This window comes from Ascaphus truei, chromosome 11, assembly GCF_040206685.1.
Source record: "Ascaphus truei isolate aAscTru1 chromosome 11, aAscTru1.hap1, whole genome shotgun sequence".
Lineage (NCBI taxonomy): Eukaryota > Metazoa > Chordata > Amphibia > Anura > Ascaphidae > Ascaphus > Ascaphus truei.
Window position 1 is genome coordinate 58,331,241 of NC_134493.1, and position 102,629 is coordinate 58,433,869.

The window sequence follows — 102,629 nt, forward strand, 5'->3', positions numbered from 1 at the left end:
GTCTGTCTGAGAGAGTGAGAGTGTCTGTCTGAGAGAGTGAGTGTCTGTCTGAGAGTGATAGTGTCTGTCTGAAAGAGTGAGAGTGCCTGTCTGAGAGAGGTAGAGTGTCTGTCTGAGAGAGTGAGAGTGTCTGTCTGAGAGAGAGTGAGAGTATCTGTCTGAGAGTGAGAGTATCTGTCTGAGAGAGGTAGAGTGTCTGTCTGAGAGAGTGAGAGTGTCTGTCTGAGAGAGAGTGAGAGTATCTGTCTGAGAGTGAGAGTATCTGTCTGAGAGAGGTAGAGTGTCTGTCTGAGAGAGAGTGAGAGTGTCTGTCTGAGAGAGTGAGAGTGTCTGTCTGAGAGAGGGAGAGTGTCTGTCTGAGAGAGGTAGAGTGATACGGAGGTTCATAGCTCCATATGCTAAGGCTTGAGCATTGCTGCTAACACAGCAAGCTTCAGCCACCTGCTTTTACCGGGAGGTTCAGCAGCACAGCTGTGGGTGTTCTGCTCCCCATTTGCTTAGCAAAGCCATGTAACTTTAATCCGGAGGTTAATACAATTACCCATCACCACAGCATTTACTGCTGTTCTAGGCTATACTATATAGCACTAGACGAGATACACGATCTCCGGCCATTATACCACCTTACCCCCCTCCCTGACCAGGGGGGAGTACAATTATTCATACATATCAAATTGAGCAACTAGACACTGCCACTTCTACAGACCGACAATTTACTAGTAGCGACCCGCTAACACTGGCATAGTTCCAGTTATTTCACATACTTAGTCATGTTTTATTTTCATCCCATCCACCATTTATTTTAAATAGTTAATTTGAATAAAGATTATTTTAATATTGACATTCACAACTAGCGATAATTGAGTGCTATATAGAACTGAGTTCTTTTCTCTTTTGGTTTATTGGTTTGCTATGTAACCTATATGTCTGTAGGACATGTCCATCACACGGAGAGTGGTTTGCTATGTAACCTATATGTCTGTAGGACACGTCCATCACACGGAGAGTGGTTTGCTATGTAACCTATATGTCTGTAGGACATGTCCATCACATGGAGAGTGGTTTGCTATGTAACCTATATGTCTGTAGGACATGTCCATCACACGGAGAGTGGTTTGCTATGTAACCTATATGTCTGTAGGACACGTCCATCCCACGGAGAGTGGTTTGCTATGTAACCTATATGTCTGTAGGACACGTCCATCACACGGAGAGTGGTTTGCTATGTAACCTATATGTCTGTAGGACACGTCCATCCCACGGAGAGTGGTTTGCTATGTAACCTATATGTCTGTAGGACACGTCCATCCCATGGAGAGTGGTTTGCTATGTAACCTATAAGTCTGTAGGACAGGTCCATCACACGGAGAGTGGTTTGCTATGTAACCTATATGTCTGTAGGACACGTCCATCCCACGGAGAGTGGTTTGCTATGTAACCTATATGTCTGTAGGACATGTCCATCCCATGGAGAGTGGTTTGCTATGTAACCTATAAGTCTGTAGGACATGTCCATCCCACGGAGAGTGGTTTGCTATGTAACCTATAAGTCTGTAGGACATGTCCATCCCATGGAGAGTGGTTTGCTATGTAACCTATAAGTCTGTAGGACATGTCCATCCCATGGAGAGTGGTTTGCTATGTAACCTATATGTCTGTAGGACACGTCCATCACACGGAGAGTGGTTTGCTATGTAACCTATATGTCTGTAGGACATGTCCATCCCATGGAGAGTGGTTTGCTATGTAACCTATAAGTCTGTAGGACATGTCCATCCCATGGAGAGTGGTTTGCTATGTAACCTATAAGTCTGTAGGACACGTCCAACCCATGGAGAGTGGTTTGCTATGTAACCTATAAGTCTGTAGGACATGTCCATCACATGGAGAGTGGTTTGCTATGTAACCTATATGTCTGTAGGACACGTCCATCCCACGGAGAGTGGTTTGCTATGTAACCTATAAGTCTGTAGGACATGTCCATCCCACGGAGAGTGGTTTGCTATGTAACCTATATGTCTGTAGGACATGTCCATCACACGGAGAGTGGTTTGCTATGTAACCTATATGTCTGTAGGACATGTCCATCCCATGGAGAGTGGTTTGCTATGTAACCTATATGTCTGTAGGACATGTCCATCCCATGGAGAGTGGTTTGCTATGTAACCTATAAGTCTGTAGGACATGTCCATCCCACGGAGAGTGGTTTGCTATGTAACCTATATGTCTGTAGGACATGTCCATCCCATGGAGAGTGGTTTGCTATGTAACCTATAAGTCTGTAGGACATGTCCATCACACGGAGAGTGGTTTGCTATGTAACCTATATGTCTGTAGGACATGTCCATCACATGGAGAGTGGTTTGCTATGTAACCTATATGTCTGTAGGACATGTCCATCCCATGGAGAGTGGTTTGCTATGTAACCTATAAGTCTGTAGGACACGTCCATCACACGGAGAGTGGTTTGCTATGTAACCTATATGTCTGTAGGACATGTCCATCCCATGGAGAGTGGTTTGCTATGTAACCTATATGTCTGTAGGACATGTCCATCCCATGGAGAGTGGTTTGCTATGTAACCTATATGCAGGACACTTAAAACCTATATCTTTGTCCTCAGGTGTTATGAAGGATGTTATCAAAATGGACGAGTCTTCTCCTCATGAAATGAGCACATGGAATATGCTGGAGACTAAGCTTCCTGTGAAAGTGTTAGCAATCCTGATGAGCGGGTGGCTTATTGCTCTATTACTTGTCGGTATCCTAGTATCCCAAAGGTTCTTTTTAAGAGAGAGTAGGCGGAAATACATGATCTCCATCTAGCTCACAGACTGCCAGAAAGTTGACTTGTTTCCTGGATGAAGAAGATACATGGACATGGACATGAGATAAGGTTTGAGGGAACCAGTCCCAGAATCAGGGCTCAATTACACCATAACATCAGTGTAATAATGTTCACTTGTGAATCACCCATTGGGAATCAGCTATAATCAGAGCTATGTGAGACTTTCTTGAAACCTGTTTGTCTAAACTCCAGTCAGAAAAAAACAATGCATAGGTGTCTATGGGGTGGTGACAGACCTATATATATACCATAATGGACATGCCTACCCTCCCCATAAAACAGCCTGCAAAACTAACATGACCATATGGAGTGAACAGGTAAGTACTCACAATACAGCAGCTTGTCCCTGGGTGATGCGTGCCTCACGTCAGCAAGGTAGGTTAAATGGATATCCCAAAAGGTCCAAAACGGAGCACAGCAGTTTGTCAAAGGGACTTGTTCCCGAAACGCATCAGTTACCCTGTACCCCTCACTTGTTGTGGAATAAACTATTTTTTAACCCCTTTTTCTGATTTGTGGCCCCACTCCTTGCTACTGCTGTGCTCCGTTTTGGACCTTTTGGGACATCCATTGGACATGAGATAATGCCAAAAGATACAGCATGTTATAGGAAATTTGATGCCAGAAGAGTGCAGTTTGAGAGACCAAGACCAGGTGACTCCAATGTTAGAGACGTGACCTCTTACAAAGTCCTAATCCCTACAAAGGTCTAGGCTGGTGATATGGGAGGTTGTACCAGATCATTTCCAGATCTTCCTGCAGACTTATTGAGTAATGCCACCCTGAAGAAGAATGCAGGTCTCCAACATTGACTTTACATTTTTCTTTTTTTTCCACATTAAGGAACATTTGCTGTAATATCAAAATGATGAAAAAGGCAGCGATCTGCCCTCTGCAAAATACCGTCCCGTAAGAAAGATTTTGGCCGGTGGAGATTGTGTGGCTAATTTTACCAGCTTCTTTTACCCCCGCTTTGGTATTTGTACAGTGACGTCTTGGTTAATCTGATCTAATCTCGGCTCTGCAAAAAAGGACACAGATGTTACTCTGGGGAATAGGGATGTGTGACACTGTCCTTAATGTATGCTCACAATTTTAAGCATTTTCCCCCTAAATTAGATTCCCTACACAACGTTTTGCCAAGCCTCAAAGGAGTAATAATCTCAGCAAATTAGTAACATTTCGGCAAAATATCACCTGACAGTGAGCGATAAATAGGGTGTGAGCCGTGTGTACTGTATGTGTGTATATTCTCGGTGACGTGATCTGAGTGACATGACTTCAATAACCAGGAAACTGCCTTTGACATTTTGGGGATTCATTTCTCAGTCACCCCACTGCTATATTTAGGCAAAACCAACCCCGGTAATGGTTGTTTTTTCCCAGTGGAAACTTTTCCCTAGAGATAGAATACTTGTTGATGCTTTTTTCACATGTTTTGCAGCATGGAGACATTATTAACTAGTCCTGCTTGCTTTCGTGATTATTAGGAGTGGGGTGTATAATTTAATAATACATCATTCTGTAGCCATCAACAAGTTATTCAAATTTAAACAGTGAGGAAATACTAAAAGACCGATTGTGAAATAAATCCGACTGCTTTCTTCACATAAGGTCCGTTCACCTCAATATTCTGTGAAAGCGACATTAGGCGGAGTCCTCAGATTCAGAGAAGCTCATTAAAAGAGGTGTACGAAGCCAGGCTAGATGCCAACACACACACACACACACACACAGACACACACTATATGATTACTGTATGTATCTGTTTTCCAGACAAATGCCAGAGTTAAACATACAATGGTAAGTTTAATGTAACATATTTAATTAAACCATAATACTTCACATACAGATACTCGGGTACACAGGCACACACATACAGTAGGTACTGTATATATATATATATATATATATATATATATATATATATATAATATATACTAGCTGATATACCCGGCGTTGCCCGGGCTTGCAGGTGCGGGGGGCGTGGAAGGGTGGTGGGGGGAGGGGAGGGCGTGGAAGGGCGAGGGGGGGGCGTGGAAGGGCGATGGGGGCGTGGAAGTGCAGGGGGGGGGGGGGGCGTGGAAGGGAGAGGGGGGCAAAGGGCAGGGAGGGAGGTGGGGCAAAGGGCAGGGAGGGAGGTGGGGCAAAGGGCAGGGAGGGAGGTGGGGCAAAGGGCAGGGAGGGGGGGCAAAGGGCAGGGAGGGAGGGGGGGCAAAGGGCAGGGAGGGAGGGGGGGGCAAAGGGCAGGGTGGGAGGGGGGGGGCAAAGGGCAGGGTGGGAGGGGGGGCAAAGGGCAGGGAGGGAGGGGGGGGCAAAGGGCAGGGAGGGAGGGGGGGGCAAAGGGCAGGGAGGGGGGGGGGCAAAGAGTAGGGAGGGAGGGGGGGCAAAGGGCAGGGAGGGAGCAAAGGGCAGGGAGGGAGCAAAGGGCAGGGAGGGAGGAGCAAAGGGCAGGGAGGGAGGGGCAAAAGGCAGGGAGGGAGGGGGAGGGGCAAAGGGCAGGGAGGGGGGGCAAAGGGCAGGGAGGGAGGGGGGCAAAGGGCAGGGAGGGAGCAAAGGGCAGGGAGGGAGGGGGGGCTAAGGGCAGGGAGGGAGGGGGGGGCAAAGGGCAGGGAGGGAGGGGGGGCAAGGGGCAGGGAGGGAGGGGGGCAAAGGGCAGGGAGGGAGGGGGGGCAAAGGGCAGGGAGGGAGGGGGGGCACAGGGCAGGGAGGGAGGGGGGGCAAAGGGCAGGGAGGGAGGGGGGGCAAAGGGCAGGGAGGGAGGGGGGGCAAAGGGCAGGGAGGGAGGGGGGGCAAAGGGCAGGGAGGGAGGGGGGGCAAAGGGCAGGGAGGGAGGGGGCAAAGGGCAGGGAGGGAGGGGGCAAAGGGGAGGGAGGGGGGGCAAAGGGGAGGGAGGGGGGGCAAAGGGGAAGGAGGGGGGGCAAAGGGCAGGGAGGGAGGGGGGGCAAAGGCCAGGGAGGGGGGGGCAAAGGGTAGGGAGGGATAGGGGGCAAAGGGCAGGGAGGGAGCAAAGGGCAGGGAGGGAGCAAAGGGCAGGGAGGGAGGAGCAAAGGGCAGGGAGGGAGGGGCAAAAGGCAGGGAGGGAGGGGGAGGGGCAAAGGGCAGGGAGGGAGGGGGGGCAAAGGGCAGGGAGGGAGGAGCAAAGGGCAGGGAGGGAGGGGCAAAAGGCAGGGAGGGAGGGGGAGGGGCAAAGGGTAGGGAGGGGGGGCAAAGGGCAGGGAGGGAGGGGGGGCAAAGGGCAGGGAGGGAGCAAAGGGCAGGGAGGGAGGGGGGGCTAAGGGCAGGGAGGGAGGGAGGGGGGGGGCAAAGGGCAGGGAGGGAGGGGGGGCAAGGGGCATGGAGGGAGGGGGGCAAAGGGCAGGGAGGGAGGGGGGGCAAAGGGGAGGGAGGGGGGGGCACAGGGCAGGGAGGGAGGGGGGCAAAGGGCAGGGAGGGAGGGGGGGCAAAGGGCAGGGAGGGAGGGGGGCAAAGGGCAGGGAGGGAGGGGGCAAAGGGCAGGGAGGGAGGGGGCAAAGGGGAGGGAGGGGGGGCAAAGGGGAGGGAGGGGGGGCAAAGGGGAAGGAGGGGGGGCAAAGGGCAGGGAGGGAAGGGGGCAGAGGGTAGGGAGGGAGGGGGGGCAAAGGACAGGGAGGGAGGGGGGCAAATGGCAGGGAGGGAGGGAGGGCAAAGGGCTTCAAAGGGCAGGGAGGGGGGGCAAAGGGCAGAGAGGGAGGGGGGGAAAGGGCAGAGAGGGAGGGGGAGAAAAGGGCAGAGAGGGAGGGGGGGCAAAGGGCAGGGGGGCAAAGGGCAGGGAGGGAGGGGGGGCAAAGGGCAGGGAGGGGGGAGGGCAAAGGGCAGGGAGGGGGGAGGGCAAAGGGCAGGGAGGGAGGGGGGCAAAGGGCAGGGAGGGAGGGGGGCAAAGGGCAGGGAGGGAGGGGGGGCAAAGGGCAGGGAGGGAGGGGGGCAAAAGGCAGGGAGGGAGGGGGGCAAAAGGCAGGGAGGGAGGGGGGCAAAGGGCAGGGAGGGAGGGGGGGGCAAAAGGCAGGGAGGGAGGGGGGCAAAGGGCAGGGAGGGAGGGGGGGGGGAAAGGGCAGGGAGGGAGGGGGGGAAGGGCAGGGAGGGAGGGGGGGGAAGGGCAGGGAGGGAGGGGGGGGGAAGGGCAGGGAGGGAGGGGGGGCAAAGGGCAGGGAGGGAGGGGGGGCAAAGGGCAGGGAGGGAGGGGGGGGGGCAAAGGGCAGGGAGGTAGGGGGGGCAAAGGGCAGGGAGGGGGGCAAAGGGCAGGGAGGTAGGGGGGCAAAGGGCAGGGAGGTAGGGGGGGGCAAAGGGCAGGGAGGGAGGGGGGGAAAAGGGCAGGGAGGGAGGGGGGGCAAAGGGTAGGGAGGGAGGGGGGGCAAAGGGCAGGGAGGGAGGGAGGGGGGGGCAAAGGGCAGGGAGGGAGGGGGGGCAAAGGGCAGGGAGGGAGGGGGGGCAAAGGGCAGGGAGGGAGGGGGGGGAAAAGGGCAGGGAGGGAGGGGGGGCAAAGGGCAGGGAGGGAGGGGGGGAAAAGGGCAGGGAGGGAGGGGAACAAAGGGCAGGGAGGGATGGGGGGGACAAAGGGCAGGGAGGGATGGGGGGGCAAAGGGCAGGGAGAGAGGGAGGGGGGGCAAAGGGCAGGGGGGGAGGGGGGGGGCAAAGGGCAGGGAGGGAGGGGGGACACACGAATGGACGGACCCTCTGCTCAAACCACGCCCCTTACCGCTCCCGCTCCCTACAGACCGCAAGTAGCGGTCAAATGCCTGTCAGCGCGCTGTCTGTCTGCAGTGCGGGCGCGCTGACTGAGGGAGCGGGGCCTTAGCCTTAGGCTGCTTTCAAACAGGGAGAACCCCCTCCAATGGTAATCTAAAAGAACAGAAAGCGCACGGCCCAGAGCGTGATACTGCTACACATTTAATATAGAGAACGAGGGAAGGAAAAAGGCTCGCTCACAAACATAGCATATTAAAAAGCATATGGTGAACTTTCACAGTCCCCGCCGGCTGGAAGGGTCCTCCATACGGTTCCTCAGAGTAAGTACTTGTGGTGCAGGAAGAGAATCAGCCGTCCGTCCGGGAGGATTTTGGCTGAGCTGCCGATGGTAACCAGGAGGATTCTCCGGTCTCGGAGCCCTAGGAGACAGGCTGAACGCAATGTGCACCACGTACTGTCAGCCTATCGCAGCAGCAGGGGCACGGTCCGGCCTGTTCCGGTCCCAGGAGGATGACGCAATGACGCTGCTTCCGTGTGACGTCCCGACGCATTTCGTCCCACCAGGAGACTTTCTCAAAGGCTCATAGCTAAGGCCTGGGACATAGCAGGTTCAGCTGCGCTGAGCCGCGATCCTGCTCTGCCTCGCCTGCTCAAAATGGAGATTTTTCCTGTCCTTGCAGGCGAGGCAGTGAGCACGCTTTGGGGGTGGGGCGGAGGCGTGTCAGGGGGCGGAGCGGGAGGCGGGGCTAGTCCCTCGCTCCGATTGGATGTGAGCGGTCACGTGACCGCTCACATTTCTTCCCCAAGCGGCAAATTTGAAACTTGCCTGTCTCGGCAAAGTTGCTGAGCCTCCGCACGCATCAGCACGCATGCGGAGGGGGAAACTATAGCCGCGCTGATGATAGATGCAGGGGGTTAGTGCATCTGCTCAGCGCAGCTCAGCCCATCTCAGCGAGGCTGAAGCTACTATGTCCCAGGCCTAAGGGGTTGCTGGTGTTTAAATCGGAACGTGTTGCCTGGCAACCCAAATTACCCTGCAGATATATCCAATTGGACTAATTTCTCTCCATATTAACTGAAATCATCATGATAAAATAACCGTAAGAACTTATGTTCAGTAATACAGACTTTTAAAGACCTAGTGATACTACTAGGTTACAAATAAAAAAAAGTATACAATAAAAAATATATTTTGTAATTACATTCTAATAAATAATTATACTGGATGATGGAAAATAATACAATGAAGTGGTTCAAACAATGAATATTCATACTAAACCCAGTAGACATAAACTTTAACCCCTAGATGAACAATGGGTTAATATAGTGGTGCCTCCAAATTTAGAAAATTGGTATATACCCATACACAGTATACATGGACTATTAACAATATTTACAAATTCCATATATTCTGCTAGTACATTGATGATAATCTGTCCTATATTAGGTCCATAAAAACATAATCACATATACTATGATTATATGGGTACATATATTGAATTTGGACAACTATATCCCCTAAATATAGTGAGGACAGGGGGGAGGGGAAATGGAGGGGGGGGAGGAGGGAGAAACAGAACTTTGGAAGCAGAGATATTCTGAAGCCAGGGTCACGATTGATGTGTGAATAGCCCCAGATAGCATTAACTCAGTTCCCTTTTAAAATCACTCCAAGTCCTATAATATTTCCTCCACTTTATTGGGAAAAGCAGCAGAATACAGGTTCTTGTGAATTGTGTGTAGTGGTGATTTATAGTTGGAAACAGGTAAAAATAAATGGCCTCACCGAGGGAGATTACATAGAAGGGTGCTGTACTCACTGTCTCCAGGGTGGAAAAGGAAGTGAGGGGCAGTGTGGGTAAAAGGAATAGCCTTGGGACAGACTATCTAGACCAAACAGAAGGTGGGGCAGACTAGCCCATTCTGGCGAGGATCTCAGAAACTGCAGTAGCAGTTCACTGATTCCGTGCCCAGAGGCAAGAAATGCAACATTGTTGCAAGTTACACAGGCACAGTATGTGTGTGCAAACTCCATGCAGCTGGGAATAAGATTTGACAGGCAGAAGCTGCAAAGGAGAGAGGGGGGGGGGGGGGTGAGTCAGAAATGTAATTCTTGTTCCATGACAAGAGAGGTCAGATAGCAGAAAGGGCCATAGTGACTAAATATAGTCACTAACAAGGATTTGAGAACCAAGAGAGGATAGAACTAGTCATACAATAGCGCTCATATCTAGGGAGTCATTGAACCCATCGGGGCGAACCAGTAGATCCAATAAGTCTCCTGTCTACAAAGCACTTTGAAATGGTCACCTCCCATAGTTAATGGGGAAATGTACTCGATCCCCATGATTCTAAGAGTCATGGGATCTTTTTTGTGAAACAGGACACTCTCTCTCTGTGTGTCTGTCTCTCTGTAACAGGACGCTCTCTCCGTGTCTGTCTCTCTGTAACAGGACGCTCTCTCAGTGTGCCTGTCTCTGTAACAGGACACTCTCTCTGTGTGTGCCTGTCTCTTTATAACACGACGCTCTCTCTGTGTCTCTCGCTCTGTAACAGGACACTCTCTCTGTGTCTCTCTCTCTGTAACAGGACGCTCTCTCTGTGTCTCTCTCTCTGTAACAGGACGCTCTCTCTGTGTCTCTCTCTGTAACAGGATGCTCTCTCTGTGTCTCTCTCTCTGTAACAGGACGCTCTCTCCGTGTCTGTCTCTCTTACGGTGACCAGATTTTGAAAATGAAAAACCGGGACACACAATGTTTATTTTTTTACATAACAGTTTATTTATTGTATTACACTTATACTTTACTACCATTAGTCCTTGTTACATAGTTACGCGTGTGTGTGTGTGTGTGTGTGTGTGTGTGTGTGTGTGTGTGTGTGTCGGATGGCCTCACTAATCGAACAAAAAAAAGCCAGATGTGAATGATTCTGAACCCATTAACCAGTGTCTGGATGCCCCCTCTTCACAATTTCTAAAGCAGCAATCCCGCCTGGGATCTTACCTGATCCGCAGTCCCTCAAGGTACTATACTGGAGGGGAGGTGTTCCCTACCTGTCTTCCAATGTCTCCCGCGTGAAACTTGAGAGTCAGATCTGGAAGAAAGCAGGGTAGGTTATTTTGGTGTAGGTATATGGCAGTTAAGATAAGACCGAGAGAGTGGGTGACAGACTGAGTGAGACACAGAGAGAGTGAGACACAGAGAGAGTGAGACACACACACAGAGAGAGAGACAGAGAGACAGAGAGACAGAGACAGACAGAGACAGAGACAGACAGAGAGACAGTGACAGAAAGAGACAGTGACAGAGAGAGACAGTGACAGAGAGAGAGACAGTGACAGAGAGAGAGACAGTGACAGAGAGAGAGACTGACAGTGACAGAGAGAGAGACTGACAGTGACAGAGAGAGAGACTGACAGTGACAGAGAGAGAGAGAGATTGACAGTGACAGAGAGAGAGATTGACAGTGACAGAGAGAGAGAGACAGAGAGAGAGATTGACAGTGACAGAGAGAGAGAGACAGAGAGAGAGAGAGAGACAGTGACAGAGAGAGACAGAGAAACTGACAGAGAGACAGTGAGAGAGAGAGACAGTGACAGAGACAGTGAGAGAGCGACAGTGAGAGAGAGAGACAGTGCCAGAGAGAGAGAGAGAGTGCCAGAGAGAGAGAGAGTGCCAGAGAGAGAGAGAGTGCCAGAGTGAGAGAGACAGTGCCAGAGAGAGAGAGACAGTGCCAGAGAGAGACAGAGAGACAGTGACAGAGAGAGAGACAGAGAGACAGTGACAGAGAGAGACAGAGAGACAGTGACAGGAGGACAGAGAGACAGTGACAGGGGGACAGAGAGACAGGATGACAGAACAGAGAGACAGAGAGAGAGACAGATGACAGATGAGAGACAGATGACAGACAGATGAGAGACAGAACAGAGAGGACAGAGACAAATGACAGAGACCGAGAGAGAGACAGGGAGAGAGAGAGGGAGACACAGAGAGAGAAAGAGGGAGACAGAGACCGAGAGAGATGGAGACAGAGAGAGAGGGAGACAGAGAGAGAGAGGGAGACAGAGAGAGAGACAGAGAGAGAGACAGACAGACAGAGATAGAGAGAGAGAGAGGATTGACTGCCTGACACTTGGGTGGGTGGGTGACTGCCTGACACTTGGGTGGGTGGGTGACTGCCTGACACTTGGGTGCGTGGGTGGGTGGATGACTGCCTGACACTTGATGGGTGGGTGGGTGGATGACTGCCTGACACTTGGGTGGGTGACTGACTGCATGACACTTGGGTGGGTGGGTGACTGCCTGACACTTTTGGGTGACTGCCTGACACTTGGGTGGGTGGGTGACTGCCTGACACTTGGGTGGGTGGGTGACTGCCTGACACTTGGGTGGGTGACTGCCTGACACTTGGGTGGGTGGGTGGGTGACTGCCTGACACTTGGGTGCGTGGGTGACTGCCTGACACGGGTGCGTGGGTGACTGCCTGACACTTGGGTGGGTGACTGCCTGACACTTGGGTGGGTGACTGCCTGACACTTGGGTGGGTGGGTGACTGCCTGACACTTGGATGGGTAGGTGACTGCCTGACACTTGGGTGGGTGACTGCATGACACTTTTGACTGCCTGACACTTGGCTGGGTTAGTGCCTGACACCTGGGTGGGTGGGTGACTGCCTGACACTTGGGTGGGTGACTGCCTGACACTTTGACTGCCTAACACTTGGGTGGGTGGGTGACTGCCTGACACTTGGGTGCGTGGGTGACTGCCTGACACTTGGGTGGGTGACTGCCTGACACTTGGGTGGGTGACTGCCTGACACTTGGGTGGGTGGGTGACTGCCTGACACTTGGATGGGTGGGTGACTGCCTGACACTTGGGTGGGTGACTGCATGACACTTTTGACTGCCTGACACTTGGCTGGGTTAGTGCCTGACACCTGGGTGGGTGGGTGACTGCCTGACACTTGGGTGGGTGGGTGACTGCCTGACACTTGGGTAGGTGGGTGACTGCCTGACACTTGGGTGGGTGGGTGACTGCCTGACACTTGGGTGGGTGGGTGGGTGACTGCCTGACACTTGGGTGGGTGACTGCCTGACACTTGGGTGGGTGGGTGGGTGGGTGACTGCCTGACACTTGGGTGCGTGGGTGACTGCCTGACACTTGGGTGCGTGGGTGACTGCCTGACACTTGGGTGGGTGACTGCCTGACACTTGGGTGGGTGACTGCCTGACACTTGGGTGGGTGGGTGACTGCCTGACACTTGGATGGGTGGGTGACTGCCTGACACTTGGGTGGGTGACTGCATGACACTTTTGACTGCCTGACACTTGGCTGGGTTAGTGCCTGACACCTGGGTGGGTGACTGCCTGACACTTGGGTGGGTGACTGCCTGACACTTTGACTGCCTAACACTTGGGTGGGTGACTGCCTGACACTTGGGTGGGTGGGTGACTGCCTGACACTTGGGTGGGTGACTGACACATTTGACTGATACGTGGGTGACTGGGTTGGTGTCTGTATACACACTGTCACTGATACACACAGACACTGGGAGGGAGCAGTCACACACACAGGGGGGGGGCAGTCACACACAGACTGGGAGGGGGGGCAGACACACACACACACACACACACACACACACACACACACACACACACACACACACACACACACACACACACACACACACACACACACACACACACAATGGGAGGGGGGCAGACACACACACACAGACTGGGAGGGAGCAGTCACACACAGACTGGGAGGGGGACAGTCACACACACACACACACACACACACACACACACACACACACACACACACACACACACACACACACACACACACACACACACACACACACACACACACACACACACACACACACACACACTGGGAGGGGGGCAGTCACACACACACAGATTGGGAGGGGGGCATTGACACATACACACACACACTGGGAGGGGGGCAGACACACACACTGGGAGGGACACACACAGGCGTCATGGGGCTTACCGGTGAGTGTAGTGCCACTGTACGGAGCCAGAAGTTGTGAGGCTTTTTTCCAGTCTGCCGGCAGTTTCAGTTGCCAGCTGAGAGCCTTCCTTCTGGTGAAACAAAACACACACACACACACACACACACACACACCACTCTTCAACTCACTACATACGCCCCCGATACTAAGCCCCGCACCTGGCATACCCCGATCTCCATCCAATCCCCTGCTTCTACTCTAAAGCCCCGCCCCCGGCATTCTGCTATTGGAAAAAAAAAATACTCACGGCCGCTGCATCCTCCTCATGCTGCCGCCCCCGCGCACCGCCGCTGCCTCGCGCACGGGACCAGTCACCAGGGGCAAAACCCGGGACATTTCCGGGATGGACCGTCACCCGGTACAGCCCAGAAAAAAACGGGACTGTCCCGGCAAAACCAGGACGAATGGTCACCCTACCCTGTCAGCCTTACACATTCACCTACCATTCAATGGAGCGTGATGTCCAGACTGACACTGGGGTGTAATATACCTGCACTAATTGGAAAATTGGTAGGGGCTCAGTAACTGCTATGTAAAGCAGATGAGCCAATTGTCTTTATTCATAGTCAGGTTCCCAGCAGTGACAGTCCTAGAGCCACACTCCCTTTTCAGAATGCCCTGTAGGCCCCATCCAACTCCTTTACCCCTAATGTTACCTATGGTAATACATTCTCCCCGTCCGCAGGGGTAGGGGAGACAGGCTCCCTGACTTCTGGGAGAGTGTCAGTTTCTATTCCCAGGGCGTGGCTTGTAACCTTGCCCCATAACAGGGCAGGTCTGATACTGACAGACATCACATCTGTTGCATGTGACCCAGCCAGTATCCTACCAGGGATGACACTCTCAGGTTGTTGCTAGGCCCGCCCCTGGATACAGTAACAATGCATCCAGGCTGCAGCAACAGGCTAGGCCTTATGCAAGAGCTTGTCCCTCACAGAGCCTGTAACCTAACAGGACTTATGCTGTGAGGGCCCAAAAGAAGGATAGCGGCCGGGGGGCTAGGCTACACCAGATATGGGTGAGGCGTCATCACATACTGTAAGAGAAGTAACCCTTTTAATACAGTTTACAGTAACTAACTTAAAGGTACAATCCCATAAAAATACATACAGTGCATGTGTGATCTCCGGAACAGAACACGCAGGTAAGTACAAGACGGCAGGTGGAAACTAGCCACGGCCATTTCACCCCCGAGATACGGTTTAGGGGTAAGGTTAGTGTTCTTAGGGTTAGGGGTTAAGGTTAGGATTTTTAGGGTTAAGGTGAGAGTTTTTAGGGTTAGGGGTTAAGGTTAGGATTTTTAGGGTTAAGGTGAGAGTTTTTAGGGTTAGGGGTTAAGGTTAGGATTTTTAGGGTTAAGGTGAGAGTTATTAGGGTTAGGGGTTAAGGTTAGGGTTTTAAGGGTTAGGGTTAAGGTGAGAGTTTTTAGGGTTAGGGGTAAAGGTGAGGGTTGTTAGGGGTTAAGGTGAGGGTTGTTAGGGTTAGGGGTAAAAGTGAGGGTTGTTAGGGGTTAAGGTGAGGGTTGTTAGGGGTTAAGGTGAGGGTTTTTAGGATTAGGGTTGTTGGGGTTAGGGTTAAGGGGTGGTAAGGTTAGGGTTAGGGGTAAAGGGGAGGGTTGCTAGGGTTAGGGGTTAAGGTGAGGTTTTTAGGGTTAGGGGTTAAGGTTAAGGTTTTTAGGGTTAGGGGTTAAGGTTAGGGTTTTTAGGGTTAGGGGTTAAGGTGAGGTTTTTAGGGTTAGGGGTTAAGGTTAGGGTTTTTAGGGTTAGGGGTTAAGGTGAGGGTTGTTAGGGTTAGGGGTTAAGGTGAGGGTTTAATGTTAAGATTACCTTCAACAGTCAAATGTCCAAGTGGTGAAAGCGCTTCGGCTAACTGTGCAAGACGCACGACATGTGTGATTACCGTGTTCAGTTTAATGAATAAACCTTGTGAGTAGGTGAGGTTCCTGTGTGCGTGTGTCTCTGGGGTTATGGGGTTAAACTGCTCGGGAACTATGACATGGAAACACCCAATGACGATAACATGTTTCCGTGTTTAACTCTTGAAGAGGACAAACCCTTCCCCTGCGAGCTTTGCATCTAGTTTCATGCAGGACATGCAGAAGCAGAAGATACGGCTGCCATGCGGCTGCTACTACTTATATTCGCTCCGACCTCGCTTCTTTTCAAAAGACACATTTCTTTCTACCAGCCCCATGTCTCCAACTCTATTCATATATCTCCATCTTCTTTACCCCTCAATAAAAAGCACCCCCACATCCTCTATTCACACCCTCTATCTACTCCTTCCTGCTGCTGGGGATCTCCCCTAAGCCTGAAGCCAGACATACACACCTGATCTCACCCACACCTCCCTGCCTCCCACTCTCACCCACGCCTCCCTGCTCTCACCCACCCCCCCCTGCCTCCCACTCTCACCCACGCCTCCCTGCTCTCACCCACCCCTCCCTGCCTCCCACTCTCACCCACGCCTTCCTGCACTCACCCACACCTCCCTGCTCTCACCCACGCCTCCCTGCTCTCACCCACCCCTCCCTGCTCTCACCCACGCCTCCCTGCTCTCACCCACCCCTCCCTGCACTCACCCACACCTCCCTGCTCTCACCCACGCCTCCCTGCTCTCACCCACCCCTCCCTGCCTCCCACTCTCACCCACGCCTTCCTGCACTCACCCCCCCTCCCTGCCTCCCACTCTCACCCACGCCTTCCTGCACTCACCCACACCTCCCTGCTCTCACCCACACCTCCCTGCTCTCACCCACGCCTCCCTGCTCTCACCCACGCCTTCCTGCACTCACCCCCCCTCCCTGCCTCCCACTCTCACCCACACCTTCCTGCACTCACCCACACCTCCCTGCACTCACCCCCCCTCCCTGCCACCTCTTCCCCTGTAACTGGTGTTAACCTTTTCATCTAACACTGACTAACCTTAAAACTCGCACCACAAATCCAGCATCCCAATAGCTGCCCTCATGGCTATTGTACCACCCACAGTCACTTATACCACCCATTGTGGCCAAGCACACCCATCTACAGCACTTATTCCCTCACCTGCTGTCTCTGTAAGTTTCCTCTCAAACCTCTTAGATTGTAAGCTCTTCGGGGCAGGGATTTCCTATCCCATTGTCTGATTTTTGCTGCACTTATTGTATTATTATAATTGCCCGTACTGTATTCTTTGTGAAGCGCTGAGTACACTTTTGGGTCTATATAAATAAAGACATACAATAGACATACGTGTGTTACTGTGCATGTGGTGTGTGTGCCTCAGGGGGCAGTGCTGTGCATGGGACAGTGAGGGTCTGCACTAGTTACGTGGTTTAACGATCAGATGTTCCTTTCACTTTCAGTTTGAGTGTGACACAGGATTAGAGTGTGCGCTTGGCATCGTGTCGGACAAAGAGCAGAGTCTGATCTTCTCGGGAGTCAGAAGGACCCTCATCTGAACAGGTACCGTCTACAACACCAGTTAGGGTTACCTTCTCAGTATTACGGTGTCTTAGGGAGACCCGAAGCAGCAAGAAAAGAAAGGGACAGGGGAGATAAGGGAGAGGAGAGGGGAGATAAGGGAGAGGAGAGGGGAGATAAGGGAGAGGAGAGGGCGTTGTGACGCTGTGTATGTTATCAGGAAATCCGGATCCTATGCAAGTTAAAGGACAAGCGCTTTATTCTCCGGCTGTTTGTGCGGTTCTTCAGCCTTTCAGTGAGTGAGGGGCCAGCAGCATATTGGGAAAGAAGACGTGTATGTATATACTGGTATTACCTCTCTGGGCGTGTATGTGTATACTGGTATTACCCCTCTCGGCGTGTATGTGTATACCGGTATTACCTCTCTGGGCATGTATGTGTATACCGGTATTACCTCTCTGGGCGTGTATGTGTATACCGGTATTACCTCTCTGGGTGTGTATGTGTATACCGGTATTACCCCTCTCGGCGTGTATGTGTATACCGATATTACCTCTCTGGGCGTGTATGTGTATACCGGTATTACCTCTCTGGGCGTGTATGTGTATACCGGTATTACCTCTCTGGGCGTGTATGTATATACCGGTATTACCTCTCTGGGCGTGTATGTGTATACCGGTATTACCTCTCTGGGCGTGTATGTGTATGCCGGTATTACCTCTCTGGGCGTGTATGTGTATGCCGGTATTACCTCTCTGGGCGTGTATGTGTATACCGGTATTACCTCTCTGGGCGTGTATGTGTATACCGGTATTACCTCTCTGGGCGTGTATGTGTATACCGGTATTACCTCTCTGGGCGTGTATGTGTATACCGGTATTACCTCTCTGGGCGTGTATGTGTATACCGGTATTACCTCTCTGGGCGTGTATGTGTATACCGGTATTACCTCTCTGGGCGTGTATGTGTATATCGGTATTACCTCTCTGGGCGTGTATGTGTATACCGGTATTACCTCTCTGGGCTTGTATGTGTATACCGGTATTACCTCTCTGGGTGTGTATGTGTATACCGGTATTACCTCTCTGGGCGTGTATGTGTATACCGGTATTACCTCTCTGGGCGTGTATGTGTATACCGGTATTACCTCTCTGGGCGTGTATGTGTATACCGTTATTACCTCTCTGGGCGTGTATGTGTATACCGGTATTACCTCTCTGGGCGTGTGTGTGTATACCGGTATTACCTCTCTGGGCGTGTATGTGTATACCGGTATTACCTCTCTGGGTGTGTATGTGTATACCGGTATTACCTCTCTGGGCGTGTATGTGTATACCGGTATTACCTCTCTGGGCGTGTATGTGTATACCGGTATTACCTCTCTGGGCGTGTATGTGTATACCGGTATTACCTCTCTGGGCGTGTATGTGTATACCGGTGTTACCTCTCTGGGCGTGTATGTGTATACCGGTATTACCTCTCTGGGCGTGTATGTGTATACCGGTATTACCTCTCTGGGTGTGTATGTGTATACAGGTATTACCTCTCTGGGCGTGTATGTGTATACCGGTATTACCTCTCTGGGCGTGTATGTGTATACCGGTATTACCTCTCTGTGCGTGTATGTGTATACCGGTATTACCTCTCTGCGCGTGTATGTGTATACCGGTATTACCTCTCTGGGCGTGTATGTGTATACCGGTATTACCTCTCTGGGCGTGTGTGTGTATACCGGTATTACCTCTCTGGGCGTGTGTGTATACCGGTATTACCTCTCTGGGCGTGTGTGTGTATACCGGTATTACCTCTCTGGGCGTGTGTGTATACCGGTATTACCTCTCTGGGCGTGTGTGTGTATACCGGTATTACCTCTCTGGGCGTGTGTGTGTATACCTGTATTACCTCTCTGGGTGTGTATGTGTATACCGGTATTACCTCTCTGGGTGTGTATGTGTATACCGGTATTACCTCTCTGGGCGTGTATGTGTATACCGGTATTACCTCTCTGGGCGTGTATGTGTATACCGGTATTACCTCTCTGGGCGTGTATGTGTATACCGGTGTTACCTCTCTGGGCGTGTATGTGTATACCGGTATTACCTCTCTGGGCGTGTATGTGTATACCGGTATTACCTCTCTGGGTGTGTATGTGTATACAGGTATTACCTCTCTGGGCGTGTATGTGTATACCGGTATTACCTCTCTGGGCGTGTATGTGTATACCGGTATTACCTCTCTGTGCGTGTATGTGTATACCGGTATTACCTCTCTGCGCGTGTATGTGTATACCGGTATTACCTCTCTGCGCGTGTATGTGTATACCGGTATTACCTCTCTTGGCGTGTATGTGTATACCGGTATTACCTCTCTGGGCGTGTATGTGTATACCGGTATTACCTCTCTGGGCGTGTATGTGTATACCGGTATTACCTCTCTGTGCGTGTATGTGTATACCGGTATTACCTCTCTGGGCGTGTATGTGTATACCGGTATTACCTCTCTGGGCTTGTATGTGTATACCGGTATTACCTCTCTGGGCGTGTATGTGTATACCGGTATTACCTCTCTGGGCGTGTATGTGTATACCGGTATTACCTCTCTGGGCGTGTATGTGTATACCGGTATTACCTCTCTGGGCATGTATGTGTATACCGGTATTACCTCTCTGGGCGTGTGTGTGTATACCGGTATTACCTCTCTGGGTGTGTATGTGTATACCGGTATTACCTCTCTGTGCGTGTATGTGTATACCGGTATTACCTCTCTGGGCGTGTATGTGTATACCGGTATTACCTCTCTGGGCGTGTACGTGTATACCGGTATTACCTCTCTGGGTGTGTATGTGTATACCGGTATTACCTCTCTGGGCGTGTATGTGTATACCGGTATTACCTCTCTGGGCGTGTATGTGTATACCGGTGTTACCTCTCTGGGCGTGTACGTGTATACCGGTATTACCTCTCTGGGTGTGTATGTGTATACCGGTATTACCTCTCTGGGCGTGTATGTGTATACCGGTATTACCTCTCTGGGCGTGTATGTGTATACCGGTGTTACCTCTCTGGGCGTGTACTGTATGTGTATACCGGTATTACCTCTCTGGGTGTGTATGTGTATACCGGTTTTACCTCTCTGGGCGTGTATGTGTATACCGGTATTACCTCTCTGGGCGTGTATGTGTATACCGGTGTTACCTCTCTGGACGTGTATGTGTATACCGGTGTTACCTCTCTGGCCGTGTACGTGTATACCGGTATTACCTCTCTGGGTGTGTATTTGTATACCGGTATTACCTCTCTGGGTGTGTATGTGTATACCGGTATTACCTCTCTGGGCGTGTATGTGTATACCGGTATTACCTCTCTGGGTGTGTATGTGTATACCGGTATTACCTCTCTGGGCGTGTATGTGTATACCGGTATTACCTCTCTGGGCGTATATGAGTATACCGGTATTACCTCTCTGGGCGTGTATGTGTATACCGGTATTACCTCTCTGGGCGTGTATGTATATACCGGTATTACCTCTCTGGGTGTGTATGTGTATACCGGTATTACCTCTCTGGGCGTGTATGTGTATACCGGTATTACCTCTCTGGGCGTATATGAGTATACCGGTATTACCTCTCTGGACGTGTATGTGTATACCGGTATTACCTCTCTGGGCGTGTATGTGTATACCGGTATTACCTCTCTGGGCATGTACGTGCATACCGGTATTACCTCTCTGGGCGTGTATGTGTATACCGGTATTACCTCTCTGGGTGTGTATGTGTATACCGGTATTACCTCTCTGCGCATGCATGTGTATACTGGTATTACCTCTCTGGGCGTGTATGTATATACCGGTATTACCTCTCTGGGCGTGTATGAGTATACCAGTGTAACGGTTTTTCTGGCCCGGCCTGACCCACCCAATCTCACATTGGCCCCTGTGGTCTAACCGGACCCCATTACAGTGTAGATATGCCTGATGGTGCACCTGTTGGCTACAGGACTCCTGAGTCTCCCGCATGATGGTGTGTGGGGAGGACCCGTCCAGACAGGCAGCTGAGGTAGTGTGCTGAGTCTCACCTAGTTCCAGTGCAGCGCCTCCACCTCACCAGGGTCCCTGCGTCCGCAAGGGGATGATCCTGGCGAGGAACTCCTCCGTGGTGCTCCTCTCTGTACACTCATTCCAGATAGATACACGAGAGGGTTTCTGGCTGAACTCATCTTTATTGACTCGGCAGGGCAGCTGCCCTCCACATGTAGTATCTTCAGCCGCTCATCTCGCCAGTGCTCCCTTTAGATAGGTATATCACCTAGATCAGGGATTCACTATTCCCGCAGGAATCACTGTCCTGTGCCAGGTCCCTGGACACAGCCTCCCATGGAGTTACTATATCATAACTGACAGAACTCTTCCTCAACTGGACTTGAACTAGACAGCAACTCAGGTAGAACTTTCCAGCAACTAACTTTGCAACACAGTGCTGTGCCTTATGTAAGCTTCTGAGGCTGACACACCTCTGACATCACTAACCATGGAATCAGAGCATGTGACCAGTCCCAGCCATACACAGAGCACCCCACCAGGGTGTGAGGGAAAACCTCCATGATTACTGCTGGCATGCCCACACTTACCAGGCCTTACTGCCAGCAGGAGAGATGACTGTAGGCATTTTACATGACCGCTACATTCTCCCCCTGGTGAATCCCATCGACCTCGCTGGGACCTAAATTTAGATACCTCTTGCCAGGAAGCACTGCAACAGAAACATAATTAGGTTAACATCCATACAAATTTTCAGCATATTGTAAACATGACTTCAGTACATTCCGCCAAGCCCGCCCCGACCAGCAGCCACGAACCCGCGTAATGTCTCAGTACCCCCTTAATAATAGTGATCTGGGTCAGGTTTCCTCACTTCCCGGTTACCCATATCCAGGACCGTGACATAGTAATGCCTAGGCGATCCTCTCTCTGGCATATAGGTCACCCTATGTTTGTGAACATTTCTCCCTATGCTCCACACTCGCATCAGGGTGTCTATCCTTTCTTCCGCCTTCTTACCTACAATGGCGCTCCCCCTATTGACTAAATACAGCTCTATAGTCTCTTGGAGCCACTTTTCCCTATTGTCCTCAATTTCATCCATCAGGGGCTCCGGAACATAGGGATACTCCAACCCATGGGATTTTTTATACTTGACTATTATAGCCCTCTCCGCCCTACTGACCCTGATCAGATCAGCACTACCTGCCCTTCCAGGTAACACCCATGATAGGGGCTCATCAGAATCTACTGGGTCTGACAGAGTGTCAGGACCCATGGGCGCTATGTCTCTACGCTCCAGTTGGAACCACCTCTCCTGTAATTCCCTATCCCTCTGCTCGGGTGTAAACTCTCCCTCCCTCCACCAGAAATCCACCACGTCCTCCCGCCGGATGAGGAACCGAGTACGGTCCATCCATGCGGAGTACCCCTCAAATAGTGGAGCCCACCACCGGGTCTCCTTAAAGGGATTAGGCCCTGGTTCCCGGTCGTCGTCAAATGAAAATACCCCTGACGACCTTGTGGATCGCGAGTTGAACCACCTCGAGGACCCCGGAGCCTTTACTGCCGGTTGGGGTGCTGTATCCGCCACCCTCAATTCTCCCCCTCCCCGTGAATCAACTTCCGTAGCTCCACTGAGCTGCCTCTCCCCAGTCCGTTTTTCCTCCCCCCCCAAAGGTATGTCCACAAGTTCCAAGCTGGGCGGTGAACCCGGTGACCGTGTGATAGGGGTAGGGGCATTAGCTAGGGCATGGGGTTGGGTATAGGGGCACGGATCGGGACCCCACGGGGTTACGACCCGCTCTTGACTGTCCGTGGACCGGTCCAAGGATGATGTCTCACCCTCCTCAGTCCTGAGATCGTCTCTCCAATTTCTGGGCAATACGAGCGGTCGGGGACCTTCCCCCAATCGCCGAAGCGTCGCTGCTTCCCCTTCCTGGGTTCCGCCGCCGCCACCGGAAGTGACGTCCTCCCCGGAACCGGAAGCGTCGCCATCTTGCGTGGGACCCCCATGCGGGATCTCTTCTTCCACGACGACATCCGGTTGCTCCGCCGTCGCCACCGGAAGTGATGCCGTCCCTCCACGTGCGCCTGAGGCCTGGCGCGGCCCTTCCAGCTCTATGCCGTCTGCTGCAACCAGGTAAGTAATAGCACTGCTTGGCTTACCCGTCCGCAGGGGTGTAGGCGTCTCTCTCCCATCTCCGCCAGGTCCTGGGATGGCGGGACTCCGTCGGTCGGATCGCCGATCTGCGGGGGACGTCCTGCCACTCACCCCACGGGGTGTCGTTCTTCCCGTCTGTCTTTTCCGCTCCGTTTTCGCTACCGCCAGCTCACGGAGGTCCTCATCAGAGTAGTCCCCTCGCCCCGACCTAGGGGTCTCGGGGCGGGGTGAAAGTCTCTTTGCCCCTGTCGCGGGGTTTAATCCAGCCGCCTCAATGGCCAGTGACCCAGCCGACTTGACCGGCTCCAGTCCCCTGTCTCCGGGACTCGCGCGGTTGATCCACAGCGCGCCCGGGGACTCAGAAGAGCGCCGTGTCACATCCACCGGGGGGTCAGCAGGCTGTATTGGGATGAACGTGGGCATAGGCTACAGATACAAAGTCCCGCAATGAGGGCAACGTGCCGCCGTGTTGACCGTGCCTCCGGGCAGCCCGCATTGTAGGCAGAGCCCGACCACCGTCTCAGTATTGGCCACCCTCACCACCAGCACCCCGCCGGGCACTGAGTAGGGCTGGGTGGAGACCATAGTGCCCACAGTGGAGGAGCAGGCCATTCTTTGTACAGGAGTCACTTCCTGTATAGGTCTCTCCTTCTCTGTGGTTCCTCGCAACTGACTGGTGGAAGTTGCTGGATCCGCCACTCCCTGCTTCGGCTCCTCCCTTCTCTGACAGAGTTGGAACCCGCCCCCAGGGGTTGCAATAATGGGCGGGTCCCACAGGGGAATATCATGCCCCTTAATTAAGGCCGCACCTCTCTCAGTCCTGGTGGGCGCGGTCTGCGTTTTCGCGCCAATTTCCGCACAAGGGTGGGGGTCTTTTCCCGCGGCTAGTTCCCGCCTTCTCCTGGCAGCCGCCCTCTGTGCAAGATAACCATCCTTTTTGCACGGCTCTTCCACGGCCGGAACTACTTTTTGTAGTGGCGCCGTCTGGATATCAGTCCCTGGGCCCAGTGGGTGCATTCCCACAGGCCATAGTTGAAAGTCACTCCCCCTGGTAGAAATCAGGGGAGGGTCCCATAGACTAAGCGGTTGACTCAGCACAGGGGCTGAGTTAGTCACTGTCCATCCCGGCGCAGCCATAGCTTTCGCGCCATGCCCCCCATCAGGGCGGGGTTCTGCTGTTCGCGCCATTCCCGGCCAGCTTTTTGCAAGTCCTGCACCAGCCACATTTTCTATGACTGTCCCATGCGGTGTCCCTAGCAAGCGGGAACCGCCATTTTGGTTGACTTTTACACCCAAAAAGTCCATTTGTTTGCTTTCCTCACGGGGTTCTCCCCCAATTATTACAATTTCCTCACACTCTTCAAGGGTGGCCCCTCGCTGTCCCAGACAGGATAAAAACGGGGCAGCCACGGCCTTCGCTCCGCTCCAGAGCAGATTCGTTAATGATAATTCAGCGACAGTCTGCTCTTCAGTGGGTTGCACGCCACGGGTGCCCTCCCCATCAGCCTCTGTCCGCCATTTTACGTTCTCCGCGCCACACGGATCCTCCACTCTCTCATAACAGTTGTCGTACATGAGGCTCCACTCTGCGGGGCAGCCACCACACCGGTACAATAAAGATTAGCTCAGATGCACCACCACATGTGTACCTTATCTAGGTGTGACCCAGTGTTGCACTACCTCAGGCTAGGCTCACTCTCTCAGTGTCTGCTGTGACTCCTTCCTCCCAGTCTGTGCTCCCTACGGTGAGTGTCTGGAATGGGCTAGGTACTCTGGCTGGCTCTGCCATGCAGTACTTGGGGCGTCTACCTGTCTTGGTCAGCCTAGCGCAGACCCTCTCCAGGACTCCTGACCAAGTTAACAGGCTATCCCTTCTGGCATCCTACCAACTAGCACTGCCTCAAGGTGACTCGGTCAGCTATAACCCGGCTCCAGACCCCTCACTCCTTTCAGGCCCCTAGGTTGTCCCTGCGAACTGACAATATCCCGTCAGCCCCCTGACCACCCCTAGGTCCGTCCCTACGCAGCACAAAGTGGCAGCAGACACTTCTCCCTGTTTCCAAGTGACCTAGCTAAAAGCCTGTCCTGATGACAGATCTGATCTCAGCAGCTCGCCTCCAAATGTAACGGTTTTTCTGGCCCGGCCTGACCCACCCAATCTCACATTGGCCCCTGTGGTCTAACCGGACCCCATTACAGTGTAGATATGCCTGATGGTGCACCTGTTGGCTACAGGACTCCTGAGTCTCCCGCATGATGGTGTGTGGGGAGGACCCGTCCAGACAGGCAGCTGAGGTAGTGTGCTGAGTCTCACCTAGTTCCAGTGCAGCGCCTCCACCTCACCAGGGTCCCTGCGTCCGCAAGGGGATGATCCTGGCGAGGAACTCCTCCGTGGTGCTCCTCTCTGTACACTCATTCCAGATAGATACACGAGAGGGTTTCTGGCTGAACTCATCTTTATTGACACGGCAGGGCAGCTGCCCTCCACAAGGAGTATCTTCAGCCGCTCATCTCGCCAGTGCTCCCTTTAGATAGGTATATCACCTAGATCAGGGATTCACTATTCCCGCAGGAATCACTGTCCTGTGCCAGGTCCCTGGACACAGCCTCCCATGGAGTTACTATATCATAACTGACAGAACTCTTCCTCAACTGGACTTGAACTAGACAGCAACTCAGGTAGAACTTTCCAGCAATTCTCTTTAGAACACAGTGCTGTGCCTTATGTAAGCTTCTGAGGCTGACACACCTCTGACATCACTAACCATGGAGTCAGAGCATGTGACCAGTCCCAGCCATACACAGAGCACCCCACCAGGGTGTGAGGGAAAACCTCCATGATTACTGCTGGCATGCCCACACTTACCAGGCCTTACTGCCAGCAGGAGAGATGACTGTAGGCATTTTACATGACCGCTACACCAGTATTACCTCTCTAGGCGTGTATGCGTATACCGGTATTACCTCTCTGGGCGTGTATGTGTATACCGGTATTACCTCTCTGGGTGTGTATGTGTATATACCGGTATTACCTCTCTGGGCGTGTATGTGTATACCGGTATTACCTCTCTGGGTGTGTATGTGTATATACCGGTATTACCTCTCTGTGCGTGTATGTGTATACCGGTATTACCTCTCTGGGCGTGTATGTGTATACCGGTATTACCTCTCTGGGTGTGTATGTGTATATACCGGTATTACCTCTCTGTGCGTGTATGTGTATACCGGTATTACCTCTCTGGGCGTGTATGTGTATACCGGTATTACTTCTCTGGGCGTGTATGTGTATATCGGTATTACCTCTCTGGGCGTGTATGTGTATACCGGTATTACCTCTCTGGGCGTGTATGTGTATACCGGTATTACCTCTCTGGGCGTGTATGTGTATACCGGTATTACCTCTCTGGGCGTGTATGTGTATACCGGTATTACCTCTCTGTGCGTGTATGTGTATACCGGTATTACCTCTCTGGGCGTGTATGTGTATACCGGTATTACCTCTCTGGGTGTGTATGTGTATATACCGGTATTACCTCTCTGTGCGTGTATGTGTATACCGGTATTACCTCTCTGGGCGTGTATGTGTATACCGGTATTACTTCTCTGGGCGTGTATGTGTATATCGGTATTACCTCTCTGGGCGTGTATGTGTATACCGGTATTACCTCTCTGGGCGTGTATGTGTATACCGGTATTACCTCTCTGGGCGTGTATGTGTATACCGGTATTACCTCTCTGGGCGTGTATGTGTATACCGGTATTACCTCTCTGGGCGTGTATGTGTATACCGGTATTACCTCTCTGGGCGTGTATGTATATACCGGTATTACCTCTCTGGGCGTGTATGTGTATACCGGTATTACCTCTCTGGGCGTGTATGTATATACCGGTATTACCTCTCTGGGCGTGTATGTGTATACCAGTATTACCTCTCTGGGCGTGTAGGTGTATACCGGTATTACCTCTCTGGGCGTGTATGTGTATACCAGTATTACCTCTCTAGGCGTGTATGTGTATACCAGTATTACCTCTCTGAACATAGTGACCTGATCGGCTTGGGGGGGGCCCGGCATTTCGCCGAGCAGGGCGGCTGCTTGCAGGCTCGGCAGCTTCCTCCATTCTGATTGGCTGCTGCTGGGTAATGCAGCCAATCAAGAAGCTGTGTCAGGAGCCTGTGGGTGGGGCCAAGGAGAGGAGGAAACAGCATGGAGCGATGTGAAGTGTGTTTGTGTGTGTTGAGCTCATCGCCCCAGTAGCCCCCATTCCCTAAGCCTAAGGGAACTACGCAGGCAACTGCGCGTGCTGCTGTACCTGATGCTCACAGAAGGCCTAAGCCTCCGCTTCTTGGAGCCTGGGGTGAGCTTTGTCTCCTTGCGTGCAGCGCCTCCACGTATGAGGGTTCCCAGCGATGGCAGGATAGCCCCTCACAGGAACCAATACACCAGCAGTAAGCAATACTACACACAATGTATATAACTGAGCTTTACACAGATTAACCACAGATAACACACAATATCTGGTACCAACAGTATAATGCCGTGACCCCAAACACTGAGTGGTTCCCCCAAAGTACTGAGGGTGCTGTGGCACCAGTAACCCCTGGTGTCCGTCCCAGCAATCCCACCCAAATATGAGGTAGCGCTACCCCCTGTGGATGTAGGTGCACGTTGGGTACCTGCCTGGGTACTCCAGTACCCACGTGTTGCTTGGCGCAGTGTGTTGGAGCGGGTCCCACGCAGCGGGGCCTCCGACACAATTCCCCATCTCCTAAGGGTCCGATCCTCCTCGTAGTGTGAGCTTCAGCTGGAGGGTCTCACACAGTGTCCCAAAGTACTGTGGCCTGGTCTCGGGCTGCAGAGCGACGCGTGGACGTCCATCCACAGGCACAGTAGTACAGTCACCAGTATAATGGGAAGCGTCCCAATCTGGGGCCTTCCCTACAACACTGACTTTGATTTGGCTCAGGGCCTAACTCGGGCCTAGGGGGCGAGGTCTAGGCTTAGTCCAGGAAGCTGCTGCTCCCTGGACACTACCTGTCTCCTCGTTGCATTTATCAGACTGGCGCGCGTGCCCCCTGCACACGGAGGATATCCTGTATCCCCCCAACTATTCGCATCCTATTGGCTTATTCCATAGGGCAGTCCCTTCCTTTAGGGATTCTGAGACTCGTAGTTCCGCGGCTGCATATGCGGAGTCATCCTAAGATGGCCGTCGCACTCCTCACACTGCACATGCGCACCTCGCCGCATTGCGCATGCGCGATTACCAAAATGGCCGCCCCCACACTCCTGATCGCGCGGAGCTCCAGCCAACCATTTGACAGCTCCCCCGCACCGGATGCAGGGTAAGGGACTCGGCTACACACCTTTCACCATTGTGTCCAGTATTTTTGGAGATGTCACCCGGCAACCCTAAGTATAGGGCCCACGTACCGGCCATGGGGAAAAAAGGGGGCAGAGCTGGAGAAACCTTTAAAGCCGGGTGATTCCTCTGCAGCCCCCTCTTTCCCTCCAACCCTGCTGCAACCCACTGCCTCCTCTCACCTCCCCCCCCCCGACACCACCCTGCGGCCAGCAACCGCCTCTCTCCCCCCCGCATTCCCCTGCAGCCCATAGCCTCCTCTTCCCCACCCCACCTGCAGCTTACAGCCTCCTCTCCCCCCTGCAGCCCACAGCCTCCTCCCTCCCGCTGCAGTCTCCTATGCCCCCGACCCCTGCAGCACACAGGTCTCCTCTACCCCCACCGCGTCCTGCCGTCTCCTGTTGCCCCTTCCCCTGCAGCCCCCTCTCCCAGGTTGTTCTCTTCCTGATCATTGATCCTGTGCTGCTGAAACCACACGATCCCAGTCCTAAGGAATCAATTCAGAAAATCACCTTACAACACAATACACACACACATACACACTCTCACTTACACACACACATTTACACAAACACAAATCTAATTGGTATGTCTGTGAGCTTAATTCTATCATCAATTTCTACAGAATTTAAAATCTAATTGGTATGTCTGTGTGAGCTAATTAGGCAAACCCCTCTCTTAATTGTTAGTCAAATGCATGTGATCACAGTATTTAAAACAGTCTATCTTGGCTGTGAGCCATATGGCTGTGTCACATCTAAAGTGACTGTCAGAGTTAATTTTGGAGTTGAAATTGGAGGAGAAGATTAGAGGAAGATCGGGACTCTGCACAACAACAACTCTGCAGCGGTGAAACCTTAACTTTCTAAAAGCTGTGATTATTTGTACTCTTCCTATCCTCCAATACCTGGGAATCTCTCCCTCCTGTATCTCACTATGCCCTCCCTCCTGCATCTCACTATGCCCTCTCCTCCTGCATCTCACTGTGCCCTCCCTCCTGCATCTCACTATGCCCTCCCTCCTGCATCTCACTATTGCCTCCCTACTGCTTTTTCCGTTTACTGTTTCCTCACTCCTTTGTGAATGTCTCTGTTCTCCCCAACTTCCCCACTCCCCACTGCACCATTATTTATACACCTCTCTCCCAACAACTTCTTTACCCCTCAATAAAAAGCACCAACACAAATCGTCTATTCACACCCTCTATCTACTCCTTCCTGCTGCTGGGGATCTCCCCTAAGCCTGAAGCCAGACATACACACCTGATCTCACCCACACCTCCCTGCCATCTCTTCCCCTGTAAATGGTGTTAACCTTCTGATTTAATACTGACTAACCTTAAAACTCGCCCCACAAATCCAGCATCCCACTTATGGCTATTGTCCCACACCCACAGTCACTCCTACCAACCATTGTGGCCAAGCCCTGCCATCTACAGCACTTATTCCCTCACCTGCTGTCTCTGTAACTCTCCCATGAAACCTCTTAGATTGTAAGCTCTTCGGGGCAGGGATTTCCTTTCCCATTGTCTGATTTTGCTGCACTTATTGTATTATTATAATTCCCAGTACTGTATTCTTTGTGAAGCACTGAGTACACTTTTGGCGCAATATAAATAAAGACATACAATATACACACGCACAAACTCTCTCCCACTTACACACATACAGTGCCTCTAAATCCATCAGGGAGCTGTTTAATTGCGGACAGGTAATTAACTAGACTCACTCCACCTGGCCACATTAGAACTCTAAGAAAAGCCTTCTGTTGGAAACGGGAGAGAGATTCCTGAGTTCACATTTGGGCTGACAGAAGGAGAGCAGAGAAGCCTGCACACAGACACGGTCTTGAGCACAAAGGCTGTGCTGAGATCAAGACACCCAGACACCCAGACACCTATATTTCCTGGACACAGAGGACCCAGGAACCTGCCAGAGACTGACATGGAGGACATCCTGAGACTTTGGGGTGATAGGCTGGTAATGGGACTATCCCTCCAGTCCTGCAGATAGGGTCTGGGGAAGTAAGTTAGCCCTTACACAAGGATAAGGGTTTGTTCTTTTGTTGTTTGTGTATGTTTTGCCAGAATAAAGGAACAGGCTCAATAAAGCCAAGATATAATGTCACACAAATCGGTCTCCATAACATGTACCTCTGCACACATGTCTTACAGACCTCAAAAACAATAGATCGACCAATGTCCTATTTGTATTGATGGTAAAGCATGTGCCTCACACAGCTGTCCATGCAGGAATCAAGTCTTTTGATATAATGGGCAAAAAAGCGAAATACGGTCCATGTTCGTATACGTTTTTAATTTTAATATGGTGAATGTTTTTACTGCAATAAACTTCGGAGGATCATGAATCTTTCCTTTAAAACTGGGGCGATGGTGGATAATGAAAAGATTGCACCAGTTTTGCCAGGAAAAACCACTAATGTATGGTGGGGCAACTAAATTGCCCCTGTGTTGCTACATGAAGACACACTTTTATGTGTTGGGTATACTTATCAACATGCATTGTGACCCCCGATTTAGTTTTGTTGCTGTTGTGTACTGAACGTGTTGAGAAACGCTGCATTGTGCACGTTGCAGAACTCGGAGAAACCTCTAGAAAGCTCATATTTGGGCTTTTTCTCTCATCCTGACCCGAGAGCTGCTGCTGCTTCTGTCTTGTGACAAGCTCTCTACTCTGAGCAAAGAGTTAGGTTAGGTTAGGGTTAGGGGTAAAGGTGAGAGTTTTTAGGGTTAGGGGAAAAGGTGAAGGTTTTTAGGGTTAGGGGTTAAGGTGAGGGTTTTTAGGTTAGGGTTGTTGGGGTTAGGGTTAAGGAGGGGTAAGGTTAGTGTTCTTAGGGTTAGGGGATAAGGTGAGGGTTTTTAGGGTTAGGGGTTAAGATTAGGGTTGTTAGGGTGAGGGGTTAAGGTGAGGGTTTTTAGGGTTAGGGGTTAAGGTGAGGGTTTTTAGGGTTAGGTGTTAAGGTCAGGGTTGTTAGGGTTAGGGGTTAAGGTGAGGGTTTTTAGGGTTAGGGGTTAAGGGAGGGTTTTTAGGGTTAGGGGTTAAGGTGAGGGTTTTTAGGGTTAAGGTGAGGGTTGTTAGGGTTAGGGGTTAAGGTGAGGGTTTTTAGGGTTAGGGGTTAAGGGAGGGTTTTTAGGGTTAGGGGTTAAGGTTAGGGTTTTTAGGGTTAGGGGTAAAGGTGAGAGTTTTTAGGGTTAGGGGTAAAGGTGAGGGTTTTTAGGGTTAGGGGTTAAGGTGAGGGTTGTTAGGGTTAGGGGTTAAGGTGAGGGTTGTTAGGGTTAGGGGTTAAGGTGAGAGTTGTTAGGATTAGGGGTTAAGGTGAGAGTTGTTAGGATTAGGGGTTAAGGTTAGGGTTTTTAGGGTTAGGGGTTGAGGTGAGGGTTGTTAGGGTTAGGGGTTGAGGTGAGGGTTGTTAGGGTTAGGGGTTAAGGTGAGGGTTTTTAGGGTTAGGTGTTAAGGTGAGGGTTTTTAGGGTTAGGGGTTAAGGTGAGGGTTTTTAGGGTTAGGGTTAAGGTGAGGGTTTTTAGGGTTAGGGGTAAAGGTGAGGGTTTTTAGGGTTAGGGTTAAGGTGAGGGTTTTTAGGGTTAGGGGTTAAGGTGAGGGTTTTTAGGGTTAGGGGTTAAGGTGAGGGTTTTTAGGGTTAGGGGTTAAGGTGAGGGTTGTTAGGGGTTAAGGTGAGGGTTTTTAGGGTTAGGGGTTAAGGGAGGGTTGTTAGGGTGAGGGGTTAAGGTTCGGGTATAATGTTAAGATTACCTTCAACAGTCAAATGTCCAAGTGGTGAAAGCGCTTCGGCTAACTGTGCGAGACGCACGACATGTGTGATTCCCGTGTTCAGTTTAATGAATACACCTTGTGAGTAGGTGAGGTTCCTGTGTGCGTGTGTCTCTGGGGTTATGGGGTTAAACTGCTCGGGAACTATGACATGGAAACACCCAATGACGATAACATGTTTCCGTGTTTAACTCTTGAAGAGGACAAACCCTTCCCCTGCGAGCTTTGCATCTGGTTTCATGCAGGACATGCAGAAGCAGAAGATATGGCTGCCATGCTGCTGCTACTATTTATATTCGCTCCGACATCGCTTCTTTTCAAAATACACATTTCTTTCTACCAGCCCCATGTCTCCAACTCTATTCATATATCTCCATCTTCTTTACCCCTCAATAAAAAGCACCCCCACATCCTCTATTCACACCCTCTATCTACTCCTTCCTGCTGCTGGGGATCTCCCCTAATCCTAAAGCCAGACATACACACCTGATCTCACCCACACCTCCCTGCCTCCCACTCTCACCCACGCCTCCCTGCTCTCACCCACCCCTCCCTGCCTCCCACTCTCACCCACGCCTTCCTGCACTCACCCACGCCTCCCTGCTCTCACCCACGCCTCCCTGCTCTCACCCACCCCTCCCTGCACTCACCCACACCTCCCTGCTCTCACCCACGCCTCCCTGCTCTCACCCACCCCTCCCTGCCTCCCACTCTCACCCACGCCTTCCTGCACTCACCCCCCCTCCCTGCCACCTCTTCCCCTGTAACTGGTGTTAACCTTTTCATCTAACACTGACTAACCTTAAAACTCGCACCACAAATCCAGCATCCCAATAGCTGCCCTCATGGCTATTGTCCCACCCACAGTCACTTATACCACCCATTGTGGCCAAGCACACCCATCTACAGCACTTATTCCCTCACCTGCTGTCTCTGTAAGTTTCCCCTCAAACCTCTTAGATTGTAAGCTCTTCGGGGCAGGGATTTCCTATCCCATTGTCTGATTTTTGCTGCACTTATTGTATTATTATAATTGCCCGTACTGTATTCTTTGTGAAGCGCTGAGTACACTTTTGGGTCTATATAAATAAAGACATACAATAGACATACGTGTGTTACTGTGCATGTGGTGTGTGTGCCTCAGGGGGCAGTGCTGTGCATGGGACAGTGAGGGTCTGCACTAGTTACGTGGTTTAACGATCAGATGTTCCTTTCACTTTCAGTTTGAGTGTGACACAGGATTAGAGTGTGCGCTTGGCATCGTGTCGGACAAAGAGCAGAGTCTGATCTTCTCGGGAGTCAGAAGGACCCTCATCTGAACAGGTACCGTCTACAACACCAGTTAGGGTTACCTTCTCAGTATTACGGTGTCTTAGGGAGACCCGAAGCAGCAAGAAAAGAAAGGGACAGGGGAGATAAGGGAGAGGAGAGGGGAGATAAGGGAGAGGAGAGGGCGTTGTGACGCTGTGTATGATATCAGGAAATCCTGATCCTATGCAAGATAAAGGACAAGCTCTTTATTCTCCGGCTGTTTGTGCGGTTCTTCAGCCTTTCAGTGAGTGAGGGGCAAGCAGCATATTGGGAAAGAAGACGTGTATGTGTATACCGGTATTACCTCTCTGGGCGTGTATGTGTATACCGGTATTACCTCTCTGGGCGTGTACTGTATGTGTATACCGGTATTACCTCTCTGGGTGTGTATGTGTATACCGGTATTACCTCTCTGGGCGTGTATGTGTATACCGGTATTACCTCTCTGGGCGTGTATGTGTATACCGGTGTTACCTCTCTGGACGTGTATGTGTATACCGGTGTTACCTCTCTGGGCGTGTACGTGTATACCGGTATTACCTCTCTGGGTGTGTATGTGTATACCGGTATTACCTCTCTGGGTGTGTATGTATATACCGGTATTACCTCTCTGGGCGTGTATGTGTATACCGGTATTACCTCTCTGGGTGTGTATGTGTATACCGGTATTACCTCTCTGGGCGTGTATGTGTATACCGGTATTACCTCTCTGGGCGTATATGAGTATACCGGTATTACCTCTCTGGGCGTGTATGTGTATACCGGTATTACCTCTCTGGACGTGTATGTGTATACCGGTATTACCACTCTGGGCGTGTATGTGTATACCGGTATTACCTCTCTGGGTGTGTATGTGTATACCGGTATTACCTCTCTGGGCGTGTATGTGTATACCGGTATTACCTCTCTGGGCGTGTATGTGTATACCGGTATTACCTCTCTGGGCATGTACGTGCATACCGGTATTACCTCTCTGGGCGTGTACGTGTATACCGGTATTACCTCTCTGGGTGTGTATGTGTATACCGGTATTACCTCTCTGCGCATGCATGTGTATACTGGTATTACCTCTCTGGGCGTATATGTATATACCGGTATTACCTCTCTGGGCGTGTATGAGTATACCAGTATTACCTCTCCGGGCGTGTATGTGTATACTGGTATTACCTCTCTGGACGTGTATGTATATACCAGTATTACCTCTCTGGGCGTGTATGCGTATACCGGTATTACCTCTCTGGGCGTGTATGTGTATACCGGTATTACCTCTCTGGACGTGTATGTGTATACCGGTATAACCTCTCTGGGCATGTATGTATATACCGGTATTACCTATCTGGGCGTGTATGTGTATACCGGTATTACCTCTCTGGGCGTGTATGTGTATACCGGTATTACCTCTCTGGGCGTGTATGTGTATACCGGTATTACCTCTCTGGGCGTGTACGTGCATACCGGTATTACCTCTCTGGGCGTGTACGTGTATACCGGTATTACCTCTCTGGGTGTGTATGTGTATACCGGTATTACCTCTCTGCGCGTGCATGTGTATACTGGTATTATCTCTCTGGGCGTGTATGTATATACCGGTATTACCTCTCTGGGCGTGTATGTATATACCGGTATTACCTCTCTGGGCGTGTATGAGTATACCAGTATTACCTCTCCGGGCGTGTATGTGTATACTGGTATTACCTCTCTGGGCGTGTATGTATATACCGGTATTACCTCTCTGGGCGTGTATGCGTATACCGGTATTACCTTTCCGGGCATGTATGTGTATACCGGTATTACCTCTCTGGGCGTGTATGTGTATACCGGTATTACCTCTCTGAACATAGTGACCTGATCGGCTTGGGGGGGCCCCGGCATTTCGCCGAGCAGGGCGGCTGCTTGCAGGCTCGGCAGCTACCTCCATTCTGATTGGCTGCTGCTGGGTAATGCAGCCAATCAAAAAGCTGTGTCAGGAGCCTGTGGGTGGGGCCAAGAAGAGGAGGAAACAGCATGGAGCGATGTGAAGTGTGTTTGTGTGTGTTGAGCTCATCGCCCCAGTAGCCCCCATTCCCTAAGCCTAAGGGAACTACGCGGGCAACTGTGCGTGCTGCTGTACCTGTTGCTCACAGAAGGCCTAAGCCTCCGCTTCTTGGAGCCTGGGGTGAGCTTTGTCTCTTTGCGTGCAGCGCCTCCACCTATGAGGGATCCCAGCGATGGCAGGATAGCCCCTCACAGGAACCAATACACCAGCAGTAAGCAATACTACACACAATGTATATAACTGAGCTTTACACAGATTAACCACAGATAACACACAATATCTGGTACCAACAGTATAATGCCGTGACCCCAAACACTGAGTGGTTCCCCCAAAGTACTGAGGGTGCTGTGGCACCAGTAACCCCTGGTGTCCGTCCCAGCAATCCCACCCAAATATGAGGTAGCGCTACCCCCTGTGGATGTAGGTGCACGTTGGGTACCTGCCTGGGTACTCCAGTACCCACGTGTTGCTTGGCGCAGTGTGTTGGAGCGGGTCCCACGCAGCGGGGCCTCCGACACAATTCCCCATCTCCTAAGGGTCCGATCCTCCTCGTAGTGTGAGCTTCAGCTGGAGGGTCTCACACAGTGTCCCAAAGTACTGTGGCCTGGTCTCGGGCTGCAGAGCGACGCGTGGACGTCCATCCACAGGCACAGTAGTACAGTCACCAGTATAATGGGAAGCGTCCCAATCTGGGGCCTTCCCTACAACACTGACTTTGATTTGGCTCAGGGCCTAACTCGGGCCTAGGGGGCGAGGTCTAGGCTTAGTCCAGGAAGCTGCTGCTCCCTGGACACTACCTGTCTCCTCGTTGCATTTATCAGACTGGCGCGTGTGCCCCCTGCACGCGGACGATATCCTGTATCCCCCCAACTATTCGCATCCTATTGGCTTATTCCATAGGGCAGTCCCTTCCTTTAGGGATTCTGAGACTCGTAGTTCCGCGGCTGCATATGCGGAGTCATCCTAAGATGGCCGTCGCACTCCTCACACTGCACATGCGCACCTCGCCGCATTGCGCATGCGCGATTACCAAAATGGCCGCCCCCACACTCCTGATCGCGCGGAGCTCCAGCCAACCATTTGACAGCTCCCCCGCACCGGATGCAGGGTAAGGGACTCGGCTACACACCTTTCACCATTGTGTCCAGTATTTTTGGAGATGTCACCCGGCAACCCTAAGTATAGGGCCCACGTACCGGCCATGGGGAAAAAAGGGGGCAGAGCTGGAGAAACCTTTAAAGCCGGGTGATTCCTCTGCAGCCCCCTCTTTCCCTCCAACCCTGCTGCAACCCACTGCCTCCTCTCACCTCCCCCCCCCCCCCGACACCACCCTGCGGCCAGCAACCGCCTCTCTCCCCCCCGCATTCCCCTGCAGCCCATAGCCTCCTCTTCCCCACCCCACCTGCAGCTTACAGCCTCCTCTCCCCCCCTGCAGCCCACAGCCTCCTCCCTCCCGCTGCAGTCTCCTATGCCCCCGACCCCTGCAGCACACAGGTCTCCTCTCCCCCCACCGCGTCCTGCCGTCTCCTGTTGCCCCTTCCCCTGCAGCCCCCTCTCCCAGGTTGTTCTCTTCCTGATCATTGATCCTGTGCTGCTGAAACCACACGATCCCAGTCCTAAGGAATCAATTCAGAAAATCACCTTACAACACAATACACACACACATACACACTCTCACTTACACACACACATTTACACAAACACAAATCTAATTGGTATGTCTGTGAGCTTAATTCTATCATCAATTTCTACAGAATTTAAAATCTAATTGGTATGTCTGTGTGAGCTAATTAGGCAAACCCCTCTCTTAATTGTTAGTCAAATGCATGTGATCACAGTATTTAAGACAGTCTATCTTGGCTGTGAGCCATATGGCTGTGTCACATCTAAAGTGACTGTCAGAGTTAATTTTGGAGTTGAAATTGGAGGAGAAGATTTGAGGAAGATCTGGACTCTGCACAACAACAACTCTGCAGCTGTGAGAGCTAAACTTTCTAAAAGCTGAGATTATTTGTACTCTTCCTATCCTCCAGTACCTGGGAAGTCTCTCTCCTGCATCTCACTATGCCCTCCCTACTGCATCTCACTATGCCCTCCCTCCTGCAACTCACTGAGCCCTCTCCTCCATCTCACTATGCCCCCCCTCCTGCATCTCACTGTGCCCTCTCCTCCTGCATCTCACTATGCCCTCCCTCCTGCATCTCACTATGCCCTCCCTCCTGCATCTCACTATGCCCTCCCTCCTGCATCTCACTATGCCCCCCCTCCTGCATCTCACTGTGCCCTCTCCTCCATCTCACTATGCCCCCCCTCCTGCATCTCACTGTGCCCTCTCCTCCTGCATCTCACTATGCCCTCCCTCCTGCATCTCACTATGCCCCCCCTCCTGCATCTCACTGTGCCCTCTCCTCCTGCATCTCACTATGCCCTCCCTCCTGCATCTCACTATGCCCTCCCTCCTGCAACTCACTGTGCCCTCTCCTCCATCTCACTATGCCCCCCCTCCTGCATCTCACTGTGCCCTCTCCTCCTGCATCTCACTATGCCCTCCCTCCTGCATCTCACTATGCCCTCCCTCCTGCATCTCACTATGCCCTCCCTCCTGCATCTCACTATGCCCTCCCTCCTGCATCTCACTATGCCCTCCCTCCTGCAACTCACTGTGCCCTCTCCTCCATCTCACTATGCCCCCCCTCCTGCATCTCACTGTGCCCTCTCCTCCTGCATCTCACTATGCCCTCCCTCCTGCATCTCACTATGCCCTCCCTCCTGCATCTCACTATGCCCTCCCTCCTGCATCTCACTATGCCCTCCCTCCTGCATCTCACTATGCCCCCCCTCCTGCATCTCACTGTGCCCTCTCCTCCTGCATCTCACTATGCCCTCCCTCCTGCATCTCACTATGCCTTCCCTCCTGCATCTCACTATGCCCTCCCTCCTGCATCTCACTATGCCCTCCCTCCTGCATCTCACTATTGCCTCCCTACTGCTTTTTCTGTTTACTGTTTCCTCACTCCTTTGTGAATGTCTCTGTTCTCCCCAACTTTCCCACTCCCCACTGCACCATTATTTATACACCTCTCTCCCAACAACTTCTTTACCCCTCAATAAAAAGCACCAACACAAATCGTCTATTCACACCCTCTATCTACTCCTTCCTGCTGCTGGGGATCTCCCCTAAGCCTGAATCCAGACATACACACCTGATCTCACCCACACCTCCCTGCCTCCCTGCTCTCACCCACACCTCCCTGCCATCTCTTCCACTGTAAATGGTGTTAACCTTCTGATTTAATACTGACTAACCTTAAAACTCGCCCCACAAATCCAGCATCCCACTTATGGCTATTGTCCCACACCCACAGTCACTCCTACCAACCATTGTGGCCAAGCACTGCCATCTACAGCACTTATGCCCTCACCTGCTGTCTCTGTAACTCTCCCATGAAACCTCTTAGATTGTAAACTCTTCGGGGCAGGGATTTCCTTTCCCATTGTCTGATTTTGCTGCACTTATTGTATTATTATAATTCCCAGTACTGTATTCTTTGTGAAGCACTGAGTACACTTTTGGCGCAATATAAATAAAGACATACAATATACACACGCACAAACTCTCTCCCACTTACACATATACAGTGCCTCTAAATCCATCAGGGAGCTGTTTAATTGCGGACAGGTAATTAACTAGACTCACTCCACCTGGCCACATTAGAACTCTAAGAAAAGCCTTCTGTTGGAAACGGGAGAGAGATTCCTGAGTTCACATTTGGGCTGACAGAAGGAGAGCAGAGAAGCCTGCACACAGACACGGTCTTGAGCACAAAGGCTGTGCTGAGATCAAGACACCCAGACACCCAGACACCTATATTTCCTGGACACAGAGGACCCAGGAACCTGCCAGAGACTGACATGGAGGACATCCTGAGACTTTGGGGTGATAGGCTGGTAATGGGAATATCCCTCCAGTCCTGCAGATAGGGTCTGGGGAAGTAAGTTAGCCCTTACACATGGAGAGGGGTTTGTTATTTTGTTGTTTGTGTATGTTTTGCCGGGATAAAGGAACAGGCTCAATAAAGCCAAGATATAATGTCACACAAATCGGTCTCCATTATATGAACCTCTGCACACATGTCTTACAGACCTCAAAAACAATAGATCGACCAATGTCCTATTTGTATTGATGGTAAAGCATGTGCCTCACACAGCTGTCCATGCAGGAATCAAGTCTTTTGATATAATTGGCAAAAAAGCGAAATACGGTCCATGTTCGTATACGTTTTTAATTTTAATGTGGCGAATGTTTTTACTGCAATAAACTTTGGAGGATCATGAATCTTTCCTTTAAAACTGGGGCGATGGTGGATAATGAAAAGATTGCACCAGTTTTGCCAGGAAAACCCACTAATGTATGGTGGGGCAACTAAATTGCCCCTGTGTTGCTACATGAAGACACACTTTTATGTGTTGGGTATACTTATCAACATGCATGGTGACCCCCGATTGAGTTGTGTTGCTGTTGTGTACTGAACGTGTTGAGAAACGCTGCATTGTGCACGTTGTAGAACTCGGAGAAACCTCTAGAAAGCTCATATTTGGGCTTTTTCTCTCATCCTGACCCGAGAGCTGCTGCTTCTGTCTTGTGACAAGCTCTCTACTCTGAGCAAAGAGGAAGAGCGATACCGTTGGGAAAAGCAACGTTATTACAAATGGTTGATCGACTGGGGCATTGCTTTAACCCTGAATTGCGCTTGTCATCAGTATGTATTGTGAGCACCTATTACATACTTTGTAGTAAATCTGTATTGTGTACAGTGTGTTACAGAAATCTGAGTGGCAGAGAATTGAGCATTTCCCACATTTCCACCCCTTTAGCCATCTTAACCACGGAGTGGCTGTTCTGTCCTGTTACAGCGAGGAGGTCTCCTGTGATCAAAGAGGAAGATGCTGAAAAGAAATACTGTGGTTGGAATCTTCTCAAGAGAAGGTCGGATTTGCTATGAATGGTTGATCCTCTTCCTCTTGACTCTGCCGACAGTGATGGACGTCCGACCTGTTTACATCTCCAATAACAGCTCCCAGAACTTCAGAGATGAGGTCTCCAAGTGCAGGTTCGCCATTCTATACCACACGAAGAAGAGAGGCAGGATAAATATCACCGATGTGACAGATTCTCTGTATGATGAAGAGCTGGAGTATTTATTCAGTATACATGGTAAGAGGGAGACAAAAACGAGCCAGGAGAACATGTGATTATAAATTAATGACGTATTGTTTTAGAAAAACATATTGTCCAAAACAGAATGACATTTTATTTTATCAGCATAGCAGATTTACAGGGATTTAGTTTGCTGTTAACATTTGTCACATATACTGTAGAAAGAAACAGAAATACACAAGTATTAACCTGAGGGGATGTTAATTGCCGGTACTCTTTAGGTTTTGCTTGTGTGCTTGCAGGAAAGAAGAATATCATTGTGGTGGTTGATGACCTGGAAGACACCAGCTCTGAGGAGAAGAGCAGGATCCTGAATACTCAGCCCATGATTAGGAGACTGGTGCAGGAGCTGTTCCTCTTTCCTACAGGGGAGAAATCATTCCCCTATTCCCATAGTCCTGCTGAATACCAGTACCAGAGTCCTGCTGATTCAATTAATGAAAATTTCGAAAACATGAAGAGAATAATTACAGGTAACAAGGAAAGGTGTCCGTGTCCGTGACTGGTTGTGTGCGTGGAGAGGGGAGTCACCTTCAGCTCACACAGCAAGGGAGGGATTCCAGTTTCAAAGCAGCATGCACTACAAAAACCCTACAGTATACATGCACAGTATATCCTCACCCATCATACTGAAAAACCCTACAGTATACATGTACAGTATATCCTCCCCATCATACTGAGAAACCCTACAGTATACATGTACTGTATATCCTCCCCATCATACTGAGAAACCCTACAGTATACATGCACAGTTTATCCTCCCCATCATACTGAGAAACCCTACAGTATACATGTACAGTATATCCTCACCCATCATACTGAAAAATGCTACAGTATACATGCACTGTATATCCTCCCCATCATACTGATAAACCCTACAGTATACATGCACTGTATATCCTCCCCATCATACTGAGAAACCCTACAGTATACATGTACAGTATATCCTCCCCATCATACTGAGAAACCCTACAGTATACATGCACTGTATATCCTCCCCATCATACCGAGAAACCCTACAGTATATCCTCACTCATCATACTGAAAAACGCTACAGTATACATGTACAGTATATCCTCCCCATCATACTGAGACACCCTACAGTATACATGCACAGTATATCCTCCCCATCATACTGAGAAACCCTACAGTATACATGTACAGTATATCCTCACCCATCATACTGAGAAACCCTACAGTATACATGTACAGTATATCCTCCCCATCATACTGAGACACCCTACAGTATACATGCACAGTATATCCTCCCCATCATACTGAGAAAACCTACAGTATACATTTACAGTATATCCTCCCCATCATACTGAGAAACCCTACAGTATACATGCACTGTATATCCTCCCCATCATAATGAGAAACCCTACAGTATATCCTCACCCATCATACTGAAAAACGCTACAGTATACATGTACAGTATATCCTCCCCATCATACTGAGAAAACCTACAGTATAAATTTACAGTATATCCTCCCCATCATACTGATAAACCCTACAGTATACATGTACAGTATATCCTCCCCATCATACTGATAAACCCTACAGTATACATGTACAGTATATCCTCCCCATCATACTGATAAACCCTACAGTATACATGCACAGTTTATCCTCCCCATCATACTGAGAAACCCTACAGTATACATGCACAGTTTATCCTCCCCATCATACTGAGAAACCCTACAGTATACATGCACAGTATATCCTCCCCATCATACTGATAAACCCTACAGTATACATGTACAGTATATCCTCCCCATCATACTGATAAACCCTACAGTATACATGCACAGTATATCCTCCCCATCATACTGAGAAACCCTACAGTATACATGCACAGTTTATCCACCCCATCATACTGAGAAACCCTACAGTATACATGCACAGTATATCCTCCCCCATCATACTGATAAACCCTACAGTATACATGTACAGTATATCCTCCCCATCATACTGATAAACCCTACAGGATACATGCACAGTACATCCTCCCCATCATACTGAGAAACCCTACAGTATACATGCACAGTATATCCTCCCCATCATACTGATAAACCCTACAGTATACATGTACAGTATATCCTCCCCATCATACTGATAAACCCTACAGTATACATGTACAGTATATCCTCCCCATCATACTGAGAAACCCTACAGTATACATGCACAGTTTATCCTCCCCATCATACTGAGAAACCCTACAGTATACATGCACAGTATATCCTCCCCCATCATACTGATAAACCTTACAGTATACATGCACAGTATATCCTCCCCATCATACTGATAAACCCTACAGTATACATGCACAGTATATCCTCCCCATCATACTGAGAAACCCTACAGTATACATGCACAGTATATCCTCCCCATCATACTGAGAAACCCTACAGTATACATGCACAGTATATCCTCTCCCATCATACTGATAAACCCTACAGTATACATGCACAGTATATCCTCTCCCATCATACTGATAAACCCTACAGGATACATGCACAGTACATCCTCCCCATCATACTGAGAAACCCTACAGTATACATGCACAGTATATCCTCCCCATCATACTGATAAACCCTACAGGATACATGCACAGTACATCCTCCCCATCATACTGAGAAACCCTACAGTATACATGCACAGTATATCCTCCCCATCATACTGATAAACCCTACAGTATACATGTACAGTATATCCTCCCCATCATACTGATAAACCCTACAGTATACATGCACAGTATATCCTCCCCCATCATACTGATAAACCCTACAGTATACATGTACAGTATATCCTCCCCATCATACTGATAAACCCTACAGGATACATGCACAGTACATCCTCCCCATCATACTGAGAAACCCTACAGTATACATGCACAGTATATCCTCCCCATCATACTGATAAACCCTACAGTATACATGTACAGTATATCCTCCCCATCATACTGATAAACCCTACAGTATACATGTACAGTATATCCTCCCCATCATACTGAGAAACCCTACAGTATACATGCACAGTTTATCCTCCCCATCATACTGAGAAACCCTACAGTATACATGCACAGTATATCCTCCCCCATCATACTGATAAACCTTACAGTATACATGCACAGTATATCCTCCCCATCATACTGATAAACCCTACAGTATACATGCACAGTATATCCTCCCCATCATACTGAGAAACCCTACAGTATACATGCACAGTATATCCTCCCCATCATACTGAGAAACCCTACAGTATACATGCACAGTATATCCTCTCCCATCATACTGATAAACCCTACAGTATACATGCACAGTATATCCTCCCCATCATACTGATAAACCCTACAGGATACATGCACAGTACATCCTCCCCATCATACTGAGAAACCCTACAGTATACATGCACAGTACATCCTCCCCCATCATAATGTATCTTTACTATAATCAGGTAGAAACATTTAATGAGGACAAAAGCTTATTCGAGTGCATCTTCCCTGGCTATACAGTATGGTCAGTAATCTGTTTGCATAGAAAGGGAACAAGCTTTGTTCTATTGGACAAACTTTACAGCTCTTCATAAAAACTTATCTATAAATGATTTAAAATGACAGGATCCATAACCTTCAAAATAGCAAGAGCTGTGCAGTACCATGTGTGATTCGTCAGTATTTATTCTAATGTAATTGGTATTATTATAATTTGGTAAACCTTATTTCCACATTTTTCACAGGGAAATATATAATGCTTCATGATGATGAAAATGTTATGGGTGGTCTGGGCCCTCACAATCAGGTAATGAAAATAACATCCATGGTTTATCCCGTGCTAGTCTCAGGCCCGTGGCTTCTGCTGTCCTCCGCCACCCTCATCAAATCATACAAATTACCCTTATCGGAGACAGTGCTCACTTTTACATTGAGGTTATTTTATCTATCACAGAGACATCATGGCATACGCTAGATAATGGTAACATAACTTACACTTTCCCAGCAGGAACCTATTCAATGTATCTTATATCTCAGAGTTACAGATTACAATACACTGTGGATTCATGTTATCAATATGAATCCTTGGTCGGATATGTTGAATGACGTTTCCTTGTAGCTAGAACAAATTATGACGGAAGCTGCCGTCCCAGCCAAGAACTGGTCTCCTTGTTACACGAGGAGGCATCTCATGACCATGTCTTTGGTCTCCTGGTTACACGAGGAGGCGTCTCATGACCATGTCTTTGGTCTCCTGGTTACAAGAGGAGGCATCTCATGACCATGTCTTTGGTCTCCTGGTTACACGAGGAGGCATCTCATGACCATGTCTTTGGCCTCCTGGTTACACGAGGAGGCATCTCATGACCATGTCTTTGGTCTCCTGGTTACACGAGGAGGCATCTAATGACCATGTCTTTGGTCTCCTGGTTACACGAGGAGGCATCTCATGACCATGTCTTTGGTCTCCTTGTTACACGAGGAGGCATCTCATGACCATGTCTTTGGTCTCCTTGTTACACGAGGAGGCATCTCATGACCATGTCTTTGGTCTCCTTGTTACACGAGGAGGCATCTCATGACCATGTCTTTGGTCTCCTTGTTACACGAGGAGGCATCTCATGACCATGTCTTTCTTTTTGATAGAATATCATGGGTTATCCTACCATCGGAATTCAGAACTTCTGCAAGGTAAGTGCGAACAGAATTTAACAGGCTGATCTTATACTGTGTGCGATTGTGCTTTTGGGTGCATGTGCTAACGCACGCGCCAAGCACAAAATATTTATAAGAACAGATTCCAGGGGGAAGGGTTATGGCAGGAAGAGAGAGATGGTCCATATGTAATGACAATGTAAGGGAGAGGGAGATAATGGGACTGAGAGAGAGGGAGAGAAAGGGAGGGGGTTAAGCAGTTAAGAAGTTCAGTATAAGCAGTATGGCATCTAATTTTCTACTTTAACAAATAGACAGGCGGTGCCTTAAAACTGAGGGTGAGAAACAAAGGCAGTGACATATAGAGATTCTAGTCAAATAAAATAGTGGCACACCCCTCAACCTCACTGCAATCTTCTTTTCTCTTTCAGAAATACCGTAATTGGTTGGTAGTAGCACTCGTTATATTAATTGTCATCATAGTGGTGGTGGCAGTTACCTGCAGTTACCAGTAATAACCAGCAACAACCTGCAGTAACCTGCAACAACCTGCAGTAACCTGCAACAGCCTGCATGAAGAAGGATCGATTGTGAGCACTTGAGTGTAAAACACGTGTACTACATAAAATACCCACGTCCAGACAAAGAAATATTACTTATATTATAGAATTAATCACCTTGATTCAAAGCAAATAGTGCATCTGGTCCTGAAACCACCAAGCTCCAGTTTATTTCAAGAAATACCACACCTAGTCCAGGAAATGCTCTCTCTAATCCTGGAATAACCACACCTAGTCCAGGAAATGCTCTCTCTAATCCTGGAATAACCACACCTAGTCCAGGAAATGCTCTCTCTAATCCTGGAAATAACACACCTAGTCCAGGAAATGCTCTCTAATCCTGGAAATACCACACCTAGTTCAGGAAATGCTCTCTCTAATCCTGGAAATACCACACCTAGTCCAGGAAATGCTCTCTCTAATCCTGGAAATACCACCTCTAGTCCAGGAAATGCCACCCTTGGGCAGAAACATGCCACTTTTATTTAAGGAATTGTCACCATTTTTTCTATAGAACGTCAGCTTTTCTGGACTATCTTTGTCCCAGGCAACATTATTATCATTATTATTTGTAAAGCGCCAACATATACTATAGCACAGTACATAACATTCTTCAGGTACTTGACATCTGTGAAAACAAAAGAAATAATTAGCCGCTAGACCTTAATACAGTAGGGAGTTTGATCAAAGGTGGTGCATAGGGAATATAACACATATATAGAGCAATGTCAGTCAAAGACAGCCAAACCAAAGTATCCCCATTAATTGCACTCAACCCTATTGGTTGCTATTAAATATTAGATTGACTGACTGCAATTGGGTGACTGAATTGGGGTTTGAATATACTGCCCTACAGGTTACCCTATTTACTGTATGTGCCTGCCCTACAGGTTACCCTATTTACTGTATGTGCCCAGCATGTGGCTTCCCCTGTGATGGTAACGGGGATATGTAGCTCTCTTTTCTTTGATTTATACTATATACTGTAAGTCAAGGTCTAAATATGCAACTTGAACATACTATCTAGCCAAATATACTACCGATAATTACCTACTGGCCATTTACTTTGGAGATTTGTTGGGGTCACAAGGTGGGTAAACAACAGCTAATTAATACCACTTATTAAGTGGCCTTTTTGCTTTAGATCATGATCCCACAACACTTGATTTTAACACACCTTGTACATAGCAAACACACAACATTGTTTGAATAAAGATTTTTTATTTTGGATCTATGAGGAGGTCTTGTCTAGCCTTTTAGGCTACACTGTTATCCCCTAGTGCTATTCTATTATAACACAACTAGTCAGTCTAATATTTAATAGTAACCACTGTGGCTGAGTGTAATTAATGGGGATACTTTGGTTTGGCTGTCTTTGACCGATATTTCTCTCCATCTGTTAAAACCCCAATGTGGGAAAACGCAGAATAAGGTTCAAACCTTTAAAAATGCTCCCTCTCTGAGATCAGAAAATCGTGCCAGTGTTTTGTTACTGTGGTTGTGCTTTTTATTGGACAAATTGCCATATTTGCCAAGCAGCGCTGCGCTATTAAACACATTCCAGACCAGTTTAAGTGGAAGTAAGTGGTCTCCTGGCGCGGGAAGGTGTCTAATGGAATAGCACCACTTAGGTAATATGGCCCAAAATGACATGCAGCATGGATTCACGGTGGAGACACATTACACATTAATTGTATCTACATCAGGATTATTGTACATAATGATTATATCTTTCAATTAGTTTCAATAAACACTGACTGAGATCCCTTCCTGGATAATGACCGTTCTTTGTGGTATGATTGTGTTACTGACTGTAATATAAGGGGTGTGATCTGGTACTGTAATGCATCACAAACTCTGTATGGCTTCGGATACACAATCTCTCGGTGTCCGGGTGCAAGATTAGAGTGTACGGTCATTTTCTTCTCCTTACACCTCTTTAATCTGCGCGGTAGAGCAAACCAAATTCTATTGCAATCTCTTTAGTGAAGAATAGTGAATCCACGTGTATGTGTGTCTGTGTAGGTTTGAATCTTTGTATTTGTGAGTGTCTCTGATTTTATATGTGTGTGTGCGCGCGTGTGTGTTTGAATCTTTGTGTTTGGGAGTGTCTCTGATTTTGTATGTCTGTGAGTACTGTATCTAGTTGTGTGTGTGTGTGTGTGTGTGTGTGTTTGTATCTTTTATATTTGTGAGTGTCTCTGATTTTATATGTCTATGGGAGTACTGTGTGTGTGTGTGTGTGTCTTTCTATTAAGATGCACTATCAGAGAAGTTGTGAGTACAGATGTCAGTGACAAAGAAATAAGATAATAAAAAAACACATTTATAAACAGATAAAACACCTCCATATCTGGCAGGGCCGGGCCCCCGGGTCTTCTGGGTGTATCGCGGCGCCTTTTCAAGGTGTCGGGAAGGACCCAGGGGCCATTCTTTGCCCACTCTATCTGGGTTGTGAGCTTACAGGGGCCGTGTGCGTTTATTAGAAGTGGTTGTTACGGGCTGTGGTTGTCCTGTTAGGGAGTTGAGGCAGAGTTGTGGCTGTCCTGTTAGGGAGTTGGGGCAGAGTTGTGGCTGTCCTGTAAGGGAGTTGAGGCAGAGTTGTGGCTGTCCTGTTAGGGAGTTGAGGCAGAGTTGTGGCTGTCCTGTTAGGGAGTTGAGGCAGAGTTTTGGTTGTCCTGTTAGGGAGTTGAGGCAGTGCTGTGGTTGTCCTGTTAGGGAGTTGGGCAGAGTTGTGGTTGTCCTGTTAGGGAGTTGAGGCAGAGTTGTGGTTGTCCTGTTAGGGAGTTGAGGCAGAGTTGTGGTTGTCCTGTTAGGGAGTTGAGGCAGAGTTGTGGTTGTCCTGTTAGGGAGTTGAGGCAGAGTTGTGGTTGTCCTGTTAGGGTGTTGAGGCAGAGTTGTGGTTGTCCTGTTAGGGAGTTGAGGCAGAGTTGTGGTTGTCCTGTTAGGGAGTTGAGGCAGAGTTGTGGTTGTCCTGTTAGGGAGTTGAGGCAGAGTTGATGTTGTAATTTTCCCCCTGATTATCTTCATCATTTTCCTACAATGCTTTGATGGCTTCCGGCACTCACAGGACTGAACGAGGGATAGAAAGTGGCTTCATCTGCCCATTTCTCTGGGGGGCGGGGGGGCGAGAGAAAACAAGGGCATAAAACATAAAGGAAGAGAGGCAGAGAACAGGAGAAGGCAAAGTGAACCCCCCCTCCTCCAAGAAACCAGAAACTAAGGAGATGTGTCCAATGGGACATTCCCTGCTTCGAGGAGAGAAGGAGAAAGGTGCAGTAACACAGCAAGGGAAGAAAAAGAATGAGATCTGTTGTTTTAATGATAACGTTGCTTAATCATTTAAGAATGTCAAATAAAACAAAATAAAGATGAAGACATATGTTCATGGTATTGTCATGGTCATGGTCATGGTATGGTCATGGCAATGAGGTGAATAGCTGCGTTAGATAAATAAACAAATACTTCAGTATTAGGTGATGCCTCTTTTCTTTGGACTAAGGGGGGGGGGTGGCTGCAATCAATCACAACACAGATGTTGTCTATGGCAGAGGAGGAGGTGTTAGCAGAAGAGACACTGAAAGTACAATGGGAGAAGTAAAACGAGATCCAGGATAGAGCTTGTCAGTCATATGGGGACATTAACATACATAAAAGGAACCCATAGACCCAGACTGGATTTGTATTGTATTGTATGTCTTTATTTATATAGCGCCATTAATATATATAGCGCTTCACAGTGGTAATACATGTTGTAATCATATAAATAACATAATATAAATAACAGGTCTCGGGGAATAAGTGCTTCAGACATAAGAGTAACATTAAGGAAGAGGAGTCCCTGCTCCGAGGAGCTTACAGTCTAATTGGAATGTAGGAGAACGTACAGAGACAGTAGGAGGGAGTTCTGGTAAGTGCGTCTGCAGGGGGCCAAGCTTTTTGTATCATGTGTCCAGGATTATCCACAGTGCTATTCATATGCTTCTTTAAGAAAATGTGTCTTAAGGTGGGTCTTGAGGGTGCTAGTCGGGTATTGAGGGGAAGGGCATTCCAGAGGTGTGGGGCAGTCAGTGAGAAAGGTTTAAGGCGGGAGAGGGCTTTAGATACAAAGGGCGTAGAGAGAAGACATCCTTGAGAAGACCGCAAGAGTCGGGATGGTTAATAGCGAGAAATTAGGGCTGAGATGTAAGGAGGGGCAGAAGAGTGTAAAGCTTTAAAAGTGAGGAGAAGAATGGAGTGTAAGATGCGTGATTTGATCGGAAACCCGGAGAGGGGTTTCAGCAGGGGAGATGCTGAGACAGATTTAGGAAAGAGTAGAGTGATTCTGGCAGCAGCGTTTAGGATAGATTGTAGGGGAGACAGGTGAGAGGCAGGAAGGCCGGACAGATTTAGATAAACGCCCCTAGATCTATGTCGATATTTAATCCAGCTGGGACAAGGGTCCTCAATTTATAAATCCAAAAGGTCTCTTGTTGCGCTAATCTTTTGAGACGGTCGCCACCCCTCCAGTTAGCAGGTACTGACTCTAGAGCTCTATAAGTCATCCCGGTAGGGTCTCCCCCATGAATGAGTGAGAAATGCCTAGATACCGAGTGTGTCATCAGATGTCTACGTATGTTGCCCATGTGTTCCAGTATGCGGACCCTCAGTTGTCGACTGGTACGTCCCACATACTGGAGACCACATGAGCATTGCAGCAGATAGACAACGAACGTGGTGCGGCATGTGATGAACTGCCGCATAGAAAAAGTCTTGTTCGTCACACTTGAACTAAAATTCATTTTTCCACGTGATCCATGTTTACAGGCGATACACCTATAGAATCCCGTTTGTTGGGAAAGCCAGTTGTCTTAAGCTGCTATATTAGTGGTTTTGAAGGCACTTGGTGCCAGTTTTGTCTTCAGATTACCGGCTCGTTTGAAAATGATCCTGGGATTTTGTGGTATATGACCCTTAAGGACCGGGTCCTGTTGCAGTATATGCCAGTGTTTGCTTACTGTCTTTCTGATTGCTCCAGACACCCTGTTAAATAGCGTGATAAAAGGTACTTCATATTCGCCTCTCTCAGGTTGTACCTTTGGTCTCAAGAGGTCCTCCCTTTTTAGAGCCCCTACGGTAGATATAGATACATCTAATTCGTCCTTATCATAGTTCTTTTCCAAAAATCTATTTTTTAGAAACCCAGCTTGTTCCATGTATATTTTATCGTCTGTACAATTGCGGCGAAGACGCCTAAACTGCCCAGGAGGAATATTAGTAAGCCATCTATGATGGTCGCAGCTACTTCTAAGAAGGTAATTATTACAATCAACCTTCTTGAAGTAGGTGCGTGTCTTGAGTGTATTCGCCTCTACATAGAGTGTCAGATCCAGGAAGTCTATTTGTTGTTTACTCCATTGCGAGGTGAACTTAAGATTCACCTCGTTCATATTAATATATTCTAAAAAATGTTGAAGGTTCTCTTCAGATCCTTGCCATATAAAAATCACATCGTCAAGGGGTGTGTGAGGAGAGAAAGAAAGAGAGCCAGGATTCAAAGTGAGAGAGAGAGGCAGAAGGGGGATGAGTAGAGGCAGGTGGGCGATAGATGACCACCACGTGGAGAGGGAGAGGGGAGAAAATCTGGACAGTGTGAGCCTCAAAGGAGGGAAAAGCAAGAGACGGAGGAATATGAAGGGTTCGGTAACGGCAGAGAGAGGAGAGCAGGAGCCCCACGCCTCCACCCCTGCCATCAGGGCGCGGGGTATGGGAGAGAGAAAGGCCACCGTAGGAGAGGGCAGCTTCCAGAGCAGAGTCAGACTGAGTGAGCCAGGTCTCAGTTATAGCAAAGAGAAGCATAGAGTGAGAGAGAAAAAAGTCATGCACAGAGAGGAACTTGTTAGAGAGGGAGCGAGCATTCCAAAGGGCACAGGAGAAAGGGAGAGAGGAGGGAGTGTGGCAGGGGATGGGTATGAGGTTGGAGGGGTTGACACCAGAAGGAGTAGAAGTTGCATGTGGGAGGCGAGGACGAGAGCATGTAGAAATAAGGCAGGGACCAGGATTGGGAGAGATATCCCCAGAAGCAAGGAGGAGAAGTATGGATAGAAAGAGGATGTGTGAGGATGATTTGTAGGTGTGTGTTTTAGTGCAGGGGGTATAGCTGTGTGGTGTCAGAGGGCGCAGGTAAGAAAGGAGTTCCTGTGAACTCAGAAGTGGTGAAGAGAGGAGAGATGGAGATATATGAATAGAGTTAGACAAGATGAGGCTGGTGGAAGGAAGTGCATAATTTGAAAATAAGTGAGGTTACAGCAAATATAAAAAGTAAAGGTGGCATCACAGCAATAGTAACGTGCTGAGGTGTGCAGCCTGGGATCGATGATATCCTCCTTTCCAGCGAAGGTCACATGCAGGAATCAAGGCCAGCAGGTATTGTCCACTTTTTTTACACCTTTTTTGAACTCCCTTTTAAGCTCCAATTTTCTTGCTACTTAAAAGGGCTAATTCACAATAACTCGACAGTAACAGCCCGAGGAGGGGACGCGTGGGATGGGTGTGCGTTTGAAGATGTAGTAACACGCAGGGAGGGGACACGTGGGGTGGGTGTGAATATGCAGTAACACGCAGGGAGGGGACGCGTGGGATGGGTGTGTGTTTGAATATGTAGTAACACGCAGGGAGGGGACACGTGGGGTGGGTGTGAAGATGCAGTAACATTGTTGCAATCAGGAAACGTCATGTCTCTAACAGAATTTTCCTCTGCTGATGTCAGTGCAAAGGGGGGTTCCTAAATACCCCAGCTCCCTCCCCCCTCAGCTCCCGTCCCCCCTCAGCTCCTGCCAATAGGCATTTCTCCCCCTCAGCTCCCTCCCCTCTCAGCTCCCTCCCCCCCTCAGCTCCCTCTCCTCTCAGCTCCCATCCCCCCTCAGCTCCCTCCCCTCTCAGCTCCCTCCCCCCTCAGCTCCCTCTCCCCTCAGCTCCCTCCCCTCTCAGCCCCCCCCCCCCCAGCTCCCTTCCCTCTAAACTCCCTCCCCCCTCAGCTCCTACCAGGGGGCATTTCTCCCCCCTCAGCCGCGCCCCCCTCTGCTTTATCCCTAGACCATTAACTCCTTACATGCCAGAGTAACTAGCAACTCCTTATATAGCAGCAGCTGCCAAGCTACTATCTGCGCATTGTGCTGCCCACACCTCTGTGCCCTGAAATGTCACTTTCACAGACACCAGTAGCAGTAAGTATGGCTGTAAGAACAATGCTGCCACGATGTAACATCCTTCTCAATGTCTGTATCAGCAGTGATACTAAATAATTCCACATACAATATATATACAGTATATTCAGTTACCTTTATACAGGCAAATACTTACACATGTTACCCACCCAACTGCAGCGCTTTATCAGTCATAGATGTGTAGTTGAAACATTTTTTTTCTGTTTTCACCCTTAATGAAGCAATCAATGCTATTTCCTACATGTGTGTTTTAAAAAACAATCAGTTCTGTAATATCAGATAATATTTACTACTTTTTTGTTGTTAAATTGAACTCTTAATCCCATTTTTTAATGAGTGTTAATATACTGAGCATTCTTTGATTTCTATAGCAGGATTTATCCCACCTCCCCAGCAGTGCAAGATCTTTGCAACACTTCCCTGTTTGTGATCATTTGTTGCCAATATTCCCAGCAGTTTGAGCTGCAAACTGTAACAATAGATAATGTCACCATAATATAAGAATACATTGTAGCTGCTGAGTTACGCTGGTTGAAGGATTGATTTGAAACTGAAAGGCGGCCATTTAGTGAACCCTGGGAAGCAGAATCTTTGCTGACTGATCACGGGAGACTGTATTGATCGGCAGCATAGGTAATTATTTTTCAATAAAGGTTATCAAAGTTTGTGTACAGTATATTAAAATATATATTTTAAGTGCTGCTTTGACGGCTGTTTAACATAATCTCAGCCAGTGTTATTTGTAGTAATCTTCTGCCTTTTCCTCCTGCATCTCCAGGGCCAGGAAGATTATACATAACGTCATACTAATGCGTTTCATTCAAATTAACTCATTGTGGGTTATCCATTAACCTGCAATAGTGTACCCACTGGCACTATCATAGTTTAATGATCAACCCCGTTGTATTGTGTAGTGTGTGTGTGTGTGTGTGTGTGTGTGTTATATATATCACACACACACACACGCACGCACGCACGCACGCACGCACACACACACACACACACACACACACACACACACACACGTACGTCTTTATTTATATAGCGCCATTAATGTACATAGCGCGTGGTAATCATATAAATAACAAATAATACAAATAACAGATCGTGGGAATAAGCGCTTCAGACATAAAAGTAACATTTAGGAAGAGGAGTCCCTGCTCCGAGGAGCTTACAATCGAATTGGTAGGTAGGAAGAATGTGCAGAGATAGTGGGAAGGCGTTCTGGTAAGTGTGTTTGCCGGGGGCCAAGCTTTATGTATTGTGTATAGTTTAAGCCATTCAGAAACGTTGGTCTGTACAGGAGGTGTAAGGTCAGGGGTTGAAAAGTACATTTGTGTGTCATCAGCATAGAGGTGATATTTAAACCCAAGAGATGTGATCAGGTCACCTAGAGAAAGTGTGCACAGAGTAAAGAGAAGAGGTCCCAGGACAGAGCCCTGGGGCACCCCCACAGAGATCTTTAGAGGAGGAGGAGGAGGTGGTGTTAACAGAGGAGACACTGAAAGTACAATGGGAGATGTAAGAGGAGATCCAGGATAGAGCTTTGTTAGGAATACCAAGAATATGGAGAATGTGGAGGAGAAGAGGGTGGTCCACAGTGTCAAATGCTGCAGAGAGGTCGAGTAATATGAGCAGAGTGTAATAACCTCTGTCTTTGGCAGCATGGAGGTCATCAGTTATTTTAGTGAGGGCTGTTTCAGTGGAGTGAGCAGTGCGGATGCCAGATTGTAGAGGGTCTAGGAGAGAATGGGTGTTGAGAAAGTGGAGCAAGCGAGAGAATACAAGATGTTCTAGTATTATATATATTTTTAAAGAAAGGGACATGTTTATACGTGTATGTATGTATGTATGTATGTATGTATGTATGTATGTATGTATGTATGTTTGTATATATTTCTTTCTTTAGCGACAGAGCTGTTATTAGCGCTTTACAAGAGAGACAACACAGTACAAGTAATTATAGTACAATAAGATCAGACACTAGGAAAGGAATTCCCTGCCCCGGAGAGCTTACCATCTAAGTAATGCATTTGCTGCAACTATTAACCCTGTGTGTCTGCAATGCAGTGAAATGGTTAAGAAAAGGGTTAGAACAAGGTTGCCAGCCTGTATGGCAATGAAGGGGTTAATAGTACATAGAAACACAGTGTTTTTCTGTAAAACAGCTTCCATGAGGGTCCCACACCCATATGGAAAAAGCACGCTGGAAATGTCCTTTTCACATACTCCCTGTGCTGTGAATTTCCCTTCTGCTGCCAGATGATCCTCCTCCTCCCTCCCCCTCTGTGCTGGGAACTGCCCGCTGATGGAATGTGGAGGTATGGACAGGGCAGGAAGCTTAAGAGTGCCACAACCACCACCGCCTGCAGGAGAGCAGGATACAGGAGCATATTCCGTGGCACTGGCTGAGGCGTGGACGTATGTATTTCAGTGCCATTTGTGACCCGTACCTCTGTATTCTCTGGACTTTGATCTAGATGTATTTCCACTGTTTAATGGCCAAATCCTCTGTTAGGCTTGGACTCTTGTAGTCTTTCCAAGAAGGTGAGAGGTATGGAAGGAGAGGATGGGGGGGGGATAAGGGATAAGGGGTGAGAGGAATGGGGCTGACATTATGAGGGAAATTTAAAAGGCATGAGGGGTGGGGAAAGAGGTATGAGAGGACGGGTGAGATATGAGCGAGAAGGAGGTGAGTAGTATGAGATGAGGTACCTTTTACCCCCCCCCCCATACCTCTTACCTTCACCCATAGCGTCACCTCCTGCCCATACCTCTCATGCAACCCCATACCAATTATTCCCCAATATCTCTTAATTTCACCCAAAGCTTCACCTCCTGCTGATACCTCTCATCCCACCCCATACCTATTATTCCCACATACATTTACCTTGACCCATAGCCACCTCCTGCTCATTCTCATCCAACCCCATACCTCTCTTCCAACCCCATGTCTCTTACCTTCACCCATAGCGTCAGTCCTGCCCATACCTCTCATCTAAACCCATATCCCTTACCTGCCCCATGCCTCTTCCTTCCCCCACATGCTTCTGGCCACATACTTCTCACCTGCTCCTTTGTCTTGTTTCAGCAGTTCCTCTGAAAAGGGGGAAAAAAGATGGCAGTTGGAATCTTCTCAAGAGACGGTCAGAGCTCCTACAAATGGTTGTCCCACTTCCTCGCCGTGACTCCGCCGACAGTGATGGACGTCCGACCTGTTTACATCTCCAGTAACAACTCCAAGAACTTCAGAGAAGAGGTCTCCAAGTGCAAGTTTGCCATTCTATACCACACGAAGAAGAGAGGCAGGATAAATATCACCGATGTGACAGATTCTCTGTATGATGAGGAGCTGGAGTATTTATCCCATTGTCTTGGTAAGAGAAAGAGGTCTCATAAAATACAAATAGTCAAACTTTAAGTATGCATCATATGTGGACTGAATACTAAAGTATTTATTAATTTTACTGAGTAACTGGAGAAGGTTTTCAGCAAATTTCCAAATTGTAGTCTTTGGGATGGTTGAATACTGAGCGATAGTTGGGTATCAGATGAGGCAGACTGGAAGATGACTACTTTGTATGATGAGGAACTGGACTATTTATCCTGTGAAATCGGTAAGGAGGACCAGGTTTCATATAAAAGCATAGTGTATCTCATAGAGCATATGAGAAGAGTATATGTGAAGGGATGCAGAATGAGAGGTAGTTACAGTGTGTCTGTAAGTGGAGATAGAGATAGGAGCAGAATGAGAGGTAGTTACACTGTGTCTGTAAGTGGAGAGAGACAGGTGCAGAATGAGAAGTAGTTACAGTGTGTCTGTAAGTTGAGATAGAGAGACAGGTGCAGAATGAGAGGTAGTTACAGTGTGTCTGTAAGTGGACATATGGAGACAGGTGTAGAATGAGATTTAGTTACAGTGTGTCTGTAAGTGGAGATAGAGAGACAGGAGCAGAATGAGAGGTAGTTACAGTGTGTCTGTAAGTGGATATAGAGAGACAGGGGCAGAATGAGAGGTAGTTACAGTGTGTCTGTAAGTGGAGATAGAGAGACAGGAGCAGAATGAGAGGTAGTTACAGTGTGTCTGTAAGTGGAGATAGAGAGACAGGAGCAGAATGAGAGGTAGTTACAGTGTGTCTGTAAGTGGAGATAGAGAGACAGGAGCAGAATGAGAGGTAGCTACAGTGTGTCTGTAAGTGGAGATAGAGAGACAGGAGGAGAATGAGAGGTAGTTACAGTGTGTCTGTAAGTGGAGATAGAGAGACAGGGGCAGAATGAGAGGTAGTTACAGTGTGTCTGTAAGTTGAGATAGAGAGACAGGAGCAGAATGAGAGGTAGTTACAGTGTGTCTGTAAGTGGAGATAGAGAGACAGGAGCAGAATGAGAGGTAGTTACAGTGTGTCTGTAAGTGGATATAGAGAGACAGAAGCAGATTGAGAGGCAGTTACAGTGTGTCTGTAAGTGGAGATATAGACAGGTGCAGAATGAGAGGTAGTTACAGTGTGTCTGTAAGTGGAGATATAGACAGGTGCAGAATGAGAGGCAGTTACAGTGTGTCTGTAAGTGGAGATAGAGAGACAGGAGCAGAATGAGAGGTAGTTACAGTGTGTCTGTAAGTGGAGATAGAGAGACAGGGGCAGAATGAGAGGTAGTTACAGTGTGTCTGTAAGTGGAGATAGAGAGACAGGAGCAGAATGAGAGGTAGTTATAGGGTATCTGTAAGTGGAGATAGAGGGAGAGGTGCAGAATGAGATGTAGTTACAGTGTGTCTGTAAGTGGAGATAGAGAGACAGGTGCAGAATGAGAGGTAGTTACAGTGTGTCTGTAAGTGGAGATAGAGAGACAGGAGCAGAATGAGAGGTAGTTACAGTGTGTCTGTAAGTGGAGATAGAGAGAGAGGTGCAGAATGAGATGTAGTTACAGTGTGTCTGTAAGTGGAGATAGAGAGACAGGTGCAGAATGAGAGGTAGTTACAGTGTGTCTGTAAGTGGAGATAGAGAGACAGGAGCAGAATGAGAGGTAGTTACAGTGTGTCTGTAAGTGGAGATACAGAAAGGAGCAGAATGAGAGGTAGTTACAGTGTGTCTGTAAGTGGAGATAGAGAGAAAGGAGCAGAATGAGAGGTAGTTACAGTGTGTCTGTAAGTGGAGATAGAGAGACAGGTGCAGAATGAGAGGTAGTTACAGTGTGTCTGTAAGCGGTGATAGAGAGACAGGAGCAGAATGAGAGGTAGTTACAGTGTGTCTGTAAGTGGAGATAGAGAGACAGGAGCAGAATGAGAGGTAGTTACAGTGTGTCTGTAAGTGGAGATAGAGAGACAGGTGCAGAATGAGAGGTAGTTACAGTGTGTCTGTAAGCGGAGATAGAGAGACAGGAGCAGAATGAGAGGTAGTTACAGTGTGTCTGTAAGTGGAGATAGAGAGACAGGAGCAGAATGAGAGGTAGTTACACTGTGTCTGTAAGTGGAGATAGAGAGACAGGAGCAGAATGAGAGGTAGTTACAGTTTGTCTGTAAGTGGAGATAGAGAGACATGAGCAGAATGAGAGGTAGTTACAGGGTGTCTGTAAGTGGAGATAGAGAGACAGGGGCAGAACGAGAGGTAGTTACAGTGTGTCTGTAAGCGGAGATAGAGAGAAAGGAGCAGAATGAGAGGTAGTTACAGTGTGTCTGTAAGTGGAGATAGAGAGACAGGAGCAGAATGAGAGGTAGTTACAGTGTGTCTGTAAGTGGAGATAGAGAGACAGGAGCAGAATGAGAGGTAGTTACAGTGTATCTGTAAGTGGAGATAGAGGGACAGGAGCAGAATGAGAGGTAGTTACAAAGTGTTGTAAGTGGAGATAGAGAGACAGGAGCAGAATGAGAGGTAGTTACAGTGTGTCTGTTAGTGGAGATATAGACAGGTGCAGAATGAGAGGCAGTTACAGTGTGTCTGTAAGTGGAGATAGAGAGACAGGTGCAGAATGAGAGGTAGTTACAGTGTGTCTGTAAGTGGAGATATGGAGACAGGAGCAGAATGAGAGGTAGTTACAGTGTGTCTGTAAGTGGAGGTCAGAGAGACAGGAGCAGAATGAGAGGTAGTTACATTGTGTCTGTAAGTGGAGATAGAGAGACAGGGGCAGAATGAGAGGTAGTTACAAAGTGTCTGTAAGTGGAGATATAGACAGGTGCAGAATGAGAGGCAGTTTCAGTCTGTCTGTAAGTGGAGATAGAGAGACAGTAGCAGAATGAGAGGTAGTTACAGTGTGTCTGTAAGTAGAGATAGAGAGACAGGTGCAGAATGAGTGGTAGTTACAGTGTGTCTGTAAGTGGAGATAGAGAAACAGGAGCAGAATGAGAAGTAGTTACAGGGTGTCTGTAAGTGGAGATAGAGAGACAGGAGCAGAATGAGAGGTAGTTACAGTGTGTCTGTAAGTGGAGATAGAGAGACAGGGGCAGAATGAGAGGTAGTTACGAAGTGTCTGTAAGTGGAGATAGAGAGACAGGTGCAGAATGAGAGGTAGTTACAGTGTGTCTGTAAGTGGAGATATGGAGACAGGAGCAGAATGAGAGGTAGTTACAGTGTATCTGTAAGTGGAGGTCAGAGAGACAGGAGCAGAATGAGAGGTAGTTACATTGTGTCTGTAAGTGGAGATAGAGAGACAGGGGCAGAATGAGAGGTAGTTACAAAGTGTCTGTAAGTGGTGATATAGACAGGTGCAGAATGAGAGGCTGTTACAGTGTGTCTGTAAGTGGAGATAGAGACAGGAGCAGAATGAGAGGTAGTTACAGTGTGTCTGTAATTGGAGATATAGACAGGTGCAGAATGAGAGGTAGTTACATTGTGTCTGTAAGTGGAGATAGAGAGACAGGAGCAGAATGAGAGGTAGTTACAGTGTGTCTGTAAGTGGAGATAGAGAGACAGGGGCAGAATGAGAGGTAGTTACGAAGTGTCTGTAAGTGGAGATAGAGAGACAGGTGCAGAATGAGAGGTAGTTACAGTGTGTCTGTAAGTGGAGATATGGAGACAGGAGCAGAATGAGAGGTAGTTACAGTGTGTCTGTAAGTGGAGGTCAGAGAGACAGGAGCAGAATGAGAGGTAGTTACATTGTGTCTGTAAGTGGAGATAGAGAGACAGGGGCAGAATGAGAGGTAGTTACAAAGTGTCTGTAAGTGGTGATATAGACAGGTGCAGAATGAGAGGCTGTTACAGTGTGTCTGTAAGTGGAGATAGAGACAGGAGCAGAATGAGAGGTAGTTACAGTGTGTCTGTAATTGGAGATATAGACAGGTGCAGAATGAGAGGTAGTTACATTGTGTCTGTAAGTGGAGATAGAGAGACAGGAGCAGAATGGGAGGTAGTTACAGTGTGTCTGTAAGTGGAGATAGAGACAGGAGCAGAATGAGAGGTAGTTACAGTGTGTCTGTAATTGGAGATATAGACAGGAGCAGAATGAGAGGTAGTTACAGTGTGTCTGTAAGTGGAGATAGAGAGACAGGTGCAGAATGAGAGGTAGTTACAGTGTGTCTGTAAGTGGAGATAGAGAGACAGGGGCAGAATGAGAGGTAGTTACAGTGTGTCTGTAAGTGGAGTTAGAGAGACAGGTGAAGAATGAGAGGTAGTTACAGTGTGTCTGTAAGTGGAGATAGAGAGACAGGGGCAGAATGAGAGGTAGTTACAGTGTGTCTGTAAGTGGAGTTAGAGAGACAGGTGCAGAATGAGAGGTAGTTACAGTGTGTCTGTAAGTGGAGATAGAGAGACAGGAGCAGAATGAGAGGTAGTTACAGTGTGTCTGTAAGTGGAGATACAGAAAGGAGCAGAATGAGAGGTAGTTACAGTGTGTCTGTAAGTGGAGATAGAAAGACAGGGGCAGAATGAGAGGTAGTTACAGTGTGTCTGTAAGTGGAGTTAGAGAGACAGGTGCAGAATGAGAGGTAGTTACAGTGTGTCTGTAAGTGGAGATAGAGAGACAGGAGCAGAATGAGAGGTAGTTACAGTGTGTCTGTAAGTGGAGATACAGACAGGAGCAGAATGAGAGGTAGTTACAGTGTGTCTGTAAGTGGAGATAGAGAGACAGGAGCAGAATGAGAGGTAATTACAGTGTGTCTGTAATTGGAGATAGAGAGACAGGAGCAGAATGAGAGGCAGTTACAGTGTCTGTAAGTGGAGATAGAGAGAAAGGAGCAGAATGAGAGGTCGTTACAGTGTGTCTGTAAGTGGAGATATAGACAGGTGCAGAATGAGAGGTAGTTACAGTGTGTCTGTAAGTGCAGATAGAGAGACAGGAGCAGAATGAGAGGTAGTTACATTGTGTCTGTAAGTGGAGATAGAGAGACAGGGGCAGAATGAGAGGTAGTTACAGTGTGTCTGTAAGTGGAGATATAGACAGGAGCAGAATGAGAGGCAGTTACAGTGTGTCTGTAAGTGGAGATAGAGAGAAAGGAGCAGAATGAGAGGTAGTTACAGTGTGTCTGTAAGTGGAGATATAGACAAGTGCAGAATGAGAGGTAGTTACAGTGTGTCTGTAAGTGGAGATAGAGAGACAGAAGCAGAATGAGAGGTAGCTACAGTGTGTCTGTAAGTGGAGATATGGAGACAGGGGCAGAATGAGAGGTAGTTACAGTGTGTCTGTAAGTGGAGATATAGAAAGGTGCAGAATGAGAGGTAGTTACAAAGTGTCTGTAAGTGGAGATATAGACAGGTGCAGAATGAAAGGTAGTTACAGTGTGTCTGTAAGTGGATATAGAGAGACAGGAGCAGAATGAGAGGTAGTTACAGTGTGTCTGTAAGTAGAGATAGAGAGACAGGGGCAGAATGAGAGGTAGTTACAGTGTGTCTGTAAGTGGAGGTCAGAGAGACAGGAGCAGAATGAGAGGTAGTTACAAAGTGTTGTAAGTGGAGATAGAGAGACAGGAGCAGAATGAGAGGTAGTTACAAAGTGTTGTAAGTGGAGATAGAGGGACAGGAGCAGAATGAGAGGTAGTTACAAAGTGTTGTAAGTGGAGATAGAGAGACAGGTGCAGAATGAGAGGCTGTTACAGTGTGTCTGTAAGTGGAGATAGAGACAGGAGCAGAATGAGAGGTAGTTACAGTGTGTCTGTAATTGGAGATATAGACAGGTGCAGAATGAGAGGTAGTTACAGTGTGTCTGTAAGTGGAGATAGAGACAGGAGCAGAATGAGAGGTAGTTACAGTGTGTCTGTAATTGGAGATAGAGACAGGTGCAGAATGAGAGGTAGTTACAGTGTGTCTGTAAGTGGAGATAGAGAGACAGAAGCAGAATGAGAGGCAGTTACAGTGTGTCTGTAAGTGGAGATAGAGAGACAGGAGCAGAATGAGAGGTAGTTACAGTGTGTCTGTAATTGGAGATAGAGAGACAGGGGCAGAATGAGAGGCAGTTACAGTGTCTGTAAGTGGAGATATAGACAGGTGCAGAATGAGAGGTAGTTACAGTGTGTCTGTGTGCAGATAGAGAGACAGGAGCAGAATGAGAGGTAGTTACAGTGTGTCTGTAAGTGGAGATAGAGAGACAGGGGCAGAATGAGAGTTAGTTACAGTGTGTCTGTAAGTGGAGATATAAACAGGAGCAGAATGAGAGGCAGTTACAGTGTGTCTGTAAGTGGAGATAGAAAGAAAGGAGCAGAATGACAGGTAGTTACAGTGTGTCTGTAAGTGGAGATATAGACAGGTGCAGAATGAGAGGTAGTTACAGTGTGTCTGTAAGTGGAGATATAGACAGGTGCAGAATGAGAGGTAGTTACAGTGTGTCTGTAAGTGGAGTTATAGACAGGTGCAGAATGAGAGGTAGTTACAGTGTGTCTGTAAGTGGAGATAGAGACAGGAGCAGAATGAGAGGTAGTTACAGTGTGTCTGTAAGTGGAGATATAGACAGGAGCAGAATGAGAGGTAGTTACAGTGTGTCTGTAAGTGGAGATATGGAGACAGGGGCAGAATGAGAGGTAGTTACAGTGTGTCTGTAAGTGGAGATAGAGAGACAGGAGCAGAATGAGAGGTAGTTACAGTGTGTCTGTAAGTGGAGATAGAGACAGGAGCAGAATGAGAGGTAGTTACAGTGTGTCTGTAATTGGAGATAGAGAGACAGGTGCAGAATGAGAGGTAGTTACAGTGTGTCTGTAAGTGGAGATAGAGAGACAGGAGCAGAATGAGAGGTAGTTACAGTGTGTCTGTAAGTGGAGATAGAGACAGGAGCAGAATGAGAGGTAGTTACAGTGTGTCTGTAATTGGAGATAGAGAGACAGGAGCAGAATGAGAGGTAGTTACAGTGTGTCTGTAAGTGGAGATATAGACAGGTGCAGAATGAGAGGTAGTTACCGACCAAATCCGTTGGCAGATTTTACCCCGCAAAGCGGATTTTTGGTGGAAAATACAACAAACTCTGAGGCGCTGATTTTGGCGGATTTGCGTTTTTCTTGCGCCTGCCTGCTGCTGTTTCTGAAAGCTGCTGATCAGCTGATGGCTCATACTGATTCGGTACCACAGCCCGGCCTTTATAAACCTCATCCTCCCCTTAATGGTTTCCTGATTATTTAGGTTGCCCCTGTTATCAAGCTGGCTGCCATATATTGTTTGTTGTCTCTCCCTTAGCAGACCCTATTCTGACCACTGCCACAGTACCTGCCTGCTGCCTACCTCTGACCATTGCTTGTCCAGTGACCACCACTTTACATCTGCTGCCTGCTTCTTACCATTATCTGTCCACTGTCCACCGCTACCTGCCTGCAGCCTGCTGCTGACCATTATCTATCCACTGTCCACCGCTACCTGCCTGCAGCCTGCTGCTGACCATTATCTGTCCACTGTCTACCGCTACCTTCCTGCAGCCTGCTGCTGACCATTGCTACCTGCCTGCAGCCTGCTGCTGACCATTGCTACCTGCCTGCAGCCTGCTGCTGACCATTGCTACCTGCCTGCAGCCTGCTGCTGACCATTATCTGTCCACTGTCCACCACTGCCTGCCTGCAGCCTGCTGGTGACCATTATCTGTCCACTGCTACCTGCCTGCAGCCTGTTGCTTATCATTGCCTGTCTGCTGACCACTGCTGCTGACCTTGCCTGTTTATCGACTCCTGTCAACCTGTTCCAGCAACTGGGCATTTGCAGTCGCCGCCCCGTGATAAAAGCTGAATGATACAATATAATAGAGTAAGGGAGAGCTGCGTATAATGTGGGGAAAAGCTATTAACCATTCAAATAAAATGTAATGAATAAAAACACCAGTATTAGCATGTCATGTTTCACGTGTGTGTAGGGAAGGAGAAAGTCATTGTGCTGATTGATGACCTGGAGGATATCAGCTCTTTGGAGAAGACCAGAATCCAACAGAATCAGCCTAGTATTGGGAGACTGGCCGACAATCTGTTCCTCTTCAACAGAGAGGACAAGGAGAACCTTCCTGTTCTGGGGACATCGGATTCAATGAAGAAAAAGTTGGAACAGATCAAGAAAATAATCATGGGGAATGGTAAGAATGAAACCAGTCCGATCAAATCAGGTAGAGTTGCAAGATGATATTTTACTTTAGGGTGAACAAACGAGTGTGTGTGTGTGTGTTAGAAACACACAATCTTAGCGAGCCCAAGTATAGGCCATATAGTTTAATCCTTTGGCCAAACCATATGAAGACCGCATGCATACACAGGCCTTGTACACACACATGCCAACAGTACAACACCCTGTGTGTGGTTAATAAATGCACACACATATACACTTAGTAGAAGTCAAAAGATGAACCATTTACCCTTCTCCTGGGTTGGTCCTCCATATATGTTGTTGCTTAGGAGTTATACAAAGGAACCCAACGCACATCCACTGTGACTAATTATTTAGTTGATTTCTATATGTTTTCTTCGCATAAGTATGGGTCATTTAGTTCAAACCTTTGGCAAAAACATGTTAAGCTGGCGACCACTTCAAAGTAAGCCTATCAGCAGGTCCCCACACCGCGCTATGTACTGTGTCCTGCGCATTTTCACCACTACGTACAGATATTTGTTTTAGAAAACATTTCTAGAAACGACCCCACGTACAAAACACCGTTAATATTTCTTAGACCAATATCAAAAACACCATAAAAAGTGTCCATCCTTATTATTTATAAATATGTTGGTCGCTATGTATCAGCCTCATGGAATCTCCTGTGTTTCCCAGTTCTGCTGCCTGGAGACTTTAATATGTTAATACCTTTGTAGATTGTGATTTTGAACAGGACTATGTATTGTTTTTGTATAGTGGGACTATTAGCCATTCTTAGGATTTGCTAACACCTTTTCCTGTATTTCTTTGACAGGGTTCAGAACAGTTTCCCAGCCGGTAAGTCACTTCTTCAATGCCTTTATTGTTTCTGTAGAATCCCTTTAATTGAATGTAATATTTTCCTGTGACAATGGCTCAGTCATAGACTGTGTGCCAATACCATCCAACACATTGATCTGACATCTACAGTTATCGCACTGACCACAAATATCTGACTTTTTTTTTAAAGGGTTCATATTCTAAACCAGAAGACATGAGCTGCTGGAAGGTAAGTGTACAAAGAACCCAGTATTCATTCATGTCTATATCTTATTAAAAATAGAAGGAAGCAAATATCCGCCACTGGTACCTCTACATGCCAATATCCATCCGAGCCACTTGGTTCAACATAAACACCAACTGGAAGGTCATTCCCATATGGGCTGCCCAAGACACATATGAAACTGCCTTCTTTCACCACCTCCCTACAAGGATCCAACTTTAAGAGGGTCCCTTATCCCATATAACACCTTCCTGCCAAGCTCCAACAAGATCTTACTGACATTACAAGCAAAACATAGCCCAAAACCATCATAAAAACAGGGTGGAGCTTCTTCACGGATCCAGAATCCTGGAGGTAGGTTAACACCATACCACCCACTAATATAGCCGTACCAACCCCTTTGTCCCCTTCCCTTGCTATCTTAACTAACAACTACACAAGGAAAAAGACACGTAGTCAATTGTCGGTGCAACAGGAACAGTTCACAGGCATATAATACAAATTCCTATATGTCCCCTTGAAACTGAGCAATTAATCTTGATCCTGGGAGTGTAGTGGTAATCCTTGTATTGCTGCTCAAATATAATGAGCTGAGATAGTGATAATTAGTATATATAACTCATATGATAGTGGCCGCCAACATGACAGACCTAAATCATAAAGTGGGATTTATGGAGTACTGGGGAGGCACAGCCTCCTGAAGGTAAAGTGCCCCCTTTTCACCACCACACTCAGATAAGGCCACTTAGAGCATATAGGCTATACAGTCTATCAAAAGCAGGAAAAGTCCACAGGAAACTCACTTTTGGTAGAGATGGAGGCTTAGTTGAATAGACATCCAAAGTAGGTACACAGGAGCTGATATGGTGCGTGCATCCAGCTTGATTGAAGATTGATAGCAGGGAAAACACCTCGCACGAGGGAAAAGCGGAGCACTGCGGTGGGGTGTAGCGCGGAAGAAAACGGCACACCAATAATAAAATCTTATTTATTGAGTGACTGTGTGAGACATCCAAAAAACAGGAACAACTAACCACCCTTTTAGCAGTCACTCAATAAATGAGATTTTATTATTGGTTTGCCGTTTTCTTCCGCGCTACACCCCACCGCAGTGCTCCGCTTTTCCCTCGTTCGAGGTGTTTTCCCTGTTAAGTAACAACTAATCACCCCTCCCCCTCCTTCCCTATCAGCAGGAAGTCACTTTCCCTTCTCCCACTGTGTCATGTCTGGCTTTTTTCTTTTCATGTATACATCCCCCCCCAGGGAGAGCATTTCGGAGCAGGTGATGGAGACACAGAGAAAGATGCTGACCAATGCCTGCATCCTCCAGTTGGATGTGTCTAATTTGATACATCTGGTTACATTGTTTATGCCAGTCTAAATCTAGTGGAGATCTTGATAAAGATGAAAGAATTTAAGGATTATAGAGGGCGGTGTCCACTCCAGTGAGATCGGCACCGATGAATTAATACTTGCGAAATAGACACTTTGACACAGAGCGTAAAAGTTATAACCCTGGGAATGTCACCTATTCTTCAAAATATATGTATGTCTTTATTTATATAGCGCCATTAATGTACATAGTTCTTCACGGTAGTAATACATGTGGTAATCATATAAATAGCAAATAATGCAAATAACACATAATGGGAATGAGAACGCACAGGGAGAGTAGGAGGGCGTACTGGTAAGTGCGTCTGCAGGTGGCCAAGGTTTATGTATGAGGTGTATAGTATCAGCCACGGAGCTATATGCTTTGTTATGCAGGTGTGTTTTAAGGTGGGTGTTAAGGTGGATAGGGAGGGTGCGAGTCGGGTATTAAGGGGAAGGACATTCCAGAGGTTCGGAGCAGTCAGTGAGAAAGTAAATGGATAATAATGAGGAAATTATCTGTGTGTTGCAGTAATCGTATAACTCATTGTGGAAATGTAAATATGTGTTAATCCCTCAGCATAAAGTTCCACCTCCTCATGTCTGCCCTCTTCTCTCTTTTAGAGATATGCTATATGGTTGGTTTTCATCGCACTGGTTATAGTCATAATTGTGGTAGTGCTCAGTGTTACCTTGGGAATGGAACATCAAAGTGAGCAGAATGTGACCACTACACCAGTCTACTCTCTCACCACCCACTGGAGCACCAAACATGTTGCAGGAAATATCATGCCTCTTCCAAGAACTACAACTTCCTTTCCAGGAAATACAACTTCCCTTCCAGGAAATACGATTTCCCTTCCAGGAAATACGACTTCCCATCCAGGAAATATGACTTCCCATCCAGGAAATACGACTTCCCATCCAGGAAATACGACTTCCCATCCAGGAAATACGACTTCCCATCCAGGAAATACGACTTCCCATCCAGGAAATACGACTTCCCATCCAGGAAATACGACTTCCCTTCCAGGAAATACGACTTCCCATCCAGGAAATACGACTTCCCATCCAGGAAATACGACTTCCCTTCCATGAAATACAACTTCCTTTCCAGGAAATAAGACTTCCCATCCAGGAAATACGACTTCCCATCTAGGAAATACGACTTCCCATCCAGGAAATACGACTTCCCATCCAGGAAATACGACTTCCCATCCAGGAAATACAACTTCCTTTCCAGGAAATACGACTTCCCATCCAGGAAATACGACTTCCCTTCCAGGAAATACGACTTCCCATCTAGGAAATACGACTTCCCATCTAGGAAATACGACTTCCCATCCAGGAAATACGACTTCCCATCTAGGAAATACGACTTCCCATCCAGGAAATACGACTTCCCATCCAGGAAATACGACTTCCCTTCCAGGAAATACGACTTCCCTTCCATGAAATACAACTTCCTTTCCAGGAAATACGACTTCCTTTCCAGGACATATGACTTCCTTTCTAGGAAATGCCACATCCCTTCGAGGAAATACGATTTCCCTTCCAGGAAATGCCACATCCCTTCCAGGAAATACGATTTCCCTTCCAGGAAATGCCACATCCCTTCCAGGAAATACGATTTCCCTTCCAGGAAATGCCACATCCCTTCCAGGAAATACGATTTCCCTTCCAGGAAATACCACATCCCTTCCAGGAAATACGATTTCCCTTCCAGGAAATGCCACATCCTTTCCAGGAAATACGATTTCCCTTCCAGGAAATGCCACATCCCTTCCAGGAAATACGATTTCCCTTCCAGGAAATACCACATCCCTTCCAGGAAATACGATTTCCCTTCCAGGAAATGCCACATCCCTTCCAGGAAATACGATTTCCCTTCCAGGAAATGCCACATCCCTTCCAGGAAATACGATTTCCCTTCCAGGAAATTCCACATCCCTTCCAGGAAATACGATTTCCCTTCCAGGAAATGCCACATCCTTTCCAGGAAATACGATTTCCCTTCCAGGAAATTCCACATCCTTTCCATGAAATACCACTTCTATTTAAAAAAATACCACATCCCTTCCATGAAATACAACTTCCATTAATTAATTTGCTTTCCTCACTTCCCAGAACATTGCATCTAGCACTGAAGATTTTTAGGCAGACTTACACATTTTTAGGGAAACAGCTACTAGCCAATTTCATGTTGGAAAGATTATGCAATGATAGCAAATTCACCCTTTCTTCTTAGAATATAAAAATCATCGGGAGATAGTAGAGATTTTGTAACTTTTCAAAATAAATAAATACTTGCAAAAGAATGCAGACAGGGAGACATAGTGTATATGTAGGTGCACCTTTCTGGGAAACACCTTTCTTTATACCATGTCCACATTGTATAGTAGAAAACAAAAACTGTAGAGCCTTATACATTAAGTGTATACAAATATTAATATTCAAACCAGTGGTAAAGGTGTATAAATATTTCTATTCTGCCGCCTCTGCGTTGCGTCCTCTAACCGCCGTATTTATGCAAAGACGTGTGTGTGACACCGAGTTACATCTGTTCAATTCTCCCACTGAAACACAAAGATCACTGCAGATCAGGAGCGGCAAACTCCAGTTCTCAAGGGTCACCAGCAGGTCTTAAGGATATCCCTGCTTGAGCAAAGGGGCCTCTGATTGAGCCACCTGTGCTGAAGCAGGGATGTTCTGAAAACCTGAAATGTTGGTGGCCATTGATGACTGGAGTTGGCCGCCCCTGATATAGAGTATATGAGCTGCCTCTGTTCCCAGGATATGCCATTATTGTATATGCACACTCACTGTATGTGCACGCTCACTGTATGTGCACGCTCACTGTATGTGCACGCTCACTGTATGTGCACGCTCACTGTATGTGCACGCTCACTGTATGTGCACGCTCACTGTATGTGCACACTCACTGTATGTGCACACTCGTTGTATATGCACACTCGTTGTATATGCACACTCGTTGTATATGCACACTCGCTGTATGTGCACACTCACTGTATGTGCACACTCAATGTATGTGCACACTCACTGTATGTCCACAAGCGCTGTATATGCACACGCGCTGTATATGCACACTCACTATATATGCACACTCACTATATATGCACACTCACTATATATGCACACTCACTATATATGCACACTCACTATATATGCACACTCACTCTACATGATATAGCAGAGATCATGGTCCCACCAAAATATTTAATAAAAAATGCTCCCTGTGTGAGATCTTCAGCCCATTAATAAAGGGACCCTGTGTTTTATACAGTTACAATGTATCACTGTGCTTAGTGGTATATTATGCAGTTACAGGTTACAATGTATCACTGTGCTTAGTATTATATTATACAGTTACAGGTTACAATGTATCACTGTGCTTAGTATTATATTATACAGTTACAGGTTACAATGTGTCACTGTGCTTAGTATTATATTATACAGTTACATGTTACAATGTGTCACTGTGCTTAGTGTTATATTATACAGTTACAGGTTACAATGTGTCACTGTGCTTAGTGTTATATTATACAGTTACAGGTTACAATGTGTCACTGTGCTTAGTATTATATTATACAGTTACAGGTTACAATGTGTCACTGTGCTTAGTATTATATTATGCAGTTACAGGTTACAATGTGTCACTGTGCTTAGTATTATATTATACAGTTACAGGTTACAATGTGTCACTGTGCTTAGTATTATATTATACAGTTACAGGTTACAATGTATCACTGTGCTTAGTATTATATTCTACACCCCATAATATTGTATCTAAGTCTGGGGGAGATTGTTACAAGGCAGATCTGACCAAGGGCATGCTTGGAAAGCAGGGCAGACCTCATCTTCTGAACCAGTGCCTCTCTGGGAAAATCCATAGCATGTGGTAATGTACTGTATAGGATTTTCTGTTTTACCCCTTTTATTTTAAGAAGCTGCTCTGCCTTATATTGTAATTGTATGTTTATTTTGTAATACCTTTTCTGTAGTTCAAGCACTGTATTTTTATATATATTAAACCATTTAATAAGTAATGCTTTGGGCTCTGAATGAACTTTGTGCACGCTGGAGAGAATAACTTGCTAAATTCAGGCACATGTTACTACAACTGATTGTGTGTTAAAGTGCATAGTTTTTCCCATAATAAACAGGGACCTGAGGCCCGGGCGGATATTTTAGTCTAAGATCTGTTATCATATCTGCATAACCTCAGGTGGTGGCAGCGGATGGTTATGATGTGCAATTGGGTAGGGGGTTAATGCTAACTCGCTGGTTCCTTGCAGAGGAGAAAGGGGGGTTGCTAGAGAAGCCTTGTGTATTAACCCTGGTTGCATATCTAAAGTCACGTGCTCACTTGTGTGCTGTTCGTGGCAGTGGAGAGATACAACTCATTTGAGGGACCCCTGAGTGGGTGAAGAGTGGGGCAGCTTGCGGGCTGTGTATAGATCCTTGATCCTGTAAGTGGGGATATTGTCCATTTGACGGACCTTTGCGGAGGTGAAGAGTGGGTACGCTTGCGAGCGTCGGTATTAACCCTTGTCCCGTATGCAGGTCACGTGCTAGCAGGGGGTCATACGTGACAGACCACAACATTTTTTTTAATGAATTTTTTATTCTAATGCTGTTTGGTAAAGTATATTTTTGATTTTTCCTTCAGGAGCAAAAAAACTTACACATTTTTTTCGGTTCCCTCTCTGGAGCATCCAACTTAATGTTGAGTAATGGGCAAAACATGTATTTTCTCCATTCAAACCAGCTACATACAATCCTGCTGAATTTGGTTAAAATCAGTGCCGTTTTGAAAGGTTCAGTCCGCCATCTTGTTTCAAAATTGAATCTAATTGTATCCAAACAGACAAAAACCTGCTCCGTGATCTCAGAAACTATCATGTAAAATGTGGTTACGAGATCTTAAGAGGTGTCTAAATACCTAGCGGTTTGTATATTAGCTATAAAACTACTGTAAATGAAAACATATTCCCTGATTTTAGCAATATCTGTCGAATCTTCCGTTGTTCATATTGATAGATGTACATAACACACCAAATGATGGCAAAGTATACATAAGAGTAATAATCAGAATATATAGATAATTAAATCAAACTAATAACTATACAATTAATACATATATAATAAATAATATGAACAACACACCAAATCTATATCTATTGTAGTTGCAATATTCATCTGCATTTTTTATCTCAATTTCTATAGTTAACGAATATTTTAGCCACTAGTTTTTTGCCCTCAAATGTCATAAATGGAAATACACAGAGGAAAAATTGGGAACATTTAAATGGTCAACTCCCGGCCATAATGACAGATATAAAGAGATAATATTATTAACAACATTGGTGCTGTTCCCAAGTAATCCTGAACTTCATATAATCATACTGTCATTCACAAAATTAACAAAAAAATAATAAAAATACATATTTGCAATGTATTTAGATTATTAATACGTAGATTTTGGATATAATTAAGTATGTATATATGTATGCAAAGGGTCCCCATCAATATTCGTACCCAATGCAAGGATATGAAATACTGCAGTGCCGACGAGTATTCTAAAAGAAATCTGGGGCAATCACCAACAAGACCCAGGTATATGCTGGGTTCCCTGAAGAAGTAGCACCTTAGCTATGAAACGCGTAGGATTACTGCTTTTATTGATACCTTTTATGCTATTTTCGTGTATCTTGTACACAAGCTATCCCGCCGGGTGTCTCCCGCTGGAGGTACGCCCATTGTGTGACGTCACACGTATGCGCGAAGTGTGATGTCATTGCCGATCGACGGACTGTTAGGCGTGGATGCCGATACGCTGTGGTGTCTTGCCCGTTATCGGTATATACTCGAATGGACTAAGAGACTCTGCCCTAACACACACAGTGTGCCTTGTGTGGAGCACAGACTTCCCGTTATCATCACGGAGACTACAACGAGAGTGAACCGGAGACGTTTTGGATGCTGGTGATTGACCACAATTACAGAGCCAGATGACACCTGGAAAGTGCGGAGGTTCACTTACCTGAGGCATCCCCTTCTATCGTGTGTCCTGTCGACAACTGTGTGGTAACTCGTGTAATGTTACACAAAATGCTTATGTTCTATTTTTCTGATGTATGCAGAATACTTACCCTTTTTTAACACTTAATAAGTTTTGATATACTTCACTATTTGCGTTTTGCGCTTGTTTTTTTTGTCTTTTGTCATATGCTGGGTACAGGCTGGGTATATGCTGGGTACATGCTGCAACATTTCTGCAGACAAACTATTGGCCCATCGGATTAACATTCAGATTAACAGAATGGGACTGCCAGGGACCCCTGCTGTGTTAATCCGATGGGCCATTAGTCTCTGCAGAAATGTCACTGAAATGTTTGCAGCATGTACCCGGCATGTACCCGGCATGTACCCGGCATGTACCCGGCATGTACCCAGCATGTACCCAGCATGTACCCGGCATGTACCCAGCATGTACCCAGCATGTACCCAGCATGTACCCAGCATGTACCCGGCATGTACCCAGCATGTACCCAGCATGTACCCGGCATGTACCCGGCATGTACCCAGCATGTACCCAGCATGTACCCAGCATGTACCCAGCATGTACCCAGCATGTACCCAGCATGTACCCGGCATGTACCCAGCATGTACCTGGGTTTTCTTGGTTGGATTTTCCATGGCAAGTTTAAGGCAAGTTTTAGAATACTCGTCGGCGCGCCTGTATATGAGGAAATTGATCTTAGAACATTATCCCTCTAGAAGTATTGGACTTTTCCACAATATAGTTGATAAATCATGATCACAAAGCTCAGGGGCATATTCATAATGACACATCAAACATTACATTTAATTTTGAAAGAACTGAATCCTAAATCGCACAATGGATTATATTTTTCAATGCTGTGAATGTCAAGAACCAGAGTGAAATGCATCAAAAAACAGTCTCGTTAGTATAAAGAAAGATAGAACAAATCTATGTCAAGATAATGAAGTCAAGATTATATCCAAATAGTAAAAAATCCAAAATCGAACATTTATACTCAATAAAGTAAATCCAAGACATCCTAAATCGCACAATTGAACAACCCCAAGGATGTACTGTATGTGGAAGGTACAAAGAGGAACAACAAAAAGAAGTGAGTGAATACAGAGGTGTATAGAAATACAAACATGGAGAAGAACGGTTATACTCTTGTTTATCTGAGAAAATGCCCCAGATTCCATTCAATGTTAATAACTTCAGGGGATCTAGTTTTCAATAAAAATATCCATTGTGATTCCCTACGATCCAAGAGATTAATCATGTCTCCCCCTTGTTCTTTCAGTATAACTCTATCAATTCCCATGCAACTAAAATCGTTAATTCCTCCATAATTCCTCCATTCTCACACTCACAAAAATGCTTTGCAACAGGATGTAACAAATCCCTTTTCTTAATTAGTCTAATATGCTCCTGTATTCTAATTTTTAAACTTCTCGTCGTTCTTCCAACGTATCTCATCCCACAGCCACCAATAAGTAAGTATATAACAAAGTTAGAATTACAGTTAATTAAACTATTTATTCTAAATTTCCTTTGTGGACTGTGGGAGAAGAAACAATTGGAAGGTTTCATGTATCTGCATACATTACAGGTACCACAACGAAAAGGGCCCTTAGTAACGAAATCATTCGCCTTTTCATTGACCTTTGAAACATCACTGGGAAAGACATATCCCGCTATTGTCTTGGCCTTTTGAAAGACACGTTTAGGGCCTGACTTAACATACTCTTTTACACTGGGGTCCATCTGCAGTCAATTCCAGTGCTTTGCTAGAATTGCTTTGACCCGATTACCCCTCATTGTATTGGGATATGACAAGTGGTAGATCAGCATTATCCCTATTTCCCTTCCGTCTCACGTCCCTCTTCCTCATCTCCGACTTCTTGGGATCAGCAAGGGTTTCCCTGTCAATACTTAAAATTTCATCCATTGCAGCTTGCAATAGATCAGGTTTGTAACCCCTCTCAATGAATCTGTTTTTCAGCTCCCCAGACCGAGCAAGGAACCCCTCCAGAGTGGAGCAATTCCTCCTCCGTCTGAGGAACTGACCCCTTGGGATCCCAGAGACCAATGAGCGTGGGTGGCAGCTGTCTGCCCTCGGGAACAAATTCCTCGAATTTTCCTTCCTGAAGGTATCTGTTTGAATTTGCTGGTTTAAATCTATATAAAGTAGCAGGTCCAGAAATTTGATTTGTTGTATATTAAAATTATAAGTGAATTTCAATCATAAGTGTTAGTATTAATATATATTTTTAAAAAAAGTGTTTAAAGTATCAATGTCCCCCCTCCAAATCAAAAGCAAATCATCAATAAAACGTTTATAAAAAATAATATTGTCTCTAAAGTGATTGGTGCTACTGTAAATAAACTGTGACTCCCAACACCCCATAAATAAATTTGCATAAGAGGGGGCGAAACTCGCCCCCATCGCCGTGCCTTTTAGTTGTAAATAAAATTTGTGCTCAAATAAAAAATAATTGTTCGTTAATAAAAACGTGATTGCTTCTATAATAAAAGTTCCGTTGGACAGTGAATTTTCTGGACCTTCTAGGAAATGCCTCACAGCCGCCAACCCCAGATCATGTTTTATTATTGTCTAAAGAGAGGTAACGTCCAACGTATCTCAAATGTAAGACTGGCTCCCAAATCAATAAGTCCCCGGAGCCGAGGATGAAAGAAGGTAATCCTCTAACAAATGGTTGTAAATACCTATCTATATAGCGTCAGAGTCCATCTCCCAAAGATCCAATACTGGAGACTATTGGCCGACCCGGTGAGCCAACCAATGTCTTATGGATCTTTGGGAGATGGTGAAAGATAGGGGTGAACTGGGGTTGGGTTGAGAATGAACCCTACTTCATCTTTTGGAAGTACATTGGCTGTAATACCCTGTAATGTTCTGTCCTACACTGCACCACCCCAGCTCCCCCCTTGTCTGCATTTTTAATCACCAATGCCTGATTGTTTTGTAGGGATTTCATTGCCAACCTTTCCTTGCGCTGCAGGAGTCAGGTGTGCGGAGTCTTCCTGGTGATATATTTAATGTGATACAGGTGCCTGCTGCACGCGCGCCGTGCGTGCAAATGACATCATAACGTGGGCGCAACAGGGAGGCGGGGCCAGCAGAGTTGGCATTAGGGTGTGTGCGGGCTGTGTGCGCGCTCCTATATGATAACAGACTCCAGGGTGAGGCTTGGGAGCGATGCTGGTATCTGGATATATGGAGCGTAAGTTTCGCGTGTGCCAACCGCGCGGCGCCACATGGATCCTTACACACACGCACTCACCTGGTATTTGTCTGTGCTCACATTTTTGTGTTTCCCATCAGAAGAGCCTGCAGGTTGGATCCAATATTTAATTTACCTTAAAAAGCTGAATAAGTGAATTGAATCAAAACCTGACGAATCAGACTGCTCGCCTGTATAGAAGGTCCTAAAGAAAGCAGGTGCAAAAGGGTCAATGATAACAGAGAAAAACAAAGGACCCCAAGAAACAGGGTCAGAAAGCACCCCCAAATATGCACTCAATGCCCAGTACGTTGAATAGCTAAAGCTTCTTGAGTGCATATTTCGGGGGTGCTTTCTGACCCTATATCTTGGGGTCCTCTGTTTTTATCTAAGTGGATTGAATGTAATTGATAGTTTGAGCAGGAGGAAATGTTTGTCAGTGTCAGGGATCTCACAACATCTTCACAAACAGGTTTGGTTATTTATAAAGGATTATTAATGCCCTGCCCAGGTTTCCTGGAACAGGACAGGCTTTCAGTTTCATTTCTTGTCAGCAGCCTTTCTTCACAGAAATAATTTGAAATAAGAGACCTTATTTAATAGACATAACATATCTAAGGCTAAGGCCCCTCTCCCAGAATCAGCGCGCCCGCACTGCAGACAGGCGGGGCGCTGACATACACAGACCGCGATATGCGGTCTGTAGGGAGCGGGAGGGGAGTGGGAGGCCGACCGGGAGGGGGGGCGTGGCTTGAGCGGAGGGACCCGCTACTCTCCCCCCCTCCCTCCACGGGCTCGGGCTGCTGATTGAAGGTAAGCAACACACACACACACAGACAGAGGCAGGCACTCACGCACTCAGACACACACATACACACACACAGACAGGCACTCACGCACTCAGGCACACACATACACACACACAGACAGGCACGCACGCTGCTTTCACTCCACACTCCTCCCCGCTCCCCGAAGCCTCTCCTCCTCCCAAAGCCTCCCCTTCCCATTGGCTCACAGCCACACCACGTGACGCGTCAACGCTAGGGATCACCATTCTCTTGTATCCAATAGCGGCTGACGCGCCACAGCGTGTAGTGAGCTGTGCAGCCAGGGGGGACCGGGACCGGCTCCGCAGGATTCCCCTGCTGGTGGGGAACTCGCGTGTGGCCGCCCGCGCCACCGATCGCAGCGGGACAGAGGCCTTACCCGGGAACAAGCGCCAGGACACCCAGTATTTAGGTGAACGTGCCCTGTGAGAGGCAGAATAAATGGTTATGAGATCTGAGGTCTGGTTGGAAATACGCGCTGACAAGCAGCGGGAAGAGAGTTAGGAGGGGGTACGGAGAAACATTATTTGGTGTTTACAAAACATGGCGCTGGTTCCATATCATCCAAAGTGCGGGTAATGAAACAGTTAATTACTACAATGATAGAAGTCAGAAAACATAATGCAATAAAAAGCAATACTAATATATTATACAGGGCATTAGCGCATTTGTATACCTAGAGATATAAGCTTGTGAAATAGCCAATGTCTGGGAGGTTAAAATGGAGGTCTTCCCAGAGGCCTCTGCAGTCTAAAAGTTACCATGGTAACTTCAGAACCTAAAGATTACGAAAAGTATGACTTTAAACATGAAACTAAAACATTTTAAACAACAGCAGGACATTCGAGGACAAGATACTAATATTATATGAGTTAACCTATATATATATATATATATATAAACCCTCCACCGTATAGCATATAGCATATAAAAATATTACTTGTGTGCACATTCACGTCTCAGACAAGTAATAATTTTGTATGCTGTATGCTATATGGTGGAGGGTTTATAGTCACCTTTTTACTCACCATAACCTTAATAATGTGTGGGGAAGATCTACTCATGTCTCATACAAGCAGAGCCAGTACAACCAACCGCACACTGATGAGACCCACAAGGTCCAAACAGTCTGTCTGTGAGTGGGTTTACTGGCTTTGCATCTCACCCCAGGCCATGTTTAAAAGCTGTGTTTAAAGCAGCATGCATTGGCTTAAGGGTTCTTCATGTAATGTGGGCTTGAGACAAAGGGTGGCACTGTGTGCTCATTTGCATGTCATTTCCCAGAATCCCTTGCTGCAGTGGAAGCACTGTATTGTAGGTGATAATGGTGGAAAGCAGACCTGTGGGAGAGCCCCCAATTCATGCCACACTAGTGGAAAATCCCCCCATTCATACCACACCAGTGGGAGAGCCCCCCATTCATGCCACACCAGTGGAAAAGCCCCCCATTCATACCACACCAGTGGGAGAGCCCCCATTCATGCCACACCAGTGGAAAAGCCCCCCATTCATACCACGCCAGTGGGAGAGCACCCATTCATACCACGCCAGTGGGAGAGGCCCCCCATTCATACCACAACATTGGAAGAGCCCCCATTCATACCACGCCAGAGAGAGAGACCCCATTCATATCCCCCAAAAGTGGAAGAGCCCCCATTCATACCACACCAGTTGGAGAGCCCCCCATTCAGAAGAATTGTGCAAAATGTGGACGGTGCTACATGTTTAAGAAGAGTAACTAAGGTTTGCAAATGTTCCAAGTTATTCCTCTGCTCTTTGCTTTCATTTCTTTTTTTTTGGATGATAAATCATTCATTTCTTTCTCTGTGTAATTGTTTTTCTTTTCCCTGCACACCATCTATCTTTGTTCTAAATAGAAATAGCCGTGTCGGTGCAGTTGCGATAGTGCAGAGTAAATGAGTTTAATCTGTGTTACTCTCCTGGGACCTCTGTAAATCGGTATCGCTGACCTGAGGACGAGAGAGGGCTCTCTAAAGCTTGTCTTATAACATCTAATGTTAGCCCAAATTAAAAAGGTATCGCCGAATACTAAAGCACTCATTTACTCAGCACTATGTCTGTTCTATGATACTAAACACTGTGTTACATCCAGAAAAAGGTGTATACATTCTGCAAGTCCTTATTTAATAAGCGGCGAAGCCTCCTCTTCATTCTGGAGAACATTGTATTCTCGTTCATGTGAATGGATCTGATCTCTTCTCCACACGTTGAACAGGGCCCAAAGTATCCAGGCACTTCCATACCAAAAATACATTGAACACAAACTGCATTTGCAGAATAACAGTGCATTCTTCGCACCTGTAATATCCCCCTTCTGTTCCTGAACGGAATAGGACGCTGAATATTACACACACTGTTGTCACTCCCTGTATCGGCCTCTCTGAAACAAGTTGGACCACCAGACATGTAGACATTTTTTGTTACCGATTAACACTCATAATAGCCAGCCATGGGGATAAAGATGCCTCTCCCTAACCTAAATACATGTTAACGTGGTAAGGTGGGAACCTATTCTGTAATATGAAAGTGTAAAACCCTCCAACGGAACAGGAAGGGAAATCTAGAATAACATGCTCTAATCAGTTTACTGTCACCTCATGTTCCATTTACTTCTTCCAAAGAAAGCCAATGTACTAGAAACCCAATGAGTCCAACATATTTACCTGGACTAAAAAGGTTCTACAAACAATTCCGGATTTACACGGTACAAAAAAAACCCCAATCTGCCATTAAAAGGCCACTAAATACCGTAATTTGTCTCCACAACATCAGACTGGAAGTGAAAGTTTTCCAAATAATGGTCTCTTCTCTAGAGATGTGCAAACCTGGCAAAAATGTACCTCTCTTGTCGAAATTCTCCAATATCCTGCTATCTTCCTAACCCCAGCATAACGATGGCTACTCCATACGAGGACTCGCAGAACAGTCCACAACCATTGCCCCAAAACCGGAAGACCGTTCCCAATTATTATCCCTTGTTGTATCACCATGTGACCTCTACTCGAGTCTCCAACATGGATCAGCGGTGGCCAGACACAATGACTAAGACATTCTCTGTGCCAACCACCTGACACATACTGGATTGCAGTTTGAGAAGCTCTGGCCAGACACGAGGTCCTCCAAGTCCTTACTGACAATCCACCTTTCTACACATCTACAATAAACTCTAAGAGGAAAGTTACCCTTATCCCATGTCCCATCAGAAGAGGAGTGGGTGAAATGAGTGCAAATTAAATATCTAAATAAAGTGACTAAACATGTATAAAAACTGATTATTTTGGTGCAGCTCTCAAATAGACAACGTTTCTTTTGTCTATAAAGTACAGAAAACATGTCTGAAGGACACTGCAGGACTGAAGAGTTCTGGCACTAATCCAACGCGTTTCACTCAACGATGAGCTTCCTCAGGGATTGTCTCTTCCTTTTCCTTCTTTTCTCCCCCGTGAGGCAGGTGTGCGGAGTCTTCCTGATGATATATTTAATGTGAAACAGGTGCCTGCTGCACGCGCGCCATGCGCGCAAAATGACATAATCACGTGGACGCAACAGGGAGGTGGGGCCAGCAGAGTTGGCATTAAGGTTTGTGGGGGCTGCGCGTGCGCTCCTATGATGATAACAAACTCCAGGGTGAGGTTTGGGAGCGATGCTGGAATCTGGATGTACAGAGGGTAAGTTTTGCGTGCGCCAACTGCGCGGCGCCACACGGATCCTTACACACACGCACTCACCTGGTATTTGTCTGCGCTCACATTTTTGTGTTTCCCATCAGAAGAGCCTGCAGGTTGGATCCAACATTTAATTTACCTTAAAAAGCTGAATAAGTGAATTGAATCAAAACCTGACGAATCAGACTGCTCGCCTGTATAGAAGGTCCTAAAGAAAGCAGGTGCAAAAGGGTCTGACCCTGTTTCTTGGGTCCTTTGTTTTTGTCTCAGTGGATTGAATGTAATTGATAGTTTGAGCAGGAGGAAATGTTTGTCAGTGTCAGGGATCTCGCAGCATCTTCACAAACAGGTTTGGTTATTTATAAAGGATTATTAATGCCCTGCCCAGGTTTCCTGGAACAGGACAGGCTTTCAGTTTCATTTCTTGTCAGCAGCCTTTCTTCACAGGAATAATTTGAAATAAGAGATCTTATATAATAGACATAACATATCTAACCCGGGAACAAGAGCCAGGACACCCAGTATTTAGGTGAACGTGCCCAGTGAGAGGCAGAATAAATGGTTATGAGATCTGAGGTCTGGTTGGAAATACGCGCTGACAAGCAGCGGGACGCGAGTTAGGAGGGGGCACGGAGAAACATTATTTGGGGTTTACAAAACATGGCGCTGGTTCCATACCATCCAAAGTGCGGGTAATGAAACAGTTAATTGCTACAACGATAGAAGTCAGAAAACATAATGCAATAAAAAACAATACTAATATATTATACAGGGCATTAGCGCATTTGTACACCTAGAGATATAAGCTTGTGAAATAGCTAATGTCTGGGAGGTTAAAATGGAGGTCTTCCCAGAGGCCTCTGCAGTCTTAAAGTTACCATGGTAACATCAGAACCTAAAGATTACGAAAAGTTTGACTTTAAACATGAAACTAAAACATTTTAAACAACAGCAGGACATTCGAGGACAAGATACTAATATTATATGAGTTAACATATATATAAACCCTCCACCGTATAGCATATAAAAATATTACTTGTGTGCACATTCACATGTCTCAGACAAGTAATAATTTTATATGCTGTATGTTATACGGTGGGGGGTTTATAGTCACCTTTTTACTCACAGCAAAGAGTGAGAAGTGAATCTCTAGATGGTGCTTCTAAATTCAGGAATGCATAATGTTGGCAATATAGCCAGGGAGTCCAGGGTATAACCAAGATGAAAATGCAAAATAGGTGAAGGGTATATAGCTCACCATATAAAGCCAAACATGGACAGATAATGTTAAACCACCCTCAAAATGACAGCACAAAAAAGCCCATATATAAAAGAACTCTCAGTGTTGTCACTATAGAGAGGGATGGTCTGCTGAACCATTGGCTGGAGCCATGCAAATACCCTATAGTCACAATAGCAAAATAATCCAATAGTAAAGGTAAATAACTCACATTCAGAAACCCCTTCTGCTCCGTTGAAAGTGTGCATCCGTCCAATGAGGTAGATTGAATATGAGAGAAAAGCTGGTGGAGCACTGCGGAAAAAATAGGGCTGGAGGCTAATAGGTGAAAAATAAAAATGCTTTAATAAAGATGCATGGTAGCAAAGATAAAGCGCCACATCGGCGTGAAACGCGTCAGAGGACCTTTTTCTGTAGCCTTTGCTACCATGCATCTTTATTAAAGCATTTTTATTTTTCACCTATTAGCCTCCAGCCCTATTTTTTCCGCAGTGCTCTACCAGCTTTTCTCTCTCATTTGATCTACCTTTTTACTCACCATAACCTTAATAATGTGTGGTGAAGACCTTCTCATGTCTCATACAAGCAGAGCCAGTACAACCAACCTCACACTGATGAGACCCACAAGGTCCAAACAGTCTGTCTGACAGTGGGATTACTGGCTTTGCATCTCACCCCAGGCCATGTTTAAAAGCTGTGTTTAAAGCAGCATGCATTGGCTTAAGGGTTGTTCATGTAATGTGGGCTTGAGATCACGCCAGTGGAAGAGCCACCCATTCATGCCACACCAGTGGAAAAGCCCCCCATTCATACCACACCAGTGGAAGAGTACCCATTCATACCACACCAGTGGGAGAGCCTCCCATTCATTCCACACCAGTGGAAAAGCCCCCCATTCATACCACACCAGTGGGAGAGCCCCCCATTCATACCACACCAGTGGGAGAGGCCCCATTCATACCACACCAGTGGGAGAGCCTCCCATTCATGCCACACCAGTGGAAAAGCCCTCCATTCATACCACACCAATAGAAAAGCCCCCCATTCATACCACGCCAGTGGGAGAGGACCCATTCATACCATACTAGTGGGAGAGCCTCCCATTCATGCCACACCAGTGGAAAAGCCCCCCATTCATACCACACCAGTGGAAAAGCCCCCTATTCATACCACACCAGTGGAAAAGCCCCCCATTCATACCACGCTAGTGGAAAAGCCCCCCATTCATACCACACCAGTGGGAGAGCCTCCCATTCATGCCACACCAGTGGAAAGGCCCTCCATTCGTACTACACCAATGGAAAAGCCCCCCATTCATACCACGCCAGTGGGAGAGGACCCATTCATACCATACTAGTGGGAGAGCCTCCCATTCATACCACACCAGTGGAAAAGCCCCCTATTCATACCACACCATTGGAAAAGCCCCCCATTCATACCACACCAGTGGAAAAGCCCCCCATTCATACCACACCAGTGGAAAAGCCCCCCATTCATACCACACCAGTGGAAAAGCCCCCCATTTATACCACACCAGTGGAAAAGCCCCCATTCAAACCACACCAGTGGAAAAGCCCCCCATTCATACCACGCTAGTGGAAAAGCCCCCCATTCATACCACGCTAGCGGGAGAGGCCCCCCATTCATACCACACCAGTGGGAGAGGCCCCATTCACACCACAAAAGTGGGAGAGGCCCCATTCATACCACATTAGTGGGAGAGCCCCCATTCATACCACGCCAGTGGGAGAGGCCCCCCATTCATACCACATCAGTGGGAGAGGCCCCCCATTCATACCACACTAGTGGGAGAGACCCCCATTCATACCACACCAGTGGGAGAGGCCTCCCATTCATACCACACCAGTGGGAGAGACCCCATTCATACCACGCCAGTGAGAGAGACCCCATTCATACCACACCAGTTGAAGAGCCCGCTATTCATACCACACCAGTGAGAGAGACCCCATTCATACCTCACCAGTGGGAGAGGCCCCCCATTCATACCACACCAGTGGGAGAGCCCGCTATTCATACCACACCAGTGAGAGAGACCCCATTCATACCTCACCAGTGGGAGAGGCCCCCCATACATACCACACCAGTGAAAGAGACCCCATTCATACCATGCCAGTGAAAGAGACCCCATTCATACCACGCCAGTGAGAGAGACCCCATTCATACCTCACCAGTGGGAGAGACCCCCATTCATACCACACCAGTGAGAGAGACCCCATTCATACCACGCCAGTGAGAGAGACCCCATTCATACCACGCCAGTGAGAGAGCCCCCCCATTCATACCACGCCAGTGGGAGAGCCCCCATTCAGAATAATTGTGCAAAATGTGGACGGTGCTACATGTTTAAGAAGAGTAACTAAGGTTTGCAAATGTTCCAAGTTATTCCTCTGCTCTTTGCTTTCATTTCTTTTTTTTGGATGATAAATAATTAATTTCTTTCTCTGTATAATTGTTTTTCTTTTCCCTGCACACCATCTATCTTTGTTCTAAATAGAAATAGCCGTGTCAGTGCAGTTGCGATAGTGCAGAGTAAATGAGGTTACATCTGTGTTACTCTCCTGGGATCTCTATAAATCGGTATCGCTGACCTGAGGACGAGAGAGGGCTCTCTAAAGCTTGTCTTATAACATCTAATGTTAGTCCAAATTAAAAAGGTATCGCCGAATACTAAAGCACTCATTTACTCAGCACTATGTCTGTTCTATGATACTAAACACTGTGTTACATCCAGAAAAAGGTGTATACAATCTGCAAGTCCTTATTTAATAAGCGGCGAAGCCTCCTCTTCATTCTGGAGAACATTGTATTCTCGTTCATGTGAATGGATCTGATCTCTTCTCCACACGTTGAACAGGGCCCAAAGTATCCAGGCACTTCCATACCAAAAATACATTGAACACAAACTGCATTTGCAGAATAACAGTGCATTCTTCGCACCTGTAATATCCCCCTTCTGTTCCTGAACGGAATAGGACGTTGAATATTACACACACTGTTGTCACTCCCTGTATCGGACTCTCTGAAACAAGCTTCGACCACCAGACATGTAGACATTTTTTGTTACCGATTAACACTCATAACAGCCAGCCATGGGGATAAAGATGCCTCTCCCTAACCTAAATACATGTTAACGTGGTAAGGTGGGAACCTATTCTGTAATATGAAAGTGTGAAACCCTCCAACGGAACAGGAAGGGAGATCTAGAATAACATGCTCTAATCAGTTTACTGTCATCTCATGTTCCATTTACTTCTTCCAAAGAAAGCCAATGTACTAGAAACCCAATGAGTCCAACATATTTACCTGGAATAAAAAGGTTCTACAAACAATTCCGGTTTTACATGGTACAAAAAAACCCCAATCTGCCATTAAAAGGCCACTAAATACCGTAATTTGTCTCCACAACATCAGATTGGAAGTGAAAGTTTTCCAAATAATGGTCTCTTCTCTAGAGATGTGCAAACCTGGCAAAAATGTACCCCTCTTGTCGAAATTCTCCAATATCCTGCTATCTTACTTACCCCAGCATAACGATGGCTACTCCATACGAGGACTCGCAGAACAGTCCACAACCATTGCCCCAAACCCGGAAGACCGTTCCCAATTATTATCCCTTGTTGTATCACCATGTGACCTCTACTCGAGTCTCCAACATGGATCAGCGGTGGCCAGACACAATGACTAAGACATTCTCTGTGCCAACCACCTGACACATACTGGATTGCAGTTTGAGTAGCTCTGGCCAGACACAAGGTCCTCCGAGTCCTTACTGACAATCCACCTATCTACACATCTACAATAAACTCTAAGAGGAAAGTTACCCTTATCCCATGTCCCATCAGATGAGGAGTGGGTGAAATGAGTGCAAATTAAATATCTAAATAAAGTGACTAAACATGTATAAAAAGTGATTATTTTGGTGCAGCTCTCAAATAGACAACGTTTCTTTTGTCTATAAAGTACAGAAAACATGTCTGAAGGACACTTCAGGACTGAAGAGTTCTGGCACTAATCCAACGCGTTTCACTCAACGATGAGCTTCCTCAGGGATTGTCTCTTCCTTTCCCTTCTTTTCTCCCCCAGGAGTCAGGTGTGCGGAGTCTTCCTGATGATATATTTAATGTGATACAGGTGCCTGCTGCACGTGCGCGTTGCGCGCAAATTACATAATCACGTAGGAGGGATGCAACAGGGAGGCGGGGCCAGCAGAGTTGGCATTAAGGTTTGTGGGGGCTGTGCGCGCGCTCCTATGATGATAACAGACTCCAGTGTGAGGTTTGGGAGCGATGCTGGTATCTGGATGTACGGAGGGTAAGTTTTGCATGCGCCAACCGCGCGGCGCCACACGGATCCTTACACACACGCACTCACCTGGTATTTGTTTGCGCTCACATTTTTGTGTTTCCCATCAGAAGAGCCTGCAGGTTGGATCCAGTATTTAATTTACCTTAAAAAGCTGAATAAGTGAATTGAATGTAATTGATAGTTTGAGCAGGAGGAAAAGTTTGTCAGTGTCAGGGATCTCACAGCATCTTTACAAACAGGTTTGGTTATTTATAAAGGATTATTAATGCCCTGCCCAGGTTTCCTGGAACAGGACAAGCTTTCAGTTTCATTTCTTGTCAGCAGCCTTTCTTCACAGGAATAATTTAAAATAAGAGACCTTATTTAATAGACATAACATATCTAACCCGGGAACAAGTGCCAGGACACCCAGTATTTAGGTGAACGTGCCCTGTGAGGTGGTTCTCAGATTCCAGGAGGAGCTTAAAGGGGAAACAAAAAACACAGAGATACACTAAGTGTAAAGGTTCTTATATTCAGTGAATGTGATGATGGAGTCTTGGCTCTTTTAGAAGGCCTACTTACAAAACGTAACATATAATCAAGCAGTGTGTACGGGGATTAACATATCTCCCCGACAGGTGTGGTATGAGGTAGCAGGTAGTCAGTGGCTATCACTCCAAAGACAGGTGTGGTATAAGGTAGCAGGTAGTCAGTGGCTATCACTCCAAAGACAGTTGTGGTAGAACTCAGCAGGGTTCCCAGTGTTCAACAGGATAAGACCCCCATGAAAAAGAGAGAGAGAGAAACTCCATAGCACAGATCAGCTAGGTACAACAATGCTTTATGTTTAAAATATAAAGTGTGCACTTACAATAATGCAAATAAAATGGGCTGTTCACACTTATATAGTGTATGGGAGAAATCATCTGCCGCACTGGCTCACCGTCCTGCCCCCGCCGACGTCTGTTAGTCCTGGGTCTGACCGCAGCTCACAGTGTGTCGCGATCAGATGCCGCAGCTCTGGCACGTCCCAGTGAATATAGCGTCTGATGTCACCTCCGGATCGGGTCTGGCAGTATCTGGGCAGCTGGTGGCTTCTCTACCTACAGCTCCAAGGTACTCAGCAACTCCCACTCTATGCGTTTCGCCAGAGGAAGACGATCTTTGATAAAGTTACTCTAAGTGACGAAACGCGTCAGGATGTATGCAGCGTCATTGCGTCATCATTGGGGGACAGTACATCGTGGCCGGATCGTGTCTCTAGAGCTGCAGAAGGCTAACAGCACTTTATACTCATTCCTGGGACTGTTCATGCTTTGGATCCAGGTTCTTCCCTGAGCTGTATGAGGACACTATTCCTTGCTGCCGACGGCATACTAACCCGATGTGGCGGTGACTATTTGTGTTCACACATGCCTGAAAATATGTTTTCCTTGTGAGTGAGCCTGTTTCCTCGAATTCCCTTTCCCTTGTCAATAAATGTCATAGATTTTATGCTATGGGCCGTGCGCGTTCTGTTCCTTTTGTTATATATATATATATATATATATATATATATATATATATTATATATATATATATATATATTATATATATATATTTTATATATTGTGACAAAGTACCTTTTGCTCTGTAACTTTTGTCCAAGTATCAGCACTGTCACACAGCCTTCCAGGTAGAGGAGAGTCTTCTGACACAGAGGTGAAAAGCTTGGCCTGTTTATTTTGCCATACAAATGTTACAGCAGATAACAGGAGTAAATCAAACAAACAAAACGAAAGTCTTTTTCTCAACATAACACAGCTTTTCAGCACACCCTCCTCTTGAGAGTAAAACAGCCCTGTCTTGCTCTGTTTAGAGCAACCTTTTAATCATCTCCCTGCTCAATCAGCTGCTCCAGTCCTGTGAAAGCTGGGAGAGCTAGAAGTCCCGGTCTGGATTCCCGTTGGTAAATCTCCAAACCGTGGAGTGGAGCAGAAACCCTGCACTAATGTAGGGCCGTAATATCCTCTTTTCACTACTGTTCCCTCATGTATGTATGTATGTATGTATGTCTTTATTTGTATAGCGCCATAAAATGTACATAGCGCTTCACAGTAGTAATACATGTCATATAAATAACAAATATAAATAACAGATCATGGGAATAAGTGCTTCAGACATACTGTAAAAGTAACATTAAGGAAGGAGTCCCTGCTCCGAGGAGCTTACAATCTAATTGGTAGGTAGGGAGAACGTACAGAGACAGTAGGAGGGAATACTAGTAAGTGCGTCTGCAGGGGGCCAAGCTTTGTGTCATGTGTCCATGATTATCCAGTACTATTCATATGCTTCTTTAAGCAGATGTGTCTTAAGGTGGGTCTTAAAGGTGGATAGCGAGGGGGCTAGTCGGGTATTGAGGGGAAGGGCATTCCAGAGGTGTGGGGCAGAAAGTGAGAAAGGTTTAAGGCGGGAGAGAGCTTTAGATACAAAGGGGGTAGTAGGAAGACTTCCTTGAGAAGAACGCAAGAGTCGGGATGGTGCATAGCGAGAAATTAGGGCTGAGATGTAAGGAGGGGCAGAAGAGTGTATAGCTTTAAAAGTGAGCAGGAGAATTGAGTGTGAGATACGTGATTTAATCGGAAGCCAGGAGAGGGATTTCAGGAGGGGAGACGCGGAGACAGATTTAGGAAAGAGTAGAGTGATTCTGGCAGCAGCATTTAGGATAGATTGTAGGGGAGACAGGTGAGAGGCAGGAAGGCCGGACAGCAGGAGGTTGCAGTAATCGAGACGTGAGAGAATGAGGGCCTGAGTCAGAGTTTTAGCAGTCGAGCAACAGAGGAAAGGGCGTATCTTTGTTATATTGCGGAGGAAAAAGCGACAAGTTTTAGAAACGTTTTGAATATGAGAGGAGAATGAGAGAGAGGAATCAAGTATATATATATATATATATATATATATATATATATATATATATATATATATATATACATACATATACATATACTTATACTTATACATATACATATATACATATATACATATATACATATATACATATATACATATATACATATATACATATATATACACCACACATTATTAAGGTTATGGTGAGTAAAAAGGTGACTAAAACCCTCCACCGTATAGCATACAGCATATAAAAATATTACTTGTGTGCACATTTACATGTCTCAGACAGGTGTGTAACGCTGCTCTGTGTCTGAGACGTGAATGTGCACACAAGTAATATTTGTATATGCTATATGCCATACGGTGTAGCAGGTTAGGGGAGCACAATACATAAAAGAGAAGAATGTACAGACAATAGTCAGTATCAATATAGTAATCACAAAGTGCAAAGAATAATAAAACATGCAGCTAAGTGCACGGACGTAGGGAAGTGATAAGCAGCTGATAGCTTAAACATAGACTTACACGGCCATGTGTAAGCCTGTACTGAACAGGGTTTCTTTATCCTCGCCAAGTAAATTCCCTGGGGTGCTGAGTGCTCCAAGCCTAATACCAGTAGTGCAGACATAGTATTTGCAAAAGTGACAGTGTTCAATAATAATATATATTGACTCACACGGCCGTGTGTGAGTCACTGCCTCAAAGGGTTTCTTTTGCCCGGTGCCTGTCGCGTCTCCCTCCCTCTCGCGTTGTCTTACACTCGTAGGGAATACAGGTACCCCACAGACATCCAGGATACTATGTGTTAGAACACGGAAATGTATTGAACACACTCAACAAAGGAATAAAACAGAAGGTCGACCACTCACATTGCAAACGCAATAAGTGCTGTGGCTATTCCGATTCCGCTGGCTGCTTCTCACTCTGCTGGTCGCTGTGTCCGGAGTCCGGGGGTGGAGCTGAAGTTTGCCAGAAGCTACGGAAGCCTGCAAGGTCCAAGATGCTTCACGTTCATCCGGCTACGCGTTTCGCACTTAATACGTGCTTCGTCAGGCCTAGGACGTGGAGGGGTGAAGGAGCATCTAAGTAGTAGTCCCGGATCGCTGATTGGGGGACCGGAGCCGCTCGATGTGCTTGCATAGCGAGCGGTAAATTGATCCTGAGTATTAATGCGTCTCTATGATTTACATTGCTAAGTCCAATATTATATATCCAAATGCATTCCCGGTTGAAAAATCTTCACGGACAATTAATCATATTACAGATGTGTTAAAGAATATGTTTACAGGTACGAATAGTAATATATATATATATATATATATATATATATATATATATATATATATATATATATACAATCAAACGTATAAAAACAATTACACACTGAGCCTAAAATGAATACAAATAAATGATGAGTTATACAATAAAAAATACTACAAAGAGAATATGTCTAAAAACTAATATCATAGCAGCTCGTTAAAGATTACAACACTCCTGTTAACACCAATGTTACTCAGTCCTAGAGTGACTCAAGGGTACACTCTAGTGACCAGAAGCCTGTACTGCATTAATTTTATAAAATAAAACATCAATTATACCATGGTCCTTACAGGCCTGAACGGGATTGTGTCTCTGGAATGAGAAGAAAATGAAGATTGGGACAAACTCTGGTAGTTTCCCAGGATATGGCCTGCAGACAGGATAGAATTAATTATGGAAGCAAGTGGTTTGGCAAGGGATGAGAGGCCCCACAGTTTCAGGAACTTAGATTGTATCAAAGTCAGGTTCACATTGGCTACTTAGTTTTAATTTGAGGAACATTAATAGGGAATACCTCTGTCTATATGCGGATCCTAAGACAGGAGTAAACACATTGATACAAGAATTTATTCCTAGGTATAAATTATCTCCCTATGAGACACATATGGGATGACTTGTGACTATCAGCAGTCCAAAGAAACGAATTAAGGACCATGTTATTGGTAATAAAACAATAAGTTGTATGCAACTAATACATTTTTTGAGTCTCTCTAGGCAAAGTTGAAAGTGCACCTACTCGAGATGGGGTTAATAGTCACATATTTCCTGTGCAAGCATGCTTTTCATCCCAGGTGAAAAGGCCTAAAGTAACCACCTATACAGCAATTAAAGTGGCAGAGTTCTTTTCCTGGACCCAAAGCACGTAAAGCTCGTTCCAGCTCCACCAAACGTCCCAGCGCCACCAAAGACCAAAGTCATCTAAAGCACAGCCGCAGCAAGTTAACGTCTTGCCGAGTCAAAACTCTAACCGTTAACCAACGAGGAAAATAAGACACCAGGCTAAGGCCAGGTTTCATCAGAACATTTCATTTTTTCAGAGACTCAATATTTTTATTCTTTAGAGTGTGTTAAGTTAGAAATTTAAGGTGTATGTACAATTGAGCCTTGATGGGAGGATTGGTTTCCTGGAAGCGTGGCTTGTGAAAGCTCTTGTATGTGTTTTGGCAGTACTCATCACTCTCTATGTATGTGTCATGTGCAACAAAACTTTTATCCTTGAAGTGTGTTGCACCTCCACCGAAAGGAGGGGGTCACCCAGGGGCGTGTGTCAGCCACAAGGAAAGGATCATAAGTCAGCCATGTTGACCATCGCAGACATTGTCTGTTCTGATATTCTGAGTGAATGATGTATGCAATGCGTGCAGGGGTGAGGATCATGCATTTCGCTTCCACAGATATCAAACCCCCTCAATTCTCAGTAATAGAATGTTGTGATGATTCTGAAAGTATATGATGATAGAGATAGATGCAATTTCCTTTATCTAGCAACTGCATATCCAAAGAAAGGTTGCTTGCATAAAATAAGGTTTTTAGTATTATGTGTATACTTTCTGTATTTTTCCAATTTTTTAAGGGAACCTCTTTAAAGGGTGTATCACACACTAGGAACAAGAATCAATTTATGGGTGAAGTGCCTCCACCAACTAATGAAACCCGTGTAAAAATGTATGTTTAGTCAGATAACAATTTACAGGAAGGATGTAGCCTTAATTTTGCAGTTTTTAATTTCATCATTAAACCAAGAACAGGTTCAGATTAGGCTTATGGCCTTACAAAACAGAATTGCTTTAGACTATGTTTTAGCTTCAAAAGGAGGGGTATGTGTCCTAATTGAGGAACAATGTTGTGTTTTTATTTCAGATCAGAGTAGCAATGTGCAGCATGAACTAGATGAAATACAAGAGATTCAAAAGAGGTTTACAAAGGGAAGTGACAGAATATCACCCTTGGGGTTAGGTGAATGGCTTAAATCACTTGGAGCAAAAACTTATGAATGCTTTGATGTGTTTGGGAGTGTTACTTGTTATCATATATGTGTGTGTCACGTGTTGCAAAGGTATGATCCACAAGTGTGCGACCCCCTCCCCCAATCTGATGCCACTCTTTACAGATGCCAGAAACAGCAGTCCCTTGAAGAAAGAAGATGCCGATCACAGTTATTCATCAAAAGACATATTGGCCGCTGTGCCTTACGAGACTATGACAGTGAAGGGCACGCGCCCTTGTCCTCTGAGTTATCCCTGGACTATCATCATAAACTTAATTCTCAAAAGCTATGTTTTAAGAATAAAAAAGGAGGGAGTGACAAAGTGAGAATATGACTTAAGGGGGGGGGGTCTGACATAACAGCACTGGGATCTAAGCAACCATTTTGAGTCAGCATCCATCTTAGGTGCTTGATATTGTCTATTGTCTGTATGAAAGTTGGTATGGAAGTTAGTTTAACATACATTTTTTTCTGCTGAAGTTTCAATTGATATTGAGCGGTTCACTTAAGCCACAAGACCTTGAGCAGAAGAGGAAAGTGCCAATGTTATGAAAATAAGAGACAGATAGGCACTTTCTCGCATTCCGAGTGGGGGGGGGGGGGGGGCAGTGAAGTTCTGTATGTAGAGAAAAGGTCAATGGCTTGTATAAGGAATATTGCTGAATCATTTCATTTATGCATCCCATAATAATGTTATTAACTCGATGTGTTCATGTTCATATTTTGTTTACGTAGTGACGACATGCAACCTCGTATAGGGGGCGTGGGTTTAGTATTTTGTGTATAAATAAGGCCTGTATGCCACCATGTCGTTGGGAGAGTTTTATTTTGAAACTCTCCTCTCCGTGTGCACCGCACACTGCAATAAACTTATTTGTCATTCTGCAATGATCCTCTGATTATGACTTGTGTTTTTTATTCACAACTTTCACAATAATAATAGCAGCATTACGGGGTGTAAAGCCCCCCACCACCGCGTTTCGAGCGCAAGCTCTTTTTCAAGGTCGTGTAAGTCTATGTTTAAGCGATCAGCTGCTTTTCACTTTCCTACGTCCGTGCACTTAGCTGCATGTTTTATTATTCTTTGCATTTTGTGATTACTATATTGATACTGACTATTGTCTGTACATTCTTCTCTTTTATGTATTGTGCTCCCCTAACCTGCTACAACATTTACTTAAGGATCCTGGGAGATTCTCTATCGGGTTGAGCTGCGACAGAATATTTTGGGCCAGTATCTAATACTATTACTTATTATTATTATTATTATTTTTTACGGCACTCTTGCGTTATTATATCACTCAAGAACTATATTACCATTTGGGAAGCGCCCCAGTTTTTTCTACTATATGCTATACGGTGGAGGGTTTATAGTCACCTTTTTACTCACCATAACCTTAATAATGTGTGGTAAAGACCTACTCATGTCTCATACAAGCAGAGCCAGTACAACCAACCTCACACTGATGAGACGCACAAGGTCCAAACAGTCTGTCTGTGAGTGGGTTTACTGGCTTTGCATCTCACCCCAGGCCATGTTTAAAAGCTGTGTTTAAAGCAGCATGCATTGGCTTAAGGGTTGTTCATGTAATGTGAGCTTGAGACAAAGGGTGGCACTGTGTGCTCATTTGCATGTCATTTCCCAGAATCCCTTGCTGCAGTGGAAGCACTGTATTGTAGGTGATAATGGTGGAAAGCAGACCTGTGGGAGAGCCCCCCATTCATATATTACTTGTGAGCACATTCACATGTCTGCAACCCTGCTTTCCACCATTATCACCTAGAATACAGTGCTTCCACTGCATCAAGGGATTCTGGGATATATATATATATATATATATATATATATATATATATATATATATATATATATATCCTGGGTCCCCTGGTCCCCTGTTTGTTCCATTACCTTTCCATTGGAGTATAGCACAGCAGGGGAATTACAAGTTTCAGCAGCTCAGGGGCTGTAGGACGCATTGCCAGGCAAAAAATAGGGCTGAGAGATGTATGGCAGTTAGGATTCTGACAGTTTGGATTCTGACAGTTAAGGGGACAGTTAGTTGGAAGCTGGATAGTGAAGGTGTAGTGTGTGAGTGTGCAGGTGCCTGTGGCATCTGTGCTAGGCCAGAGACCCCTGATAGGCCCAACTCCCCTCAGTTTGTGGCTGCTACAGGGACAGGACCAGAAGATAGGGAAACTGCCCCTGTAGCTTGTAGTGAGGGACACAGACCACCCCCACGGAAGAGACTGTCCTTGAGGTGGACATCCCATGCAGATCATCGTTGGGTCCGTGTACCCCGGCAGGTACTCCACGCACAAGTGCCCCAATATACACTATAGTGGCAGTGCTGACCACATATAAGGGTGAGGGGTTATATCCTTGTGGACACTAGAGTGGTTGGGTGCCCGAGGACCCTATTAGGTACTGGTGGGGACTGTGACCAAGTGTGTGGGACACTGGGCGGGTGGTTATGGCCATGCGAGGCCTGGTGGTTAGGCTGTAACCAGTAGCCATATTATTGTTCTATAGTAAAGTTGTTATTTTATGTTTACCCATTGTGTGTGGTTATTGTATAAGTATATGTATATAGGTCCTGTAATGTGTAATTCCACACAGTAGAATCCGTTACAGGTGGAGGCGCTGAAGAACACCGTACCAGTTACACCCCAGGCTCCCTGCAGCGGAGGATAAGACCTCCTGTAACCCACAGGTATTGCATCACACACACACACCGTAGCCACACATTCTCCAGGGGTGTGGTGGAAAATGCGCTACATTTGGAGGCGCTGCGGAGATTCTCAGACCTGGGGTGCCCTATGCAGCAGTTAAATTACTGAGACCTGAACACCATGTTTGTACCATCTAAACAAGAGGTCCGCGACTGGGCAGTGGGACTGCACGTGAGCCCCGGCACATGCTCGCAGTGGGAGATATTCCCAGCACTACCCCCGCTCACTTTGCCAATACCTCCGCCAACTCCCTGGTCTAGCCAAAGCACGGGTTTTGGGGAGCAAGTATGACACTACGCACCGGCGGACCATATTTCTAGTGGTTGCCGACCATGACCTATGTGAAGAATGGGCTCCAAAGGATCTGTTTTTACCAGACGCTCCAGCCACGGGCTGCCCAGTGATATACCCAGCTCTGGCTACCCTACCCTTGAGTTCTACTCCCGGACCCATCGCTGGGGTACCCTACCGACCGAGCTCTTAAGTATCTCTTACACCACGTGGAGGAGCAATACTTCGGTAGTAAGGTCACCCATACCCCGGGTGGCATTTACTTCCAGTGCCTCACTAGAGATACCTCCCAGAACCGAAACTCCACAACCACCATCTACTTCCACCCCGAAAAAGGACTATCACAGTCACCTATCAACGGGTGGCTCCGGCTTGGGTGTAACTCTACCCCAACTTGTTGACGCTCTCACAATGTCCTCTCAGGCTAAGAATTACCGAAAGCTCAAGGCCTTCTCTGGGATAGTGCCAACGCCCTTAGGAGAAGAAGGGTTTGAGACTTGGAGGGAACATGCTCTCCAAGTGCTAGATGAGTGGTCGTGTTCAGAAGATGTTAAGCGACAGAGGCTGTTTGAGTGTCTCCAACCCCTGGCTGCCCAATTATTAAGAACACATCGGGACACAGAAGGAGAAGTCTTTGCTCGTGAGTTGGTGGAACTGCTGACCCAGTCCTACATGAGGGAAGATAATGAGGATGAGCTCATGGCCCAGTTCAAGGCTCTCCGCTAGAAGGAGGAGGAGGAGGAATTGTCCGCCTTCGTCTGCCGGCTCCATCTATACTTGGGGACTCCTTGCCAAGGGAATTATTTCAGCTACGAAATAGACCGGTACCGGTTCAAGCAACAATTGAAGGGATCACTACCTTCCCACCCAATAGCCCTGGCAATGCGAGCCGCTGCAGCTACCACAGTGCCTCCCAGCTACCTGGACTTTATGCGGCATGTCAGGAAGCATGAAGTCCAGCTGCACTTCCATGACCCTAAGAAGGCCAAAGGAGCCCTCATGGGTGAACCCAAAGGAACATCCGCTCCAAAGGTTAAGGAGCCCTATAGTATATAGGGGTGAGCAAACTTTTTATGCCGAGCCCCCCTTTTTATCCATGAAATTTCTCGGACCCCCCCTGCCTGATGTAATCAAAATCACATGACGTCAGCGCACGTGAGCTGGTTCAGCCAATGAGGGTGAATCAGTTTTGTGACAAGTCTGCCACGCCCCCGCCACGCGTCTACAATCTCCTGCAACGAAGTTCACAAATAGCCTGGGCTGCAGGCGTGCGCGCAGGCGTGCGCGCAGGCGTATTCTAGTATTGGATCACTGTTTATTTTATTGTTTGCTGGCATCTGGTAATATGTTTTTTTCTGGTGCACAAAGGCAGTCCATGTGAGGGGGCTTTCCTCCACCTCTTTGCTACCTCCCTTCCCTCTCCCTCCCCCCTTTTTTTCCCTTCCCCTCCCTTTTTTCCTTCTCCCATTTGCTTTCCCCGGTGTCATCCACTCCTACCTACCAGTATTATGTATTATTTATTTATTCCCGTTTTAAATGTTGCACAGGGATCAGGGATCCCCATAACCAAACTCAAGGGGGGTACTGATGGATCACTCCTGCTGATCAATACTCTCAAGTGACCCCACCTGACCCAAAGAATAACCCTCAGCCCCCCAAAACTCATCCTCCTCCCAGGCCCCTAAATTCTGCCATCTCTGCCTGACCTTCATCCCTCTGTTTAGCTGGGGGGGGGTAGGTGAGGGATATTTGTCTAATAGCGTCCCTATTTATGCTGTATTATCAATCTCTCTCTCCCGGCCACATCAGGACCTCTCTCCCCCAGTCTCTCCCTCTCCCAGAATTTCTCACTCCCCCTCCAGTGGTGTCTCTCTATCCCTCCCCTCAGTGTCTCTCCCTCCCCCCACTCTCTCTTTCTCTCCCCCCAATTCCCCCCAGTGTGTGTGTCTCTCTCTCTTTCTCCCTCCCCCTAGTGTCTCTCTCACTCCCTCCAGTGTCTCTCTCACACTCTCCCTCCCCCCAGTGTCTCTCTCTCTCACTCCCTCCCCCAGCGTCTCTCACACTCTCCCTCCCCCCAGTGTCTCTCACACTCTCCCTCCCCCCAGTGTCTTTCACACTCTCCCTCCCTCAGTGTCTCTCTTTCCCTCCAGCCAGATGTCTCTTCCTCCCACCAGTGTCTCTCACTCCCTCCAGCTAGCGTGTCTCTTCCTCCCACCAGTGTCTCTCTCACTCTCCCTCCCCCATTGTCGCTCTCTCTCTCTCTCTCTCTCTCTCCCTCCAGCCAGTGTGTGTCTCTCCCTTCTCTCCAGTATCTTTCTCTCCCCCTCCCCCAATATGTCTCTCACCCCCTATCTCTCTTTCACCCTCCCTTCCCTCTCTCCATGTCACACTGTCACCCTCCATCCCCCTCTCCATGTCACACTGTCACCCTCCCTCCCTCTTGTCCATGTACCACTGTCACCCCCTCTTCACCCTCTCCATGTCCCACTGTCACCCTCCCTCTCCCCTCTCCATGTCACACTCCCTCCCCCCTCTCCATGTCACACTGTCACCCTCTCTCCCCCCTCTCCATGTTACACTCCCTCCCCCCTAACCATGTCACACACCCTCCCCCCTCTCCATGTCACACTGTCACCCTCCCTCCCCCTGTCCATGTCACACTGTCACCCTCCCTCCCCCTTGTCCATGTCACACTGTCACCCTCCCTCCCCCTCTCCATGTCACACTGTCACCCTCCCTCCCCCCTCTCCATGTCACACTGTCACCCTCCCTCCTCCCTCCCTCTTGTCCATGTCACACTGTCACCCTCCCTCCCCCCTCTCCATGGCACACTGTCACCATCCCTCCCCCCTCTTCATGTCACCCTCCCCCCTCTCTGTCACCCTGTGCAGCCCGCAGACCAGGCCACTCCCCTGTACTGAGGTGGGATGTTGAATATACACACCAACAGCAGAGGGAGTGGGTCCGGGATGTGGTTGTAGCGTGGCCAGGCCTGGATTAAGATTTAGAATAGTCGTTGTACTTGCCAAGTTCAGGAGTATAGAGAGTTCCGTAGTCAAATCCGTTTCCGTGTCCGAGGGTCTGAGAGGTAAGAATCGTGATGGGTAAGCCGAAGTCGGGAGCCAGGGAGGTAAGTCAGACAAGCCGGTTCAAATCTGTAGGAGTAAAGACAAACAGGAGCACGACACAGTATCCAGACTACACAGGAAGCAAGGAGCTATGCAGAGCAAGGAAGTGAAGTCACAGCCGGATATTTAAAGCGACAGTGACCAATGCGGACGAGGGGCATGGCGGAGGCGTGTCGAGGAGCTGCTCGTGAGTGGCTGAGAGACCAGGGAATAGCAGACCACAGATGAGCGTCTGTAACACCAGTGCCAGAATCCAAGATGGTGACGGCAGAGTTCAAGGTATGCACTGGGCGGCGGCATGGGTAGTGACGGGGGGCAGGGGCAGCAGCCGCTGCAGTACTGGTAGTGGGTAAGGAGGGGTCACGCCGCAAGGGACGTGGCCCCCGATTCCTTACACTCTCCATGTCACACTCCCTCCCCCCTCTCCATGTCACACTCCCTCCCCCCTCTCCATGTCACACTCCCTCCCCCCTCTCCATGTCACACTGTACCACACTGTCCCAATCTCTCATTTTATCGCCTGCATGCAGCAAGGCAAACGAGTTGATGCATGAGATGTGTAGCACAGCGCCACTTAATGGATGAAAGAGAAATTGCAGCTAGAGACTGCTTTTCTCTCTGCTCCTGGCAAATTCGCCGCCCGCTGCCTGCGCCCCCCTTAAACAATCTTGCGCCCCCCAGTTTGAGCACTACTGGTATAGAGGAGGACTCTCAATCAAAATCATTGGTCGCCAAGTCCACACTGGCCAAGAGGGTATCTCCTATCTATAAAGGTTGCACCGCCCTCAGAGACCTTACCTGCTACAGCTGTGGTCGGAAGGGACACTTCACCTATGAATGTCCCAAAGAAGAACAAAAAGAAAAAACTCCAATTAAGTATTCCCACCCTAACGCAAAGGTTTGCCGGGTTTACACCGCCGAAGCCTCATCAGACGATACCACTTCCCCGCCCTCTGATGACCCTCCTGAGCAAAGCCCCCATGATGGAACCCTACCATTGGACGCTTACTGTCAGGTAGGACCAGCCGCTATCATACGCGTCATTATGGATGGTGTATACTCATCAGCATTGTTGGACACTTTCGAGCGTGCTCAATTACCTGTAATGCCCCCCCCCCCCTCTTCCCCCCACGCACTTCCAAAATAGGCAGGACACCCGGCGCTCATGCTTGGAGAGCTGGTGATGTCACCTCTCTCAAGCATGAGCGTGGTCAGCGCCAGCGGGGCTGCAGCCTAAAGCTTTAAAAGTGAGGAGGAGAATTGAGTGCGAGATGCGGGATTTGATGGGAAGCCAGGAGAGGGATTTCAGCAGGGGAGACGCTGAGATAGATTTAGGAAAGAGTAGAGTGATTCTGGCAGCAGTGTTTAGGATAGATTGTAGGGGAGACAGGTGGGAGGCAGGAAGGCCGGACAGCAGGAGGTTGCAGTAATCAAGATGGGAGAGAATGAGGGCCTGAGTCAGAGTTTTAGCAGACGAGTAACAGAGGAAAGGGCGTATCTTTGTTATATTGCGGATGAAAAAGCAACAGGTTTTAGATATGTTTTGAATGTGAGAGGAGAATGTGAGAGAGGAATCGAGTGTGACCCCTAGGCAGCATGTTTGGGCTACTGGGTGAATGATAGTACTTCCAACAGTAATGTGGAAGGAGGTACTAGGGCCAGGTTTGGGAGGAAGTATGAGGAGCTTGGTTTTTGCAATGTTAAGTTTAAGTCGGCGGAGGGCCATCCAGGATGATATCGCAGAGAGACATTCAGAAACTTTGGTTTGTACAGCAGGTGTAAGGTCAGGGGTTGAAAAGTACTTTTGTGTGTCATCAGCATAGAGGTGATATTTAAACCCAAAAGATGTGATTAGGTCACCTAGAGAAAGTGTGTACAGGGAAAAGAGAAGAGGTCCCAGGACAGAGCCCTGGGGTAACCCCACAGAGTGATCGATAGAGGAGGAGGAGGCGTTAGCAGAAGAGACGCTGTAAGTACGATGGGAGATGTAAGAGGAGATCCAGGATAGAGCTTTATTAGGAATACCAAGAGTATGGAGAATGTGAAGAAGAAGAGGGTGGTCCACAGTGTCAAATGCTGCAGAGAGGTCAAGTAATATGAGCAGATTGTAATGACCTCTGTCTTTGGCAGCATGGAGGTCATTAGTTATTTTAGTGAGGGCTGTTTCTGTCGAGTGAGCAGTGTGGATACCAGATTGTAGAGGGTCTAGGAGAGAATAGGTGTTGAGAAAGTGGAACAAGCGAGAGAATACATGATGTTCAAATATTATATATATATTGTGATGCCGTCACTGCCCTCTGGGGGCTAGAATAGGGCAGTTACTGGACTTTGCAGCTCTCATAGAGTTAATCCTCCTTGGAATGGATGTTCAGCTGCTAGTTAATGAAGCTAATCAACCTGGCTTGTATAGTCAGGAAGTGACTACAGAGACTCCCCCTGCTGCCAGAGACACACTGCTGAGAGAGGGAGAAAGAGTGAGAGACAATGCTGCTGTGCTGATCTGAAGGCACATACACTGACACCCCTGTGAGAGAAACTGCAAAATGGGAAGCTGCAGGTACACGGGGGCAAAGTGGGGAAAGAGGTTAGTTCTCCCGCTGTTAGTTAGGGACTAAGCTTTATTAGTCAGAACTCATGAAAGGAGTTAAGTCTTTTGTTTCTGTTTTATGTTATGAGTTAATCCTGTTCCTGATTTGTACCTTGTAAATAAACCCTCCTGTGCACAAACACTAAGTTTTCCTGCCTTTGATCTGGACACAAGATCCTACGCTGGGACTGAGACGTCACAATATATATAATATATATATATCTTTTTTTAAAGACAGGGACATATTTATGCATATGCGTGTATGTATGTATGGATGTTTGTATATATTTATTTCTTTTGCGACAGAGCTGTTATTAGCGCTTTACAAGAGAGATAACACAGTACAAGTAATTATAGTACAATAAGATCAGACACTAGGAAAGGAATTCCCTGCCCCGGAGAGCTTACCATCTAAGTAATGCATTTGCATGCAGCCATGCTCTTAAGCAGATATGCTTTTAAGTAGATATGTTTAAAGTAGTTATGAAGTTTAAAAAGGAAGACTATTGAATCACTGATCTCATCTCTTCTCTTTCCTCAGGTAAAAACATATTTCAAATTGTCTGTCTGTCCTGATATCCTCCCCTGCTGTGTATTTAGTTCTATTTAGGTAAAACCATATTCCAAATTGTCTCTGTCCTGATATCCTCCCCTGCTGTGTATTTAGTTCTATTTAGGTAAACACATATTCCAAATTGTCTGTCTGTCCTGATATCCTCCCCTGCTGTGTATTTTGTTCCATTTAGTTAAAACATATTTCAAATTGTCTGCCTCCAAATCATCCCCCTACTGCAAGCATGTCAAACTCAAATGCTAACAAGGGCCAAATAAACAAGGTTTAAGACTAGGTGGGCCGCAAAAAAAACCCTTAAATTTTCATAGAAACGTAGGTTTATTTTGAAAAGTAGTGTGTGTGTGTGTGTGTGTGTGTGTGTGTGTGTGTGTGTGTGTGTGTGTGTGTGTGTGTGTGTGTGTGTGTGTGTGTGTGTGTGTGTGTGTGTGTGTGTGTGTGTGTGTGTGTGTGTGTGTGTTTTGACCTCACTAACCGAACCCAAAAAAAAGCCAGACGTGTGTGTGTGTGTGTGTGTGTGTGTGTGTGTGTGTGTTTTGACCTCAC

At 47.1% G+C, this 102,629-nt stretch overlaps 3 protein-coding genes across 11 annotated transcripts in view; all 3 read left to right on the plus strand.

Moving 5' to 3' along the window:
• Positions 1-4,603, plus strand: part of LOC142462999 (natural cytotoxicity triggering receptor 3 ligand 1-like) — a 10,651-nt gene extending 6,048 nt beyond the window's left edge. The window contains exon 4 of the mRNA XM_075565195.1: positions 2,624-4,603. Within this exon, the coding sequence (XP_075421310.1) occupies positions 2,624-2,826 (203 nt within the window). The 3' untranslated portion in view covers positions 2,827-4,603. The remainder of the gene's footprint in view (positions 1-2,623) is intronic.
• A 12,299-nt stretch (positions 4,604-16,902) lies between these two features.
• On the plus strand, positions 16,903-47,881 carry LOC142463613 (uncharacterized). 5 transcript variants are annotated; one of them, XM_075566572.1, is made up of 7 exons: positions 16,903-17,037; positions 33,567-33,666; positions 40,505-40,904; positions 41,150-41,380; positions 44,646-44,707; positions 45,547-45,591; positions 45,987-47,881. In XM_075566572.1, the coding sequence occupies exons 3-7, from the start codon at positions 40,634-40,636 to the stop codon at positions 46,068-46,070; spliced, it is 693 nt and encodes a 230-aa protein (XP_075422687.1). In that variant the 5' UTR covers positions 16,903-17,037; positions 33,567-33,666; positions 40,505-40,633; the 3' UTR covers positions 46,071-47,881. The 5 variants fall into 5 exon arrangements, with proteins under 5 accessions (XP_075422687.1, XP_075422688.1, XP_075422684.1 ...); XM_075566573.1 differs by having other exon boundaries at positions 40,604-40,904; XM_075566569.1 differs by having other exon boundaries at positions 16,904-17,037; positions 40,565-40,904.
• Positions 47,882-52,070: 4,189 nt separating this feature from the next.
• LOC142463612 (uncharacterized) lies at positions 52,071-68,343 on the plus strand. 5 transcript variants are annotated; one of them, XM_075566564.1, is made up of 7 exons: positions 52,071-52,520; positions 55,583-55,741; positions 56,415-56,697; positions 64,568-64,780; positions 65,606-65,628; positions 65,801-65,839; positions 67,829-68,343. In XM_075566564.1, exons 3-7 carry the CDS (start codon positions 56,439-56,441, stop codon positions 68,300-68,302), a joined length of 1,008 nt encoding a protein of 335 aa, XP_075422679.1. In that variant the 5' UTR covers positions 52,071-52,520; positions 55,583-55,741; positions 56,415-56,438; the 3' UTR covers positions 68,303-68,343. The 5 variants fall into 5 exon arrangements, with proteins under 5 accessions (XP_075422679.1, XP_075422678.1, XP_075422681.1 ...); XM_075566563.1 differs by having other exon boundaries at positions 52,073-52,520; positions 56,412-56,697; XM_075566566.1 differs by lacking the exon at positions 52,071-52,520 and having other exon boundaries at positions 55,727-55,867; positions 56,412-56,697.
• Positions 68,344-102,629: the final 34,286 nt, after the last annotated feature.

Coding starts and splice junctions, on each gene's coding strand:
- LOC142463613 (XM_075566572.1), top strand. CDS start 40,634: ATGCTGAAAAGAAATACTGTGGTTGGAATCTTCTCAAGAGAAGGTCGG. Junction 40,905..41,149: donor GTATTTATTCAGTATACATG/GTAAGAGGGAGA, acceptor GTGTGCTTGCAG/GAAAGAAGAATATCATTGTG. Junction 44,708..45,546: donor GTCTGGGCCCTCACAATCAG/GTAATGAAAATA, acceptor TCTTTTTGATAG/AATATCATGGGTTATCCTAC.
- LOC142463612 (XM_075566564.1), top strand. CDS start 56,439: ATGGCAGTTGGAATCTTCTCAAGAGACGGTCAGAGCTCCTACAAATGG. Junction 56,698..64,567: donor GTATTTATCCCATTGTCTTG/GTAAGAGAAAGA, acceptor ACGTGTGTGTAG/GGAAGGAGAAAGTCATTGTG. Junction 65,840..67,828: donor AAGACATGAGCTGCTGGAAG/GTAAGTGTACAA, acceptor TCTCTCTTTTAG/AGATATGCTATATGGTTGGT.